Source organism: Silene latifolia, chromosome 10 (genome assembly GCF_048544455.1).
Source record: "Silene latifolia isolate original U9 population chromosome 10, ASM4854445v1, whole genome shotgun sequence".
In the NCBI taxonomy this organism is placed as follows: domain Eukaryota; kingdom Viridiplantae; phylum Streptophyta; class Magnoliopsida; order Caryophyllales; family Caryophyllaceae; genus Silene; species Silene latifolia.
The window spans coordinates 151900323-152044501 of NC_133535.1; the positions used below are offsets into that span (position 1 = coordinate 151900323).

General features: G+C 35.2%; 12 protein-coding genes, 1 long non-coding RNA gene and 1 other non-coding gene across 15 annotated transcripts; 5 read left to right on the top strand and 9 right to left on the bottom strand.

The window, feature by feature from the left end:
• Positions 1-11341: 11341 nt before the first annotated feature.
• Positions 11342-18280, bottom strand: LOC141609362 (small heat shock protein, chloroplastic). Its single transcript, XM_074428439.1, has 4 exons — positions 17945-18280; positions 16821-17055; position 16774; positions 11342-11588 (listed from the first exon to the last, which is right to left on the bottom strand). The coding sequence occupies exons 1-4, from the start codon at positions 18243-18245 to the stop codon at positions 11403-11405; spliced, it is 723 nt and encodes a 240-aa protein (XP_074284540.1). The 5' UTR covers positions 18246-18280; the 3' UTR covers positions 11342-11402.
• Positions 18281-22286: 4006 nt separating this feature from the next.
• Positions 22287-25309, top strand: LOC141606389 (protein IQ-DOMAIN 17-like). The gene is made up of 5 exons (XM_074425495.1): positions 22287-22713; positions 23215-23541; positions 23758-23967; positions 24082-24198; positions 24705-25309. The coding sequence occupies exons 1-5, from the start codon at positions 22582-22584 to the stop codon at positions 25254-25256; spliced, it is 1338 nt and encodes a 445-aa protein (XP_074281596.1). The 5' UTR covers positions 22287-22581; the 3' UTR covers positions 25257-25309.
• Positions 25310-25524: 215 nt separating this feature from the next.
• Positions 25525-28824, bottom strand: LOC141606390 (growth-regulating factor 2-like). Of its 2 annotated transcripts, none has more exons than XM_074425498.1 (4): positions 28312-28824; positions 27285-27464; positions 26427-26829; positions 25525-26206 (listed from the first exon to the last, which is right to left on the bottom strand). In XM_074425498.1, exons 1-4 carry the CDS (start codon positions 28472-28474, stop codon positions 25744-25746), a joined length of 1209 nt encoding a protein of 402 aa, XP_074281599.1. In that variant the 5' UTR covers positions 28475-28824; the 3' UTR covers positions 25525-25743. The 2 variants fall into 2 exon arrangements, with proteins under 2 accessions (XP_074281599.1, XP_074281597.1); XM_074425496.1 differs by having other exon boundaries at positions 27285-27479; positions 28312-28559.
• Positions 28825-41215: 12391 nt separating this feature from the next.
• Positions 41216-44991, bottom strand: LOC141606391 (uncharacterized). The gene is made up of 2 exons (XM_074425499.1): positions 44708-44991; positions 41216-41603 (listed from the first exon to the last, which is right to left on the bottom strand). Exons 1-2 carry the CDS (start codon positions 44828-44830, stop codon positions 41502-41504), a joined length of 225 nt encoding a protein of 74 aa, XP_074281600.1. The 5' UTR covers positions 44831-44991; the 3' UTR covers positions 41216-41501.
• Positions 44992-47648: 2657 nt separating this feature from the next.
• On the bottom strand, positions 47649-48890 carry LOC141608555 (uncharacterized). Its single transcript, XM_074427897.1, has one exon. It carries the CDS (start codon positions 48882-48884, stop codon positions 47649-47651), a length of 1236 nt encoding a protein of 411 aa, XP_074283998.1. The 5' UTR covers positions 48885-48890.
• A 701-nt stretch (positions 48891-49591) lies between these two features.
• On the bottom strand, positions 49592-50686 carry LOC141608556 (glutathione S-transferase T3-like). Its single transcript, XM_074427898.1, has one exon. It carries the CDS (start codon positions 50684-50686, stop codon positions 49592-49594), a length of 1095 nt encoding a protein of 364 aa, XP_074283999.1.
• A 4383-nt stretch (positions 50687-55069) lies between these two features.
• Positions 55070-61409, top strand: LOC141606392 (CDPK-related kinase 4-like). The gene is made up of 11 exons (XM_074425500.1): positions 55070-55808; positions 57133-57263; positions 57594-57635; positions 58206-58314; positions 58428-58506; positions 59405-59701; positions 59779-59888; positions 60045-60149; positions 60236-60298; positions 60432-60599; positions 60925-61409. The coding sequence occupies exons 1-11, from the start codon at positions 55251-55253 to the stop codon at positions 61063-61065; spliced, it is 1803 nt and encodes a 600-aa protein (XP_074281601.1). The 5' UTR covers positions 55070-55250; the 3' UTR covers positions 61066-61409.
• Positions 61410-71261: 9852 nt separating this feature from the next.
• Positions 71262-72816, bottom strand: LOC141608557 (uncharacterized). Its single transcript, XM_074427899.1, has 2 exons — positions 72172-72816; positions 71262-72041 (listed from the first exon to the last, which is right to left on the bottom strand). The coding sequence occupies exons 1-2, from the start codon at positions 72814-72816 to the stop codon at positions 71262-71264; spliced, it is 1425 nt and encodes a 474-aa protein (XP_074284000.1).
• An 11557-nt stretch (positions 72817-84373) lies between these two features.
• LOC141606393 (syntaxin-related protein KNOLLE-like) lies at positions 84374-86266 on the bottom strand. Its single transcript, XM_074425501.1, has 2 exons — positions 85691-86266; positions 84374-85136 (listed from the first exon to the last, which is right to left on the bottom strand). The coding sequence occupies exons 1-2, from the start codon at positions 86071-86073 to the stop codon at positions 84593-84595; spliced, it is 927 nt and encodes a 308-aa protein (XP_074281602.1). The 5' UTR covers positions 86074-86266; the 3' UTR covers positions 84374-84592.
• Positions 86267-88529: 2263 nt separating this feature from the next.
• Positions 88530-90543, bottom strand: LOC141606394 (uncharacterized). Its single transcript, XR_012526705.1, has 2 exons — positions 90133-90543; positions 88530-89313 (listed from the first exon to the last, which is right to left on the bottom strand). It is a non-coding gene; the product is annotated as an uncharacterized LOC141606394 (long non-coding RNA).
• A 19129-nt stretch (positions 90544-109672) lies between these two features.
• LOC141609364 (homeobox-leucine zipper protein ATHB-12-like) lies at positions 109673-110676 on the top strand. The gene is made up of 2 exons (XM_074428440.1): positions 109673-110135; positions 110256-110676. The coding sequence occupies exons 1-2, from the start codon at positions 109779-109781 to the stop codon at positions 110562-110564; spliced, it is 666 nt and encodes a 221-aa protein (XP_074284541.1). The 5' UTR covers positions 109673-109778; the 3' UTR covers positions 110565-110676.
• Positions 110677-112752: 2076 nt separating this feature from the next.
• On the top strand, positions 112753-112832 carry TRNAL-UAG (transfer RNA leucine (anticodon UAG)). The gene has a single exon. It is a non-coding gene; the product is annotated as a tRNA-Leu (tRNA).
• Positions 112833-113796: 964 nt separating this feature from the next.
• Positions 113797-118774, top strand: LOC141606395 (pyridoxal reductase, chloroplastic). Its single transcript, XM_074425502.1, has 8 exons — positions 113797-114032; positions 114116-114353; positions 116408-116501; positions 116745-116868; positions 117582-117683; positions 117862-118013; positions 118106-118199; positions 118424-118774. Exons 1-8 carry the CDS (start codon positions 113898-113900, stop codon positions 118607-118609), a joined length of 1125 nt encoding a protein of 374 aa, XP_074281603.1. The 5' UTR covers positions 113797-113897; the 3' UTR covers positions 118610-118774.
• Positions 118775-119539: 765 nt separating this feature from the next.
• LOC141606396 (ubiquitin-ribosomal protein eL40 fusion protein) lies at positions 119540-122039 on the bottom strand. The gene is made up of 5 exons (XM_074425503.1): positions 121880-122039; positions 120583-120669; positions 120190-120292; positions 119893-119959; positions 119540-119801 (listed from the first exon to the last, which is right to left on the bottom strand). Exons 1-5 carry the CDS (start codon positions 121980-121982, stop codon positions 119775-119777), a joined length of 387 nt encoding a protein of 128 aa, XP_074281604.1. The 5' UTR covers positions 121983-122039; the 3' UTR covers positions 119540-119774.
• Positions 122040-144179: the final 22140 nt, after the last annotated feature.

Here is a 144179-nt window from a genome sequence, read left to right on the forward strand (position 1 = left end):
TTGGCCACCCGTCTATCCCAATTTTGAAGTTTTTACGCACTCGTTTTAATTTAAATATTCCGTCTTCATTTAATAATAATTGTAACTCATGTGACATTCACAAGAGTCATAAGCTAGCTTTTCATCAAAATACAATTCGTTCTACTGCTCTTTTAGATTTAATTTTCTCGGATGTTTGGTCCTCGCCTATTTTGTCTCATGACGGATTTAAATACTATATCATCTTTGTCGATCATTTTACGAAATTTATTTGGTTTCACCCGATGAAACTCAAATCCGATTCAACTAACATATTCATTCGCTTCCGCACCTTGGTTGAAAAATATTTCAATCATCCCATACTTCAACTATATTCTGATAATGGTGGTGAGTATGTCAAGATGTCACACAATTTAGCTACTCATGGCATTGGTCATCTCACAACACCACCACATACACCGGAGCTCAATGGTTACTCCGAACGTCGTCACCGACATATTGTGGAAACTGGTTTAGCCTTACTCACACACGCCTCTATGCCCATTTGGTACTGGCCTCACGCGTTTGCCACTGCCACGTACATCATAAATCGTTTACCAACACCTACATTAAAACACTCCTCTCCTTTTTCATGTCTATTCGGGTTTGCACCCAACTACACCAAACTTCATTGTTTTAGTTGTCTTTGCTACCCCTGGCTCCGTCCATACACACATCACAAGCTCGAACCTCGTTCCACGCCATGTATCTTTGTCGGTTACTCACCCACGCAAAGTGCGTACTACTGCCTTGATCCCATTACATCCAAAATCTATGTATCACATCACGTCAAGTTTGTGGAAACCTCCTTTCCTTTCCCACGTCTCACCTCCACTCCCCCATTACCCCGTCCACACGCTGCCACGGACTGGATGGTCACCCTCCTTCCCAACCCGACAACCACTCAAACCCCCACCCCTGATCAGCCCCCCCCCCCCCTCTCACCACAGCCTGCTTTCTCTCCGTCCAACTCTGACCAGCCAGCTACCTCATCTCCTACTCCCTCCACGGCTGCCACCAACAACAACAATAACAACTCCACTCCCTCCACTCTCAGTACCTCACCACCTCCACCCCCACCTCCACGACCCCCCCCCCCCCCTCACACCCCCAAGTCATGGTCATGGTACCCGCCTCTCCCAGAACATCACCAAACCCAATCCTAAATACGCAAAACTAGCCACCATTTCATCTCCCTCTCGTCTTCCCAAAACTGTGAAACAAGCCTTAATTGACCCGCTCTGGCGTGAAGCTATGCAGCTGGAATACGATGCTCTTATTCGTAACCAAACTTGGACTCTTGTCCCCCACCAACCCACCATGAATGTGATTGGATGTAAGTGGATATTCCGCATCAAATACAAAGCAGATAACAGCATTGCCAAATACAAGGCTCGTCTTGTAGCCAAAGGTTTTCTACAACGACCTGGCATTGACTATTCGGACACATTCAGTCCGGTTGTTAAGCCTGCCACGGTACGTCTTCTTTTATCGATCGCTCTCACTAATTGTTGGTGCCTTCGCCAACTAGATATAAACAATGCCTTTCTTCAAGGCAATCTCACTGATGTCGTATATATGACGCAACCACCGGGTTTTCTTCATCCCGACACACCCACCTATTGTTGTAAATTGACAAAAGCTATCTATGGTCTAAAGCAAGCTCCTAGAGCATGGTACACCACTCTCAAAAATTTTCTCCTAATCTCGGGTTTTCGTGGCTCTCTGTCTGACCCCTCACTGTTTTATTTTCATTCCACAACCCATACCATATTTCTTTTAGTCTATGTCGATGACATTGTCGTAACTGGCTCGGATGTTACTCATGTGAATGCCTTCATTCAATCGTTGTCCAGTAAATTCTCACTTAAAGATTTGGGTAACTTATCCTATTTTTTGGGTGTCGAGGTGACTCCCAATGCCTCCGGTTTATTACTTACTCAATCGAAATACATATACGATATACTTGAAAATTTTAAAATGGTGGATGCTAAGCCTTATCCCACTCCCATTGTGTCGTCACCCTCTCTTACACGATCTGGTGGCTCCAAGTCTGGTGATTCCACCGAGTATCGTGCCATTATTGGCTCCCTCCAATACCTGTCTTTTACACGTCCCGACATTGCTTTTAGTGTAAACAGGTTGTCTCAGTTTATGCAAGACCCATCTGATCTTCATTGGTCGGCTCTTAAAAGAGTGCTGCGTTATCTAAATGGCACTTGCAATGTTGGCTTACAATTGCTTCGGTCCTCTCCTCGCTGTCTTCACGCTTTTTGTGATGTTGATTGGGGAGGTGACAAGGATGTCTACACTTCCACCTCGGGTTATATTACGTATCTTGGTCGCAATGCCGTTTCCTGGTCGTCCAAGAAGCAACGAGCTTTGGCTCTATCTTCAACTGAAGCGGAGTTTCGGGCGGTCGCTGAAACAACCTCCGAACTCACATGGCTGCAATCTCTCCATAAGGAGCTCCGTATGCTTCCCACAGATACTCCTGTCATTTATTGTGACAACTTGAGTGCCACCCATTATGCTGCGAATCCGGTTTTTCACTCGAGAATGAAACATGTAGCCTTAGCTTTTCATTTTGTTCGTGAGCGTGTTCACCAAGGCACTCTTCGAGTACAACACATTTCCGGTGATGATCAATTAGCTGATATTCTTACCAAGCCCTTACTGCGTTATCGGCATCGCTTTTTGCTCTCCAAGATTGGTCTCGCTTTCAGCTCGTCCATCTTGCGGGAGGCTGTTAAAGATATTACGTAATCTTTTGTATATCTTTCTTATTTACCGTATCTTTGTAATTATGGTATTTCTAGGTTTATTAGCTTGTTCATCAAGTCGTCTCATTTGTATAAATACTCCCCTATTGTAACCATATATTTTCATCAATGCAAATATTACTTACATCCATATTTTACATTACCAAGGTCTATAAAAGGCATGCATATGCCCTTACTCATAATCTCATATGCCTCAGACAAATATACCCATACAAAACATTATTATTCACTATTACACTTATTTAATAAATAAGTGATTCATAGTTCACTTATTTGTAAGTTTTTGCTGTGTATTGTCTGTAACACCCTAATTTCAAAATAACAAAAATAAATTTTAAGGGGTGTACAAACGGTACCATTATTCAATATACAGTGGAAACTTGTAAAATAACAGAAATTATAATATTTTTACATTATTTATTCACAATTCCCAAAGTTTGTTCAAGCTAACTTTCTAATTACTATTTTCAGAGGAAGTGGCTTCTTCCTCCTCCTCTCAATCGAAGTTAACCAAAAAAACTACATCATTAGGTATTTCGGTAAAATAATTTTCTTCAAATATTATAAGTTCCCGGGCCATATCTTCGAACGTTGGGAACCAAACATCATAGGCACCCCGATGCATATATATTTTAAGTAGTTTGGGAGACCGTTTACCAATAACAGGGAGTCTTAAAGTAAATGGAGGCCCGGTGCACCAGAGAAAAAATGAGGCCCCAAATATGAATAAGAAGTGTATTATATGCCGTGTTTTTTTATAGAATTTCATCAATAAAGCTTTTAAATTCGGTGGTCAAAACCGAAGGCTCGACCGCCCGTGGTTGTCCGTGGCCTTAGACACCCCTGACCAATAAATCAAAGTATTTTTGCTTAAAATGATTCCAAGGAGGTATATTTGGTAAGGTTTGTACAAGACACTTGATTATTAAACAGCGGAAACTTACAAAACGTTATATAAAAAAAACATCAAAATTTTACAAGACGTTATTGTCGTACATTCTCTAAAGAAAATATAAGGCTAATTTAGAATATGGTACAAGTTTGTACATCCCTTTTGTTTTAGGGTTATTTAATAATAATAATCCATCCTAAACCTCTCCTTCCCCATTTAATCCATCCTATCGATTATCCCATATTAATCTTATCTTTACTATCATTTAACTTATTTTGATACAATAGAAGGGCAACTTGTTACGCAGGTCACCCCTCCATTTTACTCCTTTCTTTAATTAAAAAAAACTAAAAAAAAAAAAAAAAAAAACATAACCACTACCGCCGTACTTACACCTTACCAATCTTCTTATACCATCTTCAATTAATTGAAAACCTCTATAATCCAGCCCATTTGACAATCTTCTTCTTCTTCTTCTTCAATCAACACCTCAATTAATTGAAAACATCAATGGAAACCAAGAACTATCGTCCTATAAACCATGACAAATTCTAGGTTTTGTAAAATCAATTAAAATTTGTTCTTGTAGCTTATAATCCATGACAAATTCCAACAGAATCAACGGGTTTATAATCCATGTACTTATAATCCATATGGGCAGGGGAGGGGGAGTAAGGGGTTTACGTTATTAGGGGAGTGTGGTTCGGTGGTGGCAGGGGGTGATATTGGCGGTGCAATCTGAGGCTCGGGGTGGTGGTAGGGGTGGTATCGGTGGTGCGATCCGAGCTGGTGGAGGGTGGTGGTCCGGTGTTTTCCGGTTCAGTGGTAGCGACGGAGATAGGTTGTAGAGAGCAAAGAGGGAGATGTGTGTGACGGTTGTTTTGGGTTTGATGGTGGTTGAGGATGGACTGATGGAGAGGTTAGAGTGGGTAGGAAGGAGGGAGAGACTGGATGACTGATTATTATGGTTTACTGATTTTAGATTTCCTTTTGTGAATGGAGGGAGTATGAAGAAATGAAGAAGGAAGATGAAGTTTTGAAGAATGGCAATGGAGAAATGCAGCAGAAGAAGAAAAAGTAGAGGTCCCACGTTATAACCGGTTGGGAAACTGGTTCTAGCAGGTGAATTATGGAACAAGATTAATGAAAGTTAAATGATAGGATAGGTCAGATTAATATGGGATAATCAATAGGTTGGATTAAATGGGGAAGGGAGGACTTAGGATGGATTATTGTTATTAAATAACCCTTTGTTTTATAATGGCTATTAAAAAATTGGGGTGTTACAGATTGGTATCAGAGACGAGGTTAAAACAGAGTTAAAATCAACTGAGAGAGGGGTAGAGGTTAAGGGTAATAATATTATTTATATCATTATTACTATATTTATTGTGTTTTGTTTATACGTGATACTAATAATAATTTTAATGTTATATTGTTTTAGAGAATATGGTTTTGCCACTAGACCTAACTATGGGGCCACATGACCGAGTAGTACCACACGTGGATCGCCTCAGACGAGTGCTCGGGGACCATAATTACTTATTCCCTCAGAACCATTTGACTGAACCTTTTAAAGCAAATTGTCTAAACCCTTCCCAATGTATCTCCCTGGGAACATTTCAAGAAGAAATACCGACATATTGATGCACGGACTCCTAAACTACGATATATATCTTTGTCGGGGTACCTATGATGTATGGTTTTCCACTTTTGAAGACTTGGCTAGGGAGCTTATTATATTTGAGGAAAACTATATTATTGAGATTCCCGATGATGTGATTTCTTTAGACAGTTTTGGGGAGAATGAGGATGTGGAACCAAAAGAAGAGGAGGAATCAGAGGAAGAAACCACTTCCTCTGAAAATGATGATTAGAATTGTAGTTTAAACGGACTTTATGAGACTGTAATAAAGAGTGTAACTTTCATGTGTGGGAGTTGTATATATATATATATGTGTGTGTGTGTGTGTAAATGTTAGGTACAGTTTGTACACCTCTTTTGTTTTGTATTGGATTTTGAAAATTGGGGCGTTATAGGAAGTTAGCTTGAACAAACTTTGGGAAATAATGTGAATAAATAATGTAAAATATTATAATTTCTGTTATTTTGTAAGTTTCCGCAGTGTATTAAATAATGGTACCATTTTTACACCATTTGTATTTATATTTGTTATTTAAAAATTGGGGCGTTACAGCTTATTAGTTTATTATTTCAACAATTGATTTAGTTTATATTAGGAAATTAGGGTTTGTTTGCTAGAGTATGTGGTAGAATATGTCACAAAATCTAACAAAATAATATTACACAAATTCTTGTTTGTGACGGCACATATCCGTCACTCTTGAGTGACGGATACCATTTTACCTCACAAAGTACCCACTTTTTCTCTCTCTGCAACACTATTCATGTGGTCCCCTTTCTCCACTAACCCATTTTGTTACCATTTTATCTCACAAAATATCCGCCACAAATGGTAACTCATCACAAGGGAGACCAATTGATAATATTATCCAGTTGCGAGATGTACTTGTTAGTCATACAATTTTAAAGAGGTTCCTAATATAAGTTTTTAAGTCATTTAGTTTGTTTCGGAACCGAACCAAAGACCAAACTATAGTAAATAAGTAGACTATGAACTGGGCCAAATGAGATGGCCTGGCTGACTCGGACCAAAATATGCTGCCCAAACGATTGAATGAACAACCCAATGTTAGGAGTTAAGGGCATAATGAGGACCCGTACTTTACATTTTTTTCTTTTTTTCTTTTTGTGACAAGGATTTGAAGTTATCCGAACTTTGGGTCCTTATCGCAAAAAAAATTAAAAGTTCATTCATTGTATACTCGATTTTTTTTAGCTTTAGCTTAATATGATATCTTAAAATTAAATTAATATTAGAACTTCGGAAATTTTTAATAAGTCTCTTTTGTGACGGGTATATCCGTCATAAACTTATTGGGTCAAGACAACTACTCAACCCTCAATGCCGTTTACGCATAAAGTGTCCATCTCATGTGTCGTATGAACAATTGAGCATGAATCTCAACTGTTTTATTTCCGATTTGAGAAGGAGCTTTTCATTACGTAACGTATTACTATTACTTATACTAATCAATTGCTTCGACCAAATCAACTTCAAAAAGGGCTCAAAGGTGGATGTACTCGGTCAGTGACGTACGTAGCCAGAAACATTTACGTATAGGGTCAATTTTAATGTAATTGTAGTTCGTTTCTTTCATTACGCGGTTTGTAAAGACATAAAATTTCAAATTAGATTCAAATTGATTAATTAATCAAGATATATACAAGAGAACAAAAATCATGCAAATTATGTCACACAAATGTGCAAAGAATGACTTATATTATTGACTTAGGTTGGTAAATGGGTTTTTCAGGTGATGGATAGAAATTAGAAATATAACACGATTGGCATGTCTGTTATTAAGGGGTTTTATCACTTTCATGAAAACGGTCAAATATGTCATTGCCCTCATTGGCAAACAACATGCTTGCCAAACCAATTCTGTTCACATTAGTCATCCATGTCCCTCTCCTAACATTGCTCTAACACACTAACGAAGTTCAAGAAAAGCACATTATAAGGAAGCAAAAACCCACGAGTATACGTGATAATAACCTTTAAATTACGTATATTACGGCAACAACCCTTTTAAAGGAGTCAGTGACTTAAAATTTAGAAGGTATAATCTCAGGTCATCATAAACTGTCACTAGATTGCTTTTAACTGGTTTGAACCTGAGATTCTTAGAAGTAATTTACAGCTCTAATCACTAAATTTCACACTTGCATGCAAAGAGACATAGTAGACCAAAATACTCTCTCTGTCCCGGTCATTTGTTGTACTTTTCCATTTTGGGGTGTCTCAGTCATTTGTTATCTTTTCTATTTTAATAATGGATTTGATGAGTAATTTGATCATTCACACTCAATTTATTCCACTTGTCATTTATTAATTGGCTATCTCCCATTTCCTTGGTCTTTGTGCCAAAACAAAAGGACAACAAATGACTGGGACGGAGGGAGTAATATTTAGTCTTAACTTTAAGGGGTTGAGGCACGCATGCCGGACCCTTTTATCTTTACGATTTATCGTCACGGTTATATGTGAAATTTCAAAGAACTTGTTGGATAAGTTAGTTGACATCTACATCTAATTCTATATTTCATTATTTACATTCTTTGGTCATCAATTAACGTATGTAGCTTACATCAATGAAAAAATGCATGGCACATACACATTTTATCAGTCTACATACATCATGAAATGTTTTACCACTATATTTTTATTGAGAGAATTCGATCTCTTCGTCTTTTTCATTAGATTTAACATAATCTTTTCCAATTTCCATATCTTCCCTTATGTAAAGACAAAGAAACTTCCTACACTCGTCCCATAAGCTAGAGTCTTAGACTAGCCGACTAGGTTAATCACATACTAAGTGATTTACTAAATATTCGTCTTAAGATTAAAACGTCCCATTTATATAGCTAAGACAAGTTTTTTGCTAATATCTAAACATTTTGCTTTGTCTTAACGAAGCTATTTGATACATTTTAAGCTGAAGACGGATACTCAATCGCGTCCTAAATAAGAATTTGTGTTGCTAAATTACTAAAGCCAATTTATGCAACACAATTCTCAAATAATACCATAATACAAATATAAAAAATCATATTTTCTAAAATGAGGTATATAAGTTACTCGGTTAGAAAATTGTGATACATTATACAACGATTTTACAGTAGATCTCAGTTAATGCTGTTATTATCAAAGTCTCAAACCCAAAGGGTTTAAAGTAAGCACTTAGTCTACCTTAATACGGTAGTGTTCATCTTGACATTAAAATAGATCAAATATTCCCACCTGATACAATCATTGAAGACAATTTTTTTTATTTTTTCCTATTACAAAATACACCGTACATAATACTTAACCAGCCTCAACTAAACTTAAAACAGATACACGCATCTTAAACAATAATCTATCTAAATTAAGCAATGCCGAGCTAGAATGGCTATAGAAAATGGTCCACTAACTAGCCTCATCACTTGCATGCGTGTTTGACAAAAGTTTTGATAATTTCCATTTACTATCACATAAATGGTGTGCTATGCATTTATTTACTATAATTCCATAACAACCTCTTCTTTTCTAACACCTTAAGCCCATCATGCTTTCCTTAACTAAAGTAGACTTAAACACACAAAAAATTCACACAAAGTTATCCGATTTTTTAGGTTAACTCTTTTAAAATCCCACTCTTCTTATGTGACATACATATATAAATACACATTTCCTCACTTCTCCTCCACCATAACACAATCTTTTCACAATTTCACATCCATATTGTTACAAATACATCGAAATCAGCACAGACTGACCAGGCCATGTCTGGGTGAGCTTTCAAGAAAAAAATTCCAAAAAATAACTATCGTTAGAAATATAGGTAAAAGATTGATATTCCGTCCCTAGGCAGAATTTGAACCTAGCTTCTTCCCTGATTGAATTCAATGGGAATCCTTGGTATGTGCATGGTAGGAGGATCGATACCGAGGTCGAAAAAGGAGAAGATGGTGCAAGTAATGAAGATGAATGATGGGAAGTTGTTAAAGTTTAAAATGTCATTAAAAGTGAAGGATTTGTTAGTTAGTTATCCTAATTACTATGTGGGTTTGTTTAAGGAGGCTACACAACCTTTGCCTCTTGAATATAAGTTAAAAATTGGACAAATTTATTATCTTTTCCCTTCTTTTTGCTATATTACTAATGCAAGAGAGGATTCTTCAAAAATTCCAAAGGCAAAAGATGGTGCTATAAGGATTAAAGTGGTTGTAACACGACAACAACTCCAAGAGCTTTTATCGAATCGGGTTCGAGTCGAGACGGTGATCATGGACGTTGGTGATAAGCAAAGTAAGAATATGGTCAGTATGTCACGAAGTTGTTCGCGGAAGTTGGATTGTATTCCTGAATAAAACCACACGAGTATATATTTTGACTTGTCGGATGCAATCGAATGTAACTATATATGTTTATTTAACAATAACAAACTTGTTAGCAAGTGTAACATGTTCTCATATTATGAGTCAGTCTACACGATGTAAATGTCATTTGAAATAAGTGATCTCCCCAATTGCCAAGATAATCTCTCTCTCTCTCTTTTTTTTTTTTTTTTTTTGTGTTGAATGAAGGAATGGGGGTATCCTTTATCGACAATTGAGACAATCTAAGGCAATTTATTAAGTAGAATATTCTCAAGTTCGGCGTTTTCATTCGCAAGAGTCAGGAGTCGAACTCCTGACCACTTGTTTAAGAAATGAGAGCTCTTACCACGTAATCTTGTATTAACATTGCTAGTATAGATCTCGCGCGAATGCGCGGTTTTTAGATAGGAATATTAAAGATAATAACAATTATACAACTGATGTTTAACTCAATTTGAAATTTAATTGTAAAATATATTATTATTATGTTTTGCATTAATCGGTGGAAAAGGAAAAGTTCACTATGATTAAGTTGTAGATATAATATAATAAAAGCTCAATTATAGATATGATATAATAAAAGCTCAATTAAAAATATGATATAATGTAAGCCCAATTATAGCCAAATACATTTAGGCGGAAAAATTTGGAACATCTCTTATTCTTTTAATATAAGAAGGATTGTGTGTCTTCTATTCCAGCCATCGTGCAAAATCACGGTTTCTGTTATGGTTATCGTATGTATTATCAAAACTAATCTGACTAAGTGTTGATTAATACCGCTTCCAAGGTCCGTATAACAAATGAAGAATTTCGACTTGAATAGATTAAGGGTGTATAAATTAAAAATAGGTCAAGTATGTGTTGTGTCTGTGTTTGACACGACACTTTGAGACTTCAATCTACACTAAAATAATTAAAAATTTGTACGTCCAACACAGCACATGTTGAAGAGTCGGGATAATATAGGGCGATTAACTTGTACTGCTGTTAAATTCCCTTGTTTACCTTTTTTTTATTCAAAGATATGTAAACTAATGATTAATTAGGACCGTGTTGGTAAAGCGTCTTCCCAAATACAAATGTAGTATGATTGCCACAACTAGAGTTGGGCATCAGCACGGGCTGACCCGGCCCGCCTTAGCCCGTTATTTTATGCAACCTGGCCTGAACCGGCCCAGCCCAGACTTAGCCCGCCGTTAACCCTGACCTGGCTTGGGTCCTGAAATTCCAACCCGGCCCAACCTTGGCCCGCCATTTTAGCAAAAATAAAAAATAAAAAAAATAAAATGGTAAGGCCCGCCAGCCCGGCCCGGCCTTAGCCCGCCTCTGGTCCTGGCCCGGGTCAAGCATATCCCAGCCCGCCCCGGCCCATCCCTTCCTCCAGGCCTGGCCCGGGTTTGACCAGAAAAGCCCGGCCCACCCCCTGGTCAGCCCGGCCCAAGTACAGGTCTAGCCACGACTACCAACTTTAATCTATATAACCTCTTGCGTGTAAGCTTCTTAATTCTCGTCTACCAAATTGAAAAGCAGCCTCAAATATGTCGTATGTTCACCAAAACAGTCATAATCCATTATACGTACATTGCACAATATACAACTTTTATTATATTTATTTGTCACGTACGAGTAACTAACATAAACTTCGTGTCATACTCAACAATACACAAAATCTAGACATATTAATACAAATCGATTTCTACTGAATTTGCACATCGACGACCTTACGTTCAACTTTAACCTTAGGTACAGAAATATAAAGCACACCATTCTTAAGCTCTGCCTTAATCTTATCCATCTCACAATTTTCCGGTAATTGAAGTTTTGTATTATAAGAACTAAAACTCCTTCGACCCCATGACTCATTTTCACCGGTTTCTTCATTCTTGTTGTGACAATATAAGGAAGTCCAGTATATAGATTCTGTTAGTTAGTGGTATTATGACTAACTATAAATAGAAGCATTGTAACTAACTCTATGTACTTTTGATATTCACAATTATCTCTCTATAACTAATTACTTCTCTCTCTATAACAAACTATTCTTCTACTCTAAGCTTTTCCATACATCAACAATGGAGGTCTATATTCTTCACATGGTATCATCGTGCACGTTTCGATCTTGAGCTTCCAAACGCTTCCGCATCTCTCTCTCCATAGACCTCTCTGTTTTTGGTGTGGATTTCTTCACTGTCTCGTTTTGTTCCTTTATTCTGTTCGTTCGTTTGCTTCTTCGCTCATTGTTGATTTTCTACTTTCTTTGATTCTTTCTTTATCAATTACTGAATTCTGCAATTATGCCTGAAACATTATCTTCGTCTGCTTCTCCTGCAACTTATGATATGTTTGATGATCCGCTGTATATTTCTACTTCGGATCAACCTGGTTTACATTTGACTGAAGTAAAATTTAATGGAGAACACTTCTTGCAATGGAAGCGAGAAGTTTATCAAGCTTTACTTGCTAAGAATAAAGAAGGTTTTATTGACGGTTCAATTAGAATCACTGATAAAAAGGATAAGAAGTATCATCAGTGGAATCGGTGTGATTTGTTAGTTAGGCGCTGGATTACTAATTCTATGGAACCTAGCATTGCTGAAACTGTCAAATATGCAAGTAGTGCTAAAGAATTGTGGAGTGAAATTCTAGAACGATATGGTCAAACCAATGGTCTAGAAATCTATCAATTAAAGAAGGATTTAGGTGACATTTCTCAGGACAATGCTAGTCTTGTTGAGTATTATAGCAAATTAAAGAATGCTTGGGAAGATTTAGATGCTATTGATCCTATTCCATACTGTTCTTGCGGTGCTCTTGATGCTTGTTCTTGTCAGTTGCTTAAAAGAATGGTGGATAGGGAGACCAATTCAAAGCTTATTCATTTCTTGATGGGGTTAAATAAGGCTTTTGATGGTGTTAGGACGACTGTTTTGTCCATGGAACCTTTGCCTCCTTTGAATAAGGCTTTTGGACTCCTACAGAAGATAGAAAAACACAGGCAACTTTCTGAGGTTGCCAGTTCTAATGCTGAGGCAAGTGCCTATGTTTTTGCCTAAGTCTGGTCTTTGTCACACAAGGAGACTGGAAGAGACAGAAAGTGGATGGTGTGACTGACAAAGAACAGAGATACTGTACTCACTGTAAGAGAGGAGGTCATAATTTGGCCAGTTGTTTTCAATATAATCCTTGTGAACATTGTGGCAAGAAAGGACATCCACCAGCAACTTGTTTTCAGAGAATAAGAGGCAACAATGGAGGACATTCAAGGGGACGAGGAAGGAATCATAATTCTGGTGGAAGAGGGAATGTGTATCACAGGACTACTAATGCTAATAATGTTGATACAGTGCAATTCCCTGACAATCCCCTTGAGGTTAATATTGCAGATCAAAACCGATGACTCGAATCATGCGACTAATCAAATACCAGGAGTGAACTCTGTCATGATGGATGGAATTATGCAGAATGTCATGAAACAAGTTTACAAGGCTCTTTCTGACACAGCAAACTCTGCAGGGGCTTCCTCATCTGTAAATTTTGCAGGTACTGATCTGTATTCACAGGCATGTACTGTAGTTAACACTTATGGTCAGTTATCTTGGATTGTTGACACGGGGGCTTCTGACCATATGACATCTTATGAAGACATGCTATATGACATAAGGTTATTAAGTAAACCTATTATGATTGGGTTACCTGATGGTACTATTAAATTAGTTCACAAAGTTGGAAATATTGATCTTACTGATAAAATAAGGTTAAGGAATGTGCTTGTTGTTCCTGATTTCAAGCAGAATTTGTTATCAGTAAGTAGGTTGATACAGCACTCTCCTATGATTGTCTTGTTTACTAACAAGTACTGTGCATTCCAGGACCTTTCCAGTAAGGTTCCTTTGGCTTTAGCTGAAAAAAGAAGAGGCTTGTACTGGTTTGAGCCACACTTGAAGAATAAAGAGCAAGAGTTGCAGACTCAGACAACTAATAATGTGTCACATGTTTCTTCTTCAAATGGTTGTAATAAAGAATGTAATCTAGATTTGTTGCATTCAAGACTTGGTCATAGTTCGTTTGATAAACTCAAGCATGTAATGAGTATTACTAGTGCTCAGAAACTTACTTGTGAGACATGTATATTGTCTAAATTTCACAATCAGCCTTTCCAAAGAAGTGATTCACATGCTGCCAGTTTATTTGAGTTAGTACATTTGGATCTTTGGGGTCCATATAGAACTGCAAGCAGAACAGGGGCAAAGTATTTCCTGACCATATTAGATGACCATTCAAGGGTCACTTGGATATATTTGTTTCAAAATAAGTTTCAAGTACCAGACTTGTTGAAGAATTTCATTTTATTTGTTGATACTCAATTTGCTTGCAAGATTAAGAAATTCAGAAGTGACAATGGTACAGAATTCTTCCAAGATTTTTGTCTTCAATTGTTCCAACAACATGGCATTGTGCATCAAAGAAGTATTGTGGGTAGGCCACAGCAAAATGGTCGAGTGGAAAGAAAGCACAGGCATTTGATAGAAACAGCCAGGGCTTTAAGGATTCATGCACACTTACCAATCAAGTTTTGGGGAGATAGTGTTCTTACAGCAACATATCTTATTAATAAGATGCCAACAGAAATTCTGGGATGGAAGACACCCTTTGAAGTTTTATTTAGAAAGAAGCCAACATATGATGAACTAAGGGTTTTTGGGTGTCAATGTTATGCTCCTATTGCTAGAACTAATACTGGTAAAGATAAGTTTGCAGATAAAGCAAGAAAGTGTATATTCATTGGATATCCCTATGGACAGAAGGGATATACATTATATGATATGAAGAATCACACTACTTTTACAGCAAGGGATGTTGTTTTTCAGGAAGACATTTTCCCCTATCAACAACAATTAGGGGATTCAATAAAATATGATGAAATGGTGGATTTATTCCATGACACAACTGAAGTTTTTCCTACAACAGAACCTAATCCTGCAGTAGATAATGGATCCAGGTCAAGTAATATACCAGGAAACAATAATGGTTCAGTTTCTGGCAATTCAACTAATAATCAGGGGACACAAAGTCCTACTTCAGGCCTGATTCCTACTACTGCAGAGAATAACACAGTTCAAGAACAAACTGTAAATATTCCTCAGATACAGCAACCCAGTATCAGACAATCTACAAGACCCAGGCAATTATCCAGTAGACTAGCTGGTTATCAGGTATCTCATAAGCTACCAAATCAACACAAAGACAGTCGGACACGATTCAATGCGGTTTGTCTTTCAAATTGTTTTCTCGAATCAAGGTTGATTTTTCAGCAGAGTATGTCCAATCTCTTGCCAATGTCATTAGTGAAATAGAACCTGTTTCCTTTTCTCAAGCAAATCAGGATGCAAGGTGGGTAGATGCAATGAGTAAAGAATTGACAGCACTTGATGTAAATGAAACTTGGGAGTTAACCACTTTACCTGTTGGTCACAAGCCTATAGGGTCAAGATGGGTGTACAAGATTAAGCATAAAGCAGATGGCACTGTAGAAAGATTCAAGGCCAGATTGGTAGCTAAAGGGTATAACCAAGTGAAGTCCAAAGATTATACTCATACCTTTTCTCCAGTTGCTAAATTTGCAACAGTAAGGGTATTATTAGCTTTGGCTGCTTCAAAGAATTGGCCAATTTACCAGATGGACATAAATAATGCCTTTTTACATGGGTTCATTGATGAGGAAGTCTATATGACTCCACCAGAGGGTTATACACGAGCTAAACCTGGACAAGTGTGCAAATTAAAACGTTCTTTGTATGGTTTGAAGCAAGCCTCAAGACAATGGAACATAGAACTCACAAAATTCTTGCAGAAACATAACTTTATTCAGTCTAAGCAAGACTATTCTTTATTTACAAGACAAGATAAGATTACAAAGAAGTTTACAGTTGCCCTTGTGTATGTAGATGATGTGCTGCTTACAGGTGAATCTATACATGAGATTGAGCAATTAAAAGGAGCATTACATGAAGCTTTTACCATTAAAGATCTAGGGCAAGTAAGGTACTTTCTAGGACTAGAAGTTGCTAGAAATGCTACTGGAATCCTGGTAAACCAAAGGAAATTCATCCTTGACATCTTAAAAGATATGCATATGGAAGAATGCACATCAGCAGAATTTCCATTGCCTAAAGGACTGAAACTCTCTACTGATTCAGGGGAGGTCCTTGATAATCCTGAACCATATAGAAGACTGATTGGCAGGTTACTTTATCTGAGCATGACAAGGCCGGACATTTCATATTCAACACAACATCTAAGCCAATTCCTTCAGCAGCCACGAGTACCTCATTTGCAGGCAGCAACCCATGTTGTAAGATACTTGAAGAACACAGTAAACACTGGTCTTTTCTATCCAGCAGAGAGTTCATTGACAGTTACTGCCTACAGTGACTCAGACTGGGCCAAGTGTGTTTTCTCAGGAAGGTCATTGAGTGGATACTGCATTTTCCTTGGGGATTCATTGGTCTCCTGGAAAACCAAAAAACAAAAAACGGTTAGCAAAAGCTCAGCAGAGGCTGAATACAGGAGTATGTCATTCACCACCTCAGAAATGGTCTGGATTAACAATTTGCTGGCAGATTTGAGAGTTGATGTGCCTAAACCTATTACCTTATTTTGTGACAACCAAGCAGCTGAGCACATAGCACATAATCCCGTCTTTCATGAAAGAACTAAACATTTGGAAGTGGATTGTCACTATGTTAGAGAAAAGTTGCAAGAAGGTTTCCTGAGCACCCAACACATTAGAACTGATCTGCAGCTAGCTGACCTAATGACTAAAGCTTTAGGGACGCAGCAACACAACTTCCTTACAGCCAAGCTTGGCCTCAGACACAATAAGATGAGTCCAGCTTGAGGGGGGAGTGTGACAATATAAGGAAGTCCAGTATATAGATTCTGTTAGTTAGTGGTATTATGACTAACTATAAATAGAAGCATTGTAACTAACTCTATGTACTTTTGATATTCACAATTATCTCTCTATAACTAATTACTTCTCTCTCTATAACAAACTATTCTTCTACTCTAAGCTTTTCCATACATCAACAATGGAGGTCTATATTCTTCACACTTGTGCTCTCCCTTGATCACAAGAACACGGTCTTCGACCGATATTTTGATGTCTTCCTTGTCTAGACCTGGCATGTCGAATCTCATTTTGATTTCGTTCTCGTCCTCTTTGACGTCCCATGGGGCTCGTACCTCGTTTGTGCCACCTGGCATTGTCATTGCGTCTTCGAAGAGACGGTCCATTGTGTCTAGCATTTGTCTCATTGTTCTCATTGGTGATAGTGAGTCGATTAGCCCTGCATTTTTCAATCGAGTTAGCAACTTTTCTTCTGTTCGGATTGATTGTTTGTGATTCTCTTCGCTTATGAATAGTGCCAAAATTAGTTTAGACCCCATGCAATACATGCACGGTAAATAGTGTTTTTTATATTTATAAAATCTTATATAAAATAGTTAGCTCATAATTGTTCACATATGTTTTGTTTTGAGAAAAAAAAGTTGGAACTGGAAATTAATCAAGAAAATTGAGTAATAAGCCGAAATATATTTTAATAAAAATATTTTTATGCAACAAAGCTTATGATTTCAATTTATAAATTTTTCTCAAATTTTTTTTCGGGAACCTAATAACAACAATTTACAATTTTGTTTTTTATACGGGATATGGGTCAAGTCGTTATCTAATAATCCCGTCAATAAAAGATTTAGTAATTAAATAATTAATATTTTTGTATCAATTTTATTTTATTTTGATTAATATACTGTAGTTTAGAATTTAGTAAAAATAATATAATTTGATTAAAAGGTTAATTTTAGTAAAATGATAATAATTAAATGAAATAAATTGTAATCATTAGTTTTCTTATTTTGTAAATGCACTTAATTATCATTAGTTTCTTTATTTGAAAAATGTACATTTTGATGGGAACACTTTTAAAATCACCTATTTATTTAATAGATAGAGAATGACGAAGTGTGTAAAAGGGGTAAAGGAAGCCACAAGGATACTATGTTGTTGCTGACGAGATTTGAATCCAGTCATAACTACCAACTCTCTTGACGGACTAAACCAGTTAAGCTAGTTGACATGTACATGTCAGGAGTCTTTTATTCAAGATTATCGAAATGATCTGATTAAAAAAAAATACTCTGTATAAATTTGTTCAGAAATTTGATGGTACTTACCAAAAGGAGAAACATCGAGAGCGGTCATACGAGGACGACGCTGTTGGACAACAGCGCCTTGATTTTGATTAGGATTCGATTTCTGAACCTGAACATCCAAGCGATGTCCACCATCTTCACCCGGTTGCTGTTGTGCACGCACAACAGCAACACGAGCTGGACAATGCTTCTTTGTCGGGTATCCTAAAAACGACACAGAACACGGGCCTAAGCCAACACTCTTAGTCCTCGACGATACTGGAATAACACTCTTGCTTGCAACCAAAGGTGAAGTTGCGCACGTTAATGCTTTACTTGCCATTTCTATTTTTAACAAAATTAAGTAAACCGCAAACCGTCTTACAAAAGTATTTGCTTATTTAAAGTCGTTTGTTTTTGACGAGAAAAGTTGATATTGGTACGTTGTTTATATAATAAGATACTTAAACTGCGAAGTTGGTTTTCGATAAGGTTCGAGTGTTTATGTGAAGTTTCTCGACATAAACCTCGTCATTTGGCTTTTTTAGGACATGTTACGGTGTCGTTTTGTGCAATCCAGGTCTCTCTTTTTTATTCCGGAAGCCTCTTCACAGCAGTTCATTATTGGGCTATATAAAGTTATATGGGCGATCCAATCAAGATAGGATTGAAGTTTGAATAGTCCAACTTGATATGGGCCTTAATATGATGGGGTCTAGAGATGATTTGAGTTTACTCTATGACCATCCTTTTTTCTTATTTCTTTTTTCTTGGTCTTTATAAAATGGGTTGGTCTTAAAAAACCGTTTAATTGAATAATTTGTATTATTACATACACAAATTATTCTATAAGACCAATATTCAGATAAGACTAACTGAATAACAAAAGGCCCAACAAAATTTACTTAATAAAAAGATGAAATAATACTTTTATTTTAATAATCTAATATTTTAAATTAATAACTTACATATCTAAATATGTTTATTTTTATTATAAAGTATAAAAGTTATCAAAATAAAATCAAAAACCTTAATATATCAACTAATGTAGATCCCGCGCATCCATGCGCGGTATTTCTATATCATTTAGTTTATAATGTATTATTTATAGATATAAAATTGACACATTATTAATTTTTTATATTTTAATAATAAAAAAATTGAAATGGAAAACCAATTAAAAGAATTGAGTAAACTCATAAAATGTGTATTTTAATTAAATTTTTTACTACAAAAAAAAGGATTCAATTTATAAATTTTCTCAAATAATTTTTAAAAAAAATTTAGTCACGAAATCAATAATACAGTTCATATATTTTTTATTTGAATTAAGTACGTGTTAATTTTTTATACGAAACTAATACTATTAATTAATAGGTTTTTCATATATGAATTTTTATATTTATATATATTTTTTTATATTTTAATTAAAAGATTATAATTTAGTTAAAAAAAGATTATAATGATTAAAAGATTTTATAGTAATTAAAACATAATAATTCAATAAAATATAAAGTCTTGTTTCCTTATTTAAGTAGATTCTTTTTTAAGGGAAAACAATTGAGAATTTTTATTCTCTTAGTAGTAAAGGGAGATATTTTTGGTTGGGCCTTTCTCCTATTAGGTCAGTCTTATGCTATAAAACAGTCCTATAGAAGAGTTGTTGTATTATACGTATTTCTCGGGCTTCTAATCTAATTTACCTATCCATTCGGCCAAAAAAAAAGGTGAATCTTCTTTAGGTTTCAGATATCAAACTTGATAACACCTCATTAATTAATTACGTATAGAAAACTAAAAAAAAAAAAAAGTTAAATAACATCATACGATGAAATTTAAAATAATATACAAAACTTACTATATATAAGGGGATGATTATTCTAAACATCGTCTTGCATTCTGTCCATACTCATAAGTTGTTTACGCGCAATTAAAAGATGAATTATTATTATTACTATTTCATCATGGTTGTAATTTTAACGTATGCAACAGTCTCTTCATGTTATGCAGGTTGTTTTCGAGGGTGTTTTGCAAAAAAAAAAAAAAATATATTGTAAAATTTAAAAATGGCCTACCAAATGATCAACTCAAAATTCATTGTAAGACGTACTATGGGAGGGATTACGGAGAACGGGTAATTCCGAGTAATGATATATACTTGATCTCATTGGCTCTTCACAAGACGTCGGTCACTTGTCAATTTACTTGTCAATTTACTTGTTCTCAAAGGACGTTTGGATAAAATCCTAGTCTTTACAGATAATCAATATTTTAGAGATGTATGTCTTTTGTGGTGCAAATGTATGTTCCTATGAAGCAAAAACAGATGGAATGCATTTCACAAATGCAATTACCGGGGAAAACGGTAGTACAGCTTGGAAGTAATTAGAGAGATTTGAGCGCAAAATAATGTTATACTCAAATGCAATGGAGTAATATATAACAATATATAATAAATGGGTTGTTGATCCATTGTTAATTCTATTTTTTTTCTAAATACTTTGTCAATTTAGTTTAATATGTGAACTGTATGGATGGAGGGTACTACATACTCCATATAAATTTATGAATTATGATATACTCCGTAATTTGGATACTCTAAATAATATTCTATTTCTTTAAAGGTTGTTGCTAATTGCTACCTCGTGCGAATAAGTAGTACACTTTAACACTTACTTTTCTTTAAACATAAAAACTTTAGAGAGACAGTCTCTTAACAACGTTATTGAGAGACTTCTCACATGATGAGAAGAGAGAGTAATTTAATTTCTATTTTTCATATTATGTCTCTCACTAATTTAGTGAGAGACAATCTCTTAAAAGATCTACTGAAATTAATAGTAGCAGTTGTCTTCCTGGCTTACAAAACAATGGACAATAATCTACCCTCTTTACTTTTTAGTCTGAACTGTCGAATTTTCTTATTAATCTTATTTCATTAGTAATTCGCCGACTCAAAATTATCGTCCCCATAACAACAAATCCCGCATCATTGATTCAAAGATACTCATAGTAAAATTAGAATTGAAAAAACCTGATTTCATCAGAAAAAGAAAAACAAAGCAATAAATTGAAGGTGTACCCACAAGGGAAAGTGGTCTGTCCTAATGAAGTATCACGCTCTTTAAACTTACAACATAGGACAATTTTATAAAATTTCAGGTGACCAAAAATACTTGGGAACTCTTGTCTTTAAAACTTAAATAATTGTCCTTTTGTTTCTTCTCAGTTATTTTACTCACAATCACAAACAAAACAACAAGTACTCTTAAAATACTAACAGTAAATGCATGATTTATTTCATGCACCACGTGAAATCATGAGAAATTTTCAGACGTACTTTTATTAAAGTAATTTTAAAGTTATTTATTTTTGATTTTTATTCAGCCTTTGTGGTCTCGAGGTTACCTTTTACTCTAGTTTTTTTACCATTAACAAGATAAAGACAGCTTCAATTCTTCTCTTTTTTATTTTTTATTTTATTTTTATTATTATTGTATGAGGGTTTTAATTGCAATAAGTGGAATTAGATCATCATTATGCATGCATGTCTATACTAGTAGAGGTATGGCAAATTCTACAACGGTCTACAAAAGCCCTACATCTCTTATCATAATGTTTACATGATTCATCTATCAAAATATTAAAGAATTTGATCGTGGTTATAGAGTATGATGAATACATGCATCTTAGGAAAATAATAAATAGTTCTAGTTTAAGGTATACGAGTATAAGATTTTTAATTAATTTACCTTTATTGTTATGAACGAAAATTCAAATTTGTACAAATAGTCGTATAATCGATGTGTTTTTATTAACTCGGTAATAATTCGACCCAAATCTGATCCGACACTCGAATTGAGGACCCGAACTTAACTCATAACCCGAATTAACCCGATTAAATATGATATGAGCCGAATGTTTATTGTTGCACACAGTTCATTATCCCTATATATAACTTGAAAATAACTTACTCGAAATGACCTGAACTGAAATAGTCTGACCCTACCCCATCTGACCTGAATTCTAATCCTGGTAAATGAGTCGGGTTCGAGTCAAGTCATTGGTTTGACAAAACTCAGCTCGATAAGGGTCATTTTCGAGTTGGTTATTATCAAGCTACTTAGGGATAATGGCTGCCTGGAACAATAAACATTCTGGTTAGGTCAATTCCAGTTACGGGTTAATCTCAGGTCCTTAGTTCGAGTGTAGGGTTGGGTAATTCAGTTCGAGCAAGTTTTATCATGTCTACTGTGAATTCTTAGAAACCCGAACATGACCTGACCTGATCTGAATCCAACTTGGTTTAACCGTTTGCCAAGTCTAATCCAATGTACCATAATGTACTTTTTTTTTTTTAAATGAAAACTACACTACCTCTAGTGAAACTTTAGCCTTTAACAGGCCACTACTCCCGACAATGAAACTAATGTACTTTTGTTTTTGCAGAAGTTGGTTTCAAACATTAATCTTATAAACATTTCCATTACTCATTTTTCCTAATTTTAGTTTCACTACACTTTTACATAACTTCACGTTGCATTCTTGCACTTTCCCATATTATTATTACTATTATTTAATTCTTCTTACTATACAAAAACAAGTTACAAATCCGAATTCTACAAATCCAAAGAATAATTATCCAAGAGAATAATAGTTGTCTTGTATGTACAACAATTATGGGGAAGAATGCTGGAGGGAGTTCGTCGTGGCTGAGCGCGGTGAAGAAGGCGTTTCGGTCTCCGAATAAGGATGCAAATGATAAGAGGAGTTGTAGAAGTGAAGATCTTGAGCAACAAGAGCAAGAAAAGGTGATCATGTCTTACATTTAATTTAATCTCCTACGGAGTATGTTTTTGTATTGACGCGCGTCATTAGTACATCCCGATGACTTTACCAGCTAAGTTAATTAACCTATGCTAGCTAGAGTAACTAATGGAGTCATGAACATCCTTACATTCATGTCAAATTTCGTGTTTTCCGTCTCATGCCCATTTTAGTTACGAGTATATGTTACTCCCTCCATTTTTTATTTATTTTTTGATGGCGAGGGGGTTGAATCCCCCGGACCCATGCATTCCCGCACCACCACATGGACCATGTAAGCCGCCCCCTTCGGGGCTGCAGTGGCCAAGTGATCATCACCCTAGCTGGTAGTCGAACTTGGGACCTCTCAACTCCGTACTCCCTCCATTTGATTGTTTTCTTCGCACTTTTCAAAATTCTCGTCATATAAACTGAGAAATGGGAAGAAAACAGAAAGACGGAGGTTAGTACTAAGTAATGTTTTTGGATTTGTGGGGTTTTTGCAGAAAAGAGGAAAGCGAAGGTGGATTTTCGGGAAGTCCTCGGGCCATGACAAGGAAAAAAATCACAATGTTAAGGTTACAAACAGTGTCGGCCAAAGAAATGCTGTCATTGGTACCGTAGCGACAGTAATGGCGGCTGAGAGTCCTGAGACAGCTGAGGAGGAGAAACGGCGTGCCATTGAAGTAGCCATTGCGACTACATCAGCTGCCGAGGCTGCTGTTGCAACAGCTCAAGCAGCAGTGCAATTTATCAGGAAGTCGAAGCCTTTTATTTCAATCAGAGAAAATCAAGCTGCTTTAATCATTCAGAAAGCCTTCAGAGGGTACCTGGTAGGTATTACTATAACATCGATAAATCAAACAAAACAGCATTGTTCGCAGAAGGTGGAAACAGCGAGAGGTTGCGTATAGAAAACCAATAAGGAGAGAATTCCGTCAAATGACTGCTAATTCACAATGAAATGAATTCTAATACGTTTATTTAGTCATTTTGTTTTATTCCATCATAAAAGTCGACAGAGTTTAACAGTTGTGTGGTTATTGAAGGCAAGGAAAGCACTAAATGCACTGAAAGGACTAGTGAAGTTACAAGCATTAGCAAGAGGACACAATGTGAGGAAGAGAACAACTTTAACTCTGGCCAGAATGCAAGCTGTCATTCGAGTTCAAACCCGAGTTTGTGATCAACGTCGTAGGCTATCCGTTTCTCGTGAAGGAAGCCTTAATTCCAGCTGTTTCACTGACAAGAATCAAATGGTCAGTTCATAATTCATAATTCAACTTTCTGCTGTTAGACTGATCTAATTTCTCTGCTTTTATTTGATGTGTCTGGTTTTAACTGTTAGTCTGAATATTTTGATGCATTATTAGTCGAAAGATGGAGAATCCGATGAAAATCAGAGTGTTGAGAAAGAAATCGACTCCTATTCCATGCCGGGAATGATCAAAGATGCCGAAACAGACCTTGCTTATACCTTCTCTGACAAGGTTCTACATTTCACCTCCTTCTAATCGATTTACGGTCACTGCTTTTCGTTAGAGTTGTTCATGGGTCGTCCCGTCCATTGAACCAGTCCCATCCCGCTTGCTAAAACAGCTGGTGCGGACAAGACATTTTTAGAAAAATACAAAGGCCCAGCCCACTAACCTGTCCTGAACCCGCTAACCGGCTTGTCCAGCTCAAGCCCGCATTTGAATACCTCTATTTTTCGTACTTCTGTTATAAAGATAAAGCAAACTTAGGCTAGGATCTCGAATTCTAAATTGTCGAAATTTGATCCTTTGTTTTCGCTACAAGTTTACTAGAACCTATATTTAGCCATCTAGTCATACCATAAAATTTCCGGTTTTCCAATCGGTTTATGAGTCGCTGACTCGCTGGCAATCGGTTTGAATCCAGGTTATGAGTACCCAGCTAAGTTATCTGACATCTGCAAATTTGCGCTCATGTTGACAGACCTTAATGACAGTATTGTTTTGTGCAAATTTTACAGATATGGAACTACCATATGGTAGAAAACTCGGGATCAGGACGACCGGCTAAACCGGAATGGACAGACAATTGCAGGGAAACAAACCCATGGGACAGACCAGGTAGATACTCTTGTGATCAAAGAACACCCATCAAAATACTTCAAGTAGAAGAACCAGATCGGCGTGACCTATATCAGCATACAAGATTTAGCTCCTACTTGAACCAGTTTGAGCCGCGCAAGTCTGTACCAGTTACATCTTTTGGGTCGCCCGTTAAACCATATGGGCCAGAACTCAAATATCTGCAGGTTCATTCTGCTAGCCCACGGTGTCTAAGAGAGGAGTCGAGCTATCCCAAATCTAAGACACCGAGCTTAGGAAGTTTCCGACCAAGTTATATGGCGGAAACTGAATCAGCTAAGGCTCGTGCTCGATCTCAAAGTGTGCCAAGACATCAAATGCCTTCTACACCTGAACGAGAGGCAGCCGGGATTGCTAAAAGGCGTCTCTTTTTTGGGCCTTCTGACAATGTAGCTTCACCATCCGGTATTAATGCAAGGATTCATAGATGAATTCGAGTACTAACACTCTGGTATTCTGAAATCTGTTTAGGCTAATCCTTGTAGATTTGGAGGACTTTCTAGTACTTAAAAGAATTCGTCTTTTGCAACGGCCACAAAAAACCACGAACTTTATTCATGAGAATTATGAAAATGCTAGGTTGGTGGGCAGACAAACAGCATAAAATACCGTCTTAAGCAAGACTAACTCTTACATGTTCATGAACTGCTAATTTTCAGACATTAAAACAATTCATACAAGTATAAATACAGTTCAGAAGTCGAAACATCCAAGATTTTTATTCCTTGTGCAGCAAAATAACCAAGTACTAATGAACAGTTGAAGTTCATACAGGGATAATGCATAAGTATACAAAATTTCCAGCAGATTAGTTGTCAGAAACATGCAACTAATTCTGGATCCTCATTACTAAACAAGATATTAAAACAGAACTCAAAACAAAACAAAAAAGAACGGTCCAAGTCGAAAGCATACAGACTAACCAAGCCAATTGAATGGCATACTAGAGTTAGCATTAGAGTTGTGACATACAGGACTGTTACTGCCACTGCTATCAGAGAATGTAGCAAAGGTTTTCTGAAGGACACCGGATGGAGACGAAACAGCTGTGGCTGTCCCTGGCATTAGAACTTCAGCCAATGGTCCACCGGGTGCGTTAGTGGAAGTCACCCATGAATCAATAAGACCAAGACCCATATGGATTTGGCACTTCTCGTCATCAATGGCATTACCATGGCTGCTGTTTTCTTTGGTTTCGGAAATTCCCATTGACCAAGCATCAATCAGAGGCCTCTCTAACAAGCTCAAGTCAGTTTTGCCACTTAAACCGCCATTTGAATTCAAATTTAAGAGATTTCCTTCAAGTTGGTGTTGAAAAGCCGAGTTCATATTGGTTTGCATTAAGTGATGCCATTGCTGTTCATCATTCCAAGCCAAGTTCCTGAACACATCAAATATGACAGTAAGGAAAGTGTACAACCACCAAAAGAATAAATATCTAATACGGAGTAGTTTGAATTCGATTTGAAAAAATCAAACCCTGTGATTAACTCAGGAAGTCAGCAAAGACTAAAAATACATCTAAATCAAAAATTTTGGGACCATGATATGTTTTTCAAAAATTTAACATTGAAAATCTTGTGTTAGAGTGAAAATGCCACCTTGAATCCTCGAATAGGTTAGCATTGGACACCATGGAATGTTCAAAGATTGGAGCTTTAGAAGGCTGAACAATACAAGAACCGACAGAATGTTGATCGTTCAAGCGAGTTTTCTTAGTAAGACTATCATTTGCCTTGTTGCTAATGGTGGTGTTGATAGGGAGATCAGACCGAGGTTGAGCTTGATGATTTTGTTGAAGGAGTTGTTGTTGTTGTTGTTCCACATGCTTTCTTGAACGGGGACGTCCTCGGTGCATGTGACGCTCACAGTACTTAGAATTAGGCGCCACATCCCTTGAGCACCTCCATTTCTTCCCATCTGTCCTCCTACACCTCCCTGGCTCTGCATCTTTACTATTTCCACTCCACCTTACACCATATCCACTCCCATACTTTCCCATAACTGCCCTCCACCAACACAAAGACCATATCTTTTATCAGTTTCTCATCCATGTAACAATTTATACAAATAATTAGTCTCCTAACAGACGGTCTCACATTATAATATGAGAATGAACAACCCATTTCAGCTAAAATCCCCACCCATTTAATGTAAAAGGTAAACAATTGACTGAAACAGAGAGCATACCCATGATATGGGCATATCTAACAACGATCATTCTATGAGGTCGTCTTATATAAGAATCCGTGTTATACAAATACCCATCAACCCAAAAGACTCATTTAATGTAAAAGGTAAACAATTGACTGGAACAACGAGCATGCCCCTAATATGGGTCAATCAAGCAACGATCTTTTTATAAGATCGTCTTATATAAAAATCTGTGTTATACAAATACCCACCAACCCAAAAGACATAAAGATTGCATCTTTAAGTTTAAAAAGGTTAGGACATACAGTATGAGGCGGGGACGAAAGCGGAAGAAGGTGAAAGATTGGTGGAGAAGGATGAATAAAGAAGATCAGGAGGCACAGGAAGTGATGCCATCATATACTTATATATCATTGCTTGTCTTTCCAATTCTTTCCATTGTGCTGCTGTAAATGGAAACCCCATTGCTGCTGTTGCCATACCACCTGCATACACATTTTCTGAACATCAAAATCTGAGTATATCAGAAAAACCGTCTCACAATGTAAGACGGTCTTACACATCAATAAAGTTGCTAACTTCATTATGCAGGAATTAGCATTGAATTTGGGTTTTAGATAAAGTACTTAAAATCTTATCTTTAACAGTGACATACATTAAAAATCTGCAACCTAGTAAAATGCTTAGCAAAATCAAGTACTCTGATCTTGAACAAATATAAACAAATAAATTGTGGATTAGGTCCATGTTAATTAAAGTTGTGAATATTTTAACCAAGAGAGTAATAATAATAGAAAAATCATTAGGTCGGCTTGAGACCGTCTTAAGTTAAGACGTCAATGGGATCATGGAAAAGTACTAAAAACTCTGATCAAGTAATATAAACAATTAAATTGTGGATTATGTTAACCCTAGATAAATGATTAGTTAGAAAAACAAAACAGACAATCTGATTAACTGTGATTATTTTAATCAAAAGGTTAATATTTTATTTTATCTAACATGATAAAAATGTGGTAATCACTTACACTAATCAGACAAGACAACCTTATAAAGTTGTTATGTTAATATGTCTAATCTTTACACTGTCACAAGTCAACAATATACTCACTAGTTTCCTAGTTCGGACGGATTTTTGTTTAAGACGACAATATCTGTTTACACTTAAACTTGTCCAATATGGTAGATGAGATAAAATGCTTACCAAAATCAAGTATTTGCGTACTTGACCTGTTTTAACAATAGATATTGTCGTTTTAAGAAACTTTTTAGTCAAAGCGTAAACAAATAATTGAGACGGAATATTTACAAGATTTGTAGAGGGAGGAATACCAGAAGAGTAATAATATGAAGGAAGATCAAATGAGTGATAATTCCTTAAAACACCAGCAGCTTCATTAACACAAGCATCACCACCATAAACAACATTATTATTATTATTATTTTCTTGTAATTTAAGACCCAAATCAACTGTAACAACTTCACCCCTCTTCATCCCACTAATTTTTTTCAAAAATTAATAAAAACCCACAAAAAAATTATATTTTTTTATCTACACTTTTTTTTGCTATTTTGGGAATTATTTTGGGAAAGTTGAAGTTTTTTTTTTTTGTTTTGAGAAAAGGTAATTAATAATTAAAGATTGTGGGAAGAAGAAAGAAAGAAGGGAAGGGTAATAAATAGAGAAAATGAAAGAAGTAAAATTTTAATTAAATTGGGAAAAAGCGGGAAAGAGGAGAGCATGGGATGCCGCCTTTGTTAGCCTCTGGTTTGCTTCCATGCTTCCAACATTCTCACCATTTTAACAATTGAGTACATTTTCTCTTTTTTATTTTTTTATTTATTTATTTTTTGTTTTGTTTTTCTCTCTTTGTTTTATATTTTGTGACATAATCCGATTGTGATGTTTATGTCATTTACTTCTTAAAATTTAGTAGTTGAGTAATTTTGAAACAATACTCCTAGATCGTAAACGGGTCAACCGATTGGGTTCGGATCGAGCCAGTTTGGATTGGGTTAATTTTGGGTTTGTTGGCTTCGGGTCGGGTACTCGGGTTATTTCGGATTTGGGTTGTTTTCGGGTAAACTATTATCGAGTTATTCATGAATAATAATCGGTGTGCAATAAAAAAAAAACATTCGGGTCGGGTTATAGTGGGTCGGGTCAAGCTCGAGTCTTGAGTTCAGGTGTTAGGTCGGGTTATTCGGACGGGACATTTGAATCGGGCCAATTTTGTCAGGTCTAATTACTCTCATACCATAAGCAAGGCTCAAACCAAGCTGGGGGTTGGTCACAGTGCCAGTCCCAGACCACCCAGTCCCGAAATGAGACTGTGGGAGGAGGTGAGTCAGGTCACGTGGGGCTCGTTCAAGTCGGGTCCGATTAACAAATTTTGACGGGCCCGGGCGGGCAGTGCTAGAGGGCGTGGCTCGAGCTTGGCACGAGTGGGGATTGGCTAGGCTGGCGAGTCGGGTTTTTATGGTCCATGAAGTGGGGTCGGGTTATTACTTGTATACTTTACATAAGATAAAAATATATCGGTTAGTCTCTTTTAGGATGTTCGTATCTGTCTTTAAGTGTAAATGGGTCAAATACTACTTGATGAACCAAAAGTTTGTCATTTCTTGTGCAGTTTTTTTATTTCATCTATCTATTCGTCACGTTTCTTGTTTGAAACATATATGATCGTCTTAAACAATAAAAGAGTTTACCAAGAGAATGATAACTCTTATCCCAGTTGTCTATATAGGTTGGTATTTAACTTGTTTTACACTTAAGACGATCGATATAACCGTATTCAGTAGTTATCATGTGCGACGATTGTATCCCATGTTTTTTTTTTTTTTTTTTTGCAAAATGTAACCACTTTTGGGTAAATAGATACCACTTTTAAAAAATAGGTTATTTTCTAGCCATATAAAGTGCTCACTATTTAACCAAAAATGGTCACTATTTATCAAAAAGTAACACTTCTCTACTTACCGCACGTTAGACCGTCGTACAAGAGAATTTGTGAACCATATTATGAAAGACCAACTAATTAATTAATCACAAATTTTCATTATAGACGGAAGATATCCGTCTATAATTATAAACGGATTAAATATCCACCCACTTTAAGCATAACACAAATAATAAATTTGACCCGTCTTTTACTTCAAACGAATATATACATGTATGGTGAGACTAAATATTAATTAATTAATATGATGAGATTTAGGTGTGATATTGAGACGCAATTGGTTGGGACTATTTTTTTCTGCATGTAGAGCCGTACCCATCGAATCAAGAGGCCCCCTATCATGTTTTTTGCTCTACTCTTGTTTAGGAACTTGAGCCTACGTTTCGTGGGGCTGCGTTTTACCTTAATTATTTACTCCAAAATATATTTTCAGCTTCTTTTTACCGTTGACGTTATTGTTAGTCCGTAGTCAATGGAATTAATTACTCCTACGGGGGTAAACCGTAAATGCTCTTTGAAAATAGAAAAATAGACTTTTTCACCAATTTTAGTTGTTACTGCTTTGAAATAAAAACTACAATACATGGAAAAATATAAAACAACATATAATAATTGGTTTCTTCGATACATATAATAAAACAGACCACGATATTTGACCAAAAAAAAAATACTTAGATAACATATTTGCTACTCTGGTAAGTCAACTCCGTGATGAATATACAAGCATAAAAGGAGAGTACAAATTGTGCAACTCGAAGAAAAGTAAAGAAGTAAAAGGTAATTTGTTGATAATTAACATGTAACTGCAGTTCAAAGTTAGAAGATGTAAGAAAACATGTGACCAAGTTCACCAAAACAATTCATGCTTTTGTCTTGTAATCTTAAAATAACCTGTTAGTTGGGACTGTGCCTCAAAGTACCAACACAAATTAGATTTATTAAGATGTGATGCCTTAACTACTTTAATGTTTCTATTAACTCTTCTTTTGCATAAATTGTGGTTTAAGAGTGTAATATGTTTTAAATTTGAAACGAATCAAATACTTGTATGATACTCCCTCCATATCACACCAATGGTAACATGGACTTACTTTTTGTGAGGAAAAAAGTAAGTTCATGTTACCATTGGTGTGGTATGGAGGGAGTAGATGAAACAAAAATAGGATGTCTAAGTACTAGCAAAAGATTTAGGCTATGTTCTTTTGGACCTAATTTTAGCTCATTTCACTATTTCAGTTCAGTTCAGCTCAGCCCCGCTCCATTATGTTCAGTTCATTCAACTCTTTTCAACCGAAAAGACACATAAATCATGATCTTATTTTATACTCCCTCTCATTCATCATAATCTTCCCATTTTGTTTTGGCACAATACTTTAGGAAAAGTATTAAAATAGGAGTAAAAGAGTTGTGTGAGGTTGGTGATAGGAGAGATGGATGAGTTATTAGTAGTTAAATAAAGAATTGTGGGGCCAAAACATAAAGGAAAGTAATAAAATAGGAACAAAAGAGTTGTGTGGGGTTTGGTGATAGGAGAGAGGAATGAATAAAATAAGAGTAAAAGTTTCTAAAAATAGAAAGAAGAACATTAGTTGAATAATCCGTTTCGGAAAAGAGGGAACATTATAGTGACTGGGAGGGACTATATGCAAATGGAGTAGATTTAACCCGTTTTCATCTTAGGATGGATATTATCACCTTAAGAGAGTTTTTTTACTACTAATAGCAAGTTTTCTACACCCAAGATATTGAGTACCTTCTTTGTTGGTTTAATTTTTTCTTATCTACTTATATTTTCTCATCATATAAAATACTTTATTTTGATTAAAATATGTCCTTTTTTTTCATTCTATCTTCTTTGTTTGTTTTTGTCGAAAACTACCTTATATTTAGGGGTATTTGTAAAAAAATTACCTTGTATTATACTACCTTTGTTTTCTCCTTTTTTGGTCAAAAACTACCTATGTTGAAACTATGACGAGATTTGATCCATCACAAATTCTCATTTGTGACGGAGGTTGCGACGGGTACCGTTTCCTCTCACAAAATGCCCATGAGCAGGTGAGTGGGAAGCACATGGGCCTCAAAATCCATTTTTTTTACCGAAAAATATCAAAATGACCCGTCTTGATGGAAAGGGTAGACAAACACAAAGGGAGAGCAGGGGAAGACAGCTGTGTGAGTGAAACAGGTAGTCACCATCGAGCATCTACATCAAAATGCGATAAATATCAAACTTTGAATTACTAGCAAATACTCGTAGCAATAATGAAGGAGCATCTCCTCACACTTTTAAGTTTTAACCAACCCCATTTTTCTACTTTTTGTAAAATTTTCGACCCACTTGTTACTTATTGTAAGTCATAATTTACTTTATACTATTTCTTGTCATAAATTCATCATAATTTACATACTTAAAATCGTTAAAGATAGATATTTTAAGTAGATAGTCATACAAATTCAAACTCGCATATTATAGTGCACTATTAATGTCTTTGTAACTCCTTTGACACTAAAAATGACATCAATCACCAGTCACCACCAACATTTATGCGCATAATTTGTAAAATTAATATTCCGTATTTTCTAACAAATGATTTAAGCACCCGATATATATTATTGTACTCTGTAGTTAAAATAGAAATATAGTATATTGTAAAGCCAGATGGGGTGTGAATATTGGACATAATTCTTGTTTGAGGGAGCAATATTCATTTTAACGGTAAAACAACTCCAGATAAATACCGTATAATAAGAATAACGACATTTAGGGTGTGTTTGGATTGAGGAATTTGGAGGGAAAAGAAAGGGAGGGAGAGTAGGAGATTAATGTTTGGATAGTAAATGAGGGTGGAGAGAAATGGAGGGGGAGAGACTTGGAGGGATCTAATTTCCATCATCTAAGCCTAATCAAAATCTCTTCACAATAGGCAAGATTTGGAGGGAAATTGTATCCAAACAACCACTCTCCATTCCCCCTCCCCTTCCCTTCTCTCCCTTTCCCTTCCCTCCTTCCCCCTCCCCTCCCTTTCCCTCCAATTTTGCTATCCAAACACACTCATTTTGCTAACCAAACAAAGGATGGAGGGAAAGGGAGGGGAGGGAGAAGGAGGGAAGAGAAAGGGATGGAAGGGAAGGGGAGGGAGAATGGAGGAGGTCATTTTCTCTCCAAATCTTGCCTTTGCTGGAGAGGAAATAATTTGGCTTAGAGGGGGGAAGTGGAGGGATTCATTTTCACTCCCCTCAAAATCCCTCCACCTCCATTTTGCTAACCAAACAAAGGATTTATCATCCCTTCCTTTCCCTCCAAATCCTCTTATCCAAACAGACCCTTAGTAAATAGTCAGTCTTAGTATCATAAGTGAGAGTATTTAAATTCATTTTATCATTAAGATGGAAGCTATCTTAGCTAGTTGTATTGATAATAATAATTTGTGTTGTGCCATAGAATCGTAACTTTATTATGAAGTTACGGTTTTTCTAACATGTGTCTTAAGGACACATAATAAAAAGTCATATAAAGCATATTTTTAAGATTCCTTTTACCGAAACAATATCTTTCTATTTTGCATTGATTCTTAAATATATTTTCTTAAACGTCTTTTTATAATGTATTTTGAGTGTACATGTTAAAAAAATCGATAAAGTAAAGGGAAAATAATGATGGTATTATGGGCCAACAAAAGTTGACATGACATGTTGTAGAGATCGTGGTTGAATAAAAATGCATGAATTTCAGACTTAAGATGATGATAAGCAAAGAACCTAGATGTCTCAAAGGAAGGAGCAAAGGAATAAAGAGACTTATGGGCATATGGGCCATCCGACCCGATTGTTATGTAATTCCCAAGCTACCACCGCCAAGGAAACACCCTTTTAATCAATCATAGAAACTTCTCCTTATTATACTTGTATATAAAAATACGGTTTTTTAACGTGTGTTCTAAGAATACACGATAAGAAGCTAACCTGGAAAAAGATTCTTAAGAATAGGTATAGACTAGTACTTTACCATAATTAATTAAATAATCTTGTAAATATTTCTTCGATAAATTTTTTCATGTGTGTCGTAGGGCTCATATTAGAAAAATCGTTTAATTAAAAATAATATGGAGAAATGTCATCTTTACTATCAACAAGCTAAGGATAGAGATAGGAGGATATGGGAAGAATTTTATTACACTTACTAGATTCAACGAATTGTCTTTATTCTTTGCTTCTTATCTTTTAATCAACACACACCCATCCAACAACCTCCCACAACTATATTAGAAAATGCAAGGGAACAAAATTCCAAAAGAATTTCATAATTATTGATTGTAATAGTATGGGGATATATACGAAGCTAGGGTAAAATAGTAACCGGGGCCGATTTGTACTTCGTTCACGTCTATACTCGTTTATCATATATCTCATACCAGGATTTTAAAAAATTTCGATGTTTATTAGGATTTTTGGATTAGATTATTTACAAAACATACAAATTAATCTATATTTTTATTTAATTAATGAATTATAGCATTTTTTTTTCAACAGACTTACTCCATATTTTATACTCGTAGAGCGCTTTTTTATCTATACAATATAATAAAACAAATCGAAAACATATATGATAATAATAAACTTATTATAAGATGGTTTTTTTTTATAAATATAGGTAAGACTAAAATCGTAAAATGATTGCAAATGATAATATTGTTTACGTCCTTGTTAATGAGAGAAATATAATAGGTTCAAGGGACGAAGTAAAATTTACGCTAAATTGAGAAAAAGGATTACGCATCTGAGGTAGTACCTCAGACCTTGCAGTTTTTGAGCTTATACACATTTTTTCTGAGTATATTACCATTTATAAATATAGTTTTTGAGCAATATTATATTTTTTAGTGTAATGTTTTAGTAAATATGCTCAAAAACTTTATACTAAAGCAGAACTCAAAAACTTTAAAATAAAACTCAGAAAATAAACAATAAGAGGTACTGCCTCAGATGTATAGTCTATGAACTATAACAAAATTATAAGGGAAAAAAAAAACCAAAATAAAAAAAAACATAAGCAAATTTAAAAAAATCCACATTTCCCTGATTCGAACTCAAGACCTACAAAGATCTACTTCACACTAGCATGTTAAACACTTTGCTAACTGCAGACCATTGTTCTACTTATTCATATTTGTTAATTAACCTTGCAAATCCTACCCGGGCCACGGCCCATTTGGCCATACGGTAGCTTCGTCTATGGATATATAGTACTCCCTCCATTCAACTCCACATTACATGTATTCCTTTTTCGTCCATTCAACTCCACATTACACATTTCCTTATTTGGTTGTACTTTTATTACTATAATACTACAATTCCACTATTAAGGCCCACAAATTACACAAAATTCACACTTTTTATCCATTTGTTGTACTTTTAATATTATAATATAGTTTTCTTAATATTTGTGCATAAAACATATATGCAAAGTGGAGTTGAATGGAGGGAATAATAACTAGCAAGTCCGTCATGGAACTGCTAGTTAAAAGTATAATACAAAATCATTTTCATTTATGAAATGTATAAAGTATAAATAAATGGCGGATTTTGGAGTAAATGATAAGGAGTTGAGGTTTAAACAATTGAATTAGATGAATGTTTAAGATTTAAGAATTGAGTCAAGAAGGATCGTATGATAATTTAACATACATTGAAATACGAAAAATCAGTGGAGGTCATCCATTATACATAAACACATTTCTACGAAACTAGAGAAAAATAAAAGCACTTGAGTTCTATTAGCTTCGGATTTCTAGCATGCATGTACCAAGTTAGTACATGTTAATGTCCAAAAATACATCAATTATTAGAATACTTAAAAGTGTTGTTTTTCATATGTAATATGAATATTTCATTATACATGAGGAAATTGATAGTGATAGAACACTTGAGGTGGTGTTTTTCATTCGTCTACTACATGCCGAGATCTACAATTTGATTTTGCTTTATATTGCTATCAAATATTCGCCATATTCCAAAATACCTTTTTATCTTGGTTTTGACTCGAACAAAGGAGAAATGCTTAAGTACAACGGGTTGTATTCTGTCACTATACACCAAAACAATAAGTGTTGAATTTGAAAGCTACTTTCACAGATAATAGAGATCTAATTAGTTAAGTTATACGATAACATGCTACATCCGATATATCTAAGAATTTTTCTGAAGTATACATATTAATTTGACTATATATTCTTAAAACTTTCAAACATCCTCAAAACTTATTTACTCTATAGTTATACACCAAAATTCCAAGAGGCCAAGACATAAAAAAGACCCAAGGGACAAGGCACACGAGTACACACCTAACAATAAAAAGTTCACATGCAATCACACTTAAATTAAATAAATTACAAACTTAGAAGCAAAGCAAATCCAAACAACTTAGCAAACAAGACCCACAAGATGCCCAAACATGTACTCTAAGCTCCAAGCTCACTCAATGATTCAGTAAACGCCATTTATCATATGATACTCCCTCCATTTCGGTTAATTATTATCTTTTAGTTTTAGTACAAAGACCAATAAAAGAGAGAAGAATCAATTATTAAATGACAAATAGATCAACTTGAATATGAAGGATCGAATTACTGATCATCAAATACATTCTTTAAATAAAAAGTACAACAGTTGATTGAGATACTCCAAAATGGAATAGGACAACAAATGACTGGGACGGAGGGAGTAACTCATAAACACCTTTTTCTTCTATGTCCTTAAGTATTTAAAAAAAAAAAACAATTTAATATCCAAGATTTAGACTATTTTCATTTTGGTGTTCTTAAATTTTAGATAGCTTCATTTTGGTGCCCTAGATTTAGGTTGTTTTCCACTTTGATAACCCGAGTTTCTAAGATTTAAAATGAATAGTAAGCATCCAAAATAATGGAATAAATAGCTAGTTAGTATAGACAAATTTCAAGATAGAGACATGTATTTGTTTGTATAAGACCATCATTTAACAAATACTCTGTATAAAATAAATAAATAAATAAATAAAACCAAAATAAAATTGGCATGACATAACTCACATATATAGTCTCATACATTGATACAGCCTTATCATAAAATTAAACTTATTCTTTACATAAAACATGACATGGTCCTGATTAGATACATATCGGATTATTAGCAAATAGCAATAGACATTTTTGTACAAGGACTCACACTTTGACACTAAAATACTAAAGAGCAACACTTAATTATGTTATAATTAAACATGCTTATTATTCTTAGATTGACCAAATTTATGTGTAGGTTTATTATACCTTAATTAAAGTTTAAAGGACAACATTATATTGGTGATTTGGTCCCATACTCCCATGCCTTTGAACTTTGAAGGCTTCTTATGTGAGTTATGTTATACTCTTTCAAGCTTTATTATATCATTAGTTAGGTAGATCCATATTGACAAAGGAACATATCCAATTATCTCTCCCTCCTCTCAATGCTTACGTCTTGATCTCAAAGATTTAAAGGACCACATCCATGTGATTCTGTACTCTTTTCATATAATTGAAGAGAGAAACTCTTCATTTCAAGGACATGATTATCAATTCATTATATACTCTTAGACAAATTTTTGTTTAAGATGGGTAGGTGTATTTATCTTAAATTTAAAATGAGTTAAATAGTATCGATTACACAAAAGCAGAATGCGATGAGAAAAATTTGTTTATATGCTCAAGCTCAAGTAGGATGATATTTGACATGTTTTAATGTTAAGACGGATACATCTGTCTTATGGGAGACTAAGCCCTATCTTGTTTGGCTTAATTTCAAACTTTCACTTCAACCCATTTCAATTCGATTCAAATTTCAAACATTTCGACTTTCTATTTATCCCAAAGAAATTTCGATTCAATTAAACTCATTTTAGTTCGGTTTCAGCTCACATTAACTCAATTCAATTCAGCACAGCTCGACTCAGTCCAAATGAATAAGGCCTCATTGATAATCTAAGGGTATGTAAGTATGTTTTTTTTTTTCCAAATTCTTATTTCAGAAATACATATTCATTTTAAACTCAAAACGAAACGAGTAGAATATATGTGACAAAAGCATAATGCTTAGGAAGTAAAAAAAATAAGTTATTTATTTATTTATTTTAGTAAGTATTTTCTGACTCGTTTTAATTTTAAAATGGACAGAACCATCATGAGGACTATTGGTTTATTTTTTTGTGTTTTATTATTTTTTAGTCCCTCCTTTAGGAGTAAATTTGAAGTTATTAAAGCATTCTTTTTCAAGCATTATAAGTTGGTTGCATGTTTTCAATCAATAAACTACTTACAAATAGTACTACAATGGACCATAAATCTCAACTACTTGATACAACTTTAAATATTGTTGGGTTAGCTTTTGTTGGTCTCCAAGATTCAAACTTCTCCTTTATACGAGTACAACATTAGATTGGTACCACAAACTAATAGCCCTATTCTACTTAATTTCAGTTTAGTTCAAAAAAAAATTGGTTTAAAAGATTACGGTCTACATAATGTAATCATCTCAACCATGTTTGAATCGTTTGAAAATTCCTGAATTCTAAAAAAAATCTTATGATTTCCATTTTACAAGAATGGGCAAAAGAAAAATGTAAGATTGAATATAAGAACTAGAATTTCAACTTACCACAAGAACTAGATAAACAACTCGGTCAATTTCTATGTTTTATTTTAATCGACAAAGTTTCACTTGTATAATCTTCATCATTTAAAAGATTAATGTATTTTTCTAGACAACTAAATGATCACGAATGAGTAATGACCGGAAATTATGTATTAGTTTAAGAATCAAGATGATGCATCATGTATACAATGGCGAATTTTGAAATAAAAATTAAGGGAACGCTAAGATGTAAACTGTTAATCTAATATGTAAATACTTACACTCAAACACCGAGTCGAGGGGGGCTGAGTAATCATTTATTCACGGTAATGTATAGAAAGTTTAATGATCAAGGGGGGCAGACTTCCTCCCAACATAACTAAGGTCCTCCACTAAATACATAGTAAAGATTAACCACCGAAAGCACAAGGGTAAAAACTTGCAAGTTCATGTTTCATGGTAAATGATTTGTGTATATGTAGAACAACAATAGGTCTTGGTATAGACGGGTGGACGAACAGACGGGTAAAGACCTCTAATAAAATGGGTAGGGGGGACAAGGTGGGGCACCCTCATGTGCTTCCCACTTTATGGCAAATGGGTATTTTGTAAGGGGAAATGGTATCCGTCTGTACGTATAGACGGATAGTGACCGTCTATAATGAGAATTTGTGATAGAACAAAATATACAAGAATTTTTGGGCCCACTTTCTATTGATAATGACAATTCGAGAAAAAAAGATATGACGACCTACAAGTGTACAAAGCAAACCAAAGAAAATAAATGAGAGCATATATTATGAAGGTGATAGTAAATTAATGAGCCCCCCATTGTATACTATCGGATGACACTTCCCATGCTGATAGGCATCGACTTTAATCTTCAAGTCGAAATCGATTGTCACGACCTGATCTCGATACTTATTTGTTACGTTGTTTATATATGGAGTATACGGAATTAAGTTGGTTTGGTGTGCTGGTTGTTTATCTCATCTTTTAACTATAGGGCAAGAAGTTTGATTATTGTTCATACAAACGGAGCAAACTTCTTATCCAACCGTTTAGAGCATCTTGCTTTTTTTACATGTAGTATAATCGAGTTTCTTCAAATAACGACCTAACCGAGTAAATTTATTTGATATTTTGGCCACGTAAACAATCAAAATTAATACTTAAAACGTAAGTATTTCTAAAAACTTGATTCTATAAGGTAATGTTACGTTTCTACACAGTGATAGAGCCATGATTTAAATTTAGTGGGCAAAATTTTCAGCAGGAGCGACCGAATAATAACATAAAATAATTTCGAAATAATATTCGAAAATTTAACTAAAAATTTCGGAATTTTCAATTTTCAGCAAGAGCGACCGCCTTACTAGTCCCGTCGCTCCACCACTAGGAATCCTACAAAAAGTGTACAATTTGAAGCTAATTAAGGAGTTACGAAGGAATAGAAATGTATAGGAAAGAATCCCCAAACACTATCATACACACAGCACAGACTAGTAGTGTATGAAAGAATAGTAATTGCAGGAAGGACAAGAAGAAAGAACAGCTTTAGGTAAGAGTTAGAGTTGCAGTGACATCTGAACAATGGCCCCTCTTCTTCAAATCTTCATATTTATTTATTATATCCAAGTGTTACCCATGAAGGAAACAACTGCCTGCTGTCAAACTATTTATTTGCATTCCAATTTTTTGAAAATTTTTGGATGATTATTTGTTAATGCAAGCCTGTACTATGATTCAAACTAGCAAAATTTTGAGACCAATTTCATGTGATTTGTGGCCCTATTGCCTATTCTATATGATTGTGACACTTGGTTTGTATTTAGGAGACTGGTGAAATCGAGCCAAGTTGTCGGTGTTGTGGCTGGTTTTGGTTGCGTTATTTCATTTTCCTTTCGTTAGTTTTTTTTATGGTCGAGCAAACGCTCAATGGATTGGGCAATTGTGTTATCGCATTTTCCTTCTGCTTACATACTGGTTCGAGATAATTACTTTAGCATTACATGTTAGATTAGACAAGGCGTGAAAAGAAGCGTCTTCTTGCTAAAGAAGGGCAAGAAGACGCACTTGTTCTCGTTATTTGATGTAAACCATCCGGTTTAATCCGGATTCGAGCCGGGTAGGACCACTAGAGCGGTATAGCTCTCCCTCATGAGTTTTAACACTGGTGCATTCCCAGGGCTCGAACACGAGACCTCTGGTTTAGCTAGAACAACTCCTTGCCGGTTGATCTAAGTTGCGCTCATGGGTTTATGTTTCATTGCGTAAGGAAGGTGTGAAAATAGATACTCTATATAGGACCGCACCACGACAGAAAACTTGATCAAGAGGGTCACACAACACACACTTAAATTCTTGGGCCCTGACATCTCTTACTCATTCACCCTCGACTACTCGTAAGAGTTAGTTCAGCTTTTGTCAAAGCACACGAATCTGTATCAGACCGACTATGAGTGCAAGAATTATACCGAACCCTTGGGTTTACATAGGATATCGGAGTAACATTCCTCGGAAATTCAATGTGTGCTGGGCTCATGTAAAGCTATTTCTGATAACATAGCTCAGAAACTTCTGCCAGGTTCATATACGTTCTATGACAAATCAACAGAAAACCCAGATTTGAATCGGCGGTTAAACAAGCAAATAATAACTGGATAAGGTGCAGTTTTTCAATCAATTTCCATTAACAGCATCCCTAAATGATCTTTTCATGATGGTAAATTGGTAATACTGGAAAGAGTACCTCAGGACGTAAATAATCCAGGGAGATTCATGTTCCAATTATTATTCATACTAACCAGAAGAAACAAACATTATATAGACTTCAACGAGACAAGCAAAAGGAGTTAACGCTCAATCAACCAGTGTACAGCATCGAAATAAGTCAAAAACCTTCTAAGCTGTCTACTCTGTTGCTTCGGCAAGGGGTTGTTGAGGAACTTCAGCTTCTTTTACCTTCTCCAGAGCAGATACTCGTTTATCCAGAGAATCATGCAAACGCTTCATCTGAACATCGAAAACAAAAAATATGGGATATTAGAGCATGAGCTTGCATTTGGTTTGTTATACCCTTTCCTCTCCATTTTTTTCTCCATGGAGAGCACAGAGTGAAATCAGTGAATAGGAGAGCAACTTCTTCTGAACAAAGAAAAACACCGTTTTTTCGCTCTCTAGCAACGGAGAGCGCCATAAAAAGCACGCCAGAGGGTTGTAGTAAATCAAGGCTGCAACACCGAAATGTAACCGTTTTATAAAGCTTTTGAAGTCCCCTAAGGCCACATTTTACAGCATTTGAAGGTGATACTGGCAGCTTTTCGCAAGATTAGCCCCGAAAGCCAATACTTTGGCCATGACCGACAGTAAGATTCAATATTATGCCTCAGAGAGCTCTTATTGTACATGCTCTTAGAAACTACAACACGCTTTTCAATATTAATGTGACATCCATGGAGATTGCACAAGCTGTCAAAACTAGATGTTCAGCAACCAGTTATTGTACAATATGAAAAATACATTCACTCGTACCATTAGCATTTATGAAATAACATACTTGGAAACCCCCCATCGGACGTGGAAGTGCAACCTAGTGGAATAGACATAGAAAGGCATCGATATCCTAGTAATCTCCAAGCCAGAACTTCTCAATTGCTATTGTTATACTTACTCATCACAAAAGCTACAGAGATATAGCTTCAACACTTCCAACAAACTGCAAGCTCTAATTGATTTTTAAAATTATACCAGACAAAAACGGTAAAGATTGATGTAAAAAATTATAAAGGCATGGAGAAAGTAAACTGCCATCGTAATTTTGTCTTGGATATTATTTTCAACAGTAGCTACACATTTAGCAGTCAAGAGTCATAGCTATCCGTCTTATCTCTCACAAATATTTTGGAGACTGGGAGTTAATCACAAAATTTAGCAACCATGAATAATCCAGCCTTATCACACTCACACCCCTCCCTAATACTTGTTAATACAAAAACTGCCACTAACTGGCGCATACAACGAGTATGATTTGCTTGTTAATGTGCAAAACGGCACTAGCTGAAGACAGGCATTACTATCTAAGAACCACAAAATAACCAGACTCAGAAGCTACAACTGAAGTTTTACAGCAAAAGGTCAAACATGCAAGCAAGTGATATCTTCAGAAGCACAAGCATTCTTAAAGCGGAACTACATAGTGTAAAACTGTAAATACTACAAACACTGATTTTTCCTTCCGTTTTGTTTATTTATTTTCCTAATGCTCTTCTTGTGTGTGTTTGCCTTGCAAGTGCCCGGAAAGATTGAGGGTTCCCTCCAATATAACCCTTAGACTGAAAAATGAATATAATCCTAGCATCACCACCCATAAATCAGTTCCAGAATCCAGACAATCAGTTTGTTTTTCTCACTGTAGCACCAATGCCAGTATTACTAGGCCTTTTTACACCCAACATTAAAAAATTGTGGCTATTTCCATGATGAACTTGGTTAGTGTTTATAAACAAGCATGTAGTGTGACAGTAACAGAAAGGTCTGGAGAAGGCCAGGTATTTACGATGAGCACAAAAGTTACTCTAAAATACTCGATATTTCTCAGTTATGTTAGTAAAACAAATCATCATCTAAATCTAATACGCCACCATCTAATATGTAGAAAAACTTCAGTGCCATAAGGTCTCAAAGTAGGCAAGAGAAAAAGATGAGATTAAGGCGACTTTGAGTATTGCCAATAAGTAGGGGTCTTGAGTATCTATAAAACCATCCTACATGCAGAGCAAAATCCATCAGATAGTAGTCCATGAGGCTTCCTTGCTTCTACTTGAGGCCTTATATCTAAAAAACGGAACATTTCGGAATTAACACGATGTCTATAAGCTAAGTGCATCCCTTGGCCCTTGCATGTAATTGTGTCTATGAGTGCCTGCTTGCCCGTGAAGCCAAATAAAATAAAACCATGTTGGTGCTAACATCACTGGGTGTGGAATCATGAGACCATGTTGACACCCCCCAGTCCCTTAAAAAAGGCACAATCTTCGATTCCCAGGGAAAGGCTGATACATCCAAGAAGCCCAAAACAAACGACGCCTCCTAAATATTTCAGAACGTAGCTTAATGTCCTTACTCAAAAATAGGGAAATAGGTACGGTTCACATAAACTTCAATTATCTCTAACAAACCTACAACTATAGTCAATTTTCTCAGAATAATATCACCTACACAAAAGACGATATATCCATAAGCCAAATGTCTTACTAACTACGAACTACGAAGCAGACCTTGTGGCTTGTGCACTGCACTTGGGCCTTGTTTGGGTAGGATATTAGGGTGCAACTCGGAAGGGGATGAAGTTAGAATCAGGATACTGTGTTTTGTTTCAAATAGTCACTTCGGCGTCTTGGGAGGACTTTATTTAGGCATGTAAAGAAGAGAAAACAGATTCATCTATCATTCTCCCTTTTGTTCTTCCAATCCAACTTAATCCAAAACAACAGCAGGTAAAGTAAGGTCAAATGTAGGTAGCCTTACACAACTTGATACCCAAACAAGAAATACTTTCCACTTCCCTTCCCGTCTCTCCCGTCCCCTCCAAATCCTATCATCCAATTAAGGAGTTAACCTACTCATCTGAGCAAGGATAACTGTCCACTTCCCTTTTGCCCACTCCATTTCTCTTCGTTCCCTATATAAAGCCAGAGACTTTTCATCCAACTTCAAGACCCTTTCACGGTTTCACCCACTCTTTCAACGCGGCAATTCAACGGACACCTTTACCCTAATCCCCTATCGTTGCTCGAAAAGATGAACTAGGTTGGTCCTAAATCGTAACCTTAACCTAACCATCAACCCTAAATAAAAATCAATCCTTTTCCTCAATTTTCCACAATAACTTCACATTATCATCACAAACCCACATCCAAATTCAACAATCAATCAAATCTAAAACAAACCCATCAAAATTCAACTCAAATTAAAAACTGGGCAAATCCCATTTCCCAAATTAATGCACCAATCTTAAAATTAATCAAAAGGAAACACATTACAATCAATTACAATTAATAAGGGAATAATCAATTAATAAAGTTGAAATCTTTAGAAAGGAAAGAAAAGAGGAAAACCTGATCAGAAAGAGAAAGGTGGGCAAGCTTATAATCATGGTAAAGAACGTAAAGACCAGCAGCTGAAGCTACAGCTGTTCCTGCAAAAAATGATGCAAGTCTTACTCTTAGAACATAACCCATCTTTCTTCTTCTTCTTCTTCTCCTCTTTCTTTTTTCGATTTCTATGTTGTTCTTGTTCTTATTTTCTGGGTTTTATAAGTTGTACGACTATCGCAAATCACAAATGTAATGGCAAGTTTTGGGCCGTTTTAGAATTCTTCGGTCGTGTTTTCATTCCCTTCACACTCGAAACTCGGTTTTATAGACCGTCGACTAGAGCTGGACTTTGGGCCGGATCAGTCCGGGCCGGTCCGGGCTGAACCCGGGATAGGTTGGTGGATGGAGAGCCCGAGCACACGCTACGGGTTGTGGGTGTGCGGGCTGGGGACGGGTCGGGCTGCAAAATGATGGCCCTGAACCAGCCCGGTTGGGAAAAATGGGTAGAAAAGGAGGCGGGTTGGGGAAGAAGGAGCCTGGGACCGGTCTGGCTTGGGAAGCGGGTTGGACGGGCCATGAGAGCGGGCTGGAGATTAGAAGGCCTCGTAGGGTTGGTCGGGCTTAACCCGCGCTGTTGTCCAGCTCTACCGTCGACAAATTACTTTACGTCTTAGACTTTATTTTCCCAATTCTTTCTGTTTTAAACCGTTTTTCGCAATGTCTCCTCACAAGTAGATCTGACAAACGGGTCAACCGAGTTGGGTTCGAGTCTGATCATTTTATGTTGACTCGGTGGTCTCAGATTTGGTATCATCAAGTTATTTAGGAATTATGGTCAGTTTATAACAATAAACATTCGGGTTATGGGTTAAGCTCTAGTCCTAAGTTTGGGTGTCGAAACAGGTTATTCGAATCGGGTCTATATCACAACTTGATTATATTGACTCGACCTTCCGGGCCTGATACTGGGCCAGCCCAGAGTAATGTATATGCTCATGCTTATAAAAAAGGATCATATAAGCCCAACAACTAACTCATTACTTGATGTGGATAATGGGCCGAGTAATGTATGGGCAGAGCAAGTGATAGGTTGGTTAATTGCATGTATGGTAAGGAGCTGAAGAGAGGTTGTACACCTTGACAACCCAAAGCACTACTCGAGCGGTCCGGATTCTCTCCATTTCCTCAAAAGAAATGGACCTCCATTTTCTATAAATGATACGGATCAAATCTTGTGATGATCCAATACTTATAATCGTTTCATAAAAATAAAATTTTAATGGATAGAAAAAGAAAATATATTAAAATATAAATGTATTAGAAAAGAAATTGAAAGAAACAAATGAAGAGGATCTAAAATACAAACAAGTGAAAGGTTTGTAGAACAGACAATGTGAGAGATAAGATTGTTCATCGATAATACATTAGATGTAACATAACTGATTGTGTAATTTTTGAGTTTTATAATAATGTTTTAGAGTTTTGATTTAAAGATTATGAGTTTTACTAAGTTATTGAGCTAAAAAATACAATATTGCTCAAAAATATGTTTGCTCAATTACTAAAAAGGTACTCCCTCTGTCTCGGTTGTTTGTTGTCATATTTCATTTTGGGGTGTCTCAGTCAATTGTTCTTTCTATTTTAAAATGCATTTGATGAGTAATTTCATCATTCACACTCAATTTGATCCAGTTGTCGTCTTATAATTGGTCCCCCCCCCCCCTCTTTCTTTGGTTTTTGTGCCAAAATCAAAGGCAACAATTGACCGGGATGGAGGGAGTATAATGCATCAGATGCGTGTTCCTTTTTACGAGATAAAGAACTTAACACAGGCTTCTTTCGAAGTATCATTCTAACAAAAATATTCTTAAAAGGGTAATATAAAATAATTCACAAAAATATCCATAAAATGTAGAGAATTCACTTAAATAGGGAGAGGTACTGTTATCTTTGTCCCGATTATTTATTTACCTTTGTTCACGAGGACATGACTCGGGAGAAGAGATAAGATCAATTCTAAATGTTGTTATTACTTATCTATCTTGATTATCTGTTTATCTATTTCATTTTAGGGTGTCTCATTTATTTTATTTTATTTCTTGAAGAAGGGTCTCTCGTTCATTTGTTTACCTTTCTATATAATGAAGGTTTTGTATGAGTAATTTAAGCGTACACATTCATTAAGATTCACTTGTCATCCACTAACAACTACCACAAATGGTCTCCTCCCCTTTTCTTGGTCTATTTGTCAAAAGAAAAGATAAATAAATGACCGAAACGAAAGGAGTATATTAGATAACAATTAGAAGAAATGCAAGTGAGGAATAAGTTTACTCTTGAAAAAGAATAAGTAAATACTCTTACATAACTTTGAGTATAGGTGAGATTAGAAACTTTTAACAGCTAAGTAACTCTCACATGTATATGAATTATATTAAATTGGCAAAAAATAACATTCTAAAAAGCATGTTAATAATTTTTTAAAATTTTTAATACTTATTTAGTGTATAAATGTATAATGAGCTTAGATATAAACAGTGACAGAGTCAGGATTTAAGGTTAGCGAGGGTGGAAAATTCTAGCAAAGGTGAATAATTAACGCCATAAGATAAAGTTGAAAAAAAAATAAAAAAAATTAACTAAAACTTGCGAGATTTTCTCTTTCCAACGGGAGTGCCCGCCCCCTGCTAGCCCTCAGAGCAAGTACAGTGGTAAGTGACAATCAACTAGCTTGGCAATTCCACCTCATCTTCTAAGCTAGTAACATTCTAAGCTAATAAACTATTCCAATGGTTTATTATGCTTTTATACTAGCTTGATGGGACCCACATGTCAAATTAATTTTTTCCTAAACATAAAAAAACTTAATGAATTTTATTTTGCAAATTAAAAATACATGTAATAAATACGAGAAAATTGATTAGCGTTTAGCGGAGTTGTTGCGGTCGAGCAACACCTCCAATTAATCGATCAAATGGGTTGACTTCCAAATGTGTTCCACTAAATCAGCTTTTAGTTGGTGATGCAAATTTCTATCTCGGATGTTTGCATCCCTAGAAAGAAAATTTCGAAAATCTCCAACAGGCCCTTGTTGAACATCAATAGTATTGGTTTCCGAAAATCCACAATGATTAAAATTTCTTGAGTATGTATGTCTCTCATCCTCGACAATCATATTATGCATTATGATGCACGCATCCATTATGTCATGTAACGTAGATTTATGCCAACACCGAGCGGCCCCACGGACAATTGCAAAACGAGCTTGAAGAACCCCAAAGGCTCGCTCGACATCTTTTCTTGCGCTTTCATGTTTTTTCTTGAAGCAAATTCTCTTAGGATCTTGCGGGTGTGAAAAACTTTTAACAAATGCGGCCCACTCCGGATATATACCATCTGTAAGATAATATCCCATGTTGTACTCTACCTCATTAGCGGTGAATCGAACCTCTGGAGCTCTTCCTTCCAATTTCTCTTTAAACAAATTTGATCGACATAATACATTGAGATCATTGCTTGAACCAGCAACACCAAAATACGCATGCCATATCCAAAGATCCACCGAGGCTACAGCTTCGAGTATAATTGTTGGATGACCATGATCACCTCGAGTATATTGCCCTTTCCAAGAACTTGGGCAATTCTTCCATTGCCAATGCATGCAATCAAGACTCCTGAGCATGCCGGGGAATCCATGACATTGCTCGTGCATATGGAGCAACCGTTGGACATCAGTTGTAGTTGGCCTTCTCATGTACGTATCCCCAAAAACTTCGATAATGGCACGACAAAATTCTGATAAACATTCTATGGCCGTGGTCTTGCCAATTTTGATGTATTCATCGACCGCATCGGCAGGAGCTCCATAGGCTAGTATTCGAATAGCCGCTGTGCATTTTTGAAGGGGTGACAAACCCTTTATTTTTGCTGCATCGACTCTATGTCGGAAATAGTTAGTATGATTACCAAGCCCTTCTACTATTCGGAGGAACAGTTCCCTCCGCATTCGAAACCTTCTTCGAAATATTTGTTCCGGGTATACTGGTTCGGGTGCGAAATAATCACGATAAAGTCGAAATGCACCGTTTTCACGATCACGAGGAATATACGTTCTTGTAGGATACTTAATTTTTTGAAGCAAGTAAATACCCATTTCATCATCTGTTTCATCCCAAATGTCATCATCCATTTCTTTCATCCAATCGGAAGAAGAAATATCATGAGTTTGAGACATATTGGTATTAGGTAATGTTTAATATTGATAATCAAGGGAGCTAATTTGACAGAGGTGAAGAGAGACTCAAGCTAATTTGACAGAGGTGAAGAGAAGAGAAGAGAATAGAAAACAGAGTGCTTGTATACATATGAATGAAAACTGTGAATAAATACTATTTTCTAACAGCTCTTTTCCTTCAATTGCCAAATTTCGATTGCCAAATTTCGAGCTCTTTTCGTGGCAACAACTATTTGCAACGGCTAATTTGACTCAATCTAACAGCTATTTTCCTTCACAACAACTATTTGACTCAATCTAACAGCTTTTTTCCTTCACAACAACTATTTGCAACAACCAGTTCAATAGCAACATTAATAAAACTACGAAATTTCTTAAAATTGACGTAACTTTGCGCTCGGGTGTCCGTTTGGGGCAAATTTTTTTTTCAAATCGCTTATCTCGACGAGACGTAACTTGGCCAAGTATTTTTTCGAAAAAAGGCCGTTAAAGCCTCTGTTTTGACCTCCGAAGTTTTTCTATCTATATTATGTTCATTCAATTTTGCGAACTTTTGCATAAATTGTCTAAAACAAATCAAAGCTTTTATTATTACGAACTACTAATTAAATGGACGTAATCTATGCTTAACCCTGCGTAATAATTCAGAAAATCGACTAATTAAACAGAAATCATTCTATTCCGTACTTAGCCCTAATAATGTTGCACACTTGTTCATGATCCTTTCTTGCCCGATCATCCATATTTGAAGTGTCCTTGGTTAGAAATTCAAAATCCGATATACGGATGCGTTCCTCCCATAACGAAAATTTCTTTGTTTGTAACTCTTTATACTCTCCAAATGAGTTCACAAAGTCTTCACTGCCCTTCTTCTTAGAGCCCCTACCTTTCGATGCCGCTTTAGATGCCTTCTGACCTATTGGACGTTTCTCCGATATTTCTTCTACATCGGTACCTTCATCGATGTTTGTAGACGGTGTGGCTGTCATCGAATTTTTTTGTCTCTTTGATGCACCGCTGTTTTTATTCCTATTTGCAAATTCCTCCCATTTTGGTTGGTGTCGAAGAATTTCCCAAGAATGCAAATATGGGAATGTCTTCTGTTGGCCATTCTTGTGACGAGTACTCCATAGTTGATTAGCCATGTTCTTCAAAGATTCTTCATTATGACCACTAGGATGACTCTCTTTAATTTGTATATAGCATCCGTTGAACTTCGATACTTCGGCGCTCATCTTAAACCAATGATTAGAAGCCTTTGGAATGTCGATTGGATCACCGTCTTTCCTCCATTCGTTGTAGTAGTCAACAATTCTTTGCCAATAACTATTGTAAGATTGATGATTACCGGTGGCACCGTCATTTGAAATTGTTAACCAACTTTTGCATAGATCCTCATCTTTTGTTTGGCTCCACTTAAATTTGCCTTTCATGTTTGATGATTCTACGATTTGAACTTCATCCTCTTCTTCAACGTCATGTTGACGAGTTTGAGACTCGGTACCCGACATCGGCGTTGAACTATCTTGGTTAGAAAAGCCACCCAAGCTATTTCTTCTTGTGCTCTCTGGTGCCATATATGATTGATAGTTGTAGTTAGGATAGTGTTGAGGGATAGGTTGATGATGTGAATAGTTCGGAGATTGTATATTTACGCTTCTTGGCAATGCTCGAGGAGGAGGTGTTTGAGAATTTTGTAGTATATCATTGTTTGGAAAATTTGATAACAATGAGTAATATTGACTATAAGGATCTTCATTATCCATGCTAATTTCAATAATCCGAAATTGGAAGACAAAATATTTAACATGAAATTTGCATAAGGAAAGTTAACAAAACAAAGCATGAAATATGGAACTAATTTCTAAATTATAGGGGAAAGTTTGTTTACATTTCACAAGTATATAGGACTATAGGAGTTATATGTAGATTTTGGTTGTTTGTAGATATAGGACTATAGGAGTTATATATAGCATTGGATCATCAGCAACATAAATAATATTCCTCACTTAATTCAATGTCTCTATTCGAGAGACTGTCTCCTGTAAGAATTGTGATCAACAGATTTTTTTTTTTTTGATCACACTTCAATATAGAAAAACGAAAATGTCGAACCATAACAAGTTCATACCAGAAATGTAAGTGTTACTGTCAGTGATCAAGCTTTTGCTGCTGTTGTATGATCAGCAAAGTAAGCCAAATTCTCGAACTAAGCATTTAGATATAGTATGCTCGAACTAAGCATTTAGCGTCGGCGATACAATTCGATACATCAAGCAATTTGAGTTATACGTAGGTTTTGATTAAAATGCAAATCAAATAATAAGAATAAATAAAAAATTAATAGAGCTAATTTCCTATTGGTTGTTTGGTAAATGTGGGGCCATCTAAGCAAGTAGCTTAATGAAGCTACTAGCTTAAGCCAAGCTAATATATACATCCTTCTCCAATGGTGTAGCAACTAGCTTGCAATTTTATGAAATTGCAAGCAAGTCCCTAAGCTACACCATTGGACTTGCTCTCATTAAATCCGTTATTGGATATAAAGTTATTTAATGATTGATTTAGATGAAAATAGTAATTGAGTTGAATTTCCTTCTTAGTCAACTTATGAAGTCTAATTATTACCTTCCGTCCCGCTCAATTGTTATCCTTTGGTTTTGGCACAAAGACTAAGGAAATAGGAATGAGTCAATTACTGAGCGTGAATGATCAAATTATTGCTCATCAGAGAATTGTTATTCACCTTCTATTTTCTACCTTCTTCTCTAATAACTGGTTAAAATATATTATATTTAATTTGACCTTATTTACTTGTCATCCGACTCCACATGATATATATTATCTTAATCGATTGTGAGAAAAGGTGGAAGGGAGAAGATAGATAACAATTCTCTGCTCATCAAGTTCATTCTTAAAATAGAAAGAATAACAATTAATTGAGATACCTAAAATGAAATAAGACAACAAATGATCAGGACAAAGGGAGTATATTTGAGCCTTTTGGGCTTAATTGCACCATTTAGCCAAAGTTCTAATTGTCATTTACCACTTTCTCGATTTCAATAATACAAACAATTAAACAAGTAGGTTTGTCGTGGTGGTTGCTCATCACATATGGGAATGAAACAAGCTTCTTAGCCTACCGTTTACCTTCCTATGAGACCACTCGCAGACCGTGGTGAACTGGTGAAAGATTTACTCACTACTGTCTACAACAGACATCTGCTGTTTACACAATAAAATTAATATAATACTCCAATAAACAACTAATTGGCTAACACTGACATAGTTTATCTTCCCCATTTTAAAAAACATATTTCAACATTGTTAGCTACTCGATATTATTAGCATTAAACATAGAATTAGAAAAAGATAATCTCAATTATCTCAAACATACAACGCATTTACTAGTCATAGGAGAAATATCATATTTGATGTATGAACCCATCTAAACAACTATTAGAAATAAACCAAAAGTTCAATTAGAATAAGGATATAATACTACATAATCATATGTCTTTACTTAACTAACATGAACAGCTAATAGTCCAATAGTTTACAAAACTTTTAAAATGTCAACAAGTTGACTTTTCTAGTAGCTAGTAGCCACCGTTACCTACACATCTTACCTCTTTGACCATTCATATTTCCGACCAAATCAAATCCTACTTAATCTAATACATTTCCAGTCTTCCACATTATTCAGGCCACCTCCTTCCAACTTGAACGACTTAGAAAATAACAAATCACCTTTTAAACACTATGTTATACATAGTACATACTACCCTTTTAGCCGTTATAATCATTAGTGGTAAAACTCGTGAATCATAACCTGAATTTAAATACACTCTATAATATAATACTTCTTATAATTTCCTTTACATAAGAAAATATTCTCAATGAGAGTTGTTATAGTACAATCTTTCTTTTTCTAACAATGTAAGACACCTCACACGTGGGTTTATATTTCAACAAGGATAAAAAATTCTCGGTAATTTGAAAAAAAAAAATCGGGATAATTCCGCTCACATACTAGACATACGTTTATGAAAATGTAATCAATTTTGATGACAAAGTTTGATCATAATATTATTACACGGTTTAGAGGATGAGAAATCACCTCCACCAATATACTATATTCTCTTTAATTTAGACTCTTTTTTTTTTACTTAATTTCAGTTCATTTCAGTTCAGTTCAGCTCAATTCATTTCAGTTCAGTTCCAATAAGTTCAATTCAGACAGTTTCAGTACAAAAGAACAAGGCCTAAAGAATTGGGGGTGTTTGATTGGGAGACTTGGAATAGAATGGAATTGATGTAATCCATTCTAATGTTTGGTTGAGTCATTTTGGAATGGAGTTAGAATCCTGATGATTCTAAATCCATTCCAACCCTCTCTAATCTCATACCCATCCGACAACCCTTACTCCAAGATTCTAACTCCATTTCATTATGTTTGACATTTCATTCCATTCCAAAGTTCAACCAGACAATATAATGTAAGTATGAAATTTAGAATCCATTCCATAATAGTATGACATTCAATCCATTCCATTCCTTCCTTTCGAACCAAATGCCCCCTCAATGGAACTCATGAAATCTTTGACTTGATGTATAATTTGCTACATTTATACTTATACATATATATTAGCGACATGTTTATCAAAATGACTCACTCCATATAATTTAATAATCGAAATGATTTATCGTATACATCCATATTAATCACTACATTCCACAAACTAAAGTACATAGAAAGTAGGTAAAATTTGATCTCATCTCTCAATCAATATATTCAAAACCCATCGTAATTACACATACTATTTTAAACTAATATCTTCACGACTATCTTAACTAATGATCATCTTTTTACCGAAAATATCTTAACCTACTGATTAAGAGAGAGGTATATTGTACAATAGAATTCTAAAATAATCCCTTGAATTTCAAAATTCTCGATGTATTTAAAACGGTTCCGCATTTCAAAAAGTAACAAAATAATCTCCATTTAACTAAAAGAATAAGAAACTATAGAATTTTTCCCGCTCAAATTTTTAGTAAGGAATTGGACCTCCTATATTTGGCTATATTGTTCTGTTGAAATATTCTATACAAATTGGGCCTAACAAGTGAACATATAATTTGTAGTAGAAGTATCTTTCAAGACTATAAGATTGCAATATACCAAATTATGTAGGATAACAAATCTTTCACCTTAAATAAAATATACCAAATAATATTCTTATGAGATTTAGTTGTTGCCACATTTTTAACTCATTCCCACCAAACTAAAAGAACAAGAGTTGCTCACAATTTTTCCGCTCAATTGATTGATAAATATGATGGGGTCATATTAAAATTATGAATTTTAATTTATTCACTAAAGATTGCATCCACAGAATAAAATATTACAATCAAATCAAATGCCCACTAAAAATAGGCTTAACACTACCATTATTCACGCTTAATATACCCGTAGTATACTAATTTGTTCTTTTTTAAGTTGGTGGTTGGACTTGATAAAGTTTCAATTTTATTTGTTTTTTTTTTCTAAAATAAATTGTCCTTTTTTTTTTAAAGTTAACTAATCTTTATTAATATGGTTGTTCTTAATAAAGGATAAGGAGTAAGAATCAATAATTCTAATTTTCCTATTAAAAATAAAAGAAAAAAGAATATATGGGTAAATAGTATTTTTAATTGTTTGTAAATCGTCCTCTTAGATGTGTCGTATACTGTTTATATATGTTTTCGTTATAAGGTCAATATGCACTTTATAATAAAAGAGAACTGACCTATATTAGATTATGTTATTCTATAATAGTCAGCTATCATTATTTTTAATAATAAAAATATATTCACACAAAAATAACTTAATTTAAAAGTCCTTTGAATAGTAAACCTTTTCTTTTATATAATTTTCTTAATATTATAATCAGTACATTACAACATACTATTATAATTATAACTTATTTATGTAAAAAAAAAATTAATTTTTACAAGCTCAATTAATTTAAACCTCACAAATACCGTGCTTTAGCACGGGATCTCAACTAGTTAAGATAAATTAATATACTCATTACTAACCCTTGATAAAATGTCTCAAGGGCACATAGCATAAAAAACAATTGACCATTAACCACCGTATCACACGGCATTATGACTCACTATATCAAAACCTTCCAACGCCCTCCCAATAACTTTAAATGTTTCACACTTTTCCCTCTTTTCTCAACGCTCTTCTTTCATTTCCTCAATTAATTTCAAATCAATTCCGATTACCAAAACCCTAATTACACAAATTGCTCATCTTCTCTCTAATTAACAATGGGACAGTGCTACAGCACTAAATCATCGGCGGTCAACGACACCGTCGCCGGCGGAATCACCAATGAACCACAGTCTCCGGCACCGGCAAGCACTTCCGGACGACAAACACCACCGTCGATGTCACCATGGCAGTCGCCGTACCCCGCCGGAGTCAACCCGTCGCCGGCACCGACTATGGGGACGCCAGGGAGGAAGCTGTTGAAGTGGCCGTTTCCGCCGCCGTCGCCGGCGAAGCCGATCATGGCGGCGTTGCGACGGAGGCGGGAGGCGAAGCGGTCGCGGGCCGGGTCGGGGGATGGGGTGGGGACGGGGGCGGGGGCGGGGGAGGGTACAGGAGGTGGTTTATCGACGCCGGGTCGAGACGGGGAGGAGAGGGAAAGGGAGAGGGAGAGGGGGTTGGACAAGAATTTTGGGTATGGGAAGAATTTAGGAGGGAAGTATGAGTTAGGGAAGGAAGTTGGTAGAGGGCATTTTGGTCATACTTGTTGGGCTACTGCTAAGAAAGGGGAATTTAAAGGTCAAAGTGTTGCTATTAAGATCATTTCTAAAGCTAAGGTGGGGTGTTCTGTGTGCATGTGTTTTTGTTTGTTTCGATTCCGTTTTGTTTTGTTTTGTTTTGTTTTGTTTTGTATCGATGAGATGCAGGTGGCGGAGTCAGGATTTGAAGTTTTGAATACAGGGTGAACTAGTTATGTGTTAAGAGAGTAATTTCAATTGAAAAATCCAAAAAAACGACTTAAAATCGTATTTTTTGGTTCCTATGTTTTCGAACAAATATTAGGTTTGGGTTTAATGTGTGTAGTGATCTTGGGTTCAATATTGAGCATGATTCGATTGGTATTGCTAAAGTTTTGAGATTAGGGTTTATGCTTTTAGTTGGTTGGTTGTCATTTGTCAAGGTTGTTAAAAGATGCTATATTTAGGAAGTCTCGAGATTTTGTTGTTTTAGAATCCTTGGTTTGATGCATGTATTGCACTGTTTAGTTGTTGACTATACTTTTTTGGGATTGGAGGTTGGTATATACCTAAAAGATGGGTTTTAGGTTAAAGAAGTTAGGTGTTATAATGCTATATGTCTATAGGTTGGTGGTGGTGGTTGTTTGTAGTTATTGGGTTTTAACTCTTCTTCAGAAGGATTTCTCGAAATTTCTCTAGACTCGGCCTCTCCGTTTGCTGTCTGATGATCACAAATGAATGTTACTGTAGATACTTACATTGGGTTTATTCATGTATTGAACATTTTATGTTGTCCGCGATTGTTGTAAATGTCATTTCTACAATGAAATTTAGCTGTTACTGACTTACTGCCTGTTGGATAGGGGTTAAGCATACACTGACTTGTTTTGACTAATTGTTTTGTTGTGAAATGCTAGTTCTTTTTTAGGTTAATCCCAAGTTCTATTAATTTAGTCGCTGACTTGTAGTTGTCATGAATATTGGATGTGGTTATATAAGTACATCAACGTAAAGTTTGCGTGTTTTCTATGACTGATAGTTGTTAGATTCTTACCTTATAGACGTAGTATTTTCCTTACAACAGTACTCGTACTTAATAGGATCATTGAAAATCATATAAATCGACCTAGTTGCGTTTGATGGGCTCATGACCAGCTCTTATGGTCTTGATGTAAATTTTGTAGGTTAGTGGCTGACTATGTTCGTGTAAATGACCCAATCTAGAAGAATTTGTATTTGTTTGAATGTTTAGCTTTTGCAACTAGAAAACAGAGATATTGGAAAATTTCATGGTCATTTGTGAACGTTAATCTTCCTGCTTAGGAAAGTCGACTTGTTGTCTTCGAGAAGGGCTAGATCTTCTAGTTCTTAAAATCGTAAGTACATGACGTGTGGAATAATGCTTATGCTGACATTGTGGCAGATGACTTCAGCAATTGCCATTGAAGATGTTCGCAGGGAAGTAAAAATACTCAAAGCATTGTCTGGACACAAGCACATGCTCAAATTTTATGAAGCACTTGAGGATTCTAACAACGTTTACTTAGTCATGGAGTAAGTTATTCGTTCTGAATGTTTTTTACTTTGTTCAAACATATTGAGTCATTTGTCAGCCCGATAGACAGTGTTACGCATCTGTCAGCAAAGAGCTCATACAAGGCACGATATATTGATTTAAGCTGAATCTCTTGCAAGATCTACCCAAAAGTAGTCAAGCATCTGTTATCCTTTGGCGTTGTTTTGTACTCCTCTCTCCCCCAACCAAGGATTTATACTAAATTGACCAAACAGTGTTGCAAAGTTCTCCTGGATACCCAGGAGTTCTCTGCTCAATACATTTAAGTACATTGTGAGGACTTTCTGAAATCATGAATTTTTTTGCAGGTTGTGTGAAGGCGGTGAATTATTGGATAGGATACTGTCAAGGTAAAGCTTACACATTATTATTTGCTCAAAATCATAGATCTTTTTTGCTTCTGTTAGTGGATGGAAATGAAGACTACCATTGCGGCATTGCAAACCAACTTATTAATGACTTTGAGTCAAATTCCTACCCATCATTAGAATCATCTTGGAAGTGATTTACTGATTAAATAAGCTGAGCTGAGCTTGTAATCACTAGGCAGTAGGCCCTCCAATGTTAACTAGTGTTATTAATAGGCATGTCGAAATGGTTTATTGTAGGAACGCAAATTCGTCTGTTTTATCCGCACGTTCGTGAGGGAGAACTGGAGAAGTAATTAGGCTGTTTGATGGTTTAAACTGAAGAAAAACTTTTTATCAATGACCCGACAATAAAATTTTAGAAAGGTGGTTTGGAATGAGTTGGATGGTCACTAGCTGTAATAATAATTTCTCGATTTTTTTAAGACACTTTTTAGTTCCAAATTGCAAAGATTTCAGTTTAGCTTGTTCTCCATATAATTTTTTGGATGTCTTCTCCCTATGCAAATGCTAGATAAAACGTCATTCAGTTTACTTTTTCATTTGGTTCAGAGGTGGAAGATATGATGAGCACGATGCTAAAGGAATCATAGTGCAGATTTTATCTGCGGTGGCATTTTGCCATCTTCAAGGTGTTGTGCACCGGGATTTAAAACCAGAGGTATGCCATCGTTGAGTATTTATTTATTGCATAGTTCACTATTCTTAGTTAATACAGGCTGGCCTGTAAACTTTATAAAGTTTTAACCATCAGACGGTCTTATCTATTGGCAGAATTTTTTGTTCGCTGCAAAGGACGACGATTCTCTCTTGAAGATGATAGATTTTGGTCTTTCTGATTTTGTCAGGCCAGGTAATAGCCGTTGTTCTTGTATCATCCATCCTCGTCTATTGCTAGAAGCAAGAGTCTTTTTAAATTAACATGAATGTTCTTTCTGGGTTTCCTGATAACATGCTTTCACTTCAAGCTTTTCAATGGTTGACGACAATGGTGACAACCAAGAGCACATTCTATCCATGTAACTATGGACCTAACTAAAAAACACCTACCTTGACCTAGCTGGAGATAGCTCTATCACACAATTATGCTTATGCCTGTGGTACTTGGACTCGGAAATGACACTGATGAGTGTTGGATAATGGATTAATGGAAGCAATCCAATTGTCGAGATTGGAGATTTCGGTCGTTGGTAAAGGGAAATGTTCTAAACGCAAATAAGATACTATAGTTTTATCACTTTATGGACCATCATAAATTGAGATCAGATAAACATGATGGTGCAGAGAGTTCTGGAAATATAGATGGCTGGAAAAGGGCTCGAGGAGAGATGGTACTATGCAGTATTTAACATGTCCTTTTCTTTTCCTCTAGCTCTATTATTCCGGCGTTCTGTTCTCTTTTTACCAGCAGAGGTGAGAGGTGTCCAACTGGCAGGCGGAGGTTGGATACAGATTCCAATTCTAATCCTCGACACAAAATATGCCTAATAAGGAAATGCAAACTAGAGGACGAGAAAAACCAAAATGGAAAATGTAAACTATATAATGTGGAAGAGGGAATGTGCTTTACCTGTATTTTTCTCACATTTGTACTACCTTGTTCTTTGGCTTCTTTCTTATTCCTGTCAGATACCTCAGAGGTTGTGGGCATAGGCCAAAGTCGCTGTATCGTCAATTGCTCATGCTTTGTTCTCATGTATTACTGCTTTAGCTATAGCCTTAAGACTCAATAAATTTCTATTCACTTGCAGATCAAAGGCTCAATGATGTTGTTGGCAGTGCTTACTATGTTGCACCTGAAGTTCTCCACAGATCATATAATGTTGAGGGGGATATGTGGAGTGTTGGTGTCATTACATACATTTTACTATGTGGAAGCAGGCCCTTTTGGGCCCGGACTGAATCAGGAATATTTCGTTCGGTTTTGAGATCAGATCCGAATTTTGACGACACTCCATGGCCCAATATATCAGCAGAGGCCAAGGATTTTGTTAAAAGATTACTAAACAAGGACCATAGGAAAAGGATGACTGCGGCGCAAGCATTAGGTGAGCATTTTCTGTTGGTAATGGCTTCTTTCACTTGAAATTCGATGTACTCTGCTAAATGCTAACATCAATTGCAGCTCATCCTTGGTTGAGAGAAGAAAGTAGGCCCCTTCCGTTGGATATGTTGATCTACAAGTTAGCCAAAGCATATATTCGTGCTACACCTCTTAAACGCGCGGCATTGAAGGTATGAACCTATCTGCCTGTTCTTAGCCTACCAACTATAAATAGCCCTACCTCACTTGCATCAGTTGGCATAAAAAACCGTTCCATGTAAATAATGGATGAGATAGAAGTACACGTTATTTTTAGTGGCCTTAACATAAATTTCTGATCATGGCAGGCCCTCTCCAAAGCTATTACAGAGAACGAAGTTTACTTTCTGAGAGCTCAGTTTAGGTTGCTAAATCCTAAAGACGGCCTCATATCTCTCGACAATTTCAAAGCTGTAAGCTCCTCTAAATTCTTTTTATACTGGTCTCTAAGATTACTGGAAAGCTGTACTTACATTTTGCTCATCATCGTGTGCTGCAGGCTCTCTTGAATAATGCTACTGATGCCATGAAAGAGGCCAGAGTTTCTGACATTATTGCTATGGTGAGACCACCTGGCAGTTAGTGTGATACGCAACTGAACCACTTACCAACTAAGCTAACTTATAGTATCACGCATCAGTGACTTTACCATCTTTGCTACCTTATTTGTGCTTAATGTTAGCGTTTTAATGTAGATGGAACCCCTCTCTTCCAAGAAGATAGATTTCGAGGAGTTTTGTGCCGCAGCGATCAGTGTTTATCAGATTGAAGCTCTCGAAGATTGGGATAAAATTGCTGCCATCGCATATCAGCATTTTGAACAGGAAGGTAACAGGAGGATCTCTGTCGAGGAATTTTCGAGGGTAAGCCCTTAGTTACTTCTGTTTGATGCTCTAGAATCTTGCTTTCTGGCTGACTTGAGACGAGGTTAATTATTGCGGGACAATAGAGTCCAAACCTAGAGGAAACGGAGGCATGCAGTGGTAGTGGACGGTGGAAATAAGGAAGGGTAAAATGCATTACCCAATGGGAATTATAGTTCTGCCGTCCTCACTTTTCACCCTCCATTACCATCGCTTTCCTCCTATATATCCCTTTATTCTTAAGTTTATTATCCCCGTAACAATTACCCCCATCCCGAGCAAACTGTACTATTCCTTGGCTAACAACTCTCATACTTGGCCATAGGAAATGAATTTGAGTCCGACAGCATATCCTTTGGTCAAGGATTGGATACGAGCTTCCGATGGAAAAATCAATTATCTTGGTTACACCAAATTCTTGCATGGTGTCACTATAAGGAGCTCAAACCTTGCGAGACGACAATAACTTTAGAGTGGTCTACTTACATCGACATTTTTTTTTTCTTTTTTAAAACACGGAGGACCTCATTTGCTTAGATACATTAGATATCATTTAACAACATTGCTTTGTGAGTTACTTGAGGGGGTCTACCCAAATTTGGACCCCCTCGACGTTGTACATTTACATTGTATGCCTGAAAGGCTGAAACATACGGCGTATATAGAAAGAAGCCGCCTGGCCGAGTTTGGATGTAATATTTGGCGATTTTTGTACATCCTGTAAATTTCTAAGAAAAATGTACACTGCTTGAGATTTGTTGATAATGATCAAGCTTTTATCACCATCAAGAAATTAACCAATTTCCATAATGTTTCTGTGGTTCTCAACAGAATTCGGATCGAATTATTCTGGATTCAGATTCAGATTTGTTAAGTTTAATTTTTCTTACGCATACTGCAGTGGTAGCCTATTTGGTTCAATTTGTTAGGTTTAGTGTACATGCACCAGGAGGACTATAAATGTGTCATCAACTCATCTCTAACTAATAAGAAGTTTCATCTCGATGTAAAAGCTACAAATATAAAGGGAAGTATAAGGAAAATATTAGAAATAAAAGCTTTTATTAGTGGACATATGTATGGTCCTTCTGGAGGACCTTAAAATTTTGCTGTAATAGTTATGGTAGGGGGTGTGGAAAATTTTCAAATTTTTTTTTTTAAAAAAATTAAACTAATTAGGACACATTATTTAATTCCAAGTGGGTAATATTATGAAAAATCAAGTCAAATGCCAAATAGTTGGGTTAATCCTTGCATACATAATATACATAATATATTAGCATAGAATGCATGTGAAATGTCTCCAACATGAGTGTATGCAGTATGCTCATACTCATTATAATTGACTTGGCTTCAAAATGTGGTGTGTGACGTTAAGGTTACGTATGGTTTATGACCTTGTTTAATACTCGGTTGTTCCGATTATTTGTTTACCTATCTATTTTGAATGTCATATTCATTTGTGTACCTATCTATATTAAGAAGGTTTTTAACGAGTAATTTGATCATACACCTTCATTAAGCCGATGGTTGGAGATGGTATCAGAGCCAGTGTGACCAGAAGGTCACGGGTTCGAATCTCACCCTTCTCAATTATGAAGTGGTAATATAAACCGATCATGGCTCGGGTTCGAATCTCACCCCCTCGATTTTAAAGTGGTAATATAAAACCGATCACGGGAGTCCAACCACTGCTTAAACTTTTGGAAACTACCAAAGTAATAAAGTAAAGGGCAAACTACCAAAGTAATAAAGTAAACTAGTTTTAAACCCGTGCAAATTGCACGGGTTGTTGTTTCAGAGTTGTTATTATTAAGGTTTTTTATGAGACGGTGTTTCAATAGTGTTTATATAAGACATCTCACATGATAGGATACTTACCAATTTAATTTTTTTTTGTTAGTTTCTAATGTAGTTAATGACATGTCTAGCAGAGATGTCGCATGAAACGGTCTCAAAAACCTTATCAACATGTAGAATGTTGTATTCTTGTATTAGGACATGTTTAGATTGAGTGTTGCCATCTCCACAATTAATAGTTATACCATCTTATATACTCGTATAATATACTTGTTATATAAATAGTTTTAAAAATATGTTATATGTCGTGAAATTTCGTTAAATATATTTGGTAGAAAATTATAAAGTAGATACATACTCTTATTAGATGTTGTGAAATTTCGTTAACTAAATTTATTTTTTAGCATGGGGCAGGCCCATTCATATTTCATAATATAGGTTAACCCAATTTATGAATGTATATTATGGTTTTGTTTGGCAAAACACTTCAAGTAGCTATTTGACCATAATTTCATCTACCTGATTTTTTGGAAGTGTTTGGTAAGTACGTAATTTGACCAAATAAGCTAATAGAAATGAAATGCTATCTCAGGTAGCATTTGAGAAATGAAGTACTTCAAATGAGTTATCTTCCATTTTTTTTACCTCTTTAATCTATAATATTAAAGAATTATCATATCCTTTTACGTTATTTTACCAAAATCAGTTACCTTTTCAGCTAGTTTGGCAAACACTTTTTTATATAATCAGCTATCTTATTCACTGCTAATTTTCATCTACCTTAGCAGTTAACTTTTTAAGTTCCAGTTAGCTTTTCAGATTTCAGCTACACCTAGCTATTCGCTTATACATGTCAAGACTTCACCCGTCCTCATAAACCGACCTGGTTTTTTAGGGTTAAAGATCTGTTAATCTTGACTCGCAGTTCGATTGACTCTATTTCAGGTTCGAAACTCAACCCAACCCGGGTTCGGTCATTGGGCCAAAGAAATTCAAGATTATTTGAAATCTTAATATTAATACTCTTTTTTATTTTTCTATGTTTTTCCCAATTGTTTTTTCACAATCTCCAATATGGAGCTTTGACTATATTTTCGACATGTAGTGTTACTTTTTTTTCGTCAAAATAATATTTCATGAAAGATAATTTGATAATAAATGTAAATATTTTAATTGGATTTATTAATAATTTTTATTTTCCAATATATTTACGATAAAATTTATTTCATCTTTATAATAAGTGCCTTAATAAAAGTACAATAAGTAATGAATATAATTATATTGTTAATATTAAATGTGATGGCTTAAAATATGGACTCGTATTCTAACCTTGATACGACCTGTGACCGACTCGCTTAAAAGGCTAATCTCAACGACCCTCATTTATACGATTAAGTAATGACTTAATAACTTGGGCTCCTCCCTCATTTATACGATTAAGTCCACAACATCCTTCGCTTATAAACCCGGCCTCATATAAATTGGGCTCCTCCCAAGTCTCAATAGAACCCTACTTAGTACTTGTAAATTGGAATCAGCTCTCCTTTTGTTTGTTTCACTTCAGCGCCGCACCAAAACTCCCTCTCACCTACCTCTCAAGTCTCAATCTATATCATTCTATCTCACTAAATATCATGTCAAATACACACAATAATCCTGGTTCATTCTACTCTCAATCGTCTCATAAATCTAGCTTTTTTTCAATCTCAATCTCATTTTCCTAAAAACTCCCACAAACGATATCCATCCTATCGAATGTTCTTACAAATTTAGGGATGACTTTAATTTCAATGAAGACTCTCATTCATGTAGAAATTTTAAAGTGTATTTCTTCTAAGAAATTCTTTTTTTTTTGCTCTTTTAACATTGTACTTTTGTCAACTTTTATCTCAAAAAATTGCACGGATACCTGCAATTTTACTCTCTTCAAAAATTGCACAACTTCTTAGTTCATTGCTATTCACTCTTTTTTATTTATTTTCTAGCAGGAGTAGTATTTTTCAATGATTTTTTCGTTTTAACTTTTTTTTGCTGATAATTTTTTATATTGAATAAATAATTGCCTATTTAATGCAAAATTACTTGTTTCCCTGGTAATTCATTTTCCGTAAGCAAAATATCACTCCGTATTTATTTCTGAATATTTTATTTTATTATGTTAAATCGTTTTTGTGTTTTTTTTGTATTAGTTGAATATAATACTCCGTATTAAATTGGTGGATTGGAATAAGATTATTTTATTTCTGAATGTACATTCGAAGAAGTATTCCATAAGATTATTTTATATAATTTGTTGCGACACGGAATTTAGCGCATGTCCGAAAAGACGGATATCTGAATAATTAAATATGTTGCACACTCTTGGGTTCCACCATAACCTGGATTTTCCAAAAAAAAAAATGCATTTATGACGTGTCGCGCTGTACAATGAGTATTGTCTTCTGAATTTATATAGATAAGATTAGAGAAATTAATGAATATTTCAACTAAAAGTTCCAATTTTTCATTGTTTAACTGAGGCGACCGTCCTACTAAGCTTAACCCGACTCTCCATAATTAGAATGTGTGAGGTTGTTGAGATAAAATCTAAAGTAAATTGAGTTTAAGTTTTCATATTTGTGTATTTTTTTTCCCTTTTATGTTGTTTGATTGTAAGACGGTTTTATAGGAGGGTCGTTCGTTGCAGTAGTCGCAGGACTTTGCAGCGTAGGGTAGTTGTCATTTTTCCTTGTTGGGAATGCGCAGGTTATTTGGGCCCATATTTTGGGTAGCAAGACAAACAACCATGATTTATTGTTGGAATTGGTGGCCCATTTAACCACTTCTCCTAATTATTCTTGACATTTCTCACAACAGATCATCTCAGTTGGCAGAGGAAAAGAGAGAGTGAAAAATCAACCCAAAGTTGGCAAAGTGCATATGTTGTTTTTTCCTGCTTTTGTTTGTCTATTTAAGTTTTACGTCAATTCTCATTTTAGACGGATATATAAACATTTTTGTGGTAAATGTGATCAAACAACGATAAAATGTTTTAGCTAGTGTTACAACTACAAATTATTGTTCCGTTACTTTTTATCAAAATGTGGTCAAGTTTGACTATAAAAGGATCACATATACCTGTCTGAAAGTTTCAGACAGTCTTAAAGGAGACTTGTTGTATGTTTCAAGATCTCATTACTTCTGGTTAGGTTAGTTTACAACCGAAAACCTTTGGTAAAATAATTTTACAATATATTATAGAAGTGATTATGTACCATTACAAGTTATTTTACAATTAAAATTTGCGTACAAGAATAATTTCAATTCGACTTAACTCGAATTGACAAATTAGGATTACATCCAACTTTTGCATATAGAGAGAATCGAAATGATTTCAATCAGACTCGACTCGATTTAACCTGATCGTAACCCTTGATATCACTGTTAAATTTGTACATGGGTCTTGGTCGCACCCATGTGCGAATTTAATATGGTATTAGAGGTAACGGCTGTGTTACCTGGGTTACGAGGCAAAGATGGGTCTGAAAAGCAACGTTGTTTTCGTCCAACGAAAAGCAACAATTATTGGATCATATTTGACGGGTCTGAAAAGCGACGACATTCCCGTCCAATGAAAGGCAAAATCTGAGTCATGTTTGACGGGTCTGAAAAGAGGCAACGTTCCCGTCCCAACGAAACGGGTTCGAAAATAATGACGTTATGATCGAAAATGAGACCATACATGTGGAGGACGGGGTTGAAGAAATAAGCCCAACCCAAAGATAATGCTTTTCGTCAAATCTAGTTTGAAAAAATTAAATATAAAATATTTTGTTTTTTTTTTTTTTTTTTTTTTTTTTTTTTGGTTACACGAAGCGGGATTATCCCAAATAAAGCAAACAAAACGGAAAAACAAAAACTAGAAAGCGTAAAAAGGGACCATTCTAGGCCACGACACTCCACCAATATCCTGCTGCATAAGTCTGAATAAATGATCTGGTATATCATCTGGCTCCCATACCACCACCTGCTGAGATTGGGTAACCCCGACATTTGCTAGCCAGTCTGCACACCCATTGGCTTCTCTATAGATATGATGGATTTCAGACTTCCATGGGTGGTCATTCAGAAAACATTTGCAGATCTGCACCAAATGCGCATGAGCAGCCGGTAATTCGTCTCTTGTGTCAAGCAAAGCTACTACCGCCTTCGAGTCTGTCTGTATAACCATCCTAGGAAGCATTCGTTCCTTAGCCAGGATTAATCCTCTCTTCAAAGCCATCAGCTCGGCCCTCGTAACAGTCGCCATTCCTAGCCGTTCAGAAAAAGCCAGTAGCATGTTTCCAGCTGAATCTCTGAAAACTCCCCCTGCCCCAGACATACCCGGGTTACCTTTCGAAGCTCCATCAATATTGAGCACTATCCAGCCTTCCGGTGGAGCTAACCACCGTACAAACACTTCCTGGTATCTCTGCCTCACCATCTCAGCTGCCCCATTAAAAGAATCCTTTGCATTTCTTACTTCCCACACCCTTTGCATAATGAAAGTGAAGATGCAAGAGGGAATGTCATCAGCTCTTCCAAAGCATCTCATGTTCCTCCACTTCCAAATCCACCAAGTTACAATTGAAAATTTTGTAGGACTAGATCTTGTCAACACGTATTTACCGACTAAAGTATGAACACTCATTCCTAATTTTTGTGTTAGTGCGCTAATAATGCGATAATGCATAGTGTATACCTGAGTTAAAATGTGCGTAACATGAATTTTTCATATTGACTCCGTTGTTTCGTTGACATTACCATTTGTTTAATTGTTTAAGCAATGCAAATCTCAGGATTAAGCATTTTTTAACTTGTTATGATGTAAAGTTTTAATTTTTTAATTCAATTCCATGCAAGCTGTATTTTTGAAGGCAATCTACTTTTTTTTTTTTTTTTTTTTTTTTTTTTTTACGTATAAATAATTGTTCGTTCACTAATTTCAATCATAGCGTTGCGGCTTTCACACATTAGCTATCGAATTGATGATATAAATAAATTTTACTTGGTACATGTCATTTACATTTTGTTTATGGAATTTTTAAATTTTGTATAAATATATTTTTGAGTTTGCTCCATTTCCATGAACAAGGATCGAACCCCTGACCTCATGGTTAAGGGATGAAGTAAGCAACTACTACATCAAACTCATTTGGTTTGTTTCACAAATTGTTATCATCCTCATATTCATATAAGAATAGACAAAGGAAAACAGCCAAAAAAAAAGAAAGTGCTCAAGGATGCAGGATGGTGTTGAAAGTAAGACAAACAACGAAGAACTTGATATTAATCAAACGATTAAGCATGTCGATTGCGACATTAAGCGATTTAATGGAATAATAAGTTAACGTGAACTATTTTATACATTTGTACCAAAAAAAAACTATTTTACTGATTAAAATTGATCACTAAACGATGAAATAATGTTCACCACGACATTAATAATGAGAGCGGATTCTCTGTCCCATTTTGTGTCCCATCTTGAGGAGATGGAACACAAAAGTGGGACAGGTGATCTCAACTCATTAATAATGTTCACAAAATTTTGTAAGAAAACGCGTCGTAATGTTCATAATAAATTACGATAAATTATTGTAAGGTCTTTTATACTCCATATCGTCATATACTCATATATATGCCTTATTTTGCGGATGGTTAATCTACACTTGACCTTGTACCCTCCATGATATCAGGTGTCCTTCATTCCTAAGCATGTTTGATTTAAGTAACGCGTTACAATGATTTACCGTATCTTGAATTTCTCTAATTAATTAATTATTAAGCAAATGATTTTTTTTAGATTTGGTTACGAATTCTATTAGAACTAGATTATTGCTTAACATTAAATTCAATATGATCATGATCACATGGAGTAATCATGTCCTCCTTCAATGTAGTAATCATAACTTCGTCCATGTTAGACGAAAATAGGTTGTCAAGAGCATAACATACGGTTAATCTTGGTGCAGTATGTTGCATGTATGTGGTAAATATACCAAAATTAAGGAGTCGTTTAGCTACCCTTGTTAAAACATAAAAATTACAGAGTTCAATTTTTATGAAATTTACATAATTAGTACTCTATTTAGGTTGTTTGTTTATCCCAAATAACATGAACTAAAATTACATACACACTTTAATTTCTCTATAATTTTTTTTTTTTTTTGGTCAAGAGAAGCGGACTACATCCAGAAAAGCGTTAAAAGAGAAACAAAACGACTAAAACGAAACAAAACAAACTAACGGAAATAAAACTAAAACTGAAACATCGGTACGACACGTGGCCACGCCACCCCTCCCATATCTTGCTGGATTAACTGGCATAACTCCATCGGCATATTGGTGTGGTCTACTCTGCAAAGTTGGTGTGGCTGAGAAACTCCAAGATTTGCCATCCAATCCGCGCACTTATTCGCTTCACGATAGATATGAATTACACGGACTTGCATGGGTGAATCGTTGATAAAAGACTTGCATATTCGCATTAGATGGGAATGTGCCGTGGGAAACGTCTCATGTGCCTCCATCACCTTCGCAACTACCATTGAGTCCGTTTGTATTATGAGGTGCGTTATCTTCCGCTTCAACGCAATCATTAGACCTCGTCTCAAAGCCATTAGTTCCGCCCTAGTGATCGCGCAATCCCGAGTTTTTCAAAGAAACGCCTCAATGATATGACCACTTGAGTTTCGGAAAATACCACCGCCCCACTTGCCGCTCCCGGTTGCCTTTCAAGCTCCATCCACGTTCAAAGCTATCCAGTTTAATGGTGGTGCAATCCAACGTATATACAATTCCTCGTGCCCACGGTGCTTTTTACTTAACGCAATATCAAGTCCTTCTCGCGCATTTAGCACCTCCCAAATTCTTTGAGTGAGAAATGTAAAAGTATTGTCAGGAATTGTTGTCTCTCTTTCGAACACCCTACTATTCCTCCAACGCCATAACCACCAAACAACCACCGTGAAAGTTGTTGCCCAAGACCGTAGTTCCTCTCTGCCCTTGTGTTTTAAATTAAAAATCACCCACTCCTTGCTGTCCATTATTTCCAGGAATTGTCGTTCTTTAACAAAGGGAAACAGATTCCAGATTTTACGAGCTTGAGCACAGTCACGGAGGAGGTGCAAGGTCGTTTCCTCCCTGTCACGGCATACCCCACAACACGGGTCGTCTGTGAGATTTCTCTTTGCTCTGTTGACATTAGTCATGATACGATCATGGAGAAGGAGCCAAAGGAACATACGCATACGTTGTGGCGCCCATGTCTTCCACGGAAGTTTCCATAATCGTTCATTTTCCTCTTCACCAGTCCTTCGAATAAGCATGATAGCTGATTTTATGGAAAAGAAACCTGACGATGTCCCCGCCCAATATAATTGGTCTGCATGTTCATCACCAGGAATAACCTCATAGGACGCGATCGTTTGCAGGATCTCTGGGTTGAAGTATTCTGCAAAAGCGTCCCATTTCCATCCCAATTGAGTGTCCCACATGTCAGCCACCGTGCAATTGATGATGTCTTCAGGTATGTGAATCGAAGTGAGCTCCTTCAGAGGACTCGAGAGTGCCCAGCTCTGCTGCCAAAACAGGGTTTGTGTGCCATTACCAATCGCAGACCCCATTCCTTGTTTAGTCACATCAATTGCCTCCACAATGCCCTTCCAGGTAGACGAGTTTGTAGGTTTAGCTTTGAACATTTCTAAATCGCAGCGTCCTTTGCAGTATTTGTGTCTCAACACGCGAGCCCAAAGAGCATTTGGTTCAGTGATCATTCTCCAACCAAGCTTAGCCATGAAGGCTACATTCACCTGGCGCATGGATCGAATACCCAAGCCGCCATTCGATTTTTCATTAGTCACCATATCCCATGAGACGAGACTTAGTCCTCGGGATTCCTGATCTCCACCCCATAAGAAACGACGCGACTTTTTATCTAGATCGTCGCATAATGATCTTGGGAGTCGTGTCGTTTGCATGACATATGATGGAATCGTTGATAGGGTAGATTGAATTAACGTGGCCCTGCCTGCAAGTGATAGATTTTTGGATCTCCACCCCGTCAATCTTTTATCTACTCGTTGAGCGATGTAATCAAATGTTTCCTTAGTCACTCTTCCATTGATGGTTTGTACACCCAAATAAACACCTAGGTCTGTAGTTGCATCAATGTTCAGTTCCTTACTGATTTCTGCCGAGACAATGTCATCAACATTGGGCGAGAAAAAAACCTTCGATTTAGCAAAGCTCACTCGTTGACCCGAGGCTTGGCAGAATATTTTCAGACATTTATTAATCGTTTTAGCCTGGGACAAAGATGCTTCCCCAAAAAGGATTATATCGTCTGCAAAAAGGAGGTGTGATAAGACAGGTCCTCCTCTACATGACGGGAATCCCTTCCAATTTTCATCCCGAACCTCTTGCTCGATTAATTGGCTAAGCTTTTCCATACAAATTGTGAATAAGTATGGCGAGAGCGGGTCACCTTGCCTTATTCCACGGGTTGGTGTAAAAGACTCAGTTCGTTCACCATTCCACAAAATGCTTAGGGATGATAGTTTTACGCAATGCAAAATTGTGGTTATCATGGACTCGGGTAATTTCATATCCAACAGAGTGTGTCGAATGAATGACCATTCGAGCTTGTCATAAGCTTTTTCAAGATCAAGCTTCAACGCCATAAAGCCCTTTCTTCCCGTCTTTCCTCGCATTGAATGGAGCACTTCTTGAACCAAAATTACATTGTCCGTGATTTGTCTCTTTGGAACGAAACTCGTCTGGACAGGATTAATGAGGATGGGGAGTACCGGCTTAAGACGGTTAAGTACCATCTTCGTAATCAGTTTATACACAACATTGCATAAACCAATTGGACGGAACTGGGGTGACTAACTGAGGATGATCAACTTTTGGTATTAAAGCAATGAATGTCTCGCCAAGGCCTTCTGGAAAAATATCATTGTGGAGGGCCTCAAACACCAAGCGGCACAAGCTGCCCGAGACAACTTCCCATTGAGATTGATAAAATAGAGCTTGGAAACCGTCTGGTCCTGGGGCTTTATAAGGCGACATCTGATTCAACGCACACTGGAGGTCGGAAATTGTGTATTTCCTATTAAGTTTTAAATAGTCCTCCTGAGTCAATTGTGGAAAATGGCCCCACGTTAAGCCCTCGAAATTACACACAACTGGTGGTCCTGCAAACGCATTGTGGAAATATGTCACAACCATGGATTTAACCTCATCCGGGTCCCAAATCCAATTCCCCTGGCCATCTTGTAAGCTCTCAATTCTGTTGTGTTTCCGTCTAATAATGGTACTTAAATGGAAAAGCCTTGTGTTACGATCCCCATCACAGATTGCTTCCATTCTCGACTTTTGGAACCACAACATTTCCTCTTCACGCAGGACTTCGTCTAGCTGCCTTTTCAAATTTAGCTCGAATTTGAACAGGTAATTCGGACCTCCTCGAGATAATTTTGTTTGAACACCAAGAAGTCGCCTCTCCAAGCTTCGCTTCTTTGCAAAAATGTTGTGGAAGACATCTTTGTTCCATTGTTGAAGTTTAGAGGCAAAATGATGAATAAAAGGAAAAAAGGCTTCATCGTTATTCCAGTTTTTTCCCTACGAATTCCGAGAAATTGTTATGATTCATCCACGCAGCTTGAAACCTAAACGGACGCAGAGCCTTAGTTATAGGGGCGAATCCAGTCGTGCTCATTAGAATTGGGCAATGATCCGATTGGTTTTGCACCAAATGACGGAGAGATCCTTCTGCAAACAAAGTCCGCCAGGAGGAATTGCAAATAGCTCTATCTAAACGAGCCCATTTACGAGTCTGAACCGAATGACCCCTCGACCAAGTGTATTCTGGCCCAGAAAAATCGAGATCAAACCAATTGTTGCTTTCTAACCAAGAATTGAATTTGTTGCATCTCCTCCTCATTGTATCCCCATCTCCATTACGCTCATGCAGAAATCTAGTGTCATTAAAATCCCCCATGGCCAACCACGGACGATCATGAGTGCGGGCAAAGACCTCCAAATCCTCCCAGAGTTCCTCTTTCCTAATCGTGTCTGGACTTGCATAAATCGCAGAGAAGTACCAAGGTATATCTCCTCGTCTTGCAACTTCAACTGTGATGTGCTGTGAGTGATGAATAACAGGGGTGACAGTAATGCTTTCAGCTCGCCAAAACATCCAAATACCTCCTCGAAAACCCTCAGCATCAACACGGGTTTTGCCACTAAAATGGATTCTGTCACAGACTTTTTGAGCAACGTCTCCACTAATGTGAGTCTCAAGTAGAACGAGGACTTGTGGATTGTTGATCCTGATCAATTCAGTCAGCATACTGAATAAAGCCGGGTTACCAGCTCCCTGCACATTCCATGTCATAATTTTTAAAGCCGGTTTACGACTCATAAAATTTGGGAATCTATCCATTAAAAAAGATGGTATGAAGGGTAACGAGGACACAAAAGCCTCAGACAATTTCCGTAGAGCCTTCATCTCTTTGGAGATGAGACTGGCTTCTAGGCATAGCCCCGTCTTGGGTGAGAGCATCGTGCTCCATGATTGGATGTTCAGAATCAATCTGTGCATTAGAGGTGTTGTCGATATTAAATTGGGATCCTTCCACCAGTCGTGGTTGGAGAGGATGAGTGACGGAGGGATCAACCAATGGTGGGTTAGGGGGGTTTGGATCAGGTGGGATGTCGACATCGGGATGGGCAAGAATTGAGACTAACTTGCGGTTGGGTTTTTTCTGAGGTTTGCGAGGAATTCGACAAGCTAGACTCTTTCTCAAAGCAATTTCTTTGGAGGCGGAATTTTTTGGTAATTTTTTAATGTGACTGATATTTGGAATATTGGGGACGGAATTTTTTGGAAGGTTTTCAATGTGGCTGTTATTAGGAATATTAGGATGCATGGTTAAATTAGGAATACTAGGTACATTAGGACTCAAGGTGGTCAACGGCTTAGAGATTTTAATGGAAGTAGAATTGATTCGCATATCCGATTTCCGGATTCTTTCCTTGAAAGTAGGGAAAATGTTACCAGAATTGTTTTGACTAGGCAACTTTTGCATATTCATATCATTTTGACGAAGCTCCATATTTTCTTTCCCACTTCGAAGATTTTGGGTGATCTTTCCAGGATTACAGGTTTCCTTCACCCGTTTGCCTGTAGAATTAACTGGGGATGACGGTCCCTCAAGCCCTCGAGCATTTTTGTTATTTTCAGTCATCTCATTTGTATTAGCCGTATTAACCTGAACATCAACTAACTCTAGTTCTAATTCCTGATCATTGGTAACATCACCAGAGTCTGGCTCTGTTTCTAAAGCATTGAACCTGGAACCTGACTGGTGTGTAGGATTCTTCAGAATTTGGACCTTCTGTTGTTTAGGACGCTCCTCTGAATTCCTCTTATCTACCTCCTTCTCAGGCCTAACTGCTTTCTTGCGGGTTGGCTTCTTCACATGCATCCATGACCCATAAGGATCACTATGTCTTTCTTTGTTGGTCTCTGCATTAAGATCCACACCATTATCCATCTTCTCTTGTGGTTCAACCATTACCTCAGTGTGTAGGTTCTCTTGATTAGGCATTGGGAACATAGGGCAGAGAGTTTCCGAATGGCCTAATTTGCCACACTTGTAACAAATCATTCTTAACCCTTCATATTGAACGATCCAAACTTTGCCATTCAATCTGAATTTTGAAAGTAAAGGCTTGGACAAATCAACTTCAACACTCATTCTGATGAATTGTCCTCGCTCTGCCATTGCAGTTGGCTTATCAATACGAACGACCCGTCCAATTTTATTACCAATCTTCTTGAGAATGTCTTCATGATAATATTCCACAGAGAGTTTGGGAATACGAACCCATGTAGTTAGGAATCGAATAGGTTCATCTGTTCCTATGAAATTTGGGACCCATTTCCGGATTGTGAGATAATGATCGCCAATCATCCACGGGCCCTGAGTTAGAACAAATTCATAATCCTCACGATTGGTAAATCTGGCCACATAGTAAGAGCATCCAACATCGGTCAGGATTAATCCCCCCTTAATCGCCCATTTCTTCTTAATCTGGCGGACTAAGGAGAAATATCCTATGTTTTTGTCAAACATCTTGATGATTAAGGAGTCTTTCCATTGCATTCGAATCATTCTCTTCTCTTCTTTGGACAACAGAATGGTCGGGCATGTGGGATCATTTGCTTGTTCTGGGTCCTCAATATCATCATCAGAACTATCCTCATACACCGCATTATCCGTTACATGGAAACCATAGTCACCATAGAGAGCAAAAGATGGAGAAGCGCCATGTTTGAGCGATTCCATATAGGATCTCTTTGGTGAAGAGTTTTGCGATTCTTGAACAGCTAGGGAATCCGGTACTATTGATACATCCATGGAATCGATTGCTTGAGAAGATTGTAGATCATTTTGGTTATGCATTTTGAATTTTTTAGTTGAGCGGGAGACGGAATCGTCTTCCAAAGCAGGTGGGCGAGAGGGACTTTTTTCAGAAAGCATTAGGGTTTGACAATAGTTGGAAATGAATATTTTCCTTGATCTTTGTGCCAAAATCAAAAGACAACAATTAACTTAATGGCAAGAAATATACTATACTATTACAACTGGTGGTATAGAATTCGAGTTTTGTACTAAAATTTTCGAGTTTTGTTTAAAAAATCTGAGTAATACGGTAAAATTTCTGAACTCATACACTTAAACATAACAAAAATAAATTTTTAAAAAGCTAAAAAGATTACACATAAGCTCGAATAAATGTATTGTAGTTGTACAATGCCTATTATACAACTAGAGGTATAGTAATATGAGTTTTTCTAACCTATGCCCACTAGGATTAGGATAAGAAACCCAAAAAAATAAAAAAAATAAATAAATGTATTTTCTTGTAAATAAAAGTAAAAGTAATTGATATTGCAATTTCCCATGAAACTTATTTTCGGTATTCCAACCAAATAAACTTTATCCTAATTCATGTGAAATGCTAAATGTATAAATCATAGGAAATTCTATTTCCATGGAACTCCAATTTCTCTTACGAACCAAATGTTCTCTAAGATGCCCTCCGTTTTAATTATTTATCGGAGTGTTTAAGATAGAACAAATTCTCATTTAAGACGGACATATCCGTATTAACTTAAGACGGGTCAAGTATATATCACACATAACACAAAAATAGAATGCATTGATATTAGCAGAATGTCTATCTCATACATGCAAGTGAGGTACTAATTGACTTTGTTTTATTCTTAAGACGGATATATCCGTTTTAAGGAATACCTCCTATATTTTTTTAGACGCATTAATGAGTTTGTGGCAATGATTGACGAATCACTCCTCACTATATTTCTGCAAATCATGTTCCGTAAATCTTGGATGAAGAATTTTGAAGGTGCAACAGTAAGATGTGCAACTTGAACAGTTGGAAAAATATGGGTGTTAGGCTGTCATATAGTCTACAAAGTGGAATACGATTCTTCTCCAACAAAATTAAAGGAAAAAGCATAAAGAGATAAGGAATACCATAAAGTTTGGTAAATTCGTTTTACTTTTCAAATCCAAAATTATTTTCAATCTAATCTAACATGAGTATAAAGAAATCAAATATGAACTGATGATGTGATGCTTGTTCAGCCTAAACATAATGACCACATTTTGATACTCTCTCTCAAATATTAAAAGTGTCGTTTGGTTACCCACTAAACAATGCAGGAACTTAAATTCATGTGAATTGCAAAATGGGTACCCCAATTCACATAAATTGGAAGTTCCCATGAATTCCAATTCCTCCACAATGGATGAAGTTTCTTAGCTAGCCTCCTGCGGTAAGTTAACGAATCTTTCACGAATTGACTTCCTCCATGACAACCAAACATTTTTTTGCAATTCACATGAATTCCAAATTCACGTGTTTTATGACTTCCTAGGCAATACAAATTCCTATATGCAACCAAACGACCCCGAAAAATAGCATCATTTTTAAGAACCGAAGGGAATATAGATTGAAATTGATACATATTTAGCAAGGAACCAAAAAATTGTATAAGAACTAAGAACATTTTATGGCACTATTTAGTAAATAACATATTAGGTGAAATTAGTAAATTCCGACATAAATAGTAGATTGACCAATCAATCTACTGATTTTACGTGTTTGGTTAATGGCATATTGAGATAGCATATTGACCGAAATCTATTGTTTTTGAAAATGCTGCTAATAACAACATATTGTAATATCATATTCATTTTATACATGAAAATGGTAGATTTGTCATATAGTCTGCTAATTACTAAACACGTTTTCTTAATTTTGCTAATTTAATTTGATGGTCAAACCTGCTACTAAAATCTGCCAACCGTATTCTACTAACGTTATCTGATACTGTAAATCTGGTACTGCCGTTTGGCAAACAGGGCCTATGTATAAGAGATATTTTTTTTAATGTAGTAACTCATTTAATAGAAAATTTAAAACTTCTTGCTATGATTACAATTTTTCAACATAACTAATTTGTTAACAGAATGCATTATATATCAATTGATGTACGTAGTGTATTTAAAGTTTATGTAAATTCAGAAACATAAATAATTTCTCCTCACAGATAAATGTGTGAAATTATGAACATAATTTATAAGATTACTAAGGAATAACTCTAAATTGCTAATGATGGATGATTATGCTTTTATAATGTTAAATCATAATATATTATGTACTTATTGTCTTGGGATGAATATATATATATATATAACATACTCGTACAATTTTTTAAAAAGAAAAAAATATCTTGAAATGTATTTTTTTTCCTAATTATATTGTTATTACTTATTACATTACCCGTCCCGTACCGATATTATGCATAATAATGAATTGTCATGTCAAAGCATAGCCTTTGAAAGCATGGCATATTTTGGATGGTGTTCATTATTATGAAATTAATAGCATTTCATAACTTTGTGGTAGAGAAAAAAAGATGATTAATTTAGCTAGCTTTTATGTCATGAAAAATGCACACAATACAATCTAATTGCTCTCTAGCTAAGGCATATTAACTTTAATTTGTGACCCAAGATGTTTGGCTCCAAGGACAAATGTCACTAGATTGGTCCTATTTGTCCCAAGCTACAAATCAATAGCAACAATCATAACCCCACGAAATTAAACTCTTGTGGAGCGGAATCAATCATACTATTCCACAATCTATATGTCAACCAGCACCACTCACACAAATTTTGGAAGTGGGTGAATGAAAATTAAGTTTTCAAAGGTTTTTTTTTTTTTTTTGATACGTATCCACTTACACCAAACTTTGGTAGTGTATTCGTTTATTTCAAAGTTTTTTTTAGATGATAAGGGATTGCGGCAACATCTATTTTTGGTGCACAATGAGTAAATGCTCGAGTATAAGTGATGGCCTGCAAATTAGGTATGTCAGATCAATCACTTAGGGATGACATACTAGAAATTTAAAAGATATAGTCTCATGCCAATAACCTTCACAAGATTGTTCTTGTAGAGATTTGAACCTGAAACCCTAGGAGTTTCAGCTAGTTACCAGGATGCTTCACATAAATGGTTATAAAAAACGGTGTAATAATAGAAGCATTTGAATTTTTTTTAGCTAGCTAATTGGCTAATTTTCTGCTTTTTAAGCTCCCGGAAAAAAAATTGGTGATGTAAAAACCCTATTTTGTAATTGTAATTCGGATTGTAAGGTTGAGGGTAATTGCTATCTATTATCCATTTGCAACTTCTAGTACTTGCAAGTTGCAACTTGCAAGTCATCCCTTGCTTGATGACTTGGTGTACTTGAAACTATCCTAAAATTAGGGAATATTTGATGAAAGTTTGAAATTACATATACTCTCTGTCTCATTCATCAAGCTTAGTTTTTAAGTTTTAATTTAAAATAAACGAGTTATTTCAAACGTAATAAACTTAAAATATTTAACCTAAAATCTAATAAACTCGTAATGTTTTTTAGACAATTCCATATCGTTTGTCACTTAACAACCACTAGAAAAAGAATTTGAGTAAGCTAGAACATTGTATTCTAGACATTGACATAAGTTTACCAAATCGACATGTTCATTATCCCTAGCTAGCTAGAGCTAACATCTTGTTCTAAATATTCTCCACAATTAGGTCAATTAATTGACGCATAGTTTACTTTTGCCGGAAATCTAACGTTAAGATCTTGAAAATACAACCGTGTTAAAACTTAAAATCAAGAGAATGTGTTCTACCGCTCTTTGTCCTGCTACCATTCAAGATCGGTCTAAATCGGATGGTTTATGCTAAAAATATCAGCACCCCTCCTATAAGACAAGACTTTTCTTTATTTCAGTAGGACAAGGCAATTAAATACGTAAAATTAAAAGGACGAAAATTATAAATCAAAAAAAGAATATCACAATAATACTACTATATTTAATTTTCTTTATCAATTTTCATCATTGTCAAGCTAAAAACACTCATGATTTTTGCAATCTTAATTAAAGATAACAAACACACAAGTAAAAATCAAAGAAATTCCTAACTTTTTACAAGTTGTTGCACTCCACAAAACTCATATCAACATCTTTGCAATCCCAAGCAACAAAACAAAGACTTACACATATAATATTAATACTAATATGGTAATGAAACAATCATCCTTAAATCGCACATGGGTCTGGACCGCGCCCATCAAGCCTTGAAACACAAGAAATTGTTATGATGATGATGATGATGTTGCTCATGATGTCCATGATGATGACCATGATGGGCATGATGATGATGATGATGATGGTTATGTTGTTCTTGATCAATCAAATCTTGAACATGCATAAATTCTTCAACATGGCATGGTATAGTGATGGGTCCATTATGTTTGAAACCATACTCTTCTTCAGCTTCGTTAAGAAGTTTAATAAACAAAGGATGTGTGACATACATGATTGGAATTATAAACCTTTGTAGTTGTTCTTCTTCTTCATGTCCTACCAATATTGCCATGCATCCTTTTGGTATACTCTTCATCTCCTCCTTGTTTTTGTGATTTTGATGATGATTTGTATGGATTAGATGTGATAAGTTGATATGGAAGTTTATCATTTGTTGTTGTTTCTCACCACTACCCATTACAAACTCCAAATTCTAAAAATATTGGTTTTTGTACTTTTTGAAAGGAAAAAAGGGAAAGAAAGTTCGGACTCCTAACTGGTTCTGATTAAAACTCGAGGGTTTTTGGAATTTATGTTATAAGAAAAGGTTAGAAAAAGGCCAAGGGTCGGACGAAGAGATAGCGAGACGAAATAAAGAAAGAGAGAAATTAATTAATGAACTTGGTATATTGCTCATGATATTTTTTTTCAAACCTACATATATGATTTTTGGTTGAGATGAGAGGGGAATTGAAGGGAGATGAGGTTGGTATATATAATAGGACCTAGAAGGGCAATATAGTCAAAGTATAAAGAATAAAATTTCCATATTTTTTAGGGTTTCTTAATATGTACGACACGTTTTTCTAGTATTGGTATATTTGAATAAGTTGAGTTTCCTTAAGGGTAGATATATGATGATACCTAAATTTTTATTTAAGGCTGATTTATTTGTCTTAAATTTAAAACGAGTCAGTAATATGTTTAAGATAAAAGCGGAATGTATAGGGTTGAGAAAAATAATAGATTTATTTTATTATATGTTTAAGTAGAATAATATTTAACCCGGTTTATTGTTAAGTCGGATATTTACGTCTTATGGGTGTGTATTTGACGTAGTTGGTAGGGACATAATAATAAGGGTGAAATATTAGCGTCTAAGAGAGGGTTTCATATGACTTTTTAACGAGAAAGTGGGAACTAGAAAAGTCTGTAATGCTATTTGCCAGAGGTGTATGGGCCGTCTCATTGAAAATTAATAATAATACCTTCACCAAGTAAAGTCTTTGCGAAGGAATAAATCGTGTTTCTTGTTAGGTTGACCTCAATAGATATATTTGTGTTAATAGGTTATATCCACACTTTTCCACAATATTGGAGAATGATTTTGTAGTTGTTTATCAGTTTAGATTATACCATCAATTTTAGTACAACTGATGATTTATGATAAAGTTTTTGAATTTTAATAGAAAATTTCTGATAAGCTCCTTTTACGTGAACATCAAATTCAATTCAAAATTTTACGATGAAACTAAAAAGGAATGCATATAAGCTTAGTTAAATTTGCGTATTGACGTCAAAAGATTAATATATAACTTAGAAATTTTATACGCTCAGGAAAAAATTAAAATAATTATACAATGCTATTATATGTACATCTAGATATATAATCTTTTTTTCCCTATGGTTTTAACACTTTTACGTTGTAATTGTAAATATTTTTTTTGTTTTAAGCTTTGTTATTAATTCGATTTGTAATATATAACCTATTCAAATAATTCGTTGAGTTTGGCTTAATATTTAAAAGTGATACAACCATAATATATCAACTGAGGACGTCGAGCTTAATTATACAAGTTTTCACTAAAAATTTCTCTGTTTACAATCGTTTTTTTTTTTTTGAAAAAAATACTCCCTCCTATTCTAAATAACTGTCCCATTTGCCATTTTCGTCTATTCACATAACTGTCCCATTTACCATATTTGGACATGGTTTTTTTACTTTCCTACCTTAGCTCTTTTCTTTATTTACCACCCCAACCACCCATGACCCATCATATTCAATACTTTTCATTATTTAACTCATATATTCTTACCCATATACAATAATTTTTATTATTTTAACTATATTCCTTAATTTTCGTGCCATTGTCCAAATAGGACACTTATTCGGAATAAGAGGGAGTAATTGTTATTCGATCCTTCCTTCGATCATATTCCTTTTTTTTTGAGGGCTTCGATCATATTCTTAGCACTTCTAGCAAGAGAATTTTACGACGAAGGGGATTGTTCCCACTATCGACAGGAAATACTCCTAATTCAAAAAAAAAAAAAAAAAGACAAAAAAAAGACAAAAAAAAAAGACTTAAAACGGCTAGCAAAGAACAACAGGGTTAATCACAATTACAAGTGGAATGACACAAGGACTGGTTTCAAGATATCAGTAAGGCCAAACCCCATAAGAAGGTACATTCTAGCAATAAAACAAAGTGTGGTCTATCCTTACAGATGTAATGTTAAAGATTCGGCTATCCACAACCACGATTTCAGATTTAGGACATGTGGGTGCTACTCAATTTAAATAACTCCCTCGAATCTTATTCTAAAAGTTTTGTTTGATTGATTCAGAAGAGAATTTAAACAAGCAATTTGGAATTTAGGTTTTTTTACTTTAATCATTAGGTTAAATTTTTTTTCGATAATTGTTCAATGTAAGTGCTATACATCGGAGACAAAGTTAGATGGAATGTGTGAGAAAGACCATTTTAACCAAAATGTTAAAGTGATGACTGAAATCCAATATATGATGACTTTTATAGCCGAACATGCTCATGTGGCTTAAAAAGTGGATAATGGACAGGACCTCCCATGTGCTGGGAATAACTGGGATTCAACTAGTGAGATTTTGAAGGCTCCCAGAACACGGAATTCCAGGGTCATCATGATCAGGCTCTTATAGACACAAGGAAGTATCAGCCTAAAATCAATTAGCAATAAAAAGAGTAGTTCCAGTTGTTTATAAAGTGATACTCGTACAATTTCTCTCCAACAAGTAATGTGGTACACTCAAATGCGGTTTATACTCCAACTAACACGCCGTTTCATATGTAAATCCCGTAGAAATTTTGAGCGACACCATGGGAGTGAGATCTAATTTTGTGAAAGTTACGGAATGATAACGCGATTTCACTTTTAAAAAGCGAATACTTTTTCCGTGTTATTCATTTGTTTTACTTTAACTAAAATACTTTTTACAAAGAATTAAATCTGCAAACAAATGATTGAGATCAGCAAAACGACATTCATAGCTCTTGTAGTACTGCGTGGAAAAGTACGACTTTGTCCATAAGCTAATATTGGTAGAAATATTATTGCATAACCTTCTACGATTACCTTTACTCTAGTTAGTAATTACTAACTACCAATCTTACGTGATATGAACTACGTAATCGTTCGAAAGCATCAGAAAATTCAACACATTGACTCCATACTAATTTTAGAATACTTCAACAATTCAACGTATTAAAACGTAATAAAACATGTAGACGATGAGGTCAAATAAATATGCTAATAAAGGAACGGGAAAGCACTACGACGGCAGGCCAATTAAAATACAAGACTACATTTAATCATCAAAATTGACTTAAACTTTCTTGGAATTATTTGTACCATGTGGTCTTTTATATTTCGTGTCAAGATTTAGTATTTTGTCCAATTCACCATTACGGCTAGTGACGGACTGACGGAGCTAGGATTTGAATCTAGTAGGGGTGAAAATTTTCAGCGAGGGTGAACGGGTTATGGTGGTATAAGGGGAACTCGAAATTTTTTCGAAATTTTCACCTAAAACTTTTGCATGCGATTTCCATCCGCCAGCGGAGGCGAGCGCCCCTACTAACCCCCCTAGCTCCACCACTGATTACGGCTACACCTAGCCTTGATTATTATTGTTTGATTACCTATGGAAATATGAATATAAGTGGGATAAATAACAAATTATTATTATTACGTAAATCACATGAACTATATTTCGCTTCTAGAGGTAGTCCTATGTAGTTGAATTTCCTTCGAATGAAATATTTACATGTTTTTTGGTAATTAAAATTTATGTGGTAAACTAAACGACTACTTAATGAGGTATATGATCGTACTCATTATTCAATTGGTTAATGTTAACATTTTTTTGTTTGATATACCGAGTACAAGTCTGGACTAATACTTCTTTAGGCATGAAATAATGCCTAAAAACGGGTTTTCTAATTAATTTCTCATGATATAATCTTATAAATCTTTTTATAATTAATTTTCTATTATACGCCATTTTTTTAAGACACACGTTAAAAAAACCCGATCTGATAATATGTATGTTTTGTCATGGTGTTTTGATGCATGTGGTAGGAAGGGACATAATAAATGACGCTAGAGTAGATTGTAATGTTGTATGCCCCAAATAGTCGATATTCTCGATACTCGATATGGTTAAGGAAAGTTGAGAGCAAATGAGAGAACACATTATAAATTATAATTAGAAATGTGGTCAAAAGTCAAAGCACACGGCACCGATTCTCTTCATCCTTAAATTAAGTTAGAGGAACATGTTAATCATGAAATGTTTACGTTTCATTTCTCTTTGCGTGTCATCAATAATAATACGATAATCTTGCTTGTATTACGTCTTCAAAGTTCAAAATAATAACCATTACTTGCCATTTCTGAATATATTTAAAGCTTCTTGACCAAACTCCAATGAAACTCAAATCTCTTTGTACCTCTACTTTTATCCATTCTTGAGTCTTGACAACCCTCGAAATGCGGATAGAGCTGTTTATGGGTTGTCTCGCCATTAAACTCGGCCCGTTCAGCCGACAAAATATGTCGGTATGGAGTGACGGGATCAAATGCAAGCTTTGGCCGAACATGGGCCTGACTCATGTTAAGTTTTCAGCCCACATACAAGCGGGTTAGCGGATTTGGAAAAAGTTAGTGGGCTAGGCCTTTTTAATTTTCTGAAAATGCATTGTTTGTCCGTACCTGCTTATGTTATGGGCCTAGATGGGCCGGGCTTAATAGACGGGATGACCTATGAACAACTTCGGACTATGGATGATGAAATTTCAGAAATTTAAAAATGTCTGGCTTACCAACCTGTCCCAAACGTGCTAACCGGCTTTTCCGAAGCACTAAAATCAACCTACTTTTCACCCGCGTTTGGCCCAAACCCGCATTTACCCTCTCTTAAACCAACAACTCAAAAAAGTACAGAGATTTTGATCCATTACATAAGAAACAAAAATTGTTCCTTGAAATTTAAATCTTCATGGTACCAAACTACCAAATTGATACAAAACATTACACAAATGCAAGAATGCAATATTAGAATGAAGAAGAACAACATCAAATACACAAGAATTGAAGCTTTGAGAAACAGCTCCAACTATTCATCATCAGTCATCACCAAGCTAATTTAATCGAACACTCGAAAAATCAGCTATGACTAATACTTGTAATAATCGGAATTACAATCAAGAAAATTATAATCAGTAACGCAATAATCCCGATACAAAGCCACTTCCTCGAACCTCGTTGATACTCCTTAGCTTGTTTAAGATTCTTGTTACCATGTTGTACATAATGTGAAGTATTAATCACATGATGCTCAATATTGTCCATTTGTTCACCTTGTGCCTCAACCATGACGGACATGTCTAAAAACACTTGATGCAATTCTAAAAGCGACCTTTCGATTTCTTTTGCTGCGTCATATCGGCCTTGGATTTCGTACAATGTGTCCAGTACCTTGCCTCGACCGTGTTCTTGTATCGCGTGTGACATTATTTCACCTTCACCGACACCATTTGATATGATTTTTTCAATGGCTTCGTCGTTTGGGTGTTCTCCTGTGACCGTGTACACGCATTTGGAAACCGTCTCTTTGTATTCCGACATCATTCTTTGTCTTAGTGCTTGGAATTCCATCATTAGTTCCTTCAGTTTCTTTCTTAGACCATTTGTTACACATGTTCTAGTCCTGTCATTATCGTAAATTGATTAATTCGCTAAAATTCAATAAATTTAAAAAAAAAACATTACACTTGCCAAAAACCAGATTCATTATTGTAAATTGATTAATTAATTAATTCCACTAAAATTCAATAAACTAAAAAAAGAAAAAAACACAAAAACATTACAATTGCCAAAACCAGATTCATTATTGTAAATTGATTAATAATTAATTAATTCCACAAAAATTCAATAAATTGAGAAAAAAAAACAACACAAAACTATTTCAATTGGGAAAAACCCGATTCATTATCATAAATTGATTAATTCGCTAAAATTCAATAAATTTAAAAAAAAACACAATAACATTACAATTGGTAAAAACCCGATTCATTATTGTAAATTGATTAATTAATTAATTTCACTAAAATTCAATAAATTGAAAAAAAAAACAACAAAAAACTATTTCAATTGGGAAAAACCCGGTTCATTATCATAAATTGATTAAGTAATTCCACTAAAATTCAATAATTTTTATTTAAAAATAAAAAACATAGCAATTTCGCAAAATCTGATTCATACCTGTCAACAGGAGTACCCAAATCAGCAGAAAGGCGGCGATTAGCAACCGTAGCTTGATCCATAATCTCGAGACGAGACTTAATACCCTTAGCCTTCTTAAGAACAGAGACAATATCAGCATTAATCCTTCCTCGGACCGCCTTCAAAGCATCGGCTTTATGAAGTGACTTGCTCTCTGAATTAGCAGCTTCAATTCCCATCAAAATGTCGGAAATAGACGACATTTCCGCCTTCACCTTTTCGGCCTCTTCCAAGAAAGCCTCCATCTTTGGGTCCAAATTTGCTCCTCCTGTCCCCATTTCCAAGTCGCTTTCTTCGTCTTTTGATGCCGCTTTCTTTAGATCGATGTAGCTCAAGAAGGACTTTGTCATCAGGTCATTCATTTTGCAAGATTGTGTGAATTAGGGGAGTTTTAAGTAGGAAAGGTATGATCTTTACTTGTGATTGACAGATTGAGGGAGCTGAGTTTTTGAATTTTTCGGTTGTCGAAGATTTAGCAATCTGGGATTGTTTATTGAGAGATTGGAGATGGGATTTTGTGGATAAAGTGATGAAGAAAGGAAAGATTTATGTTGTGAGAAGGAAATATGACCGTTGGGAGATTTGAGGAATTCAGGGGTTTGAGGCGCGGAGGGTAGTTTTGTCTTTTAACGTGTTTGAATCTAGTAGCCGTTGTGATGTTTGTGAGTTGTGGATATGTGATGAGAGTAACGGCCCAAATAAGTCGACATCTGTGATTTGGGCTGAAATTGAAATATAGGAATTGGGCTTTTGCATATTTGTTGTAGGACATGCAAAATATTTGAGGCTCCTTCTAAACATCGTTGACACGACAAATTGACAAGTAACAATAAGCCCATAAAATAATTACGGAGTATATTTTGACAACCTGATATTCTTTTATAATGAGGGTTGACATATATATAAATAAGTCATATTATTGTCACAAAGTAGGCGTGATAATGAGACAAGACAACTCGTAAGCAACTTGAGATTGACTCCAGTCAAAGCTCGGCTCGAGAGTTTAGCGAATTAAGCCGAGCAAACGTCGGCTCGGCTTGAAAAGCTAATGAGCAGCTCCAACTTGTGTGATTATACTCTCTCTGTCCCAGTCATTTGTTGTCCTTTTCCATTTTTGGGTGTCTCGGTCGGTTGTTGTCCATTCTATTTTGAGAATGAACTTTATGAGAAATTTGATCATTTATACTCAATTTGTTCCACTTGTCATTTTGTAATTGACTCCCTCCTCTTTCCTTTGTTTTTGTGCCAAAACCAAAGGACAACAATTGACCGGAACAGAGGGAGTATAAGATATTACTCATATTTTATAAAAATAATTTATCTTGATTATATCTTTGTAGCACATATATCAAATGTCTCACCGATTTGCCAAATGTTTTTACATTTAACCTTAGAGCCTTGTTATTGAAAATAATCGGAGGAAAAGAATCAAAAAAATAGCCATTATATATAGGCTTGATTTGAGCTCGGGTTTGGCTCGAGCTCGCATTAAAGCTCGCAAGCTTAATAACGAGCACATTTTTTACAAGCTCGAGCTCGAACTTTGGTTCTTGATCACAAGCCGAGCAAAGTCAAGCTTGGGATCGACTCGGCTCGTTAGCACCCCTATCACAAAGTATTAAATTGTCAAAATAAAATTTAAGGTTAAATAAGTAGCTGGTTTTATATAAGACGGTTTACATTAAAATTGTATATTCGATTGATAATGTGTCATACGTGCAAAGAGAGATGTAGCAATGGACTTCCTACAGTCTTTCATAGTTTTGATTTTGTTTATTGTTCTAAGAAAACTCGTGTATCTACTAAGATTTTGTTTAGGCATTTAGCTATAAAAGTTTTGGATAAAGTAAATGTTACTTTTAGAGTGGATGAGGGAGTATTAGTCATAGTACAATGACTTGACAAATTAAAGAGAAACCTAAATAAAATCGATTTAGGAAACTGCGACAACTAGGAAACTAATTCCGTAAAACCACTAGGAAACTATTCTGTAATATGACAATTAGAAAACTATTTCGTAATACAAACTATATCACAATATAATTCATGCAACTACGGAGTTTAACAAAAAGTAGCGAGCTTGAATTTTCTACAACGGAAAATTAAGGGGCATAAAAGTTCATTTGAGTTTATTTTAAGTTTAGGACGACATGTTTTTATATGACGTGGTTCATTTTAAGGTTCACTAAATGCTAGGACTTATATTGTGATATCTAATTATCCATGAACATTTAGATCAATTGGTATGAGATTGTTCAAACTTATCCAAAGATTTCGGGTTTGAGCTCGAGCTCGGTAAATACAACAATGTTAAAACTTGTAAAGAAGAGCTTTATCACCGTAGTAGTCTTACTCGACTCGAATCCGGACTTAAATAAATGACATACACACAAAAAAGGACTTATATTTGAGATTGTGTTAAAGTTAGATTGTTTTAACACTTGAATCAAACTTGCAAGACCTTGTAAAATAGGGAATAATAAATTGCCCTCATCTTTAGTGAGTTTACTCTCCATTCACACTTCTCATCAAGAAACACATGGTTGGTTGGTTGGTTATGACCTCCTCCAATGGAGAGAACTTGCTTTTCCCAAGTACAAAGAAGATATTAACATCTTAGAGAGCTTTCGTAACACTGGTTTAAGGGATTGATCTAGCTTAATTAAAGCTATGGAGTTAAATTCTTCAAATGAAGAACTCGTAACACCCCAGAGTGAGATCGGGCTATGTTTTCCCTATGATCTTACCTGACTCGAATTAGAACTAAATCGAATAAATGAATAGAATGGATTTAAGGCTTTTAAGCTAAGCCAGCTAGTTGACATGAGAACTCAAATTCACTTTCCGTTTATGTCAAGCACATCTGATTCCTACAAAGGGACCAGCAAAAGGTGTACACATACAATGTAGGTTCAATTCATGTCAAATTGACAAAACTTTACTATACATCTAATTGACAAGTGCATCATATTCTGTGCAACTTTCACAAGGAAGCTATAAAAAAGAATCTCATCTATTCAGAATAATATCAAAAATTTAAAAAAGCACCTTTTATTTTTGTGATGATTGAGTAATGAACAAGTGTCATCTTCATGTTAGTCATGTATTGGTTCTCCATTAATTTGATGCTGTCATGCTGCAAATAAAGTCTTCAAGCTATGTTACTCCCACACTTCACTCTGGTCACGTGTCGCGTGTCCAACACAACACGATACTTTGACACTTTATTTCCACGGACATGACACATCTATGAGTCAGAGCAATATAAATGACAAGCTCTGATTTATATACATAGGTAAGTCAGTCAACAGGAAACTAATAAATTAAATAAATTGCTATGTTTGTAAATCCTGTGGTGACCATGTTCCAAAATTAAGCCAAAAGTAAAGACTACTCTTCTTTTAGGCTAATTTGTGTGTTAAAGATGGTAGGTGCAGCAACCTCACCTGTTTTCTACACTCGACAATTGATGTACCACTTTGTTTTATTAAGCTAAAATAATTGCAATTGTTCATTAAATAGTCGAATTCAATAGTTAGACATACCTGTGGCCAAGTAGTGGGTGGCGGAAGCACGATTTGAAGTTATGGAGGGCGGAAATTCTGAAGAGTAAGCTAGATATTAATAAAATGTAGTAAAAATAAGTAAATAACTAAAAATAACTTGACCAAAAGTTTTGAAATTTTCAATACTAAGGGGGGCGATTGTCCCTGCTAGCACCCTAACTCGGTAATGCTTCAAATCGAGTTTGAGTAAACATAGTCGATCTAGAACATGAAGAAAGGTAGAAGTGTAGAACACAAGAAACTAAAAAAATTGTGAAATTATAATCGTAAAACCTTTGATAGTTTGATAGAAATGCAAATAAAAATCAAGGAAATGAAGAAAAAGTGGAACAAAAACCCTAAAAATGAACAAGAGACAGAAGTGTAGAGCCTTCAAAAAGCTCATGATGAGAAAAATCACTTCCCATGATGATAACTATAGGTTTTACAAACAGTACTAAAAAATGATTGGCACAAAAATTCATAAGATTCGTACCAAAAAAAACAAAACAAAATTCCATAAGATCAACTTATGATGATAGCTAGTGTTGAAATTCACTAACTCAAAAAATAAAAATCCAAAAATTTCATAAGATTAAATTCAATAGTTATTTATAAAACCGTCTTATTTTATAATTTGAACATCAGATCAATTCTACTTTCAATTCAATTAACCTACTATGTCATGAAAAAAAAAAGTTGTACGTCTACATTTTTCATCATTACACCAATCTTCTACCCAACTACCACCAAAATCCTTATTATTCAACAATAAATTGATCAAAATAAATAAAATTAAAGAGAAAATAAATACCATCATGAAGAATCATCCAAATTACAGCAAATTAATGATTTAAGGGAGAAAATAGATCATACCCACTTCAAATTTTAGCAGTAGAAATCAAATGGCATAAGAAATTTGATGATTTGAAAGATTTGGAAGACCAAATTGAGGGGAATGAAGCCTGGTCCGAAGGCGAAAACAATCAAATGAATTTGATTAATAATTACAACATGATTAGCAAGAAAGAAGAGTAATAATCATAATCATGTATTTTCTCCGTCTCAATCGTTTGTTTACCTTTAGTTAATAAACCGTTGATTAAAAATAAATAAGGTAAACAAATGAATAAGACGGAAAAGTAATTAGAAGCCTTCGATCCTAGACAACATTCCCCTCAAACATGGAGCTTCCCCTTGTTTTTAGTTCTTCTGAAATTTATTCACATTATTTTGTGATGATGAAAGGTAAATTCAAAAAAGATTGTGGGATTTTTATTGGGTTTTGTGAGTGAGAATAGAGAACATAATCATGAGCATAATAATGAGAAATTCAGAGATAAGGGAGTGAGGACTTGAGAAATAAAAGGTGTACCCCAAACCTAACTACTAGTCAACTACCCTATTTGAGATTTGAGATTTTTATTTTAAGTTGATTGGAAAAAAATATTGAAAATGTCTCAACATAGGAGTAGTTGTTAAGATGGAGATATAGGTATAAATGGTTGATTTTCTGAAATAAGGTTGATCTATTATCACAAATACTATCCTACAATCAGTTGTATAATAGTATTGTACAACCGTCTCAAAGTTGTTGAGCTCTCACACAAAATTGTTGAGCTATTTTGTAAGTTTTTGAGCTATTTTACGAAATTATTGAGCTTAATAATTATTCAGTTAAGCTCAATAACTTTGTATCATATCTCGATAATTTTGTTAGTAGAGCTCGATAACTTTATAACAAAGCTCAATTACATTAAATAAGTTGTATATACAACCAGTTGTATACTTATATGATACATTAACTGATCTATTATTTCGATCTCTGTGACGAGAAAGGATAGATGGGTTGTGGAAAAAGTTGTCTATCATACAAACTTCGAAGTTTGTGTGATGAAAATACATGGGATCGATGAGGTTGATAATTAGTAAAACAATTTCATGATGGCTTTGTCAAATATTACAAATAAATAGTAGTATTATCTATAATAATTTAAACAATGTTTCGTAGTCATTCGAAGACAAAATGAGTGTTTCAATACTCCGTATTTTGTAACCCCTCTTATTCTTAAACCAAAAATCCAAAAATTAAAGATAAATAAGGAATTAGAAGATCTTTGTTAGTTACGAGTACAAATTTTAAGGTTATAAGTTTCTCTTAAAATGACAATATTCGTTTTTAAATGAAAACAGGTTAGATATGTCCTCACTTTGTTTTTGTTAGTCCCTTTATAATCAAATAAATATGTATGGAGTACTATGCCAAAAATTTTATAGTTTAAAATAGGTGCAAAAATAGCAAATGTCATAAACATTTAGAATTTGCTCCCACTACTTGCTTAATTTGCCTTACAAAAATATTGGTATTTTCTTCAAATTTTTGTATTTATATTAGAAGAAATTAGAAATATGGACATGGTTTTCTGGTTTGCACTTTACTACTCTTATGCAGTCAACTAATGTCATTGTTGTTGGCCGACTTTTCCTGCTGTCTTTTTAGTTTTTTACAGTACCTTTCGGACATATATTCAGCTTTTTCCAAATACTCATTTTTCTTACCAACTGGTTCTGCACTTCTGCACGTAGGCAACCTAGATTCATTTGGATCGGGTCTGACTTGTATACGCTAAAATATGTCATATATGGATTTTTATTTGCAATACGAAGTACAGAGTATAGATTACTGATTATCTCAAACGCATTTCCAATTAGTAATATTAGTAATATGAATAATTTTTGGTGACTTAGTCGAATCAATATAAGATCTAACAATAATATGCACGTATAGGTTGAATTTCAAGTCATACTTGAGCTACCTAGTTCGAGCTTTGGTGAATTATATGGTAGATATTTTTGAGTACATGTGTGACACGGTACTACTAACATTTGAACATTGTAGTTTTATTAGAAGCAAACGGCCAATCACAACGATAAGTCGATAACATAGTTTTGCCTGTCTAGAATGACTCGACAATCAAATGTTACATTATTACATTGAACGGTGTTTCTAAATAGAGATACATTGAAATTGAAATTTTGTCTTGACAGTCGATAGGGAATACTCCTCGTGTCAATGACGAAAAAAGAAAGAAAAAAGCCGAAATTAATTGATGGGCCGTGAGAAGAGCCGGTATTTGGAGCTGTGTTGTTGTCGGCAGCTATCAGTCTATTCCACGTTATGTAATGGGCTTGATCTGCAAGTCTAATATGAGGAGCCCAACTACTAGGCTTCCTCGTTAACTTGTTCCTTAACAAGATTATAACTACAAGGCTAAGTAAGTAAGTAGTAGACCTGGTAAACGGATTAACGTGATCAAGTGTAGGTTGGTTTAGTACGATCAAACCAATTTCAGGTTTGTAAGATTGCGGGTTAAATTGGATTGGTCATTTTAAGTTCAGGTCAATTAATTGTTAAATTATTTAAGGATAATGATACGTGTGCACAGATAGACGTTTGAGTAAGATCAAACTAGGTCACGGTTACATGCCAAGCTCGGGTCATCAACTTAGGTTTCAGGTTGGGTAAGGGTAATTATTCAGAGCAGGTCAACTTTGTCAGGTCTACTAATAAATACCCAACACTAACAACAGTGACAATGGATCGTGTCGTGCGAAAAATCATATCATATCCCGTGCCTAGTAACAATGGTTCGGCTCAATCTCGGCCCATTGGGCTTGTCGCACCTAGGTCATGCCCAGACTTGCAAAAATGATGTGACTTGAATGACGCACACCAAATAACCCGACTCAAGCTCGAACTAAGTTTGCAGTTATCAGAATCCCGATTCGATCATACGATTCTACGATTTTACGTCCAAAAATGCTTGACCGATCCTAAATCTTAGGATTCTATTATGGTTATAGAATCTTATGATCTTATTCGTTTGAAAATTTCTAGAGGTTGGATCCTAATACAATCTTGCAATCCAGTTTCATACAAAAAGAAGAGTTATATATGTTACATAATGACATTATAATATTCGAATCTTGTGTAAGTTGTAGAAACTATTCATACAATGACACTAAACTTATTAGTCATTGGTAATTTATGGATAAATTAATAAATATGTATTTTGATTTTCAATTTTATGTTTATTACCAAATAAACGAATATATTTAGTGAATTCCTATGATATTACGATCATGCGGTTCGATTCTGCTGATTCGATCCTACCTTCTCCATCAATTCAAAGCAGAAGCTCGATCCTGATAACATAATCGCAATCGAATTAACCTGGCGCCATTAATTTGACTCGAATATTTATTGTTGCAAACTGCCATTATCCATAACTAGCTTTATAAGAACATAACCCAAACTCGAAATTAGGTGACCATAAATAACTTGACTTGCACCCAATCCAAGTTGATCCGTTTGCCAAGTTTAGTCATGCCATCATGGGTTGCTAGTTGGGTCGAGCTAACTTGGCCCAAAGGTTTGGTCATAGATTCGTTCTTCATACGATAAAATTGTACATTTAGATTAAAAAAAAAAATGCACAAGTTAATATAAATAAATAAGTTCATAATTTTCGTAAATTAATTTTTTATATTTCAGTTTTTTTTTTTCAAAAAATATAAAGAAGTTAATTATCATAATTATACCGACAATGCATGTCTGACGCTTTTTTTATACGATGTTTATTTATTTTTGATTAACAGAAAGGGAATCCCAGAGACTGTAATATCCCGAATAAAAAAAATTAGCGAGAACAATGCACGCAGATTTATTATGCATATGTATAATGTTACCTAATATGGATACATATATTACACGATTATGTAATACTAAAATTATATTAACTATTACAATATCATAATATTATAATAATAATTATGGCTAAGATATTTTGAGTGTTTTAAGATAAGGTTTATTGTGGTTATCATGTAATGTTAATAGAATTGGATAAGTAATGACATTTCTTGCTCATTAAGATAGTAGAAATAAAATATTACTTGCACACTCAAACCGACATGCATGTTTTGGCTATAAATAGCCCTTGCCATTCAAACTTATTAACACGTACACAGAAGTTCCTTATTATTTCTTAACTAATCCCATGTAGATTAATAAGGTATGATTTTGGGACCCTTCGTCGTAGAAATAAGTAATAATATAATGATTATTATATATTATTATAAACCGTCTCATGTTATTTTATCATTATAGTACTCACATGATATATTAACTGTCTTTATCTGAACATATGGTTGTCATGTTATAATGTACTATTGGCCAATTGTAGCATTCGGATACGATTACGGGAGGGGGACAACATTACAAATTTGACCTATGTACATGGAAGGGGCACAGCCTCATGTGAACTACGGTTCTGATTATTACTGTAAAAATGCCGGGGGTTTACACGGGTCTTAGACTCGGGATCCTGTGTACATGGAGGAGGGCTTAGCCCGGGGAGTTTTTACTCCGTAATGTGTCTCATTTCAGTAATAGTAGACCGGTAATCTATATTTTGCATATTATGATAAAATGACAGGTTATGCATGTTTATTTATTAATAATTATTTGATTGTGTTCATGTGACCTATTATTTAGTCCTTGTTCGACCAGGAAGAAGTATAAAAATTAAAATGGAGGTAAGTAGGGCCGGTGGAGGTGACCGAAGTCATACTCAGCCTGTGGTTGGCTGATTCCGTTACTTTCATTCTTTTTCAGGTACAAGTAAGGGGGAAGGTCAAGTGTGAGGATTTTCAGATGACCTAATAGGATGAATATGTTATAGAGTTATTAGTTTTTAGCTTTAACAAGTGTATTTATCTTTATTTTTGTAATAGCCTTGTATTTTTTCCAGATGGGAAATACGGCGGTGACGCCTTATTTTTTCCGCTGCTGTCTATTATTAATAAAAAGAGCTATTTTTGAGTTTGCTGCATCGCTTCCGGGGCGTTACGAGACTTACAAAGGAGTAGGGTCCCAGAAAGTTCACGAGAAACCACTACTACAGAATTCATCAAGGACATCAGTGGATGGACATCGGATTTTTGAAAAAACAGATGTAATAAGTTTGCACATCGAATTTTTATAAAAGTCTGATGTAATTATATTATATGGACATCGGTTGTTATTTTCAACCCATGTCCATTATAATGGACATCAGATTAAATTACAACCCATGTCCATATAATCCTCAATTTGGGCTTTTTGGACTATCGTCGGTCTCAAACTTTAGCGCTAGTATATTTTATGAGACCAGGAACTGTTCCCTTTATTTCATTATTCCTATTTCACTTCTCAAACTTGGTAGAACTCTATCCCCACCCACTAAAACACCACCTTCACCCACGCGAGCACAGACGATTGCTACCCTCATGCTATAGGCGACGACGGCCACTTTCGATGACAAACACCACCATTCAAACAATAGCCGATGCGAAACATAATCGGTAAAAACCCTAATTTTCAATCTGAAATCGTTTATCTAATTATTTTATTAGATCTTTCATTTCATTGGGTTTGTGTAATGTTTTTGTTCTTAATTTGTTTGGTTATGTTAATTTAGTTTCTGTGATTGCTTTGGCTTTGCGATTGTTTGTTATCCAACTCGGTTTCATCCAAATTCCGTGTTCGAAGCCATTTTCACCCAATTAGGTATCCGTGATTTAGTTAAGAAATTAAGCTGCAAATGGTTTCATGGGTTTTGTTTGTTATTAATTTATTGGTGTTTAGGCTAAATAGTTGGCCAAGATTACTTCTGAAATAGCTTTCCATGGCAATTTGCACAATCGCTTGCACAACTCAGTTGGGTGCCTTCCATGGCCAAGTTTCTATTTTGCTTCAACTTTCCCACCTTAAAGTTTGTTGTCATGTTTTGTGTAAGTTGTCCTACTGTTGATAAGATAACTTGGCTTGAGAACCATTGTCGTCGTTATTGTGATAAATTCTTCAAAAAGTCACTAATACCTACAATTATTATTCTTTATTTAGATCTCATCTTCAGGTAAGATGAACATGTGGAGTTGCTCTTTTGACATATCATGTTCTCATGGTCACTTTGATATCCTCTAATTCAAGGTCAATTGATTTTTCCTCATTTTATATTAATCATGTCTTGGTGAAATTTTCATGTTTATTTTTTATCGTGTGAAAGTGGATGTGGATAAGTTATTTGAAAGTGCTAATGACTCAACTATCTGTGAGGTTTGTATGAAGTTTAAGTATTTTAAGTGTAGCTCTTCTGGATGCTAATATTATTTTGAGTAAATAACTATGAACTACTCCGTATATTTCAGCTCATTATTAATTGACTGTTATTTGAAAGTGGATGTGGATAAGTTATTTGAAAGTGCTAATGACTCAACTATCTGTGAGGTTTTCCTGCATTTCATTAGGTTCTAATTCAATATCTGCTGATCTAGGAAAGATGATAGCTTTGTGTGTTTACAGTATAATTGAAATAAAAAGTTGAATACTTTTTCAATTAAGATTGTCATTTTTTTTCCACTCTCTCGGCGAAGAACTAGAAAACACATCACTTCAGTTTGTGAGTTAGTTTGACTGTTAACACAAAGGCTGACTTTTTTTATTCTTTACTGTATTTCTTTTGGCCAAATGAACGAGTACAAAGGCTGGCAAACAACATAATAATCTCTGGTATTCGGAGAGTTCTCCAAATCATAAGTGTCCTGTCGCAATTAGGTCTGTGAACTAAATTGCAAACGATTAGAATGTATAAGGTCTTTGGTCATTGAGGTGTGTGTCGGAAATATTAGAGTCTTAGGGCTAGTATTCCAATCCAGATGCTTCTGCAAACGGAAAAAAAAAACATGTAAAATGCTCACTAGTTTATGCCTCAATATACCCTATCTTAAATTTCGTAGTTGAACCTGTATGCGAATGGAACCTTCAACTCTTTTTATGGACCTTTTCCACCAATTATTCCTCACTAACACCTTTTGATTGATATGTTAACTTTGTGATAAGTTGAGTGGTATTCATTACTATATTTTATTCTGGATGCCCTTTTGCAGGTACATGCTGGAAATCATCACGCGTTCTAATCCAACAAAAGCTATCAATGAGGTCAGTTTCGACATTATAGCAAAACTCGGTATTTTTTCAAGTAATTATCCTACTTTGACCTGCTGCCTATACGCATTGTGGGCGAACCTGCGCCAATTCAATGAGCTAGTTGCGCACCCCTCTTCCCTTAATTATTATCTTATATGAAGCTGCCCTTGTGAGGCCATGTCTGACTGCCCCATTGTCATTAATATGCATTACAGGTTTTTCAAGACACCACGCCATATTCACAAGAAGAATTAGATGAGGTTCGGGACTTGTGGGCGAACTATTTTCTCAATATCTAGCCGTAGATAGCTAGCTAGCGTAGTAATGTATTAGGTAGTTGCATTTTGAAAAACTGATTACATGATCTGCAAGACCATATGTTATGTTGGCTGGGATTTGTTATGCCCTTTGTTGTTGTTCGTTAGTTGTTGAATTCGGATGACGGAGACGGTTGCGTTGTATGTTGATTGGGATCGGTTTTTATTAATTGAAATCGATCATTTTGGTTGAATGGCAGTTGGCATGTTTTGTATTAATGTTTTGGCATTCAAATTGGTGTAATGCAATATGAATGGGCCTGCTCTTTTCAAATTTAAAAAAAAAAAAACAATATAAAGGACAGCGGATTTATAAAAGTTCGATGTAATTCTAGCTTCAAAGGACATGGGCTTTCTATAAAAATCTGATGTACATTACACATATGGACATCGGATTAATGTTAAAATCTGATGTTCATTACTCATATGGACATCGGATATATTTAAAAATCCGATGTGCATATATTAATGGACATCGGTTTAAAGTCCCATGTCCATTATACCCCATATGGACGGGACTGAACTCTACATCGGCCTATAATCCGATGTCCATGTGTCTAGAAGTTCGATGTCCTTCATGATTTCTGTAGTAGTGAACAGAAATACAACAAAAACGAATAGAATAAACAAACAATTTATCCTTTCAAGCACAAAAACTTGCGTACTAGTATTACGCACAAGTCGAGGAGACCTCCTTTGCATAATCTTTTACTTCTTCCATGATCGTAATGTTTTCCAATTGTTTAACCATTCCGCCAAAGTGTAGGGGTAGAGTGTCGTTCCATGATTTGCACCATAGCCAACTTCCAAAAGCAATTTATCCATTATAGAGGCCGACCAATAAGATATCTTGTTCTATCTACTACCAAATTTCACTACCATTCCAGGCTACACACCGTATTTTAATGAGCAACTACCTAAGTAGATCGTCGATGTCCAAACTTTCACCAACCCCAAATCCCAAGCTTTCCTACATCTTTAATCTTTCTTTCTTTCTTCCACAATTCTATCATTATCAAAGTCATCACCAGACCAAGGTTCAATGCTGTCATCCAAATTTACTTCCGCCCTAGCTATTTGCAATTTCATCTCTTAAGAATTGATCTTCCGTTTTCCTGATCGACCTATTTTTTGAATCTTTGGTGCTCTTACAATTAAACTTCTTTGCCGAAAATTTGGAGTTCCTCTTGAAGTTTTTGGCATTTAAAATCTTTTGAAAGTCAGAGGAACAATCATTATCATAAGACAAAGTGTTGGTGAATTTTTCCTAAGATGTTTATAATATTCATCCAATTAAATTACAACCCTGTAAACGACACTCAGGACCGAGCCTGAGCGAAATGATGGCATTCTCGCTCTAGTTAAACCCAATAGTAAAATTCTTCTCTATAAAATGGTACTAGTTGTAAAATAAATTATAGGTAAAGTAAATAAATGATGGTATACCAAAAGCAAACGAAGGATGTGATACCAAAGGCAAATGATGGTCGTTTCTACTTTGGTCACCTCCACAATTGTTTGTCGAAGAGCGCCTCAAAGTTATACCCTTACAATGAAGAAACAATGTACGTAAGCTTCAAAAGATGAGTGCTTTAGACTCGGTTCAATAAGTAAGATCATTCAATAATCTTACATCTAAGCTAATTGACATCTACGAACTACAGATAAGGTAAATAAGTAAGATGACATAAGAATAATTCATCAAAAGCTTATATTGATTAGGGTTATCCTCGTGGTTCATGGAGATAAATGGACAATGGGTTCGAACCACAATTTTAATAATGAACAAGTTAAGGCGACATTAGACTAAGTGATGACCATCGTGCATTTAAATTCGGGGAAATTGTTATTACCACTATTCCAAGAGATTTATTAGTACTTGATCAGTTGAGCCTCTACATATATATTTATTGTAATATACAATCATCTTTAACCTTCTTGAAAAGATAAATAAATAATTGAAATGAATGAAATGATTATATTTATTATTGTTTAGTCCCAAGTATTCTAAGCCAAAGTCACAGTCGATGTGGCATATGATATAAAGAAAAACAATGACATGTTACCATAAGTGTTTTGACAACAATGCTTTAATTTGTAGTCTGTTTAACCATCGTGCACGGATAATTATCAAAACTATTATGATAATGTGATTAGACAGCTTAATTACCAAAATTGGGGGCGCATCACGTCTAAGCACATCAAATTTCAAAGTTTCATGATATGTATAACCATGATGTGATAATCTCTCTTTAAAACATACTCTGTCTCGATCATTTATTGTCCAATTTTATTTTGGAGTGTCTCAATCGATTGTTGTCTTTTCTATTTTAAAAATGAACTTGATATACAATTTGATCATTCACACCTAATTTGGTCCACTTGTCATTTAGTAATTGCCCCTGCTCAAATTTCCTTGGCTTTATGCCAAAATTAAAAATAATAATTGACCGGGACAGAGAAATAGTTAACTTCGTAATAGTGGCTAATCCTAGCCAAGTTTTGATAGCGAGTCGAGTCATTTTTGAGCTCGTGTCATTTTTGGATTTGTTATTATCACGTTCATAATTTAGAGATAATGGTGAATTTGCAATAGTAATATTGGGGTCGGGTTATATTTGTTCGGATCAACTCAAGTGAAGTCATATTTATTCAAGGCAATCGGGTTATGAGTCATACTCGGGTCCTCAGCTTATGTGTCGGGTAGGATACAGGTCCAAGTCTACTTGTCACTAGCTAGAGTTGTAGACAATTCCAATTTGTTTCATTTTCAAGGAAACGAATTATTCACGTACCTAAAATTATCTTTTGACAATGCATGCACTTTTATTAACGATGTAGATGGAGGGAGAATGGACCAAGTGTTTCACCTTCAGAGGTTCATTTCTTACTAGTATAGATATTTTGATTGTACAATGTAACAGCAATGCTTATTTCATATTCCTGTCGTTATAAAACCCTTAAAAACCAAAACTTGGTGGGTCTAGACTAAGCTATCATATACCTGCACCCACATTAGCCGTTGAACTTAATTCATAACCAAATATACACTTACAAAACTTTAACATTACCTCAATGTCTAAATGGGTCCAATCTACGCGAAAGGACAACAAATGTGAGCATTTTTTATGCTCGTTAAGAACACAAGGACACTATTTTTTCTTGGAGTGGCATGGATACTATTTCAATTCACTGTGACTCATACAACGACGACGACAACGTCAATGGCTCTTACAAATTGCGAGATAAGGAAGATCGGATGTAAGGAGCTTTATCCTTGTGTTGACAATACAAAGAGGTTGATTCTGAATGACCCAAGATAAAAATTGCACCGAGCACCAAGTTGGAGGATCGATTTTTGACAATAGAAAGAAGCGCAACTACTTTGCTGAGTCATTTTTCTTCATTCCATCATAATCAAGAACCCAGGAGTAGAGTTGTGGGTTGGATCGGGCTGGTGTGGGCTGGGTCGGGCCAAGAGGGGGTCGGGATGAGGTGCCTGCCCAGGCACGACACTAAATGAGGACCAGACTAGGCCGAACCAGTGCTGGGCAGGTTTTGTCTAGGTCTAGCCCAGGCGAGCCACTAACGAGCCTTTATATTTTTTTGGGATATTCTACGGTGCACCCTCGAGTTTTTCGGTTTTCTATGTTGTATCCCTACATTTTTTAAATTCTATGGTGTACCCCTGAATTCTATACATTATTCTATATCATGACCTTAATTATTGTCTTTGCTAACTTAACTTCTTAATTGACCTATTAAACCATCTATTTATCATTTCAATTACTCCATAACCTACCCATTTACTTATTAGTTCGCCGAATTACCCATTAACCCACCAAATACAATACGAATCTAACTAAAAATTGATCAAATCTCCATTATCGTATCATGAATCATAACGGATGTTTTTAATAGTAGCTTGTGCTTATCAAAAGTGATTTGTGATGCTTCTCATATAGGATGGTGATACAACATTAATGAGTCCGAATAAAGGTCAAAGTACGGTTGTTCGATAGTGATAAAGTTAATTGAGAGTTCAACGAGGTCATGATGGATAAATAAGTAAAAAGTTTAAGGGTATAATGTAGAATATAAAAAAAGGAGGGGTACAACATAGAAAGCCAAAAAGCTCAGGGGTACACCGTAGAATATCCCTATTTTTTTTATTAATGTTTGGACCGGGTTGGGCCAAGAAAATTGCAGGACTAGACCGGCCCGAGAATGACACTGGGCTGGATCGGGCTGACACTGGTGTTGTTCGGGCTGCTGGAAATCGGCCCACGAGGCCAGGTTGGGTCGGATTGTCCCGCTACGATACACAGATCTCAAGTGTAACAAGTTTTTGACTCATTAGATATTTTTTTTTTTGTCAATGTTAGCATATAGCGGCTATTTCTTCACAATAAGGATATACAGTTTAATGTTACTAGTATTGGTGTCTGGCTTCGCCCGGGCTACCTCTACTTACCATTAAATGTTTTTTTTTTCATTAAATAAAATTACTTAAAGTTGCATAACGCATAAATTTATCATTAATATATTTTTCTATGACATATCCTAAAATTACGATGAAATAAATTTTGAGACAAATTCACTACTCCCGCTATTAATATTTTACTCTTATTAATGAAACAATAGTAATAACATTTCATTACTTGCTCCTAATCATTGTTAGTTTTACTACTTCCGCCGTAATTATTGTTACTGTCACTACTGCCACATTAATATTGATAATTTCACTACTCCCGCCGTAATTATTGTTACTGTCACTACTGCCGCATTAATATTGATAATTTCACTACTCCCGCCGTAGTTATTGTTACTTTCATTATTGCCGCATTAATATTGATTATTTCACTACTCTCGTAGTTTCTACCACTTTCACTAATCTCGCTGATAATATTGTTACTTTATTGTTACTTTTACTATTCAAATGAGTGATTACTATCATATAACTATATCCAATGTTACTACAATTCTTTTCTTTACTGACGAAATTACTTTTATTACTTAGGCATGCAATTTTAAGAGGATTATATATTTATATAAATATATTACATATATGCATTAAATCAAATCGAAAAAATTATGCAATATTATATATTATGGAATCTAACTTGAATTATTTATAACCTACTTATATTATATTTTTGTATGTTAAATAATTAACATCTCTATACATCTAATAAACTATAAAGTTTAGTAAAATTGCATAGATTTTAAATTTAGTATATAATTTTATGATGATAATAATTAATACCATAAGTGTGCATGTTTATACTAGTTAATTATTTTATTTTAAGGAAATTGGTCATCTAGTCTTCTATAAATATTTAGAAAAATTATCAAGCATCTTCTTTCTTTTAGTCTCCTTGAAATTGACCATCTTAATTAATTATTTTATTTTAAGGAAACATGTTTCAGTCTCTTATAAATGTTTAGGAAAATTACCAAGCTTCTATATAATTTAATTTTAACCCAAACTATATAATATTTTCATTGAGATCCCTTAATCGGGTCCATCACACGGTGGTAGTGATTTAATCTATATAGTATAATTAATTTGTACAACTTTCTTTAATTACATTAAAGTCCCTTGATTTTGTCAGTCTTATTCTATGTTTAGATCTAGTTTCATTGTTAGTTTTTTAAAGCTGATTGTTTCCGTTTTCCTCATTATTGGATGATGCCATTAAATTCGTCTCTCACTAATACTCTGTAATGTCTTTTCTTTGTAGGCATGTCTTGTTGTAATGTATAGAACATGATGATCATAGTATGGTAGAAGAGATTGATTGTAGTTGACAGATTAATCAAGAGAAGCAGAAAGAGAGAGAGAGAGAGAATTGAGAAGAATAGAGAAATCGTGTGTATTGCAATGGTATGTTGTGTGTTACAATGATTGAGATACTTTGCCTTATATAGACAAGTTACAGCAGCTTGAATAAAGAAACCTAACAAACTTTGTAACAAACTCTTACAACAATTAACTGCCTAACTAACTCTATATTCCAACACCCCCTCCCCCCCTAAGTTGGAGGGTGTGATGAACATCCTCAACTTGTTCTGTAAGTATTGATGTTGAGGGCCATTGAGAGCTTTTGTACAGATGTCAGCAGGTTGTTGTTTAGTTGGAACATAGGATAAAGAGATTAAACCTTCTAAAAGTTTCTCACGAACAAAGTGGCAGTCTAAATCAATGTGTTTTGTCCGTTCATGGAAAACGAGATTTTTAGCAATATGGATAGTTGCTTGGCTGTCACATTTGATTGGAATAGCAGTAATGTCAGGCACTTCTAACTCATGAAGCAATCTGCTGAGCCAGGCTAATTCTACTGTGATCCTTCTGAGAGATCTATATTCCGCCTCTGCAGAAGATAGTGATACTGTCTGCTGCTTCTTTGACTTCCATGATAGCATACTATCACCCATAAAGACAAGAAAGCCACTTACAAATCTGCGAGTTAGGGGACAAGATGCCCAATCTGCATCATAGAAGCCTTCTAAACCATAGGTTGATTTGTTGTTCAACAAAATTCCTTGAGAAACATCTGCTGCAATGTATCTCAGGACGTGTATAGCAGCCTCCCAATGTTGGGTTCTGGGAAAAGCCATAAACTGACTTAATAATTGGATAGCAAAAGCGATATCAGGCCTGGTATTGGTAAGGAAATTCATCTTTCCCACCAGTTTCCTGTACTCTGAAGGATTGTCCATTAGATTCCCTGATTCTGAGTCTAATTTTATAGTAGGATCCAATGGACATATAATAGGTCGACAAGGATCACACCCAAACTCTCTGATTAACTCTTTTGCAAATTTTCTCTGAGTAATGGCAATACCATCTTTAAGCCTTAAAAATTCCATGTCTAAGAAAAAATCCAGAGATCCCAAATCTTTTATCTTGAAGGTGTCATCCAGATATTGTTTGAGACTCTTTATTTCCAAATCATCATTGCCAACAATGAGAATATCATCTACATAGACAGCCAAGAATACAACTTTTCGCCTGTCTTCTTAATAAACAATGAATAGTCATTCAATGATTGCTTGTAACCCTTCATTTTCAAAGCTTGAGTAAGCTTAGCACTCCACTGTCTGGAGGCTTGCTTCAGTCCATACATGGACTTTTCCAATTTGCAGACCAAATTCTTTCCTGGAACAGGCATACCAGGAGGAACCTTCATATAGACTTCTTCGTCTAGGTCACCATGCAAGAATGCATTGTTGACATCAAGTTGAGTCATTGACCATCCCTTTTTGACAGCAACAGCAACCAAGCTTCTGATTGTAGTCATTTTGACAACAGAGGAAAAAGTTTCTGAGTAGTCTATGCCTTCTCTTTGTGTATAGACTTTCACTACCAAACGTGCTTTATACCTCTCTATAGTGCCATCAGCTTTGTGTTTAACTTTAAATACCCACTTACACGATATTGCTTTCTTTCCTGGAGGAAGAGGTACTACAGACCATGTGTTATTAGTATGCAAGGCCTTAAACTCAGCATCAATTGCTTGTTGCCACTCAGGAAAGTGTGAAGCTTCCTCATAATTATTTGGTTCTTGAGGTAGTAAATGAGGAGTTTCATCTCTTGCTGCATTAAGGTTAGTAACAGACAAGCAAGTAGAGGGAATTTTCATAACAGAATGCTCAGCCAAAGAAGTAAGTGTGTGACAACAATAGTTTGCAGAAGCATTGTTACTTTTCTTATTTGGAATTTGACAGACATAGTTGTTTAAGTAGGATGGTGGATTAGATGCCCTGGAAGATTGCCTCACAGGAGCAACAGTATTATTTTGCACTTGATTATTGTGAAGAGAGTTGGTCTGTTCTGTGACAGTATTAGTAGCAGGTGTAGTGACAGGGTCAGTGTGAGGGATAGAAATGTCTTGAGCGTGCTGTGTAAAAACAGTGTCATCCCCAGATAAAGGCAAACATGTGGAAGTGTCCTTTACATAAGGAAAAGTCGTTTTATGGAAAATGACATCTCTGGAACAAATGATGGCATGATTATCTAAGTTTAGCAATTTATAGACTTTCTTTCCAAAGGGGTAGCCCAAAAATACACAAGCTGAAGCTCGAGGAGAAAACTTATCTCTTCCAGGTTTTGTAGTTGAGGCATAAACTAAACATCCAAATGCTTTCATATGTGTTAGATCAGGCTGTTTACCATATAATAATTGATAAGGTGACATATGTTGCAAAACTTTACTAGGAAGCCTATTAATGATGTATGTGGCAGTCAAAACACAGTCACCCCAATATTTAGTAGGAAGATTAGATTGAAATTTAAGTGCCCTTGCTGTTTCTAGGAGGTATTTATGTTTTCTTTCAACCACTCCATTTTGTTGTGGAGTATGGAAACATGTAGTTTGATGTAAAATGCCATGATCAGCTAAAAATTGTGCAGTAGAAATACTAGTCCCTAGTTCAAAAGCATTATCAGACCTAACAATCTTGACAGTTCTATTAAATTGTGTTTAGATCATTTGTAAGAATGATTTAAGCATTGTGAAAGCATCACTTTTATTAGTTAACAAATGAGTCCAAGTACATCTAGAGAAATCACCAACAATAGTAAGAAAATACTTGTAGCCATTATAGGTAGCAGTATGATAGGGCCCCCAGATGTCAATATGAAGCATCTCAAAAGGAGCAAAAGAAATAGATGTACTATCATCAAAACTGAGTTTATGTTGCCTAGCCTTAGCACATATAGAGCAAGTTCTTAAAGCAATTACAGTAGACTCATTGTCACACAAAGACAGCTGTTTTATTCTATATACAGGTAAATGGCCAAGCCTACTATGCCAAGTTTGAGTAGAAACAGTACTAGAAGTAACATTATTCAGGTTAGCTAAATTGTTATTAAATTTATGAGCAGATGTGATGTCCTTGTTCTGTGAAGGCAGCAAGTATAGATCATTATGATTTTTACCAATCAAGAGCTTCCTGACAGGGTCTTGCAAATAGCATATGGTAGGAGTAAAACTCACTACAGAATTTAATTGTTTGTTAAGCTTACTTATGGACAACAAATTAAAGTGAAAACAAGGAACATAAAATACATTTTCTAATGTTAAATCATTATTTATGTGGACTGTTCCTACTGTGTCAATAGTAACTTTATGTCCAGTGGGTAAAGAAATGCAATAGGGCCTATCAATGTGTCTCATATCAGCAAAAACATTCTTATTAAAACACATGTGATCACTTGCACCAGAATCAAGAATCCAAACATCAGAGAATGCAGAGACATTATTTGCAACAACATTTAAATTAAAGGAATTTTTGAAAGGAATAGTGGAGTCCATACCAGCAAAATTAGTTGTAGTGAACATAAGATCTGAAGAAGTATTGTTGTTTGTATAACCAGAAGTATTATTTCTTGAAGTGCTTTCATTCTGAGTAGGATTCTGATCAGTAGTAGACTGCAGATTGTGACCATTATTACCCTGCACCATGGAACCTCCAGCATAAGTTCCTATGGTGTTGTCTTGATTTCCAAAAACATTCCCAGCAAATTCTAAAGATGGCGACAGTTATCAACAGTGTGACCTCCCATCTTGCAGTAGTTACAAAAGAAATAAGGCCTTTCTTGAACCACAGTTTTACCCTTGTCAGATACATGATTGTTAGCTTGATTTCCAGAATTCCTGGGAAAATTGCCTTGAGGATAACCAGATTGTTGCATAGAATTTCCTTGAAAACCACTCTGATAGTTGTGTCTTGGTGGAGCAGAATTTTGATGATTATTGTTCCTTGGTACAAAGTTGTTGCCATTGTTGTTTCCCCAAGTTTTATTGTTGTTGTTCTTGTAATTCATGTTTCTTGCATACAAAGCAGCTGACTCAACTTGAATTCCAGCAGAATTGTGTATCTCCCTTTGCCTTTCTTCCTGCAAAAGATTGTTGTAAATCACAACGAGTTTAGGTAGTGGATTCTGCATCAATATGGTTCCTCTTATGACTCCATAAGAATCATTTAGCCCCATTAAGAACTGAACAACTTTCTGATCTTGTTGAAACTTATGTTGTTTTACTTTGGCACCACAAGTGCATTGAGGATTCATCCCCATTCCATTAATCTCGTCCCATATTGATTTTATTTTGGTAAAGTATGTGACTATACCATCAGTACCCTGAGAAAAATCATTCAACTTCTTATGAACACTATAAAGTTGAGCTCCATTGAACTGCCCAAACCTATCCTCTAACTCTTTCCAAGCAACTTCTGCGCTGGTACTGTAAAGAATTGAATCACTGATTTCAGGAGAAAGTGAATTCAAGATCCAGGAGAAAACAATATCATTACATCTTTGCCAGTTTCTTGCTGTAACTGCTGTAGCTGCTGGACGAGGAATACTGTCATCTATAAACCCAAGCTTGTTCTTGGCAGAGAGAGCAATGAGCATTGAGCGTTTCCAGTTTCCAAAACCAGACCCATCAAATGGTGTTGCAACAAGTTTGGATACAGGAACATCAGATGGATGGATGTAATGAGGGTCATCCACCCCAATAGTTTGGTTATCTGTTTCAGGCATATTGTGATTAAATCTGTTGAAAGAAAAGAAAATTTTGTGTTTTGTATGAAGATTGTAAGAAGAACGATGAAGATATGCTAGATGAAAGATGAAGATACACTAAGAAAAGGATGAAGATGTAAAAAGAAAAGCGGAAGCAAACACTAGTAAACAGAAACAAGATCAAATTAATGACCTTGCTCTGATACCATGTTGTAATGTATAGAACATGATGATCATAGTATGTAGAAGAGATTGATTGTAGTTGACAGATTAATCAAGAGAAGCAGAAAGAGAGAGAATTGAGAAGAATAGAGAAATCGTGTGTATTGCAATGGTATGTTGTGTGTTACAATGATTGAGATACTTTGCCTTATATAGACAAGTTACAGCAGCTTGAATAAAGAAACCTAACAAACTTTGTAACAAACTCTTACAACAATTAACTGCCTAACTTACTCTATATTCCAACATGTCTAGCAAAGGTGGACTTGATGCAGCAGTTGGAGGAGATGCCATTACATTGCTAGTGTAGATAGTAGATTTAATAGTGAAATCATATTACGAATTTGTAGTTTATTTGTATGAGATTTTTGACTTTTAGGATTTTTATTAATGATGACAATAAAGACAATAGCTTTTTTAAAGATATGCTTTTAATGTATTTTTATTTATGTATTTTTTTTTCATGTATTTTATACATTTCAGAGGTAATTTGGTACATCTACAATCTACATACCTACATCCTACACCCAACTCAAAAGTTTTGAGTTGGTATTAATTTTTTTTATACTAAATACATTTAGAGACCAACCTAGGAAAATGGTCGCAAATCCGCAACTATTCAAGTGGTCGCAAATCTGCAACTATTACAAGTGGTCGCAAATTTGCAACTGTCATAAGTAGTCGCAAATCTGCAACTAATAGTGTTGGTTGCAAAACAGCAACCAATTTAGCGACCAACTGCAATTAGCGACTGAGGCTATTGCAACCAAAGGACATTAGTCGCTAAATCCAATTAGCGACCAATTTTCAGACATATGCAACCAATTCAGTTGGTTGCTAATGCCCCTTTTTCTTGTAGTGTTTCTAGATTTAATATATAGTATTGATTCACCGTATAATAGACGAAATTAAAATAAAAATAAATTAAAAAGAAGAGAAGGAAATGTATGTTAAGATACCCTCCAACATGAGTAAGAAAGTTTCCTACAATTAGTGGCCCCAATGGCTTTAGATAAGCCATCATTAAAAACCCATTAACATGAAAGCAACTACAATAATGATAACAATACTATTTACATGACTTGCTAATTACTATTTCTTCTCTGTCTCGATCATTTGTTTATTTTTGATTTTGTCATAAAGAATTAAAGATCACGAAAAGAGGGTCAATTATTAGATGACAAGTGAAACAAATTAAGTTTGGGGAAAATATTCCTAAAATAGAAAGGTAAACAATGGACCGTCTAACCCAAAAATAAAATAGGTACAGTACTGAGGGAGTATATAGTATATAGTATATTAGTATTAGTATTAGTATATAACCTTATGGTAGCTTGTTCACATATGCAACACTCTTAAAAACATTTTAGTATATTCAATTAAATTACTACTTCAGGTGGCAAGTTATATCACCAAGAAAACAAAAATGATGCAAGGTGAAGACTTGTACCAGGAAGCAACAGAACCTGATGACGACGAGACGACACCGTCTGCAAAGAAGAAAAAGAGCAAGAACAACAAGAGACGGTTTAGTGACGAGCAAGTAAGATCATTAGAGACGATATTTGAGTCGGAAACAAAACTCGACCCAAGGAAAAAAGTTCAAGTTGCTAAAGAGTTGGGATTGCAGCCGCGACAGGTTGCTATTTGGTTTCAGAATAAGCGAGCTAGGTGGAAATCAAAGCAAATAGAGAAGAACTATAGAGTACTTAAGTCGAATTACGACAGTTTAAAAGCTCGGTTAGAGGTCGTAAGGAAAGACAAAGAATCCTTGCTTTCACAGGTATACAGTCTAATTCTGCATAGCAGCAGATATCAGCTAACTTAACTGGTAAAGTCATAATAGCGAAATTAAATGTTTTTGCAGGAGAAATTAACAGTTTCGAGTTATTATTGTAAACAGGTGCTGGAGTTGCGCAGCGTAGTAGAGAGATCCGATGAAGGAAGAAATGGGTGCGGAGAATGTAAGGACAGTATAGCAGGATTAGCAGCAAAATCAAGCAGCCTGCAGGAAGAGACGGAACACCAAGGATTATTAGTTTACTCGGATGATGATAAAAGTGGAAACATGGCGTACTTGAAACAAGAACAACCCGGGTTCTTTAATATTGATAGTTCTATGCTGCCACCGGTTAAATGGTGCAGTTTCGATGCAGCATGTCTGTTTGATCAGTCAAGTACTAGTTCCCATTGGTGGGAATCTTGGACCTGATATATTGTATAGATGAGATCGCGAGAGTTATTTTGTAAAAATAATAATAATATAAGAAGCATTTAGTTTGTAAAGGTTGTAAGCTAGTGCAGTGAAATAAACAGTCTATCTGTAGAATCAGAATGCGCGTCTTCATTCAGTAAACAAAAGGTTCAGATTCATTAGCAGGAAATTTACCGACCAAAAGAGAGAAGATTATTATATAAGTCAAATGCTAATTGGTTTTAGGATCGGACCTCACGACTCAATGTGACTTGTCATTCCCTCGTGGCTTTAGATTACGGCAGGTAGTAGAGATGGCGGGTGTGAATGGCTGGCAAGTGGCAACTAGATATTAAAGTGAACACAGTAAACTAGTGTCAGTGGAGTATTGTGCAGTAGATTAGTGGTAAGTAGATATGATGATGAGAAGATTATGTCTCCTAAAAGACGCTCGGAAAAGCATATTCCTGCAGATGTACTTTGTCATAATCATCTGAAACTGTGTAATTAGATAAAAGCAATTCAACAGAAGAAATTAATCCAAGAATCATTCAGTTGCAGTCTTGCAGATGCCGTCTTAGCATGATGATCTACTTCAAATGCCAGTATCAGTCGAATATGAACAGCACCAGCCACCAAGGCGCCAGACAACTTTCGAAATCCTGCAGATGCTTGACATACAGGAAACATACTACCATTGTTCCAACGCCTCTAATACGTCAGTAAAGTGAAGTGTCCATGTGTCATATACATGTCCGAGTGTTGAGCCATTCTTGAGTGAAAGACGTGAGCACACAAGGTAATATGAAGAGTCAGAATAACAAAATCCAAAATAACAATAACAACATTGCCTCAGTACCTCAATGAGTCCTGCAAATTGCGAATAACAAAAGTTATGGCATGGGGACGCGGGATTTGGCCATGCAGGTAAGTCGTGTAATCAAAAAAGCAAAGAACAAAGCTCTTCATATAAAGACTCAAGTATACAAAGCACTTTCACAATGGTGCATTCAACTTTGGCTTTAGAATAAAACTGCATCATGAATCATGATGTTACTTCCTCAAAATAGTAGGACCAATACAAAAAGCTTTCAACATTAAAGAATCAAGATCTTGCTCCTTTAAGGGTTCAAAACTTAAAAGGACTTTTCGTAATCATGCTAAACCTTACATTGGTTTGCTTTAGCATTAGCCATTACTAGTCAAAGCACCTACAAAGATCATTTTTTGTATGTTGTAATGCTTTAACATGAAATAAAAAGTAAAGGAAGAAATGCCAAAGTGATTGTGAAACAAATAATCGAACCAAATATATTGTTTAATACTTTTCATGAATTTACCAGCTGAGTTAGCTGACATCTACACTTCTAACATTGTTACATCAACTCTTGCCCTTAATTACGAAATACAATACTTAAAACACTTCAGAATATCGAGAAATTCAAAATGTCGTCACAAGACTCACAACACTTTAAGACTCTCGTGAATCGAAGTCAATGCAATCTTTTGAATTATCACCAATTACCCATCATATCACATTATTATTACAATGTATTGCAAAAAATTACAAAACCATTAAAGACAATTTCACAGAAAAAATCAAAATGTCATGGAGGTATTGCCAAAATTATGTACTATAGCTACAAGATAAACAGTACTTTTGGCATAAAACTGTGAAATTATCAATAGGGGACCAAATGCAAAGTTGGAATGACAAAATCAATAGATTACGTTATCTGGGTCCATCAAGAAATCAAGTCAAGAAATATCATTAAGATTAAGCTAGTGGCTAATTAATTAAGAACTTTCTTAAGATTGATACTTGTTAACTACGGTATGTTATTTCACGTATCCAATAGGACAAGGCACTTCGACACTTCATTTTAAACAAAAAAAAGGAAAACTTTGCACACAATACTGTGTCGTTTTTACGATACTGGCATAAACGAGTCAGAGTAATATACTAACATACCATGTTGACAACAAAGCAGGAATAGAAAAGGATTAATCTTTGTCGCTAAGAATTTGTGTTGATAAAAATGTTTGGCGCTTTGGCACATGAAATTATGAAAGTGACTGCTCTCAAAGATCTGCCCCATTATTGTAATTTAATTATAATCCAAGAAATAAAAGCGGATCCAATGTCTAGTTCCTGTCTTCTGGAGTTTTATGTTAAAACTTAGTAAAGGACAATAATTATTCATCTGACAGTTTGGCCGAGTGGTCTAAGGCGCCAGATTTAGGCTCTGGTCCGAAAGGGCGTGGGTTCAAATCCCACAGCTGTCATTTTTTATTAGCTTTTATAACAACACAAAGTTGTAATCCTCGGGTGAGGCTTGAGAGATGCTTAAATACGGGTTTGAGCTGAACTATGTTAATTTTTTTTAGGATATTCTCACTTGTATCTCTCTACTTTTTTAATTTCTCACTTGTATCCCTTTTTTTTGGAGAAAAAACTTTGATTGGCAATAACTATTAGCTACGACTTCGGAAAGTGGTAAATCTTTTTTCCATATTGTACGTCTTCACGAGATCTTCGTTTTGAAAAAAAAAAATCGTTGTTTTCTAAATTCGTAGTCGGGAATTATAATCGGTCAAAGTGTTTTGACGGAATATACTTTGACTGACTAAAACTCCTGGATAAAATTTTCGAAAACGACGATTTTTTTTTCAAACTAAAGATCTCTTAAAGACGTACAATATGGAAAAAAAATTACCGCTTTCCAAGGCCGTAACTAAGCGTTATTTTTGGTCAAAGTTTTTCCTCCAAAAAAGAGGGGTAGAAGTGAGAAAATGAAAAAGTAGAGATGTACAAGTGAGAATATCCCATTTTTTTTTTTTGGCTCATGAATAAATTGGATTTGTGGGTTTGAAATTAGTCAGCGGACTAAGATTTTGTAAAATTATAAGAATGTATTGCTCGCACTCAGTTATTCAACGAATCGGGTTTAGTGAACAAGACGAACTTATGAACATGAGGACCCATGAACAGCTCCTCGAGTTGGAATAACATAACACGACAATTCTGTTTATGTTTTTTGTAACCTTGTCGTAGACGATGTAGATGCTCTCATAAATGGTTGGCCAAGAAGATTGTTCTTTTTCATCGACAGGGATCGAGTCCCTAATCTCATAATCAAGCCACTTGGTTTGATAATTGCATTGTTTTAGCTAACTTCTTATCGTTAGTCTTGCTTAAAACCGTCTTTAACTTAAATCTTTCACAACCAAGATGGTTTTAAACCAGAATCAGTAAACTTATTACTTTTCTTCTCCACCACAAACAAGAAGATCACATAACAGACTGACAGACATACTCTCAGACTTGTACAGGACACACAGTTCACAGAAATGGCACTGTGTTTACTAACATCATCATCATCATTATCATACACTAATCACATAAGCTGTAATTCCGCCATTCCAAATGAAACCCTTTTTTCATCTTCAAGTTTCAAGCTACCCCTTTTATGGCCATGGCAAAAGGTAATCAAATCTCCCATCTTTTAGCATGCACACCAACTGTTTGATTAAATGTCTGAAAGAAACTTTTCTTCTGAATTTTGCAGGAAAACAAGCTGAAAATGGGTCCTTTGAAGGTTTCTCCAATGGGGTTTGGGACATGGGCTTGGGGTAACCAGCTTTTATGGGGTTATGATGAATCTATGGATAGTGAACTTCAGCAGGTTTTCAATTTAGCTGTTGATAATGGTATTAATCTGTTTGATACTGCTGATTCTTATGGTACTGGTAGATTAAATGGGCAAAGTGAAAGACTTTTGGGCAAGTTTATTAGGGAATATAGAGGTTTGTTAGCTTTCTCTTTGATCTCGTGTCGTTTGCATTATTGTGCTGAGCTGTTGTGTGTCGAAGTTTGGATGTTTTTTGGTAGCTTTATCATTTATGTGCCCCTTTGATCTTATGATGCTAAGCATGTGATTGATGAGAATTGAAATACAAACATTAACTAACTAAACTAACTTTGTTACGAAATCTAACTACCTAACAAACTTATGTTACTAGGATTCCAGTTCTGAGAATTCCTCTAGGAAAATTAGGGAGGAATAAAGTGCAGTTGCTGTGCTGGTTACAGTTTCCAACAAATGTTGTAGGTTGCTATCTTGGTTTTTTCTTGTTGGATATCGAATTACTTATAGGAGGGCTGTGATCTGTAGTAATCCCTTTGTTCAATGTGGTTCACTAACTTTGATAAAATAAGCGTGAGAAAGTGAAAAGAACCTATGACTCTATGAGAGAGTAACATTGTGCCTTCTGATTGAAGAAACTCGTTATCACAATTTACCTATTGAGAATATTGCGCTATAGCCTATCGGAGGTCAAGTTTATCCATCTACACCATGCTTATAGTGTCTTTCTTGCCGATAGTCTCAAGCCTATGTCGGAAGGGGCCTAACTGGTTAGGATGTACCTTAGGCAATCAATAAAATTCTGTCAAGGCGTTGTGTATCAACCATGATTTTTGATTATTGAATAATAGGCAAAATGGAGTCTTTGAGGTACTAGAGTAATGTTGTTTTAGGCACAACGGAGTCCATTTTTATTGTTATCTTTTGTATTTAAATGGCTAATTAGTGTTTGTTTGTCTTAGTTTAAGTTGATAGTCTAGAGTCCTAGATCAAATCTCTTATACCATATGTTTTGCTTATATTCTTGTCTCAATTGGCATTTTGTGACAACAACAATGATACATTGAGTGTGTTAGACATGTTTAGTTTCAAACTTAGCTTGAAATGATGCAAAATTAAAGATATTGGAATTGAGGCAAAGAACTTGAAGAAATTATAATAAATGAACTTGAAGAAAATATATGGAATTTGCATTGTAATGTGCCTCTCTAACTGCCCTATATGCACAAGGCGCTCCGAAGTCACCCTGGGTATTTTGTCTAGGGCCTCAAACGGAGCCTTGCACTTAGATACCCTCTTGGTTTGGAGTGGACCCTTTCACTCACACTGTTTTAATTTAAAGTTTCAAATGTAGGACATTCAGAGATATCTTCAGAAACGTCTTTGATCTTTTCCATTGAATGGCGACTACACTAGTAAGTCTTTCAGAGGGGGAAGAATGCTCTGGGAGGCCGACTTTAGATGGTAGAGGACTATAGAACTTATAAAGACAGAAGTTCATTAATGTGTTTCAGTTTATAGTGAAGTTAAAGACTCATTATTCTTTGATTCTGAATTATGATGGATAATTAAAATGACTTATTCTCACGGAACTTCTTTTAGATGTTAACAATAATTAGATGGAGTTTTCGACACATTTACTATGGGTCATACGTAAACATCGAACATATCTAACGTATCTATGGATAGGCAAGAACAGACTATTAGCTGCTTTCGGGCCGATCCAGAATTTTTATTATTAAGGAAAAAGCAGGCAAATCCAAAGGTTGCTATCCCAATAGGTCAGCGAGCAAAACGGGGAAAGCCGTAATGATCAGGAAAAGAGAGTGTTGGTCACTCTATTGTAACAAAAGGGCAAGGTTATGTACATCCAACAACCCATTACCCTGCAACTTGCACTCTTGCAGGGGCCCTTAAAGCATTGAAATAAAACAAGATGTTTTACTATCGCACGATATGGTCCTGTAAAAAAAAGGACAAAGTACTATCACTGTATCACGCGATAAGCTTTGGAAAAAAACACACACAAAAAAAAATAAAGAGGGGGAGAGGATGGGAGGCGAAACAGGTAGTTTTTGTTATGGATGGATGGCTTGTATTCTGTAATGATATTGACTTTGCTTTGCTTGTCTCAAATAATGATGCTTGCAAGAGTCTTGGCATATGACAATGAGCTTCTTTATCATGTGTATATTTACCTTAATCTTTTCTCAGGACAAAAACGATCTCAAAATGACATAATCGTTGCAACAAAATTTGCTGCTTACCCCTGGCGCCTGACCCCAGGACAATTTGTAAATGCTTGCAAGTATGTCATCTTATCTCTAACACTTTGCTAGTTTGCTGCATAATTTCCTTTCTCAAGGTGCTCTATCAGTTACCTACTTATATCAATTGGAATTAGATGTTTGCAATTCAAGTACTATTTTGTCCTAAACAGCTGAAACGGAGACCATCGTGCTTATGTCACGCTCATTCTGATACTCTCACTTTGCAATATCTTTGATTTGGAGTCCTGAAACTGATAGGATTTGATAGGGTGATGTTTCAGGTCTTCAGTAGATAGATTGCAACTTGAGCAGATTGGAATAGGGCAATTGCATTGGTCAACTGCAAACTATGCTCCATTTCAAGAGATGGCTCTATGGGATGGGTTAGTGGCAATGTATGAGAAGGTTATATTTTGAGATTGCTTTGTTGTAGTTATTCTAGGAATCATGTCAAATTTAACTCATTTCTCCTGCTCATACACTCAGCTTAGCCAACAACATTACCCAATGTCTCAATGGCTCGCAAAATGAAGTCATCCCAAGAGAGGCGGAAAATAATATTTTTTTAATGAGCCCCCCTTGATGGGGTTCCACTAAACAATGTGGAGCAATATTGGGCAATGCACATCCAGTGGGAGCTGGATCTCTCGTTAATCTGGTGAAACTTTAAGTAAAAATGAGCCACCAAAAAGCTAATTTTTCTAAATGAGTTTCCTGAAGTAATCCGAGTACGCAAGTTGGGTCTTAGTGACTGTGTTAGAAGGACCCACCGTCCTGTTTTTAACACAAAGACTGTTTTCACAAGACGTGGTGAAAATTGCGTTGTAAAATGTATAAATGCTGCACTACTTCGCAATAAGCATAGAGAGTTTAGTAAGCTGAAAACTAGTGAGTCTCATACACTCAAATGAACTTCAGTTATATCAACTTTTTTTGTTATTTGGCATGTTTACTCACCCTTGGACTTGCTCCTTCATATCCCGTCTCTGTCTCTTCCTCCCTCTACCTTATCTATGTAACCTACCTACCTATCTATCTATCCAATCCAATCCACATGATACAACTTATGAAATTCTCTGTAGTATGATGCTCCTTAAGGGATGACAGTTTGATTGCAGGGATTGGTTCAAGCCGTTGGCGTCAGCAATTATGGACCAAAGCAACTTGTAAAGATACACAAGTATTTGAAAGATAGAGGTGTCCCTTTATGTTCAGCTCAGGTGCTAAGCTTTTCACTAATCAGTTATAACTTTTAAATCATTCGATTAGTTATTGAAGTTTAGTCAGCGAGCTGTATACTGTTACGGTTTCTGCATTGAAATCAACATTTGGTCATTGATACTACTGATCATCTTGTGATAGCTCTTCTGAATTCAAGCTTTTGTAACATGCTAGTAGGTGCAATTTTCTTTATTAAGCTATGGAGATGAGCAGATGGAGATCAAGAGTATCTGCGATTCTTTAGGGATTCAACTAATTGCATATAGCCCTCTAGGACTCGGAATGCTTACAGGAAAATACACACTTTCAAGCTTACCAAATGGGCCACGGTACATTCCCATATTTCAGTTTAGCCCTTCACATTTGGTACACACTTGTATGCTCTCCTTTATACATATGATAACGTATGTACGTTATTCAGGGGACTGCTGTTCCGACAAATTCTTCCGGGATTGGAACCACTGCTGCGTTGCTTGAGAGAGATTGCAACCAAGCGTCAGAAAACTATGAGTCAAGTATGTATAGTACTCCACTACTACGTGACTATCTTAAGCGGGATGGATTGCGATAAAATTGTGTTAAGGGTTGTTTTAGATTGCTAGGTTCTGATGAATTAGACCAACTGGTATCTGTTTTGTATAGAAATTAACAGCTGGTATGAGTTAGTTGCAGTGGTTGACTGTATAATGTAGTTTCACTGCTATGTGATCGCGATTCTCTGATTGGTTAATTGTACCAGGTTGCTATAAACTGGTGCATGAGCAAGGGTGGCATTCCAATACCTGGTGTGAAGAGTGTCAAACAAGCACAGGAGAATTTGGGTTCGCTTGGTTGGCGTCTCAGTAAAGATGAAGTGAATCAACTCGAAAGTGCAGCAGAACAGTCTCCTCGTAAGATGCTTCAGAATATATTTCAGACACGGTAAGTTGAACAACGAAGTCGGAGAATTATCCTGCTACATATTACAAGGATCAAATATGTTTAGAACAGAAGCCATTTCCAATTTCCAAACACCTTGTTATGTTTATACTTACAATGTAGAAGTAGATCTAAAGTACCTATACAACTTGCACATGTTTTTATTTTTCAATACCGAGTACCATACTTTTTTTCTTATGCATGTAGATACAATTTTGAGTTTTGACTTTTGAGTAGTATTTACGATCCACAACAATGCGCGTCACGAAAATCGCGAAACTGGTAATTAAATCTCAGAATTTTGTTCAATTATGAAATTAGGCCCCATAAGTTTCATTTGTAGCAATCAAGCCCCTTAAGTTTCACCAAAAGTGAAATTCAACCCCGATTAAAGATGAAGTGAATCAACTCGAATATATTTCAGTCATGGTAAATTGAACAACGAAGTCAGAGAATTACAATTATGCTACATATTACAAGGAACAAATGTGTAAGAACTAAGGCCATGTTCTTTTCGACTGAAACGAGCTAAACTAAATTGGATGATAAGCTGAACCTAGCCAAACTAAATGGAACTGAGAACAAAACAGAACTGAGCTAAAATGAGATGGAATTAAGACAAAAAGATTTTTGTATTTCAAAGATTTTTTGCAAAGCAAGGGAATATTAGTTTGAGACACTTGCTTACAGAAGATCTACATCGACTTTTGTTTAAGACGATCTAAATTTACAATAGCTCACACAGCCAATTAAAGTAGAAGTAGAAATGAAAGGAGAGTATGACAGGTCATAAGTTAAGACGGTTTAAGCAAGCCCTACCGGAAGATCTATATGGTCTAGATGGACAGTTTGTCACTTCTGTCTTCCACAAAATAAACCAAGCCAACCGAAAACATAACACAACTTCCAGATTTGAAAACAATGAGCAAGAATGTAGTTAACTAAATGATGTCACATTAGTATGTCATTCAATAGCAAAGGTCCCGAAACATCAAACACAAACGAAACAAAGTTGAAGGCAAACAAGGCCCCCTTCTATTACAAAACCGCTTCAACTGATGACAAAAGGAAACTACAATACATTTCATAAAAGCTGCACTGCTGAAGCTTTGATCCAGACACCGACTGTTCAAAGCCGCTGTTGGACCATCCACGGCAGAAAAACAAAGGCTCTACTTAATCTTCTTCTTTGGCCTCAACTGCAAGAGAAATAGTAATATTGACATCACAATAGTGTCAGGGCATAAGTTTTCGTAAAGATAAAACAGTATAGGTGGGTAGACTGGTTACCTGGTTAGTGTGGCCACATTTCTTCTTTCTACAGTTGACAGCACGAGGGTGGAGACGGGCGTAGCATCTGAAAACATCAACCAGTGTTGGATATGTCAATGCTCGGAAATCTTATGTTTCAAATATAAAAAACGAGGTTCACAACCACGCCAGAAAAGGGAGCAGAGTAACTTCAATGCAAAGAAGTAGAGAACCCCAAAACAGGAAGATGGTAACTTAAGATAATAGGGGTGATTGGTGAATCTAACGCTGAGCCAAAAAAACCGAGAATGAACCAAATAATGAGTCAACACTTACTTGCGGCAGATCATCTTCTCTTGGTTGAACTTCCTAGCCAAGGCCATCAACGAGGGCTCAATAATCCCACCACGTAGCCTCAAAACCAGATGAAGAGTCGACTCTACAAAAAATGAAGTATTGTTCACAGTCAAGACATTGACGGTTAAAACTAGGACAATCTATTATGTGCGCACTGATTTACGGAGCATTGAGCAAGATCAAACAATGACCAGTTTCTCAAACGGTCAAACCAGTATTTAATAACAAGTCGAGAAAATTAAGGCGAAACGCACACCATCAAACAGTTCATAGGACTTAAACTCCAACTGCTGTTTGAGGACTAACAACACCAAGGTATACAAATAGAACCAACAAAAAGAGAAATAGCCAACAAGCGAGCGTAAAACTAACCCTTTTGAATGTTGTAGTCAGCAAGTGTGCGACCATCTTCAAGCTGCTTTCCAGCGAAGATCAGCCTTTGCTGATCTGGGGGGATTCCTGTTTACAGATCAACCACTAAAAGAGATCAATAGTCCATCTCGGTTTATTGAAGGTTTATTGCAGGTAGGATGTCATAATATTAGGACGTAAAAGCAATAGCTTTGATTATAATTTGAAATCTGCTACATCACTCAGCAAAACACTGAATGCAATTTACAAACCCTCGTAAAACGTAATCGACTAATTACTTTTGCATTGCAGCTGATGGAATTATGGCAACTTAATTCGATAAGAATATATAACATCCAATTCGCAACACACTAAAACTACAAAATCTGATAACATTTTTAAGCAAGCAGCTGATAGAACGCTGGACATTATAAAATTAAATTCTACCAAGTGAAAAATGGTTTCGAAGAAATTCACATTATACCATTTGAACAATAAAATCAAACCATGCATATCTAATTAATTTAAACAATCAACTTTTATCACAAATTCAATCCAATCGTCATTTGCGCTACAAAATTAACACAACTCAACCTAATACCGAAAAATTTAGTCTAAGAATGCCCATACGCCATTACTAATACAAACAACAAAATCATGATATCTTGTAACTAAACCAAAAAGTTCAATCTTTTAAGTTAGACAACTAATTCAAAAGAACCCCAAACTCATAAAAAGCAATTACAAAAAACCCGTTTTGCAAAATGTTAAAGACATCATTAAAGAACGAAAATTTGATCGGACCTGCATCATTTTTTTAATAGCTTAAAAGAATCACAAATTCTTAAAAAATGGTTACAAAAAAACCCGCTTTCAACTAATTCTTGTACAAGGCGATCTTACACATGAATTTGGTTTCCACATTTCACACAAACTATATTATATAAACGCAGAAACTTCAATTTAAATCGAATTAGAACAAAATGAAATATTTAAACAATTCAAAACACAGTAAATCAGTATATATCTCAAACCCACACAAAATTGCGCAATTAAAAAACAACCCATTAAAGAAAATCATAAAAAGATGCAAACTTTAATCTTAATTTTGATATTATTCACAGCCCATATATATCAAAATTACAAAAATTGCAAAACTACAATTACAAAACAAAAATTACACAATTCAAAAACAACCCATTAACAAAAATCATAAGAAGATGCAAACTTTAATCTAAATTTTGATGTTAATCAAATACTCATATAACAAAATTATAAATTACAAAAATAAATTAAAAATAAATAAATAATAAAGTACCTTCCTTGTCTTGAATCTTAGTCTTAACATTGTCAATAGTATCACTGGATTCAACTTCAAGGGTGATTGTTTTCCCAGTTAGGGTTTTCACAAAGATCTGCATTTTCTCTCTCTCTCTCTCTCTCTCTCTAAGAGTAGTGTGGCGGCTAAAAATCAGGAGTTTGTTACGCTGGGTTTATATTAAGAATTCTAGTTTGGGAGATTAGGGATTTTTCATGGGCCGTTTTGTAGCATCGGATCTAAACCCGTGAGTCCAAGTACCATATGATATGGTACTATGGACCTATGGTAGAGGTGGCCAACGCGGCGGACCAACTAGCATGCCTTATAGGCAGTTATAGCTTTGTCGGTGACGGTGCGTCACATTGGGCCCAAATTTCACCAGCCGGCATAGCTTGCTTCCTACTCGGGTCAGGCCGTGGCCAAAGCCCATCCCAACCTAACTTAGTCGAAACCGTTAAAACATCGAAAAAATCAATATGGGTTATTCTTGGCCAGACCTATGGGTACCCAATTCACCTAGAATAAAAAAATTCACCTCCTCCTTATCGTCGGGCTCAAGCCACTCTATCGCAACTCAGCCTAGCTCGCTCGTTGCCCACCTATAATAATGTGTAGTGATTATTGGTCAAAAGGATAATAAATGATTTGTACCTTTTGGTTCAACGATTTTCGTATATGATCTCGTTTTATAGCATTGAATCGGCTTAAAACGAAAAAAATAACTTAATAAGAGCTTATAATAGGAAAAGCAAGACTTATGTCACCCGCGTCACCACCACATCCTCATCCTCCATCACGAGCATTGTTGATCACATTCACTCGTGGCGGACCTCTTATCTCCTTAAATCACTAACGACATTATGGTGCACTTTAACCTAAAGAGTTAAGTCTCGGTTTTGAACTTCAAAAATTAAGATGTAAGATTGAAATTTTTAATTTTCAAATTTTAATTAATTATATTGCCTTTAAATACATGTTTTTTATATTGAAAACTTCAAGCTTTAAGTTAAGTTTTGTATTCAAATTTACAATAATTTTAACTTGAAAAATTCATGTAGTTATGATGAAAACCCAATTCTTAAAGTTGCTTTTTTACGTTGTAAAATTTGAAGTTTTCTTTAAACTTGGTAATATAAATTTTTTTTTTTAAAAAAAAAATTAACCTGGAATGAATATATATGGGGAATATTGAGAACATTATTGTTGTCGTTTATGAGATCTAGCTAGACATATTAGGTTATAGTGAATCACTGAATTGTCCCAAAACGAATATGCATTGAAGTTTAATTTAAATTATTCAAAATATGAAAGTAAATTTTTTTATATGGTTTAGAGAATTTGAAATATTTGGTATGAGAGGTTTTATTTGTTTCACCATCTTACTACGTAATTCAAATATTTTCACTGTTTAATATTGCAAATAATAATAATAATAATAATAATAATAATAATAATAATAATAATAATAATAATAATAATAATAATAATAATAATAATAATAATAATAATAATAATAATTAGGTTTGTGACCCGTGAAATTCACGGGTTTATCTGTTTTAGTTTTTTGTTATTTTTATTGTATTGTTTATATTTGTCCGAGCAATTAGTTGATCCATTTAAAAAATGTATTTTTGAAATATATAAAATTTAGTTTATTAACGCCTTATTTCTTTGACAACTAAACTACGAGTATGTATTGTTCTTTAGTTTTTGTTTTGATTAATATACTAATAACATGTGGCTTTAAAAAAACAAAAAAAATACCTTCAAATCATCAACGAGTTCAGTAATTCATGGCACTCATGTAAAAAAATTAAATGGTTAAGATTGTCTTTTAATTATATTTTATAGATTTTGTATTAAAATTTCTATGTGAAAGTTTGAACGTCCCTTTGTCATTTAGGATAAATAAAGTTATTAAGTGAAGATAAAAGGGCAAATTAATGCATATTGTTGAATTATTTTCTCTTTTTTTTTTCTTTCTTTTTTTGAGAATGATAAATATCACAATGTAAGGAGCTTAAAACATACTCCCTCCAAATTAAAGGGTTTGCCCCATTTCTCTATTATATGAGTCTTGTATTTTAATAAAATGGGACAAACACTTTAATTTAGAGGGAGTATATGATTATAGGGTTTTTTATCTTCTCAATATTTTAATTCTCATAAATTATATTTTTTATAGTAACATAGTTATGAAGTTTAATAAAAGCTAGTCTTAGTATATCATCTATATCAATTTGTCAAAAATCCTAAATTTTAAATTTTTGCATAAATGATAAAGTGAGTTAAATATATAGTAGCCTACTACAAATTTCATTGCAATCTCATTATATGTTTTGTATATAAACATTAGACAGACAATATGACATGTACGCATAAATATTAGATAATAATTTACATTTAGCCATTATCCATATGTCAATAGGATTTTTTTGTCTAACTTGTTAATAAGATTAAGATCCTCACAACTCCGATTTCATTCTATGAGAGCTATTATTCAAAGGAAAAATGATGAATAAAAAAGCAACACATACCCAAATAAAACATACTTTTGAATGTTTCTGAAATCCTAAAAAAAACTTATGAACCTAAAAATAATTAGTCATTCATATTCAATTCGTGTTGTCAATCTTGTAGTTAGTTAATAATATAGTATTGAGTGGAATAGCGGGATTATTTATGCAATTCTAGTATTTTCTTCTTCATATAGTCTTCTTTCTCCAATGAAATATTCCTACAAAAAAAAAAAGAGTGATTAATAACAAACAAAATGGTGGAATTTGATTTATGTAATACTAACCTTATCGGTATTAATTTAAGTTTTCCCGTAAATAATGAAAAAAAGAGGGCATTGAATCATAAACATGTAAGTGTATTTACATTTGAATAGCATATCTCCACAAATATTGATAGCCCCTTATAAATGGAAGAAAACAACATATATGCGAAGGTTAAAAATGTGAAGAGTACTTCATAACCAATGGAACTTAAAAATAAATAAATAAATTATAAAATAAAAAGAAATAGTATTGCACATATTTACAATTCTTTTGGCGATGGTGGCAAAAAGATATTGGCTTATTTTTCTCACAAATGTTGTCTTCCATCAAACATTTATAGCCAAATGAGAACGCGTTTTATGACTTTTGGCGTCTTTTTTTTATTATTATCAAATTTAATAAATACATAAATATGTAGCAAAGTTTTATGACTTTTGACCATTCTTTTTCATTATTAACAAATTTACTTTAGACATAAATATAGAGTAAGAAGAAATGAAATGTAAAAGGTTTGCTTTAATTTTTTTTCTTTTTTTTTAGAAAATCCACATTGCATTTATTTTTTATGACTTTTGAACATCCTTTTTCATTATTATCAAATATAATATAGGCATAAATATGGAGCAAAGTTCATGACTTTTGAGCATCATTTTTTTTCATTATTATGACATAAATATTATAATAAATATTTGTGTTGATTATGTTCTAAATTCTACATAAAAATAATTTTTTTGTGAGACCGTTCTTTTGTATTACCGCAATATTTTATCAATTTTTAAGTCATAAATACTTAAACTATTTTTATGTTAATCCCAAAAATTTGTAAATATTACTTTGTAGGGTAATTTAGTTACTTGTAATGGTCTTATTCAAAATAAACAGTGTTATATTAGAAATAGTCAAAGTTTCGGTGTTCATGTGGTATTTTTTTTATTATAGAAAATTATTTATAATATATATTCACCTCCCCAAATAGGCTTTTACTTTTTTTTGGTGGGGCACTAACTCAATTATCATTCAGTGTGTGTTTTTTAAATAAGAATTATCCGTCAAGACGTCAATATTGTATTATAATTTGTCACTAAGAAAATATTATATAATCAAATACAAAATATAAATTAATTGTAAAAATGGCTCATGGAATAAAATTTAATGTTTTATGTAGTCTTTTAAACTATACTATTGTGTATCTCGTGCGAATGCACGATTTTTTAGATTGTCATGTATAAAGGACTTATAACAATTAGAACTAATAGTATTTAAATACACTTTAAATTAAAATTTTAAAATCTACAGTTGTTAGTTTGTAATATTATGAGTTAAAATAGCAAAAATTTGACATTTTTACTCTGAATAAATTGATCGTGTAACTAAAACTATTTTTGTCAAATAAGTTATTTATTAAAAAAAACATCTACTTCAAATGAAACAAATTATGATTATTTGCACGCGTTTAAAGTCTCCGAAGAAGCATATAGCTATTTTTGTAATTTTGTTACAATATACAAAGTAACAGATATAAATAAAAAACACGAAAACCGCATACCAATTCAATAATATGTGTAAAAAAATTTAAAAAAATTGGATTTTAAATATAATATTTGTGATATTTAAAATACATGTATTGGAAAAATGAGATAATAACGAATAAAATACATATGGCCCAATTATGAAAAGTTTCGATATTTGATAATAAGATATTGTGACACATATATTGACTATATATTATATATTGATTATATATTAGGCCCAATATATGTTTAGAATATCCTCAAAAAAGCAAGCCCAATTTCTAACTAAGAGTGTTTAAGCGGGAAAAATTTTTAGTTTTCTTATTCTTTTAGTAGAAAGGAGATTGTATAGATTGATAATACGTGGATTATGATATTGTCATGTCACATTTAATTTTGCCATGTCACGTTTAATTTGCCATGTCACATTAACCTTTTAATTATATTGTATAGATTATGACATTTATTAACATATTTTTATTACAAAAGTACAATTAAAATGTTAATATTGATTATAAATTATGAAATTTTGATGTAAATTTGTAAGGGTTACATAAAATAAATTAATTTATAAAAAAAGAATTAAATCTATAAAATAAGACAATTACGTGGCAATGAGTTTTGATGCTCACGTATACGTGGCATTTACGTGGCATTTTTGGACCCTACGTGGCTTTGTCTACGTGGCGTTTATATTAGTCATTTTAGGGTAGACTTTTAATTATATTTTATAGATAATAATAGTAGTAGTAGTAGTAGTAGTAGCAGCAGCAGCAGCAGTAGAAGACTAGTAATAATAATAATAATAATAATAATAATAATAATAATAATAATAATAATAATAATAATAATAATAATAATAATAATAATAATAATAATAATAATAATAACTCAGATTGTCTCTCGCCTCCCCACCGATTTCATGTAAACTTTTGTTTTTCTTTTAGTGAAAGTTGCGCGCATCCTTTTATAATAATAATAATAATAATAATAATAATAATAATAATAATAATAATAATAATAATAATAATAATAATAATAATAATAATAATAATAATAATAATAATAATAATAATAATAATAATAATAATAATAATAATAATAATAATAATAATAATAATAATAATAATAATAATAATAATAATAATAATAATAATAATAGTTGAATTAAGTATACTTCAACAGAGAGTTGAGGAGCATTCTCTCAAGCGGGAAGATTGTAGCTCCGAATTCTTCTATGCCAAAATTTCTGAGAGAAAAGTTCAGTAGATTATTGGAGCTATAGAAGATGCAATGGTTTCACTCATTCTGGTTTGGGAAATGTTGCACAAGCTTTTGTGGACTACTACACCAGTCTTTTGGGGACTAGGAGTGCAGTTAAACCTCTTGACACTGCTTTTCTTAGGAAGGGCACTACTGTACAAGAAGTAGATTGGGTTTCTCTTATTGCCCTTGTTGGTAAACAGGAAATTAAGGATGCTCTTTTCAGCATAGGTTCTAACAAGAGTTCTGGGCCTGATGGTCTTTCATCAGGCTTCTTTAAAAACTCTTGGGCCTTAATTGAAGATGATTTTTGTCCAGCTGTTAGTGAGGTCTTCTCTACTGGTAAATTGGTTAAACAAGCTAACACTACTCTCATTGCTTTAATCACTAAAAAAAAGATTGTCAAATTTGTTCAAGATTATAGGCCTATCTCTTTTTGTTCCACTATCTACAAAATATGTAAAGTGCTAGCTAATAGAATGCAGGATGTCCTACCTCAACTTATTGGAGGAGAACATGCTACTTTTGTCAAAAGAAGGAGTCGAATTACCATTAACCTTAACCATGGAAGGCAAGCTAGCCACGACAAACAACTTTGTTCTTAGGGGAATGATGATCCCTAACAGGTGCAACTTAAATGTTGGTGAACTATCGTCGTGGAATGACCCTGCGACTTTGGAGTCGAATGCTTGGTGACTTTATCTAATATGTCATTGTCATGTGTTTTCACTTTCGCTTAGTCAAATTGTTTTAGAGAACATAAAGATGTTATATTTTAGCGATCATTCTTATAGTCAGATTGTATATCTTTCAGACATCTAGATCTTCGCTAATGTTGATTTACACTATATCCGTCAATGAAATTTACAACAGCAGTCGCTAAGTTCCATAACTAATTTCAGGTTAATGATGATGGTCTCAGAAAATGGATCATATCATAATGTCGTCGTGGTTATTACCAATGATTTAGACTACTCTGTAAAGGTTGTGCCATCCAATAGAATTCGGGTTTAGAAAGCGGCCCAAGTTGTGACAGCCAAAATCCTATTAATAGTCACCTCCTACCTTGCCCTCCGTTAAAAGTTTATTAACACAAACAGAACGCCCAAAAGTAAGCAAGCGGAAAACACACCATTACACCATATACATCGTAACAAGTATGGTTACTACGCACATCCATAGACCAAATTAAAGACTATCCATTTCGATTCTGATGCTTACATATGTGTTCATCCAAATGGTTTCTAAATTGAGGTCCACCAAAGCGTTTTTTAAAACCATGTATATTCCCCGGCTTCAAAAACAATTGCAATTACAAAATATTCTTGTTACATTACCTGATACGTTCGTGCAACTCACAGAGGGTAGAGACCATGTCTTATTCCAAGCCTAATGAGGAAACCTAATGAGAAAACCTACATTTAATTCGTGACTAACCATTAATACACCTGCCTTATATACAAGAAATATGGACCTACCTCGAATACATTGCAAACAAATTCAAGATTACTAAGATGTACGTTCAGGTTGTGCCAACAACGACTCTCTCCAGAACTCACAAGTAGTTGGAGTGGGTGCTCCAAAAAATCTCTTTTATCTAAACAACAGATAGCTCGGGACTATTTTGACGAATTTTGATGTAGTTTTTGTTGCCAGTGCACACTTTCAAGTATAAGAAGGAACTGTTTCGGGTTAGGGTCCCTTGAGATAGTTCCATAGATATCTTCAATAGCAAGGATACCAAACTGATTAAATCGGAATGTAGCGAAAAATTAGTGGCATATGACTACTAGACAATCCTACTTATTTGTGTATAAGTATCTAGCTTCTCAACAAACCTATGTTTTACTAATTGTAATTATTACTACCTCTGAACCAACTGAATCCTACCTAGATGGTTTAATCCTGCATTTACTAAGCCTTTTCGGTTCTTGTACGTAGTCGCACCAACACTATACTGTGGTATTTACGCTGCCCAAGGTAGTAGTGTACCGCTGTCGTTCAGACTGGTAAATGGTAGAGACCAACTTCGTAAAGTAAATCGCCTGCCAATCTAACGCCAATCACACATTAACTAAAACCAATTATCGGGAACATCATGTCAACGGTTAGTCAAATCGGGGCTCCGCGCCCGGAATGGCGTGGCGCAACGACTAGTATAATTGAAAGGCTACCTAAAGCATTAACTTTTATTCCATGTGCAACTTTTACCATTAACTTGAATTTAGTATTTTATTATAAATTATTTGGTTTGATTAGTGATAATAATAAAACATTGATTTATAATTCTTAATCTAAAAAAATTATATTGAATGATAATTAAATTAGTGACCCAAAAAAAATAAATAAATAAACCTACTTGTATTGGTGTTTGTTAATTATAAATTATTTTTCTTTAACAAAAAAAAAACCACATCATCATGTATATAGTTTTTTCAAAAAACAATAAGAAAAAATGTTGAAAAAAGCATTAAAAATCAAAACAAATACTAAATATATTTTGAAATTTTATTGTTAATTAGAATATATTTTACGGATAAAATCATCGTATATTTTCTTCAGCGTTGATAATTTTCACCATATTATTTCAAACTAATGCTAACCATTCAATCTACTTTGAACTGTAATTCGCAAAAAAAAAATATAGAAATTTCTATTTTGAAAAACTTATTTTGGGTTGAATTAATTACATAACTCAACTGTTTTTAATGAAAGAACAATAAAAGGTAAAAATTGACCGAGACAGAGAGAGTGTAATGAAATGGAATAAAAAAATCGAAGACAACAACAAAAATATTCGTGGCAAAATACTAATAAACATAGCAATATTCATGACACAATACTAATAATCCGTGACAAAAGTTTAGTATATTGTGGACATATACATAACACAAATATATGTTGACGATAATGGCAATATATATGAAATTAAAACTAAAAGACTCAAAAATATTGCAATAAGAATAAATTTCATTGGAAATAAGATGGATCTTGCTTCTCCCTCGCTTTCGCTTTGACAAGTGATATCGTTCCTCTACGTGGCTTTTTGATTAACCACAATAATGGTGAGTGTTGAGTGGTTATTGTGTTCAAAGTGATATCGTTCCTCCACGTGGGATCGTTAGAGAGTTAAGTGATACGCTCAATTTAGGCTTTTATATTATTGTGGTTATTGTGTTCAAAGTGATGTCGTTCCTCCACATGGCATCGTTAGAGAGTTAATTGATATGCTCAATTTAGAATTTTTATATTATTGTATCGATGATGACATTGAAATTGAAAAAAATTTAATAGGCTTTTGCATTCATACCCATGAAAATAGTGAACGCATTGCGGAAATTAACGAGATTGACCTTGCAGATGACGCATCATGGAGACTGGTATCCTTTAGACAACCATAATACGGCAGGTCCGACGGCGAGCGGTGCGGCGATGACAGGTCCAAAGCATTACCAAAATAAGAATCCCACGAGAACAAGATCACATACCCAAGTTGAAAATTCTTCGTCTTACAGAAGGTCGCCCAACAGACCGTAAAGTATCGGTCTTTAGAATTGTCTCTACTTCGGACGCGGGAATCAAACATCAACTCTTGTGCTTCATTGTAGGAATCAAGAACATCTAAGGTAAAGACCCACAATTTTCTAATGAAGATTTTTGTTGTTCTTTTCCTCTAAATGTTTTTTCAAGAATTTGGCGCATAACTTTTGTGGGTATCACCTGTAACACCCCCATATATATACGAAGGCGCCTTACCAAGAATTACCCTAGCATATAAAGGTGCTACCATCTCGGTTGTCCGAGGTAAGTAGATCAAATAAACAATGCAGAACGTTTATTAAATGTCCTTTACAAAATAAATGAACGTGATAAGGATTACAACTATAACAACTGAATGAACTACTAAGCATGAGTGACAGCAGCAACTAGTTAAACATAATGATGACCCGATTCCCTTCCATGTCCCGCAACCAACATATCATCCAAAACGGGGTCAGTCATCTACATAACCAAGATAAGTAATAACAAGCCAATATCCAAGTGACTCAGCAGACACTCCTCCAAACTCCATCAATAATTAGTAACCGACTACACACCTAAGTGTGTAGACCTGCCAGATTATCCATCGCAACAGGTAATCCTCACCGCTAGTGGGGGACTGTAGCCTTGCCCACCTAAGCCCCACTCAACGCAATGAGCAATAACCCATGTCTATTAATGTGCACCCCCTTGTGACGGGAACCACAAAGGGCAAATCAAGGGCATGAAGTCATTCCCGAAGATGACTTCACTCAGCCGAGGACGCACCTCGAGAAACAAACAATAACCAATCCAAACATCCATGAAAGACAATTTCAATAACAATACTAATCATGCCAATACATCAATCAACATCGTTTTAAAGCAATTAAACAGACAACTGAGTAGGGAAACCCTACCTTTTTGCTATTCCATGAAAGTGCGTCCATCAAACAAGCCAAGCAAGACTCCATGACGAACCCTATGTTGGACAATATAGTTATATGTCCTATTAAGTTTTGATAATGACAAAGTATATGTGTCTATATATTTGGTACTTGTAATAGTTTGTTGTATGTTACAAGAAACTTTGAACAAAGCTTGTTGTGGTTATATCAAGGCAAAGACAAATACAAGTTTTGAAGCTCAAGATGAAGAGCGTATATTCAAGATACAAGAAGATCAACTACTGAAGATCTCCAGGAAGATTAGATAAGATATGTCGTCATTTGGTAATGGTATCTTTAAATGTGATTTTTGTGAAGTAAAGTTATAGCTATTTCATCTATAACTTTACTAAACCAAATCTAAGGTTAGCTCTTTTCACTATAAATTTGGATGATTTATGAAGAACTTTGTTTTTAAAGCTTAAAATATTTCAAAATGACTTTATAAACTAAAGTATTTATTTTGATTATATCTTATACTCATTATGGATGAATAATTCGTTATTATTCTAATGATTAGTAATACAACTTATGAGTTGTTATGCTATCTAGAATTTATACTATTGTTCATAATTCACCGTAAATAGAAATCACCTAGGGTTTCGTGCTGCATAGGGTTTCGTGGAAGAGGACAGCCACCTTGGTCATGATCCTCTTCTCATTTTTCTTGTTGTGCAAGTTAGGGTTTAGCATATCTTAATTGATGATAATTTGTTAAAGATTACATATCTCTTTATTATCTAAATAAGATATCCTTTCCATAAAAAAAATAAAGAATATATCTTGATATAAATATTATATAAAGATTTCACATCTTCTTTATTATTTACCAAGATATTATTCCCTTAAAAGATAAGATAAAATCTTAAAGAATAATTCCTTCTTCTGTTACACGAAATACACGGTTAGGGTTTCGTCTTTCCGAACCCTAGTTTCCATCTTCTATAAATACTACTTTCGTTATCCTGAACCAGAACCTTGTCGTCCATATCTTTCACACACCTAACTCTCTAAATATCCCTCGTCTTTCGATCTCTTATGCGAGCCACTTTATAGATATCCTTTTCTCCCTCTCTCGTGTCCAACGTGGCATACACTTCTTGATTAACTTTTGCCCTCGCATCACGCACTGCCTTATTAGCGCCTCGTCTAGCCTCTTTGTACTTTACAAAGTTCTAATCACTCATGCATTTCCCCAAAACCTTATAGCATTCACGTTTTGTCTTCATTGCTTGTCTCACCTCTTCGTTCCACCAAGATGTATCCTTACTTGATGGTCTATTTCCTTTAGATTCCCATAACACCTCCCTCGCCAAATCCTTTACAACATGCTCCAATTTATCCCACATTGCATTTATATCTTTCTCCTTGCAATCCGACCAAATATCGCCACTTCCGACCTTATCCAAAAACGCTTGTTGGTTTTCCCCTTGTAGCTCGCACCACTTGATTCGTGCCTCACCGATTATATTTTTCTTCCTCAAGTCTCTCTTACCCCGAAAATCAAGCACCACTAGTCTATGTTGTGTTGCGGCACTTTCCTCGGGTATGACCTTGCAATTGGTGTACTCTTTCTTCCACACGTTCCTTACCAAAAGGAAGATAATTCGACTAGCATTTCCTCCACTCTTATAAGTCACCAAATAAGGATGCCTTTTCTCGAACCAAGTATTCGTTATACCCAAGTCATATGCCAAAGCAAAATCTAATGTGTCACTTTCTGCTTCATTTCTCTCCTTGGACTCAAAATTCCCATGAATGCTCTCGAAGCCAACTCGACTAGTACCCACATGCCCATTGAGGTCACCACCAATGATCAATTTCTCTCCAATAGGGACTCGTTCTACAACCTCTTCCAGATCTTCCCATAAGGCTCGTCGAAAAGAAGCATCCAATCCTACTTGAGGTGCGTAAGCACTTATAACAGTCAGCACCTCATCCCTGACTACAAGCTTAATGCTCATAATCCTATCACTCTTTCTCGATACTTCTACCACATCGTCGATGTAATCTTTATCAAAGACAATACCCACTCCATTACGACTTTTGTCTTTACCCGTGTACCAAAGCTTATAACCCCAAGGCGCTATCACCCTTGCTTTATCTCCGACCCATTTTGTCTCTTGTAGACACATTATATGCACTCTCCTCCTTTTCATAACCTCCCCTACCTCAGCTAATCTCCCTTTCAAAGAGCCAACATTCCAAGTACCAAAACGTAACCTACTACCCTTTCTAAAGTCATGCCCTGATTTATTTACCCACTCTACCCCAATCGCCAGAACAACACGAAAGTGGCGGAAAAGACTAAGATAAAACTCACTTGCCAGAACAGCACAAGTGGGCCAGACTCGTACTTGCCAGAATAGCACAAGTAGGTTAGACCCATACTTGTCATAACAGCACAAGTAGGGCGTAAATATAAGTCAACGAAGAAGGCATAACATTATGGCATTTCACGAGAATACAACATATTACAAGTAGTTACTTAGAATAAATAACTCATACTTGAAATATGATGAAAACATGAAAAGAAGCAAGTAAGAACCCATAAGTGAAATATATTATACCATTTCATGCTTGTACAACATTGCTAAAATTTTATTTCATATTTACAAGTTACTTGAGCTTAAACTAGAACAAGTGATAACAAATGAATTAAGTGATACGAAATACGAGGCAAAAAGTAAACAAATAAATGAGAACTCAAATATGAAGTATATAGCATCATTTCATACTTTTCTACTATGAATAAACATTATACTCCATATTTACATGTTAATTAAACATAGTATAAACAAATGATAACAAATGAATTAAGTAATAGGAAACACTAAGTAAAATGTAAACAAACCCAAAACGAACCAAACCGCATTTAAGTTTAACAACTAAAGACGGTGTTTAATATGTGAATGAGACATAAGCAAGGGGATATAATGATAAAAAGGTGTAAACACATCATATACAAGCATTAGAACCAAGTCTAAGATGCATACCAAACAAGAAACATAAAACCGAATTTATAACAACAAGTTTAGTACTCGACTACAACAAGGGTCAAGTTCAAACAGTCATAACTAGAGTTATAGACATGATAATGAGATGAAACTAATTGGAGGTGATAGATTATCCTCTCTCGGTTCTAATGGTAGGTCATAATCCCAAAACAAGCAAGTAACAAAGGAGTTATGGCTATTTTATGAAAACTGGTCAGGCTGAAACCGTAATGGGCTGCTTCCCGCGACACATACAAACTACATCTTTATCCCCAAATCGATCTTATCTTATCATTATAATCCAATTGAATAATAACATGTAATTAACAAGGAATTTTATATGTATATTTAAGACGGAAATCAATAGTTTACATATCCAAGCAATCAACTTTACCCAATTGTTCCCAACTCAATAGTTTACAAAATAACAATTTCATGACATAATTAAACACAAATATTAAGCATGAACAAGATGGTTTACTTACTAATTCATCCATGTAACTAACCCAATTTATCCATGTAAACACTCATGTAACCAAAAGACTATAAATTTCTCTAACAATCATAAGATGGTTTCACATACAAACTTATTCAACAATAAACATGTAAAACATGTAAAGATTCAAACTTTGACACACATATGAGTGTACTACAACATATAAACACAAAAAATTGACATAATGTCGAGTAACCTATCACCGTTACCTTTTGCTCTTCACATTTCCGACTCAAAACTACTCCGGGTTGTCCGGGTTAACATCTAACACAAAAAGAACGATTTAACATGGAGTCTCGTGCTATAAAAGCCATGTAAAAAGAGGGAAATTTAGGACATTTATTATCTAGAAATATGGAGGGCGAGAAGAGGAAGAAGTAGGCGCGAAAATCACTTGATTTGGTTGAGAAATGAGTGAGTTATGGAGTTTTTCGTGAAGTGAAGGAAATTGTTTTAATTGTGTTTGTGCCATGGATGAGTTTGCTGAAATTTTGAGTAAAAATGAAGGGGTAGGGTTTATCTCCATTCTCCAATGATTGGTGAAGAGATAAGGATAATAGGGAGGTCCATTAGTCAACTTAGGCACAAAACACCTAAATTGAGTCGATTTTCGCTAGAAAACACGCCTCAAGCCTACTATAACTCGAGTCGGAAATTATTATCATTATTATTATTATATGACAAAAATTATATTTTCCATAGAAAATGGCCTTCAAAAATATAATAATTTAATAAAGCAATTAAAATATTTTAAAACCATTTTGCGAAAAGAGAGGGTGTTACAATCATCCCACCATTTAAAAAGTTTTGCCCTCGAAACTTGAAAGTAGAAGATGGAAAGTTATAAAGATAACGTAGGACTTTTCGAAATCGACAGCCAAAACATTTACAAAGTTTGATAATATAAAAATAGAATTCCATCAAAAGTTTCAAGAATAATCTTCCGAACGTATAAGTTTCTTGTCAAAGGGATGGAAGTGTTCTCGTTGCGCATTCAAAAACATCGACATTCAAAATCAACGAGAAGGTCAAATACCAAATCATTTGCAGAAATCCAAAATCAAAATTCTTCCAAAAATAATTATGGAGAGTTTTAAAAAGTATAAGTATCCTTCCCTGGAACGAAATTGCTCTTGTCGTACACACAAGAGCGCTAACTTTCCAAGTAAAAGACAGACGCAAAACAAAATCATTCGTCGATAAATGTAGGACAAGTTATTAGACGTCTTTAATAACGAGTCCTAACATCCCATCAACGTCAAAACTAAATGAAAATGATAATCCACTTAAATTTTCTTTTGCAAAATCCACATAGAAAGTAAAAAATCCATTTTCAAACTCTAAAAGAAGTCAAGTTTTTGAAAATGTAACATTAAACTTCGACAAAGAATCAAATTTTTCTAAGAATCCATCAAATTAAAAGCAAACTTTCATTTTCAACCCTTTAAAATAAGTAAAGTTTTGCCAAAGTAACACAAAATTTTGACAATGAACCCAAACCGTTAACTCAAAATGGTTAGAAATTGCACAAAATGAAAAACAACTTAATTACAAACCACGCTAAGGAAATCAAACTTAACCAACAAAAGGACTATGACGGACTTTTAGGGGTAAAAAGTCACGGTAAGGTAAAAAAGGAGGTAAAAAAACATAGAGTTTTATAGGCCACTAGTATCAATCCCAAAGGGAAGCACAACGAACGAGAAAGAGAAGTATGAACGGTAAAGCTTATGGTTAAAGAGAAAGGGAGACTAGACAACAAGGAAACGCCACATACTCAAATCACAAATAACAACGTTGTCCTAAACGGTTCCTCAAGCATCCCTAAAAATTGGTCTTATAACCACATTACTTTAAAGGATTTCCTAAATAAACTTACGTCACTTTACTTCTAAGCTATTCCACGAAATAAAGTACTTCACCACACTTGTGATTAAACAACTCCCAATCATTGAACATCCACAAACGAATTACACAAAAACAAGATCAAAACTACTAACAAAGCTATACTCATACCCAATAAATGTCAAAAGACAACACCAATCTATGTATGGTTATCAACATCCTAAAGGTGTCTTCTTCCAAAATCACATCATAAACGTTACTACATGCTTACTCCTAAAGTAACAACGCTCAACCTACTAAGCTTTCAAATCCCAAATACGATTAACAAAGTCAAGTTCCATAACCTCAGTAACATATGCAACTCACTCTTTACACAAAGAATCCAACCAACACCCACTTTATGTCAAGTAACTAGGCATAAGAATTACCAAAGTATGTCTCACCACACTACCTAAGCCTTTCCCACAACACAACCTCTCAAAACAAGAGTTATGGGTCCACGAAGTTGGTTTTTTGGAAACAGGCTAAAAAACATCCTCGATCACACAATGAGGAGTTGTTTATTAAAGCTCCAGTTGCTGCTGAAAGCCACTCTCACCTTTCCTTCAGATGTTCTTATGTCACTGCTATTTTCAAATCGATGCTCTCTTGGATGGTCATTCATAGAAGAGAGTTTGACCTTAAATAGGAAATTGGTTGGATTCGAAGCAGGAGACATAGAAAGCACTGGACTAGCACTTGGTTCACTTGTTCTTTAGCAGGGACCGTCCACCTAATTTGGCATGAGAGAAATCAGCGTTTGTTTGCAGGTCTGGAGATGAGCATTGATATTTTAATCAAATTGATTAAATACATAGTAGGAGTTAGATTGCTAGCTAATAGTTCTGATGGAATCTATTGTGAGATAGTAGAGCATCTTAATAGATAGCAGTAGGTCTCATGATGAGAGACGTTCTCCCACTAATTTAGTGGGAGACATAATAGGGAAAAAAGAAATCTAATTGGTCCCTCAACCCCATCATATGAGAGGTCTCTCAATAACGCTATTGAGAGGTCGTCTCTCCGGCGTTTTTGTGAATAGATAGACTATTTTAGGCTTACCTAGCCTAAATAGTGGATAGTTTGTAAGACTACTCCTTTCTTTTTTTCCTTCATGGAGGAATAAAAATGGAGAAAACTTTCTTACAATAATAATAATAATAATAATAATGTGTAAATTGATAAAATGTATCAAGATAAGAACCTTTTTTTTATGAATGGTACCAACATAAAAAATAATTTGTAAACAGTACTAGAATATTTACTCCGATCTACTAATAGTACCAGCTAACACTTTCCGGCCAAAAATTCTATCTGAAAAAACCACTCCCTCCTCTCTCCGACACCCCTCTTTTGTCTCAAACACACCACCACCTCCACGACACTGCCACCACCATCAACAATCTGCCATCATCAGCCTTCGACCACTGCCACCGTCAAGCACAGTCGTACCTCATGCTCTAAATCTCCCCAAATCTGTAATTTTTTTTTTTTTAAATGAAGAAGAGGATGAAGAGTGGTGGATGTCGATTTCGATCTTGGTAACTCAACCGACAACCACCAACGCTTATTCTCCAGCCTACATCATTTTCAATTTTCAAATTTTGAAAGGAGGAAGCGGAAGAAAAGGCAGAATGAGGTAGAAGGTAAGACGGTGTGTGGTCGAGTGTGGCGTCGTCGGGGTGGTGGTAGCGAGTGCGAGGCAAGTGCGTCTTTCCGGCGAGGGTGGTGTTTGGCGGGTTAAATAAGGGGTGATGTATTAAGGTGGTTTGGTTAGGCTAGGCTAGTGTGTAGGAAATATGGGAGGGGTAGAACAAGTATACAAAAGTAAACATTAGGCGGGAATTTTCAAATCCACCTAAAAAGTGCGATTTTTCGGCGACTTGGCACTATTAATAGATCAGAGTAAATATTCGGGTACTTTTTACAAATTAATTTTTATGTTGGTATCTTTTATTAAAAATGGTCCTTATATTGGTACTGTTTATCAATTTACTCTAATAATAATAATAATAATAATAAGAACATTTTCTAAAACAAATTTAAGATTGCCCTTTCATGTTCATAATACTAATAAATTTAATGTACATTTTATAGTTAAATTTTAGATAAAATATATTGGGATATTCTCTCGTGTACCCCTGAACTTTTCCTCGTTTTTCACAAAAAAACTTTTTTTTTTATGACGAGGGGGTTGAGTCCCCCCGGGCCCATGCATTCCCGCACCACCACATGGACTATGTAAGCCACCCCCTTCGGGGGCTGCAGTGGCCAAGTGATCATCGCCCCAGTTGGTAGTCGAACCTGTGACCTCTCAACTCCTGCATTTCTGCAAGCTTCAAGGTTTAACCCAGCTACCACTGGACTAACACCACTTGGTTCACAAAAAAACTTTGACCGACTATAATTCTATGTTACGTGTTCAGAAAACTGTAGTTTTTTTCCAAACCAATTATCTCATCAAGGCCTTGAATTTGAAAAAAAAAATACACCGCTCTTTGAACTCGTAGCCTCTAGTTATGGTTGGTCAAAGATTTTTTAATGAATAAAATTTGACCGACCATAATTCTCGACTATGAGTTGAGACGGTGAATTCTTTTTCAAACTGAATACCTCTTAATGAGGGTCAATTTGAAAAAAAAAATGTTTATCGTATTCTGAACTTGTAGCCAAGAGTTATTGACGATTAAAATTTTTTTGCAAGAAAAGAGGGATACATATTAGAAAATGTAAAAGTTGAGGGGTACACGAGAGAATATCTCAAATATATTTAACATTACCTACCAAGCTCCACAAACATTAAAACTTTGGAGAGATGGTCTCTCAAAAAAAATTGAGAGACCACTTTTGTCGTACCTTTTTATGTACTTTTTCGTACCCCTTTTATTATTGTTCGTGATTTACGGGGTGTTTGGTTGGAGGCGTTGGAATGGAAAGAAATCGATTTGAGTCATTCAAAAGTTTGGTTGAGGCATTTTGGAATGGAGTTAGAATCCTGATAACTTCTAATTCAACCCTAACCCGTGGAATCTCATATCCACCTTCCCCCACAAGTTTCTAACTCCATTCCCCCCTCCATACAATTCTAAGTGAACCCAACAAATCTTAATATGTATGGGGTTTTAAATACATTCTCCCATGTTATCTCATTCCATTCCAATTATTCCGACCGTTTGAACCAAAAGCCCCCTTATATATAATGTCTCTTTCATATGTTACATGATTTCATAATAATCGTACATATATCATATATCGTAACCATTTTTATTAGTACCTCGTTTTATAACATACTTACCTATTTTATTAGTTTTGCCGTTTTTCAAACAATTTGTAATTGGTTTCTCATTAAATTTATTGAGAGACCGTCTCTTAGGAGAACTATGATACAAACTTTAGAAAAACGGTCTCTCAATAAGTTATTGAGAGAACCATTATGTCATATCCATTAATGTAATTTTGTATCCCTTTTTTTATGACTCAAAATGTTCAATTTTATTACGTACGTTTTTTCATAAAAATTCTACTTATTTTATCTTGTACTGTAATCATTTTTATTAGTACTGCATTTAATTTTATACGTACCTCTTTTATTACTTTTGTACCATTTTCCCATCAGTTTATTATTTTCCATCACTATATTAAAATACTATCAGCCGAAGTAGGATTGTTCGCAATCAGAGGCAAAATATCTGACCACACAAAGCGACCCATAACTCTAGGAAACAAATAAGCTAAAGAATGTGCTACGCTATTGTTAACTCCTCTCGTATGCAACCAAACAATAGATAAAAACCAACAAGATATATTCAAAATACCGAGAATAACTAAATAGAAAACGCTTTTTCCTTTATTCTTCTTCTTCTTCCGCAAACCATCGATGACCTGAGCACAATCATTTTCGATCACCACATTCAAGTGCCTATTCTGTCTAGCTTTCCAGGGCTTCCAACACGGCAACAACTTCCGCTACATGTGGCTCCCACTTCTCCTTCCATGCACGAGACCCTCCCCACAGCACCCTATAAACCTCTTCCTTACACACGACTCCAGCACCAACCTCACTTCCTTCCTTTACGTCTGCATCCACTTCACCTTGACCGACCCAGCCGGTGGCGCCACCACCCAACTCTCCCGCTATCCACCACTAACGTCCCTCCTTGCCCGTCATCCGTCACCCTCACAGATCCCCAACCCCCAATCTTCTCAATAACCTCATTAGTCCTCCTAAGCACACTTGACGGATCGATCTCCTTCCCCTCGACAACAACCTTATTGCAGTATTCCCATATGGCCCAACAACACACCAGAAACTTTCCATGCTCCATCACCCCAAGCTCCCCCTACCTTGCTTCCATCCAATTCTGAACCCTCCCTTCATCGTACTTCATCCATCGTACCCTCGTCTCGCTTCCCAACCCATCATTTCCCAAACACAATGTGCAACCCAACAATCACGGACAAGTTGAAGACTCGACTCAAAATTAGAATGATTAAAAGGACAATAAGTATACCAACCTCCAACTCGAGAAGCAGCATTCATGTAACACCCGCGAATTTCTCATTTTGACGTTTATAATTTATTTAACCGTTCAATTACTTTATTTTATATTTTTAAATTATTTAATTTTATTAATTTTATTTTAAACATGATTTTTATAAAAGTAATATCTTAAGCTTAATTTATATAAAAATACGTGTTTTAGTCGCATAATAATAATAGTGACAATAATAATAATATTAATAATAGTAAAATTCCGTCTTAAATTATAGTAGATTTAAGACGTATTTCCGTCTAACAAAAGACCATCACATTTTCACATGTGAGGCAAATCTATTCTCGACCTATCCCGTATCGACAACTGTAGATACCTCATTTCTACACCTCCCACAAACCAACCGGTGATGATTGGGCCGCATGTTTGGTACGCGGAACGATTTGTGACAGTTCGTAAGTTTATCGTCAAGTGATTGCTCAAACATTTATGTCTACCTCTTAGTTGTCATCTACGTACCAATACGGTCGTTTTGACAGTAATTAGAGTACATTTGGAGTCCGGGCCTAAAACCGTCTTCATTTTCTGATAACCGTTAAATCCCGAGTCAGAATGTTCTGGATATTTCTATTCCATATTTTATAAATATTTCACAATCTTTAATCTTTGGTAAACAATTTCCCGTAATATTCATACAAAATATTAAGGAAAACCAAATTATCCCGTCATTCCATAATCCGAACACGGAAATCTTTCTTCCGCAGGAGGAAACCACCTGGGAACAGACGCAGCAGGTGTTGCGCCTCTTCCAAGAGACGCAGTGCTTGCTGCGCCTCTTCCCAGGTCCTTTTCTGCGTGTTTTTCGTATCTTTTTTATATCTTTTCGAGATTCACTTCCAAAGTCTCTCCGAAAACCCTACTCCTTCACGTGATTAGTATAAATAGGAGCCTTCGCTCCTCATATTTCTCACGCGAGTGTCCGCCCTTCTCTTCTCCCTTTGCATTCTAGACCTTTGTTCTTACTTTTTGGCGTCTACGTGCTTGAACTTTCGACCACGTAAGCTCGGATCCTTCTGAGTGCCAGCCTCGTTTTGCATGACCGACCAATTTGACCAACTACACATCAATCAACTTAATTAATCTATTCGTTTTCCTCTTACGAGGGCACTTTCATTACATTCGCGTCGAGCATCACTAATCGTAAACTTAGTTCATCTCGTTTCGTCAACATGTAAGTCTGAGGGTGTATAATCTCTCTTTTATTATTGTTCTTTACTTATTGTATCATTATTGTAAGGTTTACGTCGAAAATATCATTAAAATCGATTTCTAAAACCATGCTTTAAAACCCTTTTACGGATTAACAGAAGATAACCGTCGAGAAAGGACGCAAAGAATCGCCGCGCATCTTGAAGGAGCGCAGATTACTCGCTGCGCCTCTTCATGAGGCTGCCAGCCTTCCTCGCTTCCTTTCTTCTTCCTTCGTCCTCTGTAAATTCGTTTCTTTTTTATTTCTTATTTGTTTGTTCGTTAATTCTTCGACATAATAGCATAATAATTCGCATGTATATTATTTATCATCATTAACGCATATAATTCACCATCAAATCCGACTTAAATCCCAAATAACCAATATTTGCGGGTTTTCGTCATTAAACTCAATCCGGGTTTTAGAGGTTCAATTCATCCATATTGAGTCTCTGAAATTCATCATTGATATATTTGCATCCGTTTATTTATCGTCACCATCATATATTCGTCATTAATTCGTCCTATTTAACCTTTTTCGTTCACCCATGTCACTAATCAATCTCTTAATCATGTAAATAATTCGTTTGCATCCATCTTACCCATGTTTTATCGTTTTTATGACTCATTCATATGTAATTAATCCATTAAATCACTTCTATCCGAGTCAATTATCATAATCAACCCTTAAATTCACCAATTAATATTAACGATTTGCAGTTCCGGCTTCACAGCCAGAACTCACCCTTGGAACAGACGCAGCGTCTGCTGCGCCTCTTCCAAAGGGCGCAGTCCTGCTGCGCCTGTTCCAGGGTGATTTCTGCCTCTGAACTCCCTTTCTGCCTTGACCTAATTAATTAGATTACGTATAATTAACTATTATCCGTATTATCGCCTATAATCTGTTCGTTAATTCTTTTATTCTTTTTTCTCAAATTATCCGTTTTAAAGGTATTTTCGACATAAATCACCAAATCCGTTGTAATTATTGTAATTTCCCTTTATTGCATTTATCATTGTATTTTGTATCCTTTGTATGCTTTCACATGTAATTGAACCTTAAATCCTACTTCGACCCAATTGTATGTTAAACTAATTGTTCACCGACTTAGTCTAATTTTCACATGTTAGGATTAAAGCTTGGATGTTGCATTGCA

What these genes read in the sequence shown, in the direction of transcription:
- LOC141609362 (XM_074428439.1), bottom strand. Translation starts at nt 18,245, where the DNA reads ATGGCAAGTAAAGCATTAACGTGCGCAACTTCACCTTTGGTTGCAAGC. An exon ending in TCTCGATGTTTCTCCTTTTG is followed by an intron (nt 17,056 to 17,944) that starts GTAAGTACCATC and finishes TGAAAAATGCAG; the next exon opens with GGCTAATCGACTCACTATCA.
- LOC141606389 (XM_074425495.1), top strand. Translation starts at nt 22,582, where the DNA reads ATGGGGAAGAATGCTGGAGGGAGTTCGTCGTGGCTGAGCGCGGTGAAG. An exon ending in TCACTGACAAGAATCAAATG is followed by an intron (nt 23,968 to 24,081) that starts GTCAGTTCATAA and finishes ATGCATTATTAG; the next exon opens with TCGAAAGATGGAGAATCCGA. An exon ending in CTTATACCTTCTCTGACAAG is followed by an intron (nt 24,199 to 24,704) that starts GTTCTACATTTC and finishes CAAATTTTACAG; the next exon opens with ATATGGAACTACCATATGGT.
- LOC141606390 (XM_074425496.1), bottom strand. Translation starts at nt 28,474, where the DNA reads ATGAAGAGGGGTGAAGTTGTTACAGTTGATTTGGGTCTTAAATTACAA. An exon ending in TTCATATTATTACTCTTCTG is followed by an intron (nt 27,480 to 28,311) that starts GTATTCCTCCCT and finishes TTTGATGTTCAG; the next exon opens with AAAATGTGTATGCAGGTGGT. An exon ending in AACCTATTCGAGGATTCAAG is followed by an intron (nt 26,207 to 26,426) that starts GTGGCATTTTCA and finishes TGATGTGTTCAG; the next exon opens with GAACTTGGCTTGGAATGATG.
- LOC141606391 (XM_074425499.1), bottom strand. Translation starts at nt 44,830, where the DNA reads ATGGGTTATGTTCTAAGAGTAAGACTTGCATCATTTTTTGCAGGAACA. An exon ending in ACCTTTCTCTTTCTGATCAG is followed by an intron (nt 41,604 to 44,707) that starts GTTTTCCTCTTT and finishes TTCGATGTTCAG; the next exon opens with ATGAAGCGTTTGCATGATTC.
- LOC141608555 (XM_074427897.1), bottom strand. Translation starts at nt 48,884, where the DNA reads ATGAAAGAAATGGATGATGACATTTGGGATGAAACAGATGATGAAATG.
- LOC141608556 (XM_074427898.1), bottom strand. Translation starts at nt 50,686, where the DNA reads ATGGATAATGAAGATCCTTATAGTCAATATTACTCATTGTTATCAAAT.
- LOC141606392 (XM_074425500.1), top strand. Translation starts at nt 55,251, where the DNA reads ATGGGACAGTGCTACAGCACTAAATCATCGGCGGTCAACGACACCGTC. An exon ending in TTAAACGCGCGGCATTGAAG is followed by an intron (nt 59,889 to 60,044) that starts GTATGAACCTAT and finishes TGATCATGGCAG; the next exon opens with GCCCTCTCCAAAGCTATTAC. An exon ending in TTTCTGACATTATTGCTATG is followed by an intron (nt 60,299 to 60,431) that starts GTGAGACCACCT and finishes GTTTTAATGTAG; the next exon opens with ATGGAACCCCTCTCTTCCAA.
- LOC141608557 (XM_074427899.1), bottom strand. Translation starts at nt 72,816, where the DNA reads ATGACATGGAATGTGCAGGGAGCTGGTAACCCGGCTTTATTCAGTATG. An exon ending in AAGGATCTCTCCGTCATTTG is followed by an intron (nt 72,042 to 72,171) that starts GTGCAAAACCAA and finishes CGGAATTCGTAG; the next exon opens with GGAAAAAACTGGAATAACGA.
- LOC141606393 (XM_074425501.1), bottom strand. Translation starts at nt 86,073, where the DNA reads ATGAATGACCTGATGACAAAGTCCTTCTTGAGCTACATCGATCTAAAG. An exon ending in TTGGGTACTCCTGTTGACAG is followed by an intron (nt 85,137 to 85,690) that starts GTATGAATCAGA and finishes CGATAATGACAG; the next exon opens with GACTAGAACATGTGTAACAA.
- LOC141609364 (XM_074428440.1), top strand. Translation starts at nt 109,779, where the DNA reads ATGATGCAAGGTGAAGACTTGTACCAGGAAGCAACAGAACCTGATGAC. An exon ending in AAGAATCCTTGCTTTCACAG is followed by an intron (nt 110,136 to 110,255) that starts GTATACAGTCTA and finishes TATTGTAAACAG; the next exon opens with GTGCTGGAGTTGCGCAGCGT.
- LOC141606395 (XM_074425502.1), top strand. Translation starts at nt 113,898, where the DNA reads ATGGCACTGTGTTTACTAACATCATCATCATCATTATCATACACTAAT. An exon ending in TTTTATGGCCATGGCAAAAG is followed by an intron (nt 114,033 to 114,115) that starts GTAATCAAATCT and finishes TGAATTTTGCAG; the next exon opens with GAAAACAAGCTGAAAATGGG. An exon ending in TCCCTTTATGTTCAGCTCAG is followed by an intron (nt 117,684 to 117,861) that starts GTGCTAAGCTTT and finishes ACATGCTAGTAG; the next exon opens with GTGCAATTTTCTTTATTAAG.
- LOC141606396 (XM_074425503.1), bottom strand. Translation starts at nt 121,982, where the DNA reads ATGCAGATCTTTGTGAAAACCCTAACTGGGAAAACAATCACCCTTGAA. An exon ending in TGACTACAACATTCAAAAGG is followed by an intron (nt 120,293 to 120,582) that starts GTTAGTTTTACG and finishes CATTTTTTGTAG; the next exon opens with AGTCGACTCTTCATCTGGTT. An exon ending in GAGAAGATGATCTGCCGCAA is followed by an intron (nt 119,960 to 120,189) that starts GTAAGTGTTGAC and finishes TGATGTTTTCAG; the next exon opens with ATGCTACGCCCGTCTCCACC.